We start from the raw sequence: 144,179 nt of genomic DNA, 5'->3' as shown, positions 1-144,179 counted from the left end.
TCGTCGCTGTTTGTATTTGAAGCTGTACTCTTTTATTTATTTATTTATTTATTTATTTATTTATTTATTAAGTATACAATATTCTGTCTGTGTGTATGCCTGCAGGCCAGAAGAGGGCACCAGACCTCATTACAGATGGTTGTGAGCCACCATGTGGTTGCTGGGAATTGAACTCAGGACCTTTGGAAGAGCAGGCAATGCTCTTAACCTCTGAGCCATCTCTCCAGCCCCCTGAAGCTGTACTCTTTAAATAGCAATTTTATTATGGAAAGCTTCAAGCTTCCGATTAGATATAATTCTTTGAAGAGGCGTGTTTGCCGTATTTATCACTTCTTGCCTTGTGTCCCACCACTCTTATTTCCTGTCGCCCCCCCACCCTTTGTCAGTCAACAATCCTCAGTTTCCCTAGGTCTCCCTTTCCCTTCCTCATGGTAGCCTTTCAACTCAGTTCCTCCTCTTTGCAAATCTACCTTTTAACCTTACATTTTGTGGGACCATGCTCTCCTTGTTTTTCTTCTATATCTGGTTTTGTTTTCTGTCTTTTGCTGTCCCTATACTTTCTCCTAGGTACTCTTCCCCATTTTTGTTTAGTTCTGTTTACACCTTGTCTTTAGGTGATCTCATTCACTCCTGATTTTATGACCCTTCTTCTCTGTTTTCTTCTCTTAACTCCAAATGCAGACATTCAACCACCTGCTTTATATCTCTGATGTCTAAGAAGCACTTCTAGCATAACATGGCTAAAAAGTGACTATTATTTTTCGTTTTGTCTTCTTACCTAAGCCAGATGTTAGCCAATGATAACATCTAGTTACCTAAGCCATAGTAGGCATTGTTCCTGATTCATTCAAAGGTCCTAATCCCCATCTAACCTACTTGTTACCGTCTTGCTCCACGTGAAATCTACAATTTCGTTTGCTTCTGTCTCCATCTCTGCAGTATCTCCATCTTTCATTTTAGCTTGGCATAATAATCTCCCGATCACATCTGACCTCTAAGATGTTTGTCAAAGAACAGTCCAATAAGATAAGTTCTCTGCTTCAAACCCTCTGGTGGCTTCCTGTTTCCAACAGAGTAAGATTAAAACTGCTTCTGAGAGCCTAAAAGTTAAGTGACTGACAAGGTAGTACCTGACTTAACACGGTTCACTTGCACATACTTTTTGTCTTTGAGGCAGAAAAATAGCACATTCTGAGTGTTGACTTTCTGTTTCAACACTAAGCTGTAGGCATGACATTCTTGTGATGCAGCAAGGGCCATGCAGTGAGCTGCAGCTTCCATTTGGCCTCACCCTCCTCCTCCTCAGCACACTGGGTTGCTACATTGTGGTGTTTAGTAAGTTCTACATATGGGTTGCATCTTCCACTTCGCATCACTTGAACTTACTATGGGCTGATCAGGATGTGGCCTCACTCTTAAGTAGAAGAACATTCTATCCACATCTCACATTAGATTATCCTACCGTGGTTCAAGTTTATTATATTGTTACCCAATAACTTTAAAACATACTGTCTCATCCCAAAGTTTTTATACTTTCGATTCCCTCTGTCCAGCTCCTAAAGCAATGTAGGCATAAGTTTCTGTCCCACCCAGTCCTGCAGCCATTCAGTCCCAAAGAAACACACAGAGGCTTATATTTATAAACTGTTTAGCCTATTGCTCAGGTTTATTACTAACTAGATCTTACAACTTGCATTAACCCATAATTCTTGTTGTGTTTAATCATGTGGCTTGGTACCATTTCTCAGTGAGGCATTCTCATCTTCCTTCCTCTGTGTCTGGCTGGTGACTGCATCTGCCTTTCCTCTTCCCAGAATTCTCCTAGTCTGATTGCCCCACCTATACTTCCTGCCTGGCTACTGACCAATCAGCATTTTATTAAACCAATATGAGTGATAAATCTTTATAGTATACATGACCATTATCCCACAGCAAAGGACTGTACTTATTTTTGTGTAAAGTCATGTTACTTGGTGATGGTTGAACACAAAATGTCAGTCACAGTGCTGGAAGCACTCATCCCTTGCTAGCAGTGCTGTTTGGGGTGGTTGTGGAGCCTCTAGTAATGTAGGTTGTGTGCCAAGTGGGCTAATGTAGGTTACAAGCCTGGGCCTCGAATTAAAGTCCAGCTTTGCCTCTGCTCCTGTCTCTGCCCGGGTTCAGAGACAATGGACCGAGAACAGGATTCCATTGGCTCCCATTACTGCAACTGCCATACTTTCCCTGCCGTGATGCACTGATGTTGATTGAGTTTTCTGTCCTGATCGGTTCCTGCAATCATTAAGTCCCAAAGAACTCACACAGAAGTCTATATGCACTGATGTTGATTGAGTTTTCTGTCCTGATCGGTTCCTGCAATCATTAAGTCCCAAAGAACTCACACAGAAGTCTATATTAGTTATAAACTGATTGACCTAGTAGCTCAGGTTTCTTATTGACTCTTATAACTATATTAGCCCAGTGTTCTTGTCTATGTTAGCCATGTGGGTTGGTACATTTTATGGTGAGGAAGTCACATCTTGCTTCTTCTGTGACTGGGATAGGACTGCAGAGGAATGGGCTTTCCTCTTCCCAGAATTTTCCTGTTCTCTTTAACCCACCTCTACTTCCTGTCTGGTTGTCCTGCCTGTACTTCCTGCCTGGCTACTGGCCAATCAGCGTTTATTTAAAATATAATTGGCAGAATACAGACCATTGTCCCACACCACACTGAGATCCTCTACAACTCTGAGCTGAAACCAACCCACCCTTCCTTCCTTGGTAGGTTACAGCCACAGAGAATCTATAGACACTTTTTTAAATGATCCTTTTCAAGGGATACTTTGTGTATGGTAGTTCTGCTACTACAGGACTGTTGAATGTTTAGAGTCTCTCAGCACTTAAGACCCTTGCTATTCTTAGTTTGTAACCCACACATATTGTTCTAAAAAGACTTTCTCTCTCATTAGGACTTTTTTCAGTTCTTTTTCCTTAAGGCTAGTGTAGCGAGCAGCGTGGTGTCACACCTGATGGAGATGTATAATCAACTCCTGAGATGGCTAAGGCCTGACCTATGCTATGATCACGCAATGATTATCAGCTGCCTGCATATGCGTGAACCTATGGGCAGTGCCCACCTGGCAATCCGGGATTGGCAGCCCATGCCTACTTAAGGGCTGGGAGAGGTTTGCCCGGAAACAGAGGAGAGAGAGAAAAAAGGAGAGAGGAAGGAGGGAGGGGAAGAGAGAGAAAGTGAATAAAGACCTGGAATAAACTGTCAGCAAGAAGAGCTCGGGTGGTCGCGTCATTCCTTGCGGGTCGAGGGTGTCCGCAACATGCTAGATTCACAAGCGACATCCAGGGATAATACACAGTTTTTATTTTTTTTCTTCAAAATACATCAAAACTTTGTTGGTTCCCTTGGTCAGAAATGCCTCATTTGTGTGATACGTTTACTTGAGGACAATAAAATCGTCTCCCATTTTTTTTTTTACTTTATCTTGTGAGGTATATGTGTATCTGTATTCATCTCAAACAAACCTCAACAAAACCTGAAAGTTTCTGTATGATTTTGCTCCTGTTAGAACATAGTAGCATTAGTCACAGGAGCCTTTACCTGCTTCATAAAACCTCCAACTCTTGAGGTTTCAGGATCCTGCTTAATTTACAGATCAGGATAACATAATAGCTGCTTGGAATCTAAACCTTGTGCTTTTCAGCGCTCCTTTCCCCGCAGCTCCTCAGGGGCTCACTGCTTCCAACCATGAACGGTTTCTTTTACATTCTGTTTCTTTGGAAATGGGATAGAGAGAGAGCAACCTTTCCCTTTTCCAACCTTTACAGTGTATCTTCAAATCTGTTAGGTTTCAAACCTTGGGACAAATGAGTAAGGTGCCTATTTAACATATCAACGAGGACTTAAAGAGCCTGGTTCTCCCAGCATTGCTTGGTCCCTACCTGGTACAGTCTGTGGCTTGGCATATCCCGCCCTTTACCCTGAAAGTGCCCCAGAGGTAACATTCTGGTTAACAGCTCTCTCCCCTCCCACTTTGAACCCTTCCTCCTCTTGGCTGCCGAACCCAGTTCCCCTCCCTTCCCTCTCCTCACATGGCTCAGTCTGGTCATGTTCACTCTGGACTCACCCAGATGTCTCTGCCTCTGTGCGCTCCCCCTTCATCTACAATAAATCTTCTCCTCCACCATAGCTAGGAACAATCATGCCCTTCCTTTTTATTTTTATTTTTCATAAAAAATCACCATAATTCTTAAAGCACGAAGTAACACTAAGGTATCAAAATTACTAGGCGACAAACCCGCATTGTTTAACTGTCTAAAACACGGCTGATACGGCTGATATATAGAACGTGTTCACAACAGAAGAAACGGCCATGATCAAAACTAAACTGAATAATTTGAACTCGATCTTGATCAAGCTCTTATCTCTTTGAATGAAACAGGCACAGTAAAGACATCCAAAGAACGGCTCCCGTGGGTGAAAAGTTTGCTTCCAAAGCAAGGCTGCTTCTTGGGAAAGTCGAGGGCAATCACTGCAGACCTGGGAGAAATGCGCTCCGGATCTATAGCGAAGCTTTTCAAGGACTCGCCAATACATAACTGGCCTAGGGCGGCTTGTAGCCTGGGAACTTGGAAGCCTTCTGCAGCTAGCCAACCTCCACCAAAAAAGGATAATTCTGAAAGCTCCATGGGAGAGGCTAGGAAGGGACTTTGAGACGCCCAGACCAACTGTGAGGCTTGCTGGAATGGCTCTTAACATCTTTCACTGGAACAACTCCAGAGTTCTGGTCCCCAAGCCTCTTTCCCAAGGTCGGGCATCTAGGTCGCTTCCAGCTTTATTCCCTCAGGGGCTTGAAGAGAGTCCCTCTCTGCTGAGGGGGACATTAGCATAAGACCGTGGTGTCTACCAGCACCCGAGGTCCCCCACGCCAGCTCTCAGGCTCCCTTCCTCCCCGGTACCCGTTCCCTGTCCCCTCCCTCGCCGCCGTCAGCTTCTCTGCGGCGTCCCGGACTTCCTGGACCGTGGCGGCCTGGCCGGCAGGACGGCGGCCGCACCTTCCTCCCGCCCTCCCGCCCGGGCTGACCCGGGACGCCCCCGGCGTCGCTCCGCCAACCCCGCCGCGAGGCGGGTCCCCAGCGTTCCGGCGGGCTGCGCATGCGGCCTCCCCAGCCGCTTCCTCCCCGGCCCGGGGCTGACGGTTTGGAGCCCGCTGACAGCTCCACGATCGGCGGACGCCGCCTCGTCTTGTGCTTCCACGTTACCCTATCGGGGACGGGGCGGGGCGTCGGCGTCCGCAGCCAATAGGCGCCAACCACGACCCAGGCGAGCCCGGGCGCCCCGCGACCCGGAGGGAAGCGATTGGACGGCGGCGGTGGCGGCGCTCGGGGGGCGTGGCGTCTTCGGGCCCCGCCCCCCGCCATTTCCGCCGCTGGGCGCCAGCCGCCGCCGAGGCCCGGCCGAGGGACCGAGTGAGCGGACGCACGGCGGGCGCTGGGCTGCGGGCTGTGCGCCGCGCGGGCTGCTGGGCCGCGCACCTTCCTGCTGCTCGGCCTCGGCGCCCTTGGACATGGTGGCCCCCGGCTCTCTGGGCAGCCGGCTGGGCGCGGTGTTCCCGTTCCTGTTGGTCCTGGTGGACCTGCAGTACGAAGGTGAGTCCCGCCCTGCCCCGGGCCGAGCTCCGGGTCCCCTGGCCGGGCGGGAGCGGCGCACGGAGTGGGAGCCACGGGACTGGGCGCCGGGCGGGGAGGGCGGAACCGGCGGAGGCCGGGCCCGAGCCGAGGACAGGACGACCGGCGGGCCGCGAGGCTGGGACGGCGGCCTGGGGCGCCCGCGGGGAGGGATAACGGCGGCCGGCACGGGACGGGTGCAGGTCGGACTGAGCGGGCAGACGGCTCGTCCCTGGAGTCAGCGCCCCACGTCGGGTGCGCGACTCAGGCTGCCGCCTGGAGAAGTCCATGCTGGGCTGGCTGCTCCCAAGTTGCGGGGCTCGGTGCTGTGGTTTTGCAGTTCCCAGCATGGCGTCATTCAACTTTTTTTTTTTTTAATTGCTGGTGCTACTTTTTCTAGTTCTCGGGGCGGAGGGTTGGGGTGGGGGAATCTCCTTAAAAAGATAGGGAGCTCTTACATATCACCCTGGCCTCCAGACTGGAATGTTGGCTACTCCCAGCATACTAGCAAAACAGGAGGCCTGTCCCAGCTCGGGTGTAAGCGGGGAGGACTTAGGCATTGAAGTCCCGAATGCCCATTGAACAGTGCTTCCCAGCTTGGTTCCTGTGCTGTAGTGATATATCTGTCCTGGCCACTGCTCCTGTACTCATTCCTGAAAGTGGGGAGGGGAAGGGGATACTTGTCAAGGAAAGTAAACAATTGACTGTTCCATGGGGGGGGGGGTGGGGATCGAGGAAGTGGATTTGGGACTAGTTGACGGGGAAAGCCTCAGGAAAGTGTCTGTGGCATTCTTTCTTTGTGTAAAAGTCATACCATTCTGTTGTTACATCTCCAGTAAAGGTAGGCTTTTTGTTTGTTTTGGCTTTCCGATGCCCGTATGTTCTTTGAACCTCAATTCAGATTTTGTACTGAGACCAGTCATTGGCACTGGAACCAGCCTCAGTCTGGAGGGGAGTGGAATTTGAAGGCCTGGACCGCTTTAATATATAGGTCATATATTTTAATTCTCTGGAATTTTCTAATTCTTCCCATCCGTGTTAATGACTTATAATTTTGGATACTTAAGAGAATGTTGTTTATGTTGTGTTTAGGGTCTGTTTTGTTCAGATGTAGAAGTGCTTATTTTGGTTCGCTTTACCTTTTCAGCAGTGTGTAGATCAGTCACCTCTTTCAAATTATTATTCTCTGTATGATTCTTTTTTTTTTTTTTTTTTTGGTTTTTCGAGACAGGGTTTNAAAAGCAGGATAAAAAGAAAATTCAGCCATCCTGATTATGACATTTATTGCCTTTGGCGTGACAGCCAAGCAATTATCACCTTATTTAATTCTCATAACTACAGGATTTTTTTTTTTTTTGGTTTTTCGAGACAGGGTTTCTCTGTGGTTTTGGAGCCTGTCCTGGAACTAGCTCTTGTAGACCAGGCTGGTCTCGAACTCACAGAGATTCTCTGTATGATTCTTAAGACGTTCAGCACTTCATTTCTCACTGTGGTATTTCTGTAAAAAAGCACTAATGGCGCCTCTCAGGGGAAGCCGGAGGGTTGCCTTTTCAGGAGCATTCGCAGGTGAGGGAGAGAAGAGAGCCTTTTTGTAAGCCCCTCCTCTTCTTGGAGATCTGCGATAGTGTTTACACATCGGGAACTGGTGCTCTGGGAACTAATGACAGTTTATCTCGGGCTGGAGCGATGGGTAGATTGTTTGCTGGTCTTGAGAAGACTGGAATTGGGTTCCGAGCACCTGACCAGGCTACTCACAGTTATAATTCCAACTCCAGGAACACACACACAAGGTAAATACAATCTTTAGAAGTAAACTTTATCTCGTTATGAACTGGACACAGGAAATTATTGGTGGCCTCGTTTCCAGTCATTTCAGAGTTGTGGCAGGTAAGAATATAAGCATTTTAAGTTACCAATAGAAAGTGACAGAAAGGTGATTTCCTGGCAGGTTCAGTACAGCGGTTCTTCCCAGGTGTGCCAGCCCTTGCTTGTGATCTCAGCACTCAAGAGGCTGAGGCAGGAGGATTGTCATGAGTTTAAGACCAGCCCGAGTTATATCATGAGTTCTAGGCCAGTCTGAGCTACAGTGTGATATTTTGTCTTTAAAAAAAGAAAAGAAAACATGCTCTCTCTCCCAGAAGGTGGTCCTCCAGCTGTGTGTCAGAATGTCAAGTGGGGGCGGGTAAGAGTTCTAGGCACACTTGGTCTTGATGGAACCTGGAAATTTGCATTTCTACAAGGATCCCAGGTGACCACATTTTGAGAGCCTCTTAAATTAGAGGTCTGCTATTTATTAGACCCTAAAGTAGCAAATCATCAGCCCACGTTTTCTAGAATAAGTTAGCTGTGCCTGGTTTTGAGGGAGGCATATAGGTCAGGTGCCATGCTCTACTTTAGGCTTGGAGAGAGGACAGGGAGTGTGAAGCCCAGGGTCATAATACAGGAAATAGTGTGTTAGTGATTAGCCTGATCATTTTTGCTTTTTTTTTCTGATTTAAAAATACCCTTTTAAAGTAGGCTTTTCTGTTATAATCTACAGAAGGAAAGCACATGTCATGAACTGAACAGCTGACTGTCAGCGTTCTCTTTCTCAGAGCTTTCAAAACAATTTAGAACTTTTGAGTAGAAAGAAAATTTTAGGGACTAGAGAGATGTCTCAGTGGTTAAGAGTGTTTGCTGGCTGCCCTTGCAGAGGGTGGGACTTCAGCGCCCATCATTACAACCGATTGTAACTCCCAACTCCAGGGCTGAGGAGCTGGAGCACATACTGTCTCTTACACACAGAGATACAAATAAAATAAAGAAAAAGAAGACATTAATATCCACTTTAACATTCTCGCATTACAAATAAGATTATTTAAATTTGTTGCTAGTGGCTTATTTAGTGACTCGAGTGTGAATACAGAATGAAAAACACACATTTTTTTGTTGCCATCGTTTTATTTTTTCTTTTCTTTCTTTTTTTTTTTTTTGGTTTTTCGAGATAGGGTTTCTCTGTGGCTTTGGAGCCTGTGCTGGAACTAGCTCTGTAGACCAGGCTGGTCTCGAATTCACAGAGATCTGCCTGCCTCTGCCTCCCGAGTGCTGGGATTAAAGGCGTGTGCCACCGCTATTTTTTTCTTTTCTTGACGTGTATCAGGAACCCATTTTTAAATTCACTGAATTAAGCTGATTAATCCATGTATTTTGGCCACCACGGGAAAGACTTGAAAATCTATTCAAAACAAAGGCTGTGATACATTTTGCTTAAACTGATAAATTAAGAGTATATTTTACCTTTTGTAGGATCTCTGTGATGCTACTTAAATATGAAGAGAATTTTTTAAATGATTTTTAAAGCAGTTTCTATAATCAGATGGTCAGCTCCCTAAGATTATCTTGAATTATTTAGCAAGCTAGATATGAAGTTAGAGTGTCTGAGTTCGGCTCAGCAGCTGGCCTTGCTGAGCTGCCTGGTTAGAGTTGCTCCCATGCTGTCTGGACAGGGCTATTCTGAGACCATGTGCCCTGGATTTGATTTTCCCATGTAAAGTTAATCGTGGTTAAGTTTAGTTTCTGCTATCATGATCTTTTAATTAATTGATTGGTTGATTGATTTGTGTGTGTGTGTGTGTGTTTTATTTGTTTTTGTGTTTTGTTTGACAGCCTCACTCTGTAGCCCAGGTTAGTCTACATGGACTCTGGAGTTTGATTTGTAAATCAGGATGGGCACCTCTGCCTGCTGAGTGCTGAGGGGTGGGAGGTTACAAGCATGCCCCCATCACACTTGCCTCCTTTTCTTTTGATTCATTCATCAGCAACTTAACTGTGTTTCCATAGAAATGTTTCAGGGAGACCCACTTACCTGCCCTTTAAAATGGAAACATTTATTTCAACCATAAGTTTATTTTTCTTTATATATCTTTAGAAACTGTCTCTTTTAAAAATAGGTAGATCTGAGTTTGTTGCTTAGAGCTTTGGAATATAAAAGACTTGTGTCAGCAAGGGTATGCTCTGTGGCACTGTGATGAGGTATATATACGGTATAACATTAATGGGATACCTTAGAGTTCACAGAAGAGGGAAGTATCAATATCTTTTATCCATTTTCTAAAAGCTAAATAGTTTGTCACTGCAACCACGTGATTACACTTGATTACAAAAACTCTTAAATTTCTCTGCTCTTGTGTTTTTGGCTTCTTACCTGGGAGATCCCAAAATCCATTAAATTCAAGCTTGACTGTCTCTCTTGCTGTACCTAAGAGCTAAATGCAGATGGAGCCGAATAACTGTTAGTTTACTGTTAGTCTCAATCTCAGCTGCACACTCAGTACTGCTAATATTCCTACAATTCTTTACTATGTCTGCTCTTGAAAACGGAATCATTTTCAGTCCTTTCCCATGAATAACCAAGTCCAGTTTAAATTCCCCTTCTCTTAACAGAACCGGGGGAGGGGAGAGTTGGGTCTGTGCTGGCACATGTGTGGAGGCCAGAGGAGAACTTGCAGGAGCTGGTTCTCTTCTTGCATGTGGTGTGGGCTCCAGCAATCAAGTCTCCCACACTTGGTGGTAAAGCCTTCCCCATGGAGCCAGCCTGAAGACCCCGCTTGCCTCATTCCCTTAGATCCGGTCTTTGTCAAGGACGGCTTTCCCTTCTTTCAACTACAGCGCCCTAGCCTACCGGCCTAAGCGCCTCAGCTTGATGGTAGTTTTCATTATGAGAAGTCCTAGGTCACTTGATAACCTGTGTTGGTGTTTAAAACTCAAAGTTTTTCAAGCTGGTTATGAACTTGATGTGATCCCAGACAGGATCCAAAGTCCGTGTCCTGCCTTAGTTTCTCTGCTGTGAAAAGGACCTTCTGGGTCCTCACACTGAAGACAGGCTGGGTACTGCGGCTTCACATGGCAAAAGGACCAGCTTGTTCCCTGCTCGTTCCCTTTAAAAAGGCACCAGTACATGTCTGACGCCACAGACTAGTAACTTACTTTCCAACCATTGTAATATCACCACAGTGGGTGTTTCCACAGGTGGATTTCGGGATATTCAGAGCCGGTTGTTCTCTCCCTTGCCATCACCCCTTCCCCTCCCCTGGATCTCCCATTATCCTTTCCCCTCCCCTGGATCCCCCCATCATCCCTTCCCCTCCCCTGGATCTCCCATTATCCTTTCCCCTCCCCTGAATCCCCCATCATCCCTTCTCTCCCCTGGATCACCCCATCCCTTCCCCTCCTCTGGATCACCCCATCAGCCCTTCCCTTCCCTGGAACCCCCATCACCCCTTCCCTTCCTTGGATCCCCCATCATCCCTTCCTCTCCCCTGGATCCCCCCATCATCTCTTCCCCTCCCCTGGATCCCCCCATCGCCCCTTCCCTTCCCTGGATTACCCCATCCCTTCCCTCCTCTGGATCCCCCATCACCCCTTCAGAGGACAGCTTTTCGGAATCAGTTGTTTGTTTGCAGGGATCAAATTTAGGTAGCTGGTTTGTGGCTAGTGCCTTCTTCTCAAGTGAGCTGTCTCATCAAAGATTTACAATTAGTCATCATTTTAAACAAAACATATTCCTTAGTTTACTTTGATGATTTTAAAAATATAAATAGTATATGAATATACTTTGCTGGAAAAAGTGATCAGTATAGCAAGATGGATTATCTTTTGAAAGCATAAATGAAGCCAGTCTGTATAATGTATCTAACACTGTTCTTAGTTCATGGAACCACAGTTCTGATACATAGCCGACTCCACTCTGTCTTCACACTCAGCCAACATAAGCTCTTAAAACTTCAGCTAGACCTTCAGTCTCTTGCTAAAGCCCATTCTAGGGCTTTCCTTATCACTCACATAAAAACCTAAACTTCTCTCTGTACCTTGCATTTCCATCGATCTTGTACGTGTTCTCTGTCCTTCCCTCCTTTTCTGCTGTCTGTGACCTCGTCTAGTTTCCCTGAAGTTGGGCTTGTTCATGCCAGGCAGGTTGCACTGGCTTGTGACCTGGGTGTGATTTTGGCGTGTGTCATTCAGCACTGCTCTCCAGCCTTCTTATTTTTGTTTTAACTCCAGCTTATTGACCCAGGGAGCCTGTTTGACTGTCTGTAGTGATTACTCCTTTCCTCGGGCATTTTGTCTCCTAGCATCAGATAGGCACTTAGGAAATCATCTTGTTTATTTCTTGTTCTCCACTGTGTCCTTGCTGCTAGAGCTGAATTTAAATAGACCTTGCAACCTTTTGAATCTGTAAGATTATTAATTATATTTATTTTAAACAATTTTTAAAATATTTGTGCTACTAATTTTGTTTATTTTTGTTCTTAGTGTTAGGCTGTTTAAGAACTGGCCCTATGAGCTGGGCGGTGGTAGCACTCAACAGGCAGAGGCAGGCAGAGGCAGGAGGATAGCTCTGTGAGTTCAAGAAGACCAGCCTGTTCTACAGAGTGAGTTCTCCTGGATTGCCAAGGCTACACAGAGAAACCATGTCTCAAAAAAAGAAAAACATTATTTTATGAACTTCTTTGTGTTTCAGAAGTCCTCATTACCAATCTGCCTGGCTCTGGTCCTTTTTGTTTGTTTTTATCAGAGTTTGGTGCACTCAGAAGTACCTGGAGTCTATCCCTGGTTCAATTCAGAGAGTACATTTGAATGATGTTTCTCAAAGTCCACTAACTAAGGTTCCCTGTGCTTGCTGGAATATGAAATTCCTTACTCATGTATGTGTTCGGCAGCTGTGTAGATCAAGTGCCACCTCTGCACCTCCCAGCCCGGGTTGTGCTCACTACATGATGTCTGCCTTTTTCTTTTCTTTGTCATCGTGTCTGCTATAGCTGTGTGCATCACCTTCAAGTGAGATCTCTAGTCACATTGTTACTGAATATAGTCAGCGCTTACAGATGATCTATTCCTATAAGAGATATTGTTATTGAACCTATATAAGTAGCTACGTTGCCATAAATTGAGAAGATTCCCTCAAGATTTTGCACTTTTGCGTATATGCTCCAGAGAACTAGGGGAGAAAGCTTTGTTGTTTTTAAACAGTACAAACAGAGCTTCCTTAGAACAGGAAGGGGAAGCTGTTTCAAGTAAGAGGTTGAGAAGAGCTGTGTGGTGGTGCATGCCTTTGATCCCAGCACTCGGATCCCAGGCGGATCTCTGTGAGTTTGAGGCCAGCCTGGTATACAGAGTGAGTTCCAGGACCACCAAGGCTACACAGTGAAACCCTGTCTTGACAACCCCCCCCCCCAAAAAAAAAAAAAGTTGAGAAGAATCAATTTTAATTGCATTCAAACCTGTGTTCCCACTACAAATACTAGGGTCCAGTTATTTATTAATCTGTGCCAGGAGAAACCTGGTGAGGCTTGATGAGACAGTGGATTTAACTGTAATTTTAGTTTTGCAAGTCTTACAATTTTCTGTCACAACATTAGGAAGGTTGAGAACCACTGGCTTAAGGGGCAGGTTAATATAGATATGGACAAATAAAATTCTCTCTCTCTCTCTCTCTCTCTCTCTCTCTCTCTCTCTCTCTCTCTCTCTCTGTACATATATATGTATGTGTACATATATATAGTTATGGAATCTTCCAGGTTGATTTCAGCCGAGAATTAGCCCTGAGCTTGACATTCTTCTCAGAACACTTCTTGCACTGCAAAGACCCCATCCCTTATCACAGTCCCAGTCACCTTTTGTGCCGTTATGGCCAAGCATAGGAGACACTTGGCCGTCTAAGAGGGTCTCATTAGGCTGTCAGAGTCACCAGAGTGTAGCTGAACCAGCTGTAGGGCTAGACTGGATCACTAGCATGTCACTTCCCTCTGGCTCCGGGTCAGGGTTCGAGCAAACACCTCCGAGCACCTTTTGGTGGGTCTTTGTCCCAGACCGTTTCCAGGGCCAGTGTAACAGTTCGGGCCGTTCAGGAAACAAAGCACATAGTAGTTCTAAAGGGGCCACTGCAGGCATGACTCAGATGCTCTAGTGCTTGATGTAGAAGTTTGAGGACCTGAGTTTAGTGCCTAGTATCCAGATGTGAAAAGAAAAGTAGGGCAGGATGGTGTGTACTTACAATCTCCACACTGGGGGTGCATAGACTGGTGGGTCACTGGGGCTGGCACACTAGCCAGGTTGCCAGGCTTCAGGTTCAACAGAGACCCTGTCTTAAAAAAAAAAAAAAAAAAAGGTGGAGAGTAAGTGAGGAGGATACTTGATGTCGACCTGACCCCCCCACAATGGTACAAATACACGCATACGTTTTCACACCACACCAAAAGAGTTTGTAAAGGGTGAGCTAGGTAGAGTCTTCCCTTTTTACACGGTGCAACAGTAACTAAAGATGTGGGAAGAACAGTGAGACACTTCCAGGATTGAGAGAGGCTGCCTGGGGAAGAGAGGCTCTCTCCTCAGAACTGGGGTTCACACTTTGTTCACTCCCTGGGGAAGAGGCTCTCTCCTCAGAACTGGGGTTCACACTTTGTTGAGCTGTGGTCGCAGCTCAGGTTTGCTAATGGTGAGACACTGAAACCAGAGTTGACTGCAGTTGATGGGAGAACAGAAAGCAATCATCCCAGTGCCGATACTTTTCTGTGTGGATATATGGACAATTGTGAAGTTACAGTGTGACTGTGCAGTGTCATTGTTGGGAGGTTGCTGTGGGAGAATGCTCCTGTACACTGTAAAGATTTGTCACTTTTATTAGTTTAATAAAATGCTGATTTAATAAAAGGCAGGAAGTATAGGTAGGGTGAAAAGACTAAGAGAATTCTGGGAAGAGGAAAGGCAGAGTCAGTCACCAGCAATATACAGAGGAAGCAAGATGAGACTGTCTCATTGAGAAAAGGTATCAAGCCATGTGGCTAGACAAATAAGAATTATGAGTTAATTTAAGTTGTAAGAGCTAGTTAATAATAAGCCTGGGCTAGTAGGCCAAACCCTTTGTAATTAATATAGGCCTCTGTGTTTCTTTGGGACTGAACTGCTGTGGGACCAGGGGGACAGAAACTTCCCTCTACAAATAACACCCAAACGTTCAATAAGAATTTTCACATAAAGCCTAAAGGAAACTTTTAAAAAAGAAGATTCTAGACAGACAAGAACAGAGTCAAGTGTAGCTTCTTGGTAACCATCTTTTCTCCAGTAGGTAGCAGAAGCCAGAAAAACAAAAGACCACACCAGCAAACAGAACCAGGAGGCACCCGTCCTTCCTACTCCTAGCTCTCTAGCTCCTTTGTAGCAAACTACATTGACTTTACTGTGAAGGAGGAACACCTGAACTCTCTGGTGCATTACTGCGTCAGGGTAACTGCTGAAGGAGGAATTCAGAGCAAAGAGACAGTTTATAGATAATTGGTCTACTTAGTCATATTATTCTACTTAAAATGTGTCTGGTCTTCATGGAGTAAAATTCAAAGCAGGACATAACAAGGCTTTTAGTCTTTGGTTTCATACCGCTTTATTTTGTGGCTCTGCTACAGTTATCCAGGTCTCCTTGCCATTTCTGGAATGTATCTGGGTACCATGAACTTAAAGTCTTTGCGTTAGCTGCTACTACTTGGAAAGTCTCCTTTTCCTGCCTGCATGATGGGCTTCTTACTTCCTCTTAAGTTGCTCTGATGTTGGCTTTTCAAGGAAGCATGCTCTTGGACCATTTGTTAAGTTTGTCTCTCACTGTTGACACTTGACTTACTCCATAGTAAGTTTTACCTGATTATACAAGCTATTGTTTGTTGTGTCTGTCTCCTCCCACAGTCGGTCGGGTACTTAGAGGATTCAAAGAGCAGGGCTCACTTATCCCAGTGGTGTGTTGTCATTGCTCGGTGTCCTTGGATACCTAACGTAGCAGACTGATCTTCATTAAGATGAGGGTCTAGCTTAGCAAAGCCGTTCTTTAACAGACTATGTGGCGTGTGTCTGTGTTCATGTGGAAGCTGATTTAGTATCCGGTCTCTTCCTTAACCATGCTTCTTCAGATTTTATTTCCTGAGGCTGAGTCTCCCTGAATCTAGTCTTCCGTGTGGTGTGCTAGCTGGCCGTCTGCACTGAGGATCTCATGGTTGTGCATGGGCTGCTGTGCCCTGCTGGCGTTTTTGTGGTTGCTGGAGATCCATGTTCCGGTCCTCATGCTTACATAGCACGCATCTCATCAACTGAGCTAGCTTCCCAGCTTTAATTGAGCAGAATAACGTCACCAGTACGCTAATCTATTTTTCTTTTATTCTTTCAACTGGATTTATTCCTTGGGTTGGTTTAATGGAATATAGGTATATTTGGGAGCTTTTTATATTCTATAAAATGAAACAGTGTGCTTCACTATGTCATTTTCAGATGGCTGAAGCCAATTAATGTTATCTTTGACTGTTTATTAGGGTGACAGTTGCTTCATGGGAAGTTAACTCATTATTCTGTTTTCCTTTTTAGGTGCTGAGTGTGGAGTAAATGCAGATGTAGAGAAGCATCTTGAACTGGGGAAGAAGTTACTTGCAGCTGGACAGCTAGCTGATGCTTTATCTCAGTTCCATGCTGCAGTAGGTTGGTATCGTACCCCAAACGCTCAGCTGCTCTCTTCGGATTGACAGTCAGAGCTTCCATTTTGGATAGCACTTAAAGCATTATTACATGTAAAATAAACCATTAAACATATTTTCAGGATTCTGGGTGAATTAGATTAGTAAACACAGAATACATGAGCACACGTGCGTCTAACGGAAGAGCTATGAGTAGGCTGGAGGGAAGGCTCTGTGGAAGAGCGTGCACTGTCTCTCCACAGGCCTAAGGTTGCTTTCCAGCCTCTTTCTGCTGACTGAAACTTCTGATGCATCTGGGCTCAAGCACCTGTCCTCATATGCACATACCTCCACGTAGACACACACATGCACACACAAACACACATGTGCATACATACTCTTGAGAAACAAATCTATGAAACACAGAGCTCACTGAGGCTTAGCCATGTATGCATTAAGAATAACTCAAGGTTTTGTCATTCTGAGAAACTCCATTCTGCAGTGGGCAGTAGTAATTCCAGACCTTGTGGAGAGTCGGGAACCATTGAATGCTCAGCTCTAAGTGGAACTGTTTATCCAGCCCCTCAGAGCTCAGAGCGTAAGGAAGAGGGCAGAAGGAACATCAGAGGCAGAAGAGGGGCTGTGGGGAGAGGAAAGGGACAGCAGGAGTGGGAAGTAACAGGAGCGAGTCTGTTGACCGGCACAGGATTCAGTGTGTTCATAATAAAAGTTGCCATTATGTTTCATCAACATTTAATGAAAAGCGAGATTCTTATGAAAACTTTGTCTGAGCAGACCTCACATAGTGTGCTGTTCTCTTCTTTGGCTAGGTGATGAACACAGTCATTGCTTTGGTGGTTTTTCCAGATTGGAGATTTTCTAGTTCATTGACTCTTCACTGTTGGTCAGATTCCAGCTCCCTTGTGACGTTTCTTCCCGATGAGTCGTAGCATCTGTAGCATCAACTGTCATTGTGCTGTCTACGAAAGAGATGATCAGCACCAGTGCCGCATTCTCGCTCTCTCTGAGACGGAATCTCAGTTTGCAGTCTTTGTTAGCTTACTGCTCACTCAGTCACAATGCGGCCTTGAGCTCCCAGAGCTGTTCCTGCCTCTGCCCTCTGAAGGCTGGAATTAAACGTGGTCCGCAGCCTTGCCCAGCTTAAAGCACCTTCCAAGACGTTTCTGCCTGGGTTTTAACCTAGGTCTTTTGACATTGACTTTTCCTAGGTTCCCTTTTATTCATTTCTCACCTGGATTTGTGTAGAGTGGTAGTCATCCTGACAAGTCGGGTGGTTTATTTTCAACAGAGAACAGTGCGTGGTCATGTGACAGGCCTGGGGTGTCTTGTGGTCACGTGACAGGCCTTGGGGGGCGTGTCTGTGTGGCAGTGGCTTACTTGCTGAACCTCCCAGCCTACCATAGTCGCTCTTTTTTAAGAAATTCTGCTTCATGTAGCAGCTTAAAAACTCATAGGTTTTGAGCAAAACTGCTGCCCACTTTAGATGTGAGTCTGAAACCTCAGATCTACCAAGTATAAACCAAGGGTCCCATGGAGTTAGCTTGCTGGAACGGCTCTAAGCCACTTCTCTGGTTTAGGACAGAGGATCTTTCAGAGGGTACAGATACATATCCAAAGAGAGGAGGTGCATAGGCATGCGAAAGGGAAGGCTGGAGCTGTGTTCTCTCTGGGTCCCGCCCTTCAGGGACGCCATGTGCTGCACTGACCTAAGCACAGTGCCACTCGGCTGTGTCCCACACTCTGAGTTTTAATGCCATTCTTGTGTTTATTATTGTCTTCACAGAGAGTCTGTGTAGCCCTGGCTTGACTTGAATTTGCTGTAAGGAGCCTGTCCTTAGACTCGCCTGTCCCTGCCTCCCAAGTGCCGAGATTGAAGTTGTCCACTGCTATGTCTATTGCCATATTTAATAAGATTGTAAGCTGTGATCTTCTCAGGTGAATCACAGAAAGCTAACAGTACTTTAATTTTCAGATGGTGACCCTGATAACTATATAGCATACTATCGGAGAGCTACTGTCTTCTTAGCGATGGGAAAATCCAAAGCAGCACTGCCTGACTTAACTAAAGTGATTGAACTGAAGATGGATTTCACTGCAGTAAGTGCACCTGAACTTGTTAAGGGAAACGGGAAGAGGTCATCTGTCTCCTGCAGGGAGTCTTGGCACCATAGGCGTTGCGAGAGCATTCCAGAGCTGTCGTGTGGAGAGGAAAATGAGATCAGACTTCCTACACTTGCTCCTCATAGTGGCACACAACTGTAGTTCCAGACGGGGAGATGAAGGCAAGAGAACCCCTGGAGCCCAGGGGTCTTGAGGTCTGCTTGAGTACTATAGCCAGATTTTATTTCAGTAACAACAGCAGTAACAGTAAAGTTCTCGGAATTAACAGTCTGTATGGAGGCTGGGTGTGCTTGCTGCTTAACCCAGCCTATGGTAGGCAGAGGCTGTGGGAGACAGGCATGTGTATGTCTGAGTTCAAGGACAGCTCCAGGACAGTCAGGGCTAGGTAGAGGGTCCTGTCTCAAGAAAACCAAAAGAGGTGTGTATGGAGAGTGGCAGGGTATACGAGGTGATTTGTTTCCCTTCAGAAGCCTGACAGTATCAGCTCTGTGTGGAGGTGGAATGTCGGGACGCGTGAGAGACCGGTGCTGAAATGACGTTTACGCGTGGGGGGAGCATGAGGAGGGTCCATTTAAGGGGTGTTTGTGGATCCCAAGCATGTTAGTATGGTTCTCCCCAGTCAGTGCATAAGCTGCGGAGGTAGAGACGCTTACTGTGAAGTCCGCTCTCCTGACGTCAGGTACGGGCATTCCTTAGTTTGATCAGTGCAACAGCACAGCTAAGACAAACGAGAGAGATTGGTTTTAACTCGTGGCTGCAGTGCACGCTCCTTGATTGGGGGCCTGTGATGGAGCACATGGAAGAGGAAGTCACTTAGTTCACGGCAAACAGGAAGCAGAGGAGAATACACTTTAGCCAGGATAGGCTGTGGCCCCCAACCTAAGGATGCACCCCCTGTACCCTGCTTCTTTTAGGTAGGCCCCACTTCCTAAAGTGACAACCCCTGCTGAGGATCACACAGTTAACACGTGAACTATTTTACTATGAGACTCTTCATCAGTGGAATACGTATGTGGGCTCTGCATATTAATTAATCAATCAATTAATTTTGTCACCATTATTTATAATTTTCCATATTCCTAAAAGGATTTGAGCTGACTATGTAGTACGTGTTTGATGTGAAATATTGCTGTATTATTATTTTAAGGTGGGTTTTCCAGCTGTCGTATTTTTGTTGACTTCATGACTTGACATATTGGAGCACAGCCTCTCACAAGGCTGTGGTACCCACTTTCTTAGCATTGTGGTTAGTTATCAGCTGGCCGAAATGGCCTTAGTTGTCCTTTTTGTGTGTCGATGTAGCTAATAGAGGAATAGGGAAATTTTATGTTCTGTAAAAGTAATATATAAGTTTGGGTTGTCTGTGTGGTTATATCGTCCTCAGAGAGGTGTGAGTTGAAGAGCTAGGACCATATGTATTGGAAGAGGACAATCAGACATGAAGGAGGGAGACAGTATTCTGTTTATAGTAAATATTTACATTGAAGGGCTAATGAAAAGAAAACCTACTTCTGGAGCTTTGGCAGTCCCACTGCAACTTTTAGTGGAAAGAGTTAGTATGATGTCAAAAAGTATTTTTTAAAATTAATATACAGGACCTGGAATGTTGCTTGAAGGTAGAACCCTGTACCATTCATCTTTAGGGTCCCTGTGTCTGTACCCAGCATCATTTCAAAATACGGATATAATTCATGTTGAAGAGTTGAGTAGTTCTTAGTTTTTAGCTGCTACAGTCAGTACCATTGTCTAGTTCCAGGACATCCTTATCATTCTCAAAAGAAACCTTATATCTTAAACAAGCAAAAGAGCCTCCCCCTCCTGAAAAAACCCTTTGCTTATGATTTCTTTGGGTTGAACAAAACATATTTTTAGAGAAAAAATATTTTAATAAAAATTGTACACATTCTGAAGCTATAGGAATTAGTCTCCGTGCTGAGTCAAACAAACACTGAAGAAATGAATATTAGTAACTTGATTACAACTTGTAGTTTTGTCCTTTCTATTTAAAAGCAAATTTAGACATCCATAGTGTTCACACAGCCGTCTTCTTCCCCTAGGCGAGGTTACAGAGAGGCCACTTACTGCTCAAACAAGGAAAGCTCGATGAAGCGGAAGAGGATTTTAAGAAAGTGGTAAGTGCCTGGCCCAAAGGGGTTACTGGGCGACGTGCAGAATTGATTTTCCTTTGTAATAAGCTACTTTATATTAGTTTTATAGCTAACACACACACACAGAGGAATCATAGTAGTTTTGTTTTTTTTTTTTTTTTGAGACAAGGTATCTATGTAGTTTTGGTGCCTGTCCCAGAACTAGCTCTTTTAGACCAGGCTGGCCTCGAACTCGCAGAGATCCTGAGTGCTGGGATTAGAGGCGTGCACCACCACCGCCCGGCCCATAGTTCTTAAATAAATATTTAATAGCTGGCATCAAAGAATCATATTAACTGTATAGAGATATTTTATTTGTGTTTTAGCAAACAAAGCTTGCCTGATGATCAGAGTGCAGAGCTAAGCCACTAGAGGCCAGGGAGTGGTGGCATACACCTTTAAACCCAGGACTCAAGGCCACCCTGGGCTATGTGAGATTGAATCTGTCTAAGAGAAAAAGAGCTCACACATCAGTGAGTCCCAAGTACCCCATGTCTTTAATCCTAGCACTGGGGAGATGGAGACGGGAGGGATATGGCTGGGCAGAGAGAGGAATAGAAGGAGGAGGAGGAGGAGGCAAGAGCTCAGTGCAGTCTAGGCAGTGTGAGGACAGGATTGCCCCTTTGGTCTGAGCATTGGTAGAGGTATAAGATCTCTCTAGTGGCTTACTGCTCTGCTTCTCTGATCTTCAGCTTTAACCCCTATTTCTGACTCTGGGTTTTGATTAATTAAGACCCACTAGGATTCGTGCTACAACAGTTGGAAGACAAAATGCACACAATTGATACATAAGTCCTGATTCAGATACAGGCTACTTACTTTAACTACATGAGAATCTAGAAATGTCCTCTGAAACATGCTTCATGGCCTCGAAGTCGGGACTTGTGACTCTCACTGCAAGCTTGCCACATGATCCTGGGTTATACGTGTATATGAAATAGGCATACAAACAAATACCTGCTAACAATGACTCAGGGGATTGATTTTAAAGCAATGCATTTTACCATTTATTCAAGAGAAAGGCAGATTTGTATACTAATGTGTGGCATGTGCTTGTTTCTTTTTACATCAAGAATGAACTCTTGGGGCTGAGATGTTCAAGTACGAGGACCTGGCACTGCTGTAAAAGCTGCCATGACATTATGCACTGTACTCTCAATGCTGGGGGGGTGGAAAGAGGCTGATCTTAGGATCTTCTGGGCAGTCAGTCTCCGCAGTGTGTAATCTCAAATAACATGGCCTTCTTCCTTGTGATTGAGTAATACTCCATTGGTTTATAATGGTGTGAATATATGCCATATGTTTTTTAACTGTTCATCTTTTGTGTGACTATCTGGGCATGTCACAGCAGACATGGGCATGCAGGTATCTGTGTGTGTTGACCTCTTGTCCTTCAAATACTACTCAGGTAGTATAGCAGGATCATATTTAGGTCATTTTTAGCCTTTGGGAGACCTTCGAACCATTTTCCACAGTGGCTGTACTAATTGCCTTCTTACCAACAGTATATAAAGAAAACCTGCATTTTGATTGTGGTAGAAATTAGATATTTGGTAAATAACAGTCAATTGCAACTTAATTTTAAAATCAAGTATAAATCTTTGGTAATTTATTTAATAAACTCCATTAGTAGTGGCTGAGTACATACATACCAGTTGGAAAGGATTCAGACTTAGGGAAATGGTAATGAACGTAACAATGGGGCCATCCCAGGGCTAAGCTAGTAGTAGTAGATGCGCAGGTTGATTCTCTGCCTGTTGTGAATAGCGCTGCCCTGGACATTACAGTGTAGGTAACTTTACAAAGTGACGATTTCATTTCCTTACAGTCCAGGGAGAAGATTACTAGGTCATATAGTAGTTGTATTTTTAACCGTTTTCAAAACCTACATACTGTTTCCTAAAATTACATTTCTGCCTGTAGGGTTCCTTTTCTGTGTACAACAGACACCCCACTTTCTGCTCGCTGTGTTAACTGGGTTTTCTCTCTCTGCTTGCGATGTCTTCATTTTCAAGTACTTTTTTTTTTTTTTGCCTGTTTACTTATGGGTGTTCTTGTTTTTAAGTTCTGTAAGTTAGTGATATAACTTGGGTATTATCTGATAATATGGTTTATAATTTCTCCCCAGCATGTCAGTCACCTTTTATTTTGTGTGTGCATAACCTAAAAATTCAGACTATGCAAATAAACATGTGGGGCTCCACTAAATTATAATCTTATTATGGGTCAAATTTAGATATTTTAATTGCTGTAACTGACTTTAATAGAGAATATCCACATTTTAAAGTTGGCTGATGTATAATTCAAGGAGAAGTAGATTTTCTCCTGAAAGCATGTATTGTATTTTGTGCCCTGTCCTCATTGTGTATATTCAGTTGTTTCCGGAGCTGGGGACTGAACCTAGGATGGCACATTTGGAGGACGGAATTCCATCCCTGGCTACACGCAGCTCCCTCCCTGTGATTTAATGTTTCTGTCAGCGTAGTCACAAAGCTTAGGAGTAGGGTTCAGGGTGGTGGAGCACATGCTTAGCACAAGTGAGGCCCTGGGTCCAGTCCCCAGCGCTGAGAAGGAACTCGACTTTTAATAATGTCTGCCGACAGTCACGTTTGGGAATGCTTGCCATGCCCAGGTTTGTGTGGCTGTCTTGTTGTCAGAGAAAATGCACACAGCACGTAGAAAAGCATTGAATTCAGGATTTGGGGAAGTAACTTGCTCATTTAGGCTCTATTGTAACGTAACCATGAAAGGCTGAGGAGATGACTCTGGGCCTGACCACGCTCAGCCTCGGGGCCAGATGCTGGAGGAAAGAAAGCATGGACTCCTTCAGCATTTGTCCTGTGCCATGCAGGCCCAGCACAGACAGTACACGGTATTCACGGCTTTGCCACTGAGGAATGGCGAAACCTCTCCATGCTATCCCTGTTGCCTGCTGCTGTGTAATGAACAACCCGAAGCTATATTTTGTCAGTCAGAACTGTGGGGGCGGTGTCCGCGCCATGGTGTTTAGAATGTTCAGATCTGGATTTAAGAGAGGAAAACTTTATTTGTTGTTTTGCTTGTAGCTCAAATCTAGCCCCAGTGAAAATGAAGAGAAGGAAGCCCAGTCTCAGCTCGTAAAATCCGATGAGATGCAGCGCTTACGCTCGCAAGCGCTCGCGGCTTTCGAGAGCGCCGACTACTCCGCTGCTATAACCTTCCTTGATAAGATCCTGGAGGTGAGTCTCGGCTCCACGGAGCCCGGGAGCCCGGGAGCCCGGCACTGCTCTTAGAGTTAGGCGTACTGGAGAAACTCCGTGTTTATAAGCTGCCCAAACCAGGGTAGGACACAGGCTGGTCCTTGGGCTGGTCGTGGAGATTTGCCGTTGAAGGTACTTAGTACATGTTGGTGTGCTGTGAAGTGAGAACTACATTCTTGTTGTTTTTTTTTTTTTTTTTTTTTTTTTTTTACAGTGTTCTATCTGCATGTATGCCAGAAGAGGGCACCAGATTTCATTAAAGATGGTTGTGAGCCACCATGTGGTTGCTGGGAATTGAACTCAGGACCTCTGGAAGAACAACCAGTGCTCTTAACCTCTGAGCCATCTCTCCAGCCCCTCTTGTTGTTTTTTTTAACAGAGTCATATACGTAGCTCTAGCTGACCTGGAACACTCTATGTACACCAGGCTGGTCTTGAACTCACTGAGATCTGCCTTACTCTGCCTGCCAAGTGCTGAGATTAAAGTTGTGCACCACTATCCCTGGGTGAGAATTATGTATTTTCACCCACTGTTTGCCTTTGCCCCCCCCCCCTTTAATTTTGGAGCATACCATGTTAGACAATGGGTAAAAGATGAATTACTTAAAGAGAAAGGAAAGATGGTCTTTGAAAGAAAGAGAAACACTTAAAGTGAGAAGTTTCTAGAAGAGAAAGTAGAGAAAGTCTAGGGTACAGAGGGTTCTAATAGGAAGCATTAGGTTAGGATCTCCTTGCCCCAGGAGGATTTAATGGCAGTGATTTCAGAAGAAAGTCTAAATGGAAGTAATCAACAGAATTACCATTCTTACAGTTTAATATTGGCAATAAGTATGTGATTTATGGAAAATAGGCATTCATTTGATAATTTAAAAATTATGAGTGTGTGTGTATGATGATGTGTGATGGTGTGTGTGCTGTGATGCAGTTGTGTGTGTGTGTGTGTGCTGTGAAGGCGTGTGTGTGTGATGCAGTTGTGTGAGTGTGTGTGTGTATGCTGTGATGGTGTGTGTGTGAAGGTGTGTGTGTGTGTGTGATGCACCTGCAGAGGCCATACACTAATTCTGTGGAGTCAGTGCTTCTCCCTCCTATATGTGGGTTCTGTGGCTTAGTCACTAGGTTTGTATGCAAACATCTTCACCTACTAAAATACCTTGCTGGCTCATATTTGATAATTATATAGAGGAAATCATGTAATCTTGCTGTACTAAATTATTTTATTGATACTTTACTAAGGGAACAAAAAACTAATTTTTACTTTCTTACTGCTAGACTGCCCATTTGGGCCTAGCTCGTTAGTATTATATATAGTATATTATTATATTATATATATAAAACATTATTGACACAGTGTTAGAGACTCCGAGAAAAACAAAACAGGCCTTCTTTGTGAACTTGGGGTATCTGTTTAGAAGAATCTACTGTGTTTAATGAGTGTGATAGACTTCCTAAAATAGGAATGGTGAAGTCTTCCATGTTATTTTTTTAAAATGAGGATTTAATATCAAGGAAGCAAGGATGTAGTATTTTACAGTGCAGTATGTATTTTGCTAGTTGGGAACTAAAGTTTCAGGTTCAGTTGGTGAGCCTTTGCACAGCATTCATTCACACAGCCTTGTATTTGACACCTTGTACGGCAGTAACACCTGAAATCGCTACACTCAGGAAGCAGGGCAGGAGGAGGATCAAGAGTTCGAAGCCATCCTGAGCTAATAGGGTGTTGGAGACCAGCTTAGTATACACCATATCCTGTCTCAAAAAACAAAGTCAAGAATTACGAAAAAGAACCTCGGCTTTCTTTTCTTATAGAAATTATAATTGTTGTATAGACATCTGAATATTCTCATCCAATGTGTCAGTGGGAATAACCCTCTACTAGTAAGTGCCATGTTTTGTTGTGCGTGTTTTGTTGTTTCAGTTTTGTGAGAAAGGGTTTCATTGTGCATTTCGAACTTGGCTGGAACTCAGTGTGCTAGTGCTGTGTATATTCAGTTTAAAAATTCTATAATCTGGGGAAGAAAAACTTGCTTTTGTGTATTTTCTCCTCCCTCAGGATTTAAGGCACCCTCAGGAAGTTATCACCTTCTGTTTTCCACTTTTAATTATAGCAGGGTTTTAAACACCATTTATAAAATACCGACTTTAATCACATTAACTGAGGTGTTTATGTTTTTGAATGTGTGGATGGAATGTGTGGGATGCAAGAATCGAGCACACACTTTATGTTTCTTAAAGTCTAGTTCTTTTGTTTCTCAAGGTTTGTGTTTGGGATGCAGAATTACGCGAACTTCGAGCTGAATGTTTTATAAAGGAAGGAGAACCTAGGAAAGCCATCAGTGACTTAAAGGCTGCTTCAAAACTGAAGCATGACAACACAGAGGCGTTCTACAAAATCAGCACGCTCTACTACCACCTCGGGGACCACGAGCTCTCCCTCAGGTCAGCCCCTGAGACAGCCACGTTTAGTCTTTTGACAGTTTCATATTATGTTAATACAAATACTAAGGACTTTTTAAAATATCTATACCCATTTAAATAAACTATGTTATCACTAATGTATTATATAAATTCTACAGCTTATTTTCAAGAATTAGTCTTACTAAAGTGACATTGCTGTTTTACTTACCGAAACAGAGTGTTTAATGTGTAGCTTCATGCCATTTGAATTGTTTTTATGATATGATGTCATATGTAAATGTGTATAGTAAAAGTCAGCATGTTTTCATTGTTACAAAAATACGTTAATGTTGGTTACTTAATGCAGAAAAGTATTTAAGGATTATTTTGACTTGGAGTATTTCTTTTTTTTAACTATGTGAGCAGCGAAGTCCGTGAGTGTCTGAAACTTGACCAGGATCATAAAAGGTGCTTTGCACACTATAAGCAAGTGAAGAAACTGAATAAGCTGATCGAGTCAGCTGAAGAACTGATAAGAGACGGCAGGTAAGAGCCTGACGAGTCCGGACAGACACTGTGGAAGCGACTACACGGTACCCCCACTAGCTGCTCGATGCTATTTCGGGTGTTTCCTATTTTGTGTGCCAGGTACTGGGCTATGTACTGAGAGCACAGAAATGTGACTACAGCTTTTAGTAGTATAAACCTTTTATAAAAGGTTTATAGCTTAATGTGGGAGGTCAGTTGTGGTGATATAAAAAAAGGAAATAAGATAAAAATTAAACAAAAAAAGTAAAGCTTGTCTGAAGATTGAAGTGCAGAGTAAGCCACCAAAGGCCAGGCAGTGGTAGAGCACACCCTTAATCCCAACACTAAAGAGACAAAGGCAGACAGATCCCTGTTAGTTCAAGGCCACCCTGGGCTACACAAAATTGATCCAGTCTAAAAGAGAAACAGAGCTCACACAGAGGTGATTTCAGCATTTGGGATCCCATGCCTTTAATCTCAGCAGTAGGGAAGGTGGAGACAGGAGTAATATGGCTGAGTGGAGAGAGGAATATCAGGTGGGAGGAGACAGGAGCTCAGTGCAGTCTGAGGACGGGAACCCCTTTGGTCAGAGCCTTGCTTCTCTGATCTTCAGGCAAGCTTTGTTAGATCATGATCAAATATCACCACAGTCGATATCAAGTGCTGGGGTATAGAGGTGTTAGCAGAGCTTCAGAGTGGACAGAGCAAAGAGGAGCCCTTAATCCAGTCTATAGCAGCGAAGGCCAGGAGCAAAAGGGGAGCTCTTGGGGAGGTGGTAGGTATTTACGTTCTCATCTTAAAACAGGAGTTGTCTGTGTGGATATTGGGGTGTAGGGGTTTGGTAGGCTGGGGCAGGAGAGTTGGAGTCTCCAGACAGTACTGCTTACTGTGAGATAGACTCTGTGTTCCCTACTCCTTGTAGCTCTCATGACACGAACCTCCTGTGCTATCCCTTACACCACACTGCCTTTCTGTCCGTAGCCTTCCCTAGACCCCAACAACCACGAATATATTCTTTGTTTCTATGGTGGTGTCATTTCGAGAGTATCGAAGAAATGCAAACACAAAATGGAAGCTTTTGAGATTAGCCTTTTCCCCTTTAGCAGAGTTCTCTGGGTTTTATCCAGCTTGTTGTTTCAATCTTTCCTATTGATTGGTTAATATTTCCATGGTATTACTCTCCACACTAGTTTATTTATCCAGCCACCACCCATTGACGCTCAGCCAATGAATAATGCCACTTCCATGTGTAAATCCTTAGGGATGGAGCTACAGCTCAGTGGAAGAGTGATTGACGTGCAAGACACTGGCTTTGCTCTCCAGTGCTGTTCCCTATGCCCCCAACACACACACACACACACACACCCTCTTTTGTGAACTTTTCTGGGGAGACGTGAAGAGGCATTTGCCGGTCACAGAACACTCGAGTTAGTGAGGTTAGCTGCCACGCTTACTGGGCTTACAGGTGCATGAGTGACCTTAGAGCAGCTTCGTCTCTGGTTTCACTTCAGGATGGATGTTGAGTTCCTCGAAGCTGTGCAGTCCCTCCATTTAACTTTTAACTCTCCACCCCATGCATGCCCTCCCACAGGCTTTAAATAGTTTTATTTATTTGTGCGTGCAGGCAAGCGCATGTCCTGGAGAATAATGAGTGTATGGGCTCTCTCCACCGTGTGAGTCAGTCCTGTCTCTGGGCTTCAGGGGCGGCCTTGGACTCAGGCTAGAGGCATTGTATCTGAGGGCAGGAGTTGTGCTCGTTCGGCTGGATCACTAAGCAGTACACCCTGAAAGGAGCTTTGGAAACGGTTTCGTTGTTACTCCCGGGTTGCTTCTTTCATAGATACACAGATGCAACCAGCAAATACGAATCTGTCATGAAGACAGAGCCCAGTGTTGCTGAGTATACAATCCGCTCCAAAGAAAGGATCTGCCACTGCTTCTCTAAGGTAACAGTTGACTCGTTCCAGGACGTGTGAACACTTCACATGGATAACAGCCAATTTTAACTTCCTCAAAATTCTTTTTTATTCATTCATGGTGTGCTCACACTCACTGAGCCCATTCACTGTGTGCACACGCTCACTGAGCCCATTCACGGTGTGCACACACTGAGCCCTCTCTCTGGCCACAGTGTTTATTTTTATTGATTCTTTGATACTGAGGATTGAGCTCAGGAGCCTGTGCATGATAGGCACACGCTTCACCACAGAGTGCACCCGGCCCATCTTTTCTTACGTTGACTTTTAGGATGAGAAGCCTGTGGAAGCCATTAGAATATGCTCTGAAGTTTTACAGATGGAACCTGACAATGTCAACGCTCTGAAAGACCGAGCAGAGGCTTATTTAATAGAAGAAATGTATGACGAAGGTAAGTCTTAAAGGAACTTGACTTGCAGTAGCTAGAGGTTAAATTGTATGAAATCAACACATGTTCAGTTGCAATGTATTTTGAACACAGTTATCTGCAAATGGCTAAGAATTTGAAAAACTGATAATTATCTTTCTTACTGGACCATAACAGGTATAGCATCTGAGCAGAGAGTTCATAAACCAGTTTTAGTGTTTGAGTAGTGAGCTCAGTTAGGAGAGACAAACAGCAGAATCGAGAACCATGGTTTCCGTCATCCAGAGGTAATCCTTGTTCAGTTATTTTTCCAGACATGTCTGTACAAATATGACTCTCTTAAGCATATAAATACACAGTATGCACAATACATATATGTCTAACATGATCCTGTGGCCTCCCAACTTCAGACATTAGAATAGCTGCTTACCTTACTTGAGGCCGCACTGAGAGCTTGCTGTAGATGTGAGGACCTTGAAAAGGCCGTGCTGGCGCACACAGTCGTGTGTTTATTGAAAGATGGAATTCATTACATGCATTGCTTTGTTTATCACATATTTGGTAGGACTTTATGAACATTTAAACGGATTTTTTGCTAATTTTTTAATTTATTTGATGACTTCACATGGGTTTTAGCTAGAATCATCCCCCAGTTCTCCTCTCTTACCCACTACTGTCTAGAACCTTTCTTTCCAAAACATACCCCTCATTTCATATCATTTTAATTTTTATTTTTTAGTGGCACATTAACTTTAAGGTTACTCGTATGAGCATGTGGATATGTATGGGTGGGTGTGTGGCCACAGACCTGAAAACAAAGGATTCTCCTCCTGAAGCCATTAACTGTCGATTGCTCCTCAGCTGGGGGAGGGGAGGGGCTTGCGAGCCTTGCCCTCATCCATGTTGCAGTGTTGACTGGCTTGATTTTGTGCAGGTCACCATGCAGCAGACAGCGTGTATAGCACTCCTCTCCAGCCGCTGGCTCCTGCATTCCTTCCTCCATTTCTTACATCTGCAGGCCTTGGCGATGGGTGGTGGTAAACGTGCGACTCAAGGCTGAGCACTCAGCAGTCATTCCTTTTCAATTTTAATTAGTCAAGAATCTTTTAGAAGCATCTCTGACAAAGGTTAGCAGCATCATTAATTTACAAATATAAACAAATTTCAGAAGACAGTTCAACAACATATCCATTTAGCAAAGCAATCTTTTGTATGCTATCTAGGAGGAGACCATATGTTTCTTTATGGATCACCTTGGCATTCTTTGCTAGAGTCTACAACTTCCCTAGCTGTGGGCTTTTGACCAGGTTTATAGTCCCAGGCATGAATTCCCTCCCGTGGACCCATCAGAGAGTGATTGTTATCCTCCGTAATATTCATACCACTATTGTACTGGTGAGCACATTTGCCTGGCTGATCAGTATTGTAGCATGTGGAGTCCAGTGTTGTTGGTTAAGACAACTATTACAGGGAAGGGCCAGTTCAGGAACCCTCTCCACTGCTGCTACGAGTCTTAGCTGTGGATTCCTGAGAATTTCCCTAGCACCTGGTTTCTCCTTAACCCCATAATGGCTCCTTCTGTCAAATCCCTCTTTCACTGCTCCCCCTCGTTGTCCCTCCCCCAACTCGGCCATCTTGAGCCCTCATGTTTCCATCCTCCATCCCCTCTTTGTTATCTTTTTGTTAAGAACCTACTTGTTTTTTTTTTCCCCTAGAAATGTGACAAAAATTTTTATCTTTACAATTCTATGATGTTCATTTTTTAATTTTTGTCTTTGTGTTGGGAAGAGGGCAAACAGATTGGATTATGTCTCATCTTGACCACTTGTTAGCACTGCTCCTTAAGAATGTCAGAGGGTGGAGAGGGATCGCTGCTCAGTGGTTAGAGCAGCGTCTAGCATGCAACCTCCGGGTTCAGCCCCACCCGCCACATCCATACACACAAGAAAAAAACTGTGGTTTGGATGAGGTTTTGTTTAGATTGAGGTTAGAAAATTAAGTGCTAATAGTACATTTAGAACCATATTATTTCTGTCTTTTAGTTTCATGACTTGATTTATGGCTGTGAGGTAGACTTGTTTACTTTTTTTACATGATTACCTCTGAGTGTGAAATCTGAGGAAACGTAACAAAAATTATTTAGCTACTATATGTTTGTGGGAAATCAGTTACTTCTTGTAAGTTATATGAATATAGGAAACAATAATTCTACACTTCTTATAGTATAATCTAAAAGACTTGCCATTTGGGGACAGTGAGATGGCTCAGTGAGTGGGTAAAGGTGCCAGCTGCCACACCTGACAACTGGACTCACTCCAGATTGGTAGACTATATTGCAGGATACTTTTAAGAATATGAATCCTTTTTCCTATAAATTGACACAAGTCAAGTTTATTCTACAGCTGAGCCTCGTCAGAGCCCCAGTACCCAGGGCTGTCACTGAAGGCCCTCGTAAGCTTCTTACCAAGGAATGTTCCTGAAACCCAGCCGTGAATAATTTTCATCTCCAGGACTTTGAAAGGATGAACCCCACACTGATCTTGACCCAGATGTTCTGTAATAGAGCCTGTGCTGTAGATTAGGGCTCTGTGCATTTGGTTTTGACGGATCGCTTCATCCCAGTGCGGCACTGAGTGGCAGGTCTTCCTGACTCTTTCACCGTGTTCCGTTGTCGGTGTGGGGAGATATGAGAGGGTGGTACCTAAGCCAGCCACAGTGAGTTCTGCTAAACGGGAGTGAGAACTTGAGCCTCAGTTATAAGTTAGTTTGAACAAAATTATGAAAAAGGGACCGTTTAGGCTCTTGGAAGCAGCAGTGAGTGAAGGGTCTGGCAATGAGGACTGAGCACCAAGCTGGTAGAACCATCATTTCCCTAACAGCTTTTCCTAAACATATTTTGACAGCCATTCAGGACTATGAAGCTGCTCAGGAACACAACGAAAATGATCAGCAGATCCGGGAAGGTTTAGAGAAAGCTCAGCGGTTACTGAAACAGTCACAGAAGCGCGATTATTACAAAATCTTGGGAGTAAAAAGGTGAATTGTTGAAGTTTGTATTATTTAACCAACTGCTTTACAGCTAGCTAATCGTAGCTCCTTTTGTCCTACCCTGGCTCTCTTCCCTTACTCATGGTGTTTCATTTATATATTATTCTAGCAGCCTTTGACATCATAAACTGTTTTTTCAGTATATTACAGGCAAACACACTAATAGATGTTGATGGTGGAAGGCTGTGGTGGAAATAGGTCCTAAGCCTAGACTTTTTGGAAGGATTGAGAAAGTAGAGTTGAATTCATTTTCATTGGGCTAGGAGGAAGGAAAAGAAAGTCCTCCCATGGGCCTAAAGTTAAAGTTGTAGTGTTATAAGAGCGTTCTCCATGCTGGGAAGATGCTCAGTGCTGAGGAGCACTTGTTCTAGCAGAGACCCAGGTTCAGCTCTCAGCATGCACCTGATGGCTCACAGTTGTCTCCAACTCCAGTCTGACCTCTTCTGGCTTTCTGTCATTACACACATGATGGTCATATATGCAGGCAGACACCCATACACGTAAAATAACATTAAATCCTAGAAGTTTTGTCCAAAAAAGATTCATTTTTCAGACTGTCATCTTTTGTTCCAAAGTTTAAGCTTTGGTCTTACTCATATTAAGTAAACTCGGCCTAAAGGGGTTGACAGAGGTGTGTGTGTGCATGTGCGTGCTTTGATTGGCAGAATCTTACTGCGTAGCCCTGGCTAGCCTGAAGACACTATGTAGACCTAGCCCTTATACCCACAGAGATCTCTCTGCCTCTAGAGTACTGCTGGGATTAAAGGTGTACACCACCATCTTGATGTGAGAGTATCTTCTTATGCCCAGAAAGAATTAAGCTATGGTGTGGAAATCTAGAAGGGACATCTGTAAAGATCTGTACTATATTCTAAGGTTGTGGCTCAGTGGTTCAGTTCTCAGTGTTTGTCCCCACCACCCCCAGGGCTCAAAAAGGAAGGAAAGGCAAAATTGACTGTCGAGAACAGTATGTTTGAAATTTTGAGAACAGAGTTGTATGTCATGAGGTGACACTCCCTATACCCCTTACTCACAGAGCTTGCAGTGTGTGTTTGCAGTGCTGTGACTGAGTGCTCAAGGGGACTACCAGCACAGCTCTTCTGAGGTTTTCTTTGAATAAAAGTAGGTTGGGACCTTTCTGATAATTGCTAAATAATTTTCTTCATCCTTCAGAAATGCCAAAAAACAAGAAATCATTAAAGCCTACCGAAAACTAGCACTTCAGTGGCATCCGGATAATTTCCAGAATGAAGAGGAAAAGAAAAAGGCAGAGAAAAAGTTCATTGACATAGCAGCTGCTAAAGAAGTCCTCTCAGACCCAGGTACCTTGTGCTCCAGTGTCTGCTGCTCTTGGAATAGTGCCGTTGGGATGAATGGCTCCTGTTCCTTTCCCGCTCCAAGGCAGAGGTGAACTGTAGTATAAGGCTGGCGAGCGGGAGGGCTGTGGTTGGCTGTCAGCCCTGCGGCTCCACTGGTGAGTGTGGGCTGCGTTCTCCCCACCTGGACAAGTTCTTACCCTTGCTTTTCTCTAGCAGTCATGGGAAAGCACAACACACCTAGACCCTGCTAGTCTCTTAGCTCAGTGATGGGTGGTTCTCTGCACAAATTCCCCATGTGTCAGGAGCCTGGGGAGGAAGCCAAGTGTGTTGGGCCGGCTTACAAAAAGAGGAGAGTAGATGTCTAGTTAGGCCTGTTGTGCCCTGTGGATGTTAGCAGCCATCTTGCCCTAAGTCACATGAACAGATGTACGGGTTGATATATATGTGAATCTGGTCTGGAAAGTAAGGAGACAGGCTAAGAATTTGTACACACTGCTTTTCATGACTTTTTGTACGTGTGGAGATGGGTGTTCTAATTTGAGCTAGGCAGCTTCAACAAAGAGGAAATCAAGTTATGCCCCCTGAGCAAATCTTCTCTGTGCATCCATTTATAGTACAGAATTTAAATAGTCCTTTGTCCTAAGTAATTTGTAGTCTACTAAGGGGGACAGGTGCACTTTATTATTGGAAACTCTAGGTACAGTTTACTTGTTCTGTTATCGGATGCAGAATGCTTACACTGCCCCTCAAGGGTAGTGTAACGGTTGGGCCAGAGTCAGGGGTCTTAAGGGATGTGGTGGTGTTAGGGGGGCTTCCCACCCTATCCTTGCCTGGTTCTCATTGTGGTCTTCATGTGTCTGCATTACATTTGGGGAGGAAATAAGCTTTATGGATGGTTGTTTCACCTGTTGGGCAGAGTAGCTCCTTAGATGCTTTGGAGATGGACTTCATGTAGGAGATGAGGATTGATATGCTGTTTTGTAAAGAGCATGGCTCTGGGAGTTCTGGCAGTGGTTTTCTTCAGGATGGAAATGGGAAGTAGGGGGGGCATCAAAGCCTCATAGCTATACCTTGGGTTAACACGTGGGTCTTCATTTGCTGCTTTGTTTTCTAGAAATGAGAAAGAAGTTTGATGATGGAGAAGATCCTCTGGATGCGGAGAGTCAACAAGGAGGTGGTGGCAACCCCTTCCACAGGAGCTGGAACTCATGGCAAGGGTTCAATCCCTTCAGCTCAGGCGGACCGTTCAGATTTAAATTCCACTTCAATTAAACCAGCTGTTTTACTGCTCCTCTTCTTTATTATTTTCTTAACATTCAAAACAAAGAAACTTTGGGATTCTAATGGAAACAAAATGAAACAAAACTTTGAGTTTGTCCATGACCAAAGAGTTGTTTCAAGGAAAAGACTGTTCTTACTGTAGACTTGATGGGCCTGCCAAGGTAGGGAGCAAGGAGCCCTGTTTCTGACAAGGCAGCCTGTGCTCATCTTGTGTTGCCTGGGGGACGTGGTGTGTGGCATTTGTTCTGTGGTGGTGTTCAAACAGCATTATATATATTTAACCTGGAGCAGCCAGATTCTGAACAGCCTTGCATAGTAACCATGAGGAGGAGCTGTAGTCTTCAAGAAAATGGATTGTGTCTCAGTATTCTTAAGAGACAATGTCCTTTGGGACAACTGTGCTTAGGTTTTGGTCAGTCCCGTCACTTGCAAGGATTTCCTCCTGTCCCAGTGTCGTCATGGCCGTCCCGGCAGGAAGCGCGGAGATCATCATGTGTGGGTGGGGTGCTCAGGTGTAGACTATGCCTTGAAGTTGAGGATGTAGTTTTGCTGTTTTGTCTCTCTTGAATTTGTTAAAACTTACAGATCCTCTCTTAAATATTAACCAGAACAAGTTCAAAAGTTCAGTCTGTGAAAGACTCAGTGGTGTTCTGGAGAGCGCTGTTGAAGGTCAGGCTGACATATTGAGCAGCTGAAGTGCAGAAGTGCCCTAGAAATGCAGTTTCTCTGTCAGCATCAGCAGCTCACTCCCAGCTGGCAGGGGAGCAAGGCGGCGTCTCAGTGTCTCTCACATTTAGCCCAGTTGTCTTGGCTGTATTGTTTGTTGGCTGTTTGCTCCGTAGATCTGCCTCACTAGGACTGATGTTTATTATTCCACTGAGAAGAAAGTATAGGCTTGCAAGTCTGTTCCGCTCTGTGTTTGCTCACATCAGTAAGATGACATTGCCCATCTCCTCCTGAGAGATCCTCTTGCTTTTTAAAGCAGATACCTCTTTAAGAAATATACTATTCAGGATTTGTATACTGGATAATTTTTGCCCTAAAAACCTGTTGCTAAATCAAGAACATTGAATATTTATGAACTACTGATGCTGCATTGAAAATGTAAAAGAATTATTTTGGTAAGAATTATTACCTTTATTCTAGAAAGTTGTTTTTCTTTTTTGAAACATTGTGAAGTATTTTAAGTATAAAGGTCTAATATATTGTTTTTATGAGATTAATCATTTTAGTTAAATTGTGGGAGGCATGAAGGTAGCATCCAAGCACAAATCATTTTCTTAACCTGTAGTCATACCCTTGAGCATATACAGAAAAAGATTTTTAAAATGGACAAACATAAGTCACATAGTTGAGTTGGGCAAAACGTTTAAGTGCTTTTTGCCTGTACTTAGGAGCCTGTTTCTTACCAATAAACTCAACAATGCATTTCAAAACCACTTCCATTTTGCTTCAGTGTCCCCACATTCACATCAGGCCATGTGGTAACACACACCTCTGACCGTACTAGAGACGAGGAGAAGGCCTTGTTTACATGGTGAGTTCCAGGCCAGGTCCCCCACCAAAACACTAAACAGATAAAGTGCAGCCAGCGTGGAACAGTGAATGGCATGGTTTCACATCTCAGCCATCTCAGGTTAACACACAGCTGTTCCATCCGACTCCTGTTGTGGACGCGTCACCACAGTGGAGGCAGCTCTGCTTTCCAAAGTCCCTTTGCACCAGCAGAACCAAGGAAGCACCACGCTCTCACTCTCCCACTTAGAGCGGATGCAGAGTTGCCAGTAGCACGGAGCTGGAGGATTCTGACACGGTTGAGGTTGGGCTGTGTGGACCTGTGGTCCAGATCTGGTGCCTCCTAATTTGCTTCCCTGAGGGTTTTAAGGCCCCCCCCCCCACTTGTAACTACCCTAAGTAACTGAGGATTAGTGTTCTCACTGCAGACTTAGGTGCCAAAAGCAGATGTCAGGAGGGAGGTGAAGGTAGAACTCTGCTGATTACTGAGGTAGGTGACTGGTCAGTTCCAGCATGCATGCTGTTGGTAGTCTCCTGGTGGCCAGCCTATCAGTTGAGCAATAGAACAGTGTCCCTTCTGCCTGGTGACACTGTAAAGCCACATTAGTGGAGAAACATTTTCCACTTTCTGCTTTTTCCTTTTTGCAGGGCCACTTCCACATCCCAGTGTCTGTTTTAGGAACTGCGGAGACCTTTGTGGTAGTTCTGGGGAAGGTAGGATCAAGCGCACTGTCGCGTGCTCTGCTCTGTTCCGAGCCTTTCCTTCCCCGTGCTGAGCTTCCTAAGTGCACTGTCGTTGGCTGCATCCAGTGCTCACCACTGCAGGAAGAAGGAAAAAGTCGCCTGCCACCAGAAGGGCACCTTCTTCACCTCTCAGTTCTGCAAGTTTACTCTCTTTTACCTTGACTAGAAGAACCTGGGAGAAAGCTCAGTGGGTTAATGTGAGTGGTATGTAGCATCTTCATTGAAACACCCCCTTAGCAGTGCTAAAGTCGGTTTTAATTGTGCAGCTTAACCACTGGAGCTCTGAGGATGAGTGAGTTTAAGAATTGTGAGCAGGTCGTGTGGCTTGTGACCGTAGCTCAGAATGTGGGCTCACGGTGACTTTGAGGCCCTGCTTTTCAAGTCCCAAACTTAGACACAGTGCGAGAATGCGAGAGGATTATTGGTAACTAAAGGTCACTGTCACCACTACTTACCCCTGGAAGATAGCGATAGCATTCCCACGTAAAGGCCTTGGCTTGGTCAGAAGTTGTCACTCGCCATGGAGGAGGAGGTGAGAGGTGGTGGCTAGAAGACACTGCTCAGGCCATCGTGGGTGCCCAGCTGCCTCGAGACGGCACCGGTGCTGATGGCCTGTACGGTGTTTTCAGTGAGACACACACGGGCCAGGTGACGTCAGGAGAGTTTCCTTGAATGGATCTGATGTCCCTGTAGTGATGCAGGATGGAGGAGGCAGGTGATGACGTAAGAACTGATCTTTCCAGATCCTGTCATTCCTTTCTGTTAGTGGCAGAATTTATTCTGTAATTTCAAATGATGTTAGGAGGGGCAGATAATTTTTTAACAGACGATCTCATTTGCTGAATGATTTAAGAGTAAAATTAGCCACTGCGTGGCTTTGTGTGCAGTCACAACAGGTTTATTGTACTTGTATGTGGACGAAATATTTACCTGTGCAAAGGAATACAGGGCACAGGGCAAGTCAAAATCAGAGATGTTTGAGAAGTTAAATTAAGATACTCTTAAGTTTCTATTTGCTTTAAATGGGACAGACTTAACAATCCATCTCTATTTAGTGTTTAATGAAAAAAGGAACTAAAATTATTTCAGCTGGGGCTCATACATGTCTATGAATATGGGCAATATTTTTATGCCCGTGTATTTTCACATTTAATAAAAATATTTATGATCACATCCACTACTTTCTTGCTTCTGTTTCATGTTTAACCTTTTAGTTAAAATTCTAAGAAAGTCCGCCCTAGAAGAAGCCTGTTTTCAACTTTACTGCACACAAAATCAGTGACCGAGTTTACAGGGAAGGTCGGAACAGGTAGATATGTTAAAAAAATCTTTTAACTCACCAAGTCCTAGGAAAACTGGACTTAAAATAGTGAATTATTTTTTTCTACTTTAATATTAAAGTCTAACAGGTGGCTTCATCTGACTCTTACTACTCATGTCTGTTGTCACAGTTACAGGAAGGCACCATAGCACATCTAGGAGGTAAACTTCTAGAGCAACAAAGCCAGCTTTCTAGCTCACAGTATTGAAGGAACACTATAATAAATGTATATACAACTTTTACAGGAATAAAGAAGCTTTCCAAATCCCTAGTGGCAGTCTTGATATCATGACAGTGTAGAGGCAGTCAGCAGCTGCAGAGGGCATCGGTGGTCATCCTTTTCTGAGCAGGCACTGTTACCACTGTTACTACTTCTCAGCTTTGGACTTCATGGTCCTTTAAAAGTATGCAATTATCTCAAGGCCTTCAGTTCCTATCCCGAGGACTCTAGACCCCAGACCCTTTCTTTTTTTCCCTTCTCGGGGCAGATCCTTCCACGGGAGATGTGCACATAGCACACAGAATCAGCATGCACACTTAGCTGCTTTTGTCCGTTTTCTGCCAAGACCCCAAAGAAACAAAAATCCCTAGACAAAGGAGTTTGGTGACTTCCTTGTTGGGGATTTCCCTTCCTCCTGAAGTCTATTTTCTCGCTGTTTCTCAGTTTTCTGTAATTGTCCTGCTTCTGCTTCCTGGAGAGTCTGCATCACTGACCTCAGCCCCTGTCCCAGGCTCATCTTGGATGATTATCTGGGGCTGTAGGCAATAAACCCCTGGGATATGAGAGGCCTGTTTCTCAACTGTATGACACCAGGGGCTTTGAGCCTCACTCCTCTAGGTGCTTCATTTTAAGCCAGCAGTCACTTGAACCCACTAACGTCACAGTAGCGGTCAAGATAGTGACTAGGGACCACTGTAGACTTCAACTCAAAGCACAGGCTCATCAGTACCTTTGAGTGGTTGCTGTATGAGCTGCTTTGCTGGTAGTATTTGAGCAAAGAAAGCTTTTCTGAAGAGTCAGCCATGCCTTCATGACTGAGCAAGTTCTGCCTTGCCCTGCAGTGATGGCTGGTTTTCTGGAAGCTGCTTGTGGGCAGAGCCAGGCAGTATGTGGGGGCTGGAATTAGTCTATGTTTCTGATATTAATGAAGTGTCTGACTTTTCTCTTCTCTAGCTGGCATGGACAAGAGTGTCTTTGATTTTACCGCATTAGGGACTTCAGGGTAAACTAGAGCTAAGGGGTGAACATTTCTGAGAGGAAACCGTTTGCATCTGAGTGCTATGAAAATTAAGTTTTCAGCTTATAGGTAGGGCCGACATGAATCACTAAAACTCAGTAAGGATCAGAGCATTCTTACTCTCAGCCTGGTCATGCTTCACATTTTTGCTTGAAGGGAGAAAGTGGAAACCACTCAGTTACAAATGTATTGTGCTTTTTCCAGGTTAAAATTTCATGGTGTGCCTGCATGGGAGAGCCAGATTTCAGGATCATGGATACAGTGACCAGGAGCATAGACCCAGATGGCCCCCTCAGCCTCGCTGTGTTTCCCCTGGCTTACTCGAGTAGTGCAGATTCACTGAGTTTAACATAATAGAATTCTCAACGGGGCCATGTCCTAGGTAGGGTGACCGTTAGACCATACAACTTGGGGAGGGAAGGGTTATTGGGTTTACACTGAAGTCAGAGCAGGACCCTGCAGGCAGGAGCTGATGCAGAGGCCATGCAGGGCTGCTGCTGACCTGTTTCCCATGGCTTTCTCTTTCTTACAGAACCCTGGACCACCAGCCCAGGGATGGCACCACCCACTATGGGTTGCCAATCGATTAAGAAAATGCCCTACAGGTGCGCCTAATGCCCTGGCATTTTGTTAATTGACTGCCCTCCTCTCAGACAACTGTAGCTTGTGTCCAGTGACATAAGCCATCCAGCACAATTGATCCCTTGCCAGTGTGACACACACACATCTCTGTAAAGCCATAACCTTTCTTGTTCATACCCAAGATACGCATTAACATAAACATCACAATATAAACTATTTTACAAACTTAAAAAGCCCCACGATTGTAGGCAGAGTTTGTGTCCATCAAGTCAGCTCTGTCCCACCAGCAGCTCCCAAATAACCACACAGAGACTTATTATTAATTGTAAACGCTTGGTTGATAGCTTAGGCTTGTTACTAACTAGCTCTTTCTAACTAGCTCTTTCTTATCTATGTTCTACCACATGGCGGTACCTTTCAGCATGGCATCTTTATCTCCTGCACTCTCTGGGGCTGGCTGGTGGTTCCTGGTGACTGCCTCCTTCCCCTGCACTCTTTTTTTTTTTCCCTGTCCACCAATCCCGCCTAACCTTGTCCTGCCCAACTATTGGGAATTAGCTCTTTATACTCTAATAAGAACAACACATAGTCACAGGCTACAAAAAGATTGTCCCACAGTACACAGTCTTACTTACTAATTCAAACACTCTAAAAATTCAGTCCTAAAACAAGCAAGCAAACAACCAAAACCACTTACTAATTCAAACACTCTAAAAATTCAGTCTTAAAACAAGCAAGCAAACAAACAAAAATACCCCAAAGTCTTTTAAAGTCAAAAGTCAAGTGTGGGCTCCTATAAAGTAAAAGGTAAGTTAAATACTTCATTTCAAGAGAGAAGAACTAGTCACAATTAGATAAAAATAATACCAAATTTTAACATTACAAATCACTCAGTGTTTAGTATCTGGGATTCACTCACAATCTTCTGGACTCTCCAAGGGGCTTGGGTCACTCCTCTGGCTCTGCAGTGCACACAGCTTGTCTTCTAGACTCAGTTGCTGATGGTGGTGGTGGTTGTCCCATGGTAGTGGCATCTCAAAACCGCTGGGATTTCCTGCTGCAACTGGGCTGCACTTTCACCAGTAGCTTCTTCTGGGCACACTTCATGGTGCCAAGCCTCAGCTTCTCTGCATGAACCCTTCAGTTCTGAGACTTCAACTGCTATTGAAGCTGCACCTTCTCCAATGGCCTCTCACAGTGCCAAGAATCAGCTGTTCTCCATGACTCTTCATGCCTTCAAACTCAGTACCAGCTGCCAATCTCACGTTACCAAGTTTGACTGCCAGCACATGGTCTGCCTCTTCCGCCTCTGGAACACAGCTTGTGCGCGGACTCTCTGGAAACCACCGGAGGCCTTCACCTCACTGATGCTGGGCTCTTAACCACAGCTGGCCAGCATCCATTGTTCCAGCAAAATAAAGGTTTTACTTCAGTGGTTCTGGTTTCTTCCTAATCACAGCAAACTCTTCAGCTCCATTTCACCAGATGCCAGATACCTCACACAAATGCCCAAGAAGGGTTTTGCTTCCCCTGAAACCTCGCAAGCCAGTACTCCAACAGTTTGCACTGCTTTCAAGATTGTCTCCCAAGCTCCTAGAGGACAGCACACTGAGCTCTCACACTTAATGGTTTTCTAGATCAGAGTTCAAGGTCCTTCCATATCCTCCCTAAGACAATACGTATGATCAGGTCTATCGCTGCACTAACGTACTCCTGCCCTAGTTATGGTCAGGTCTATCGCTGCACTAACGTACTCCTGCCCTAGTTAGGATCATCATTGCTGTGACGGAACACCACAACCGAAAACGGCTTGGGGAGGAAAGGGTGTGTTAGACTCACACTTCCACATCACTGTTCACTGAAGGAGGTCAGGACAGAAACCCAATCAGAGTAGGAATCTGGAGGCAGCAGCTGATGCAGAGGCCATGTAAAGGTGCTGATTTGTTGTAGAGTATTTGATCACACTGTGAAACCTGAGAATGCATTATTTACTGGGGAAAAAATCTCTAGTTGTGGCATGGTTCAGCCCTATTATATATCCTTTTAAAAGATTAAGTAAAATCAACCATAGATCGAGAGGTGGGGCAAGCAACCAGTTCCAAAAACAAAAGTTATAGAGCATGAGAGGACATCAGGAAGACAGAGACAGGAAGTAGTAGGAAGGGTCTTTGAAGTTGGTAGTCCTTTTCGTTTGGGGTAGCTGAAGAGAAGCTCCCTTTGCAGGGAGGCAACAAAGGCATGCTGTCCCTGCCTCTCTGAGCTAGCTGGTTTCACCCCGGCATCTGGCTCCCGGGTCTTTATTGATAAAGTAGAACAACAGAGACTTAGATAAAAGCTGTATTTGGCAGCAGTGGCAGAGGCAGTGCAGTGGGACACAGAAGTCCCACTGTGCCCTTAGCAGTGTGGCAGCTGCTGCAGAGCCACAGTCAGTAGCTAAGACAACAGTAGGTTCAGGTGCAGCGCTGTGCCACAGGAAACAACACTGACTGGTTCCTCATTGCTTGTTTAGCCTGTTTTCTTATAGAACTCAGGAGCACCAGCCCAGGGATGGCACCACCTGCAGTGAGCTAGGCCCTCCCCCATCTATTACTAATTAAGAGAAATTCCCACAACCTTGCCCGTAGCCCCATCTTATGGTGGCATTTTCTTAACTGAGGTTTCTTTCCTCCTCTCAGATGACTTTAGATTTCTGTCAAGTTGGCATAGATCTAGCCAGCACAGGGCATTTTAAAAAAGGACATCTTTGCAAAGAAATACATAATTCAAAAATCTGGATTTTCTAGTATATATACTAATCTAGAAATGAGACATGTAAATTTAGTCTTTCACATCTCAATATGGTAGGAGGAAACTATGAAATTGATATTTTAAGGCAGAAATTAATTACAATTGAAACTGAATGTCTTAATAAAAACAGTGAGCAAAGAGGCAGAGGAAGGTATTCTCTTACTTGGAATGTGGACTGTCAGGGGAAGGATATTGCTCAGGTTTGGATTTTAACTATACCCCAAAGGTCCACATCCTGAAAGGTTTGGTTACCAGCCTTCTTAAGAGATCAGACCCAGTGGGAAAAAGTGAGGCTATCGATGCCTTTGTGGGCATGGAGACCCCGACCCCATTCTCTCCCTCTTGCTTCCCAGCAGCCCTGAGGTGAACATACCTCCTCCTCATGAGCTCCTCGGACGTACTGTGCTCTCACAAGCCCTCAGCAACGTGGGCAACTGAAATCCTGAGCGAAAACAAGCCTTTCCAGAGTACTTTGTCATAGACACAGAAAGCTGATGGACTGGGTATTTTTCAGATTTTCTAGGATATATTGTGAGATACAGTGTATCATCTAACTGAAGAGTTAAAGGGAATCAAGGCCCAGATGGCTTCTGTCTCAGTACGGAGCTTGTATACATACCTGTCCCAAGATGAACAGCCCATTTCTAGAGGGTTCCTCATTACACGGAGGGTTTCAAGATGACCTGCTCTCTCTGAAAGTAACCAGAAGGTGCCTGGGACACTAGGCAGTCGCTAGCTTTAGTAAATGTTTCTCATGAGGAATCTGGAGAGCTTTTCAAGCCATCAGAAATTCCAATGGTTCTAGCAGACCTATCAGAGGTGTGCAACCTTCTCACACTGCACAGGAGGCTGCATCTGTAGATGTGCTGGGACTCATTGGTAATCGTCCCCAGAATGAACGCAGCCCACAGTGCATGTGAGCCAAGGGCCACAGGCTGGACACCCTGATCACACTTTGGTGGACGAGATCTAAAGACACTAAATGAAGTATAGTCTAGTCCCAAGATGCTATAAGTAGAGAATATTTGAGTAGTTAAAAATATTTACTATTTCTATTTATCTACTTAAACACAGCGGGGGAAATCTTTTACTTAGTTTCTATAGGACTATAAGGTTTACATTTTTTACTTAATTTCTATAAAAGAATATTCAGTCTTTTAAAAAACACATACATGTATGGATATGCCTATCATTTTATGAATAAATGTAAACAGCACCAGATTAGGATTTAAGTTAAATAAATGATCACAGTGCAACAAGACTTCCATTAAAAATGTTAATAAAACTGGCTTATTTTTAATAACTGAGAGAAAGCCATGAGTGCTTTTTCTTAAAAATGCATGAATTCCTGTAATTTAAATACATTCTGCGAGTAAGGAAATATGGGTGTACTTAAGTTGGAATACTAAAAGATGCTGATGGTTTGATAAGCAGCAATGAGGACCTTCCAGGACTTTCAAAGACCTTCCAGAACATCTGACAACATCAAACTAGCTGGTAAAACATCATCATCATCATCATCATCATCATCATCATCATCATCATCATCATCATCATCTTAAGAAAAAAGAATAATCTATCAACCACATAAATTAAGTTTATTTTAAAACTCTACAAGTATTTTAAATAAAGTTTATAAAAAGTGAATAGTAGGTCAGTAATTTGAATGAAGTGGCCTACTGGTTAGCAGTTCCACAAATGCCCAGCAGGTGGCAGAATTTCATCCTAGTTCATCTTCCGGAACAGTGCTAGAGCTCATCATGCGCAGACACTGCAGGGAAGCAAAGGTGCAGTCAGCTACAATGTCACCAAGACATCCATACTAGATACACTATATACTTTATACATGGAGAGGCCAAGTCTGACAGAGACCAGTGTGGACATTTCGGTACCCGTTCTACCACATCATAAATCTGTGTCTCTTTAGACACCTATAAAATGTGAATGCACACAAGTCTATGAGAACAAGAAACACACACATACACATATATAAACACAAATAGAATTTAACAAATAAAATTAAAATATATAAACAAATATGACATAGGATTAAAACCTCATGTAGCTCAAGATAGATGATACTCGGCAGAGGTCTTTAAGAACACAGATATGCTGCCTGGGCTGACTGAAGACAAAACACATACAGAGAGAACATCCAAATTAACAAAATCAGAAACAAAAAGGGGAACAGAAGAGACACGGAGGCAATCCAGAAAATTATGAGGTCATACTTGAAAAACCTGTACTTCACAAACTGAAAAATCTGAAACAACTGGATAATTTTCTTAATTAACTTACCAAAGTTAAATCAAAATCAGATAAAAAAATTAAATAGACCTATAAATCCTAAGGAAATAGAAGCAGACATGAAAAGTCTCCCAACCAAAAAAGCCTAGGGCCAGATGATTTTAGCACAGAATTCTATTAGACTTTTCAGAGAAGACAGAAACAGAAGGAACAATTCTTTCTATGAAGGCCATAATTTCCCTGATACCCAAACCATACAAAGATTCAACAAAGAAAAATAATTACAGACCAATTTCCTTTATGAACGTAGGTGTAAAACACTCGATAAGAATACCTGCAAACTGAATCTAAAAACTCATCAAAAGATCATCTGCCATGATCAAGTAGGCTTCATCTCATAGGTGCAGGGATGGTTCAACATATGGAAATTGTCAATGTAATCCGTCATATAACAAAGGAAAAAAAAACACATGGTGACCTTGCTAGAGGCTGAAAATGTCTTTGACAAAATCCAACGCCCAATCATAAAAGTACTGGAAAGATTAGGCACACAAGAAACATACCTAAACATAAAGGCCATTTACAAAAAACCTACAGCTAAAATCAGATTAAATGGAGAAAAACTCAAAGCAATTCCATTGAAATCAGGAATAAGACAAGGCTGTTCACTCTCTCCATATCTATTCACTATAGCTCTTGAAGTTCTGGCTGGAACAAGAAGACAATTGAAGGAGATGGAGGGGTACAAACTGTAAAGAAGTCAATGTCACTATTTGCAGAGGATACGATAGTTTACATGAGTAACCAAAAAGTCTACAAGGGAATCCAACTCATAAAGACCTTCATTGAAGTGACTAGTTACAAGGCCTCCTTTATACACACGGCAGACTGAGAAAAAATTAAGGAACAACATCCTTCACAATAGCCACAAATAATATAAAACATATTGGGTTAACTCTAACCAAGCAAGCAAAAGCTCGCATGACAAAAACTTCAAGTCTTTGAAGAAGATACAGAAGATGGAAAGATCTCCCATGCTTTTGGATAGGTAGAATTAACATAGTAAAACTGGCCATCCTACCAAGAGCAATCTACAGCGTAAACACAAGCCCAATCAAAATTCCAACACAATTCTTTACAGAACCTGAAAGGATAATACCCAATTTCATATGGCAAAACAAAAAACCCAGGCTAGCTAAAACAATCTTGACCAATACAAGAACTTCTGGAGGCTTCACCACCCCTGATCAAGCTCTTATGCAGAGCTGTAGTAATATAAACTTCACAGTGTTGGCATAAAAACAGACATGTTGATCAATAGAATCAAATCAAATTTCGATATAAATCCACACACCTATTGGCACCTGATTTTTGATTTAGAAAAAGCCATAAATAATAGGAAAAGAGGCATCTTCAACTATTGGTGCTGGTCTGGCTGGGTGTCGGCATGTAGGAGAGTAGAGATAGATCTATCTATCACCCTGCACCAGACTCAAGGCACCCAACATAAACACTGAACCGGAATAGCCTTGAACACACTGGCACAGGAGTCAACTTCCTGAACAGAATGCCAACAGTGCAGACATTAAGATCAACAATTAATAAATGGAGCTTCATCAAACTGGAAAACTTCTGTAAGGCAAAGGGCACTGTCAATAGGACAAAATAGCAGACTATGAAATGAAAAAAATTTCATCAACCCCCTATTCAATAGAGCACTAATATCCAAGCAGGAGTCAAAGGTACCAAGGACACCAGAAGAACAGAGTCCACAGGATCAGCTAAGCAGGGCTCATGAGAGCTCACAGAGCCTGAAGCAGCAATCACGGAGCCCGCATGGGTTAGAGACAGGCCCTCTGCATATACGCTATGCTTGTTTACCCTGAGGTTTCTGTGGGACTCCTAGCAGTGGGAGTGGGGGCTGTCTCTATTTTGCCTACTCTTGGGACCCTTTGTCCTCCTACTGCGTTGCCGTGTCCAGCATTGATGTGAGGGGTTGTGCCTGGTCTTGTAACATGTTAGGCTGCATTTGGTTGATATCACTGGGAATCTGCTCAGGTTTGAAGAGAAATAGAGGAGTGGATCTGGGGGAAGGGGAGTTGGGGGAGGTAACGGGGAATAGTGGAGGGAGAGGAGGCTGCAGTTAGGATGTATTGTATCAGAAGAGAAAAAACAAAGTATTGTAAGAAACTGTACAGCAAGCATTGTGTGTCTTAGATGAAGTAAGTAAACTCCTAGAAAGACAAACCTTGCTGAATGACCACATTCAGCCGAGAAATGTCAAGATGACGGAGCTTTGTGAACAGGAGAAATGCCAAAACCAAGTCCACAACATCCAACTCACAACTAAGAGACTAGGACCAGGAACAAGGGCAGTCTGTGTTAGATATGACAGTTCTCAAGGTAGGAGGCAATGCTTCTTTGTGAGCTATCAAAGGCATTTTAATTAATTTTGACCACTTTCATATTTGGGAAATTCAATATAATCTTAGAGATAAAAGTTCCTCTATTTTTAACAACTGGTTTTAGTAAACACGCTTCCTAAAAATCATGTTATACTGCTCATTTATATAGACTGGAGTTTAAGTGATATTCTCTGTCTTGGGTGTGCTTAAATGTTTCAGAGAAAGTCACTAATATGTACAATTAACATACATTTTAATAAATAATTTGTGATCGTAGCGTATGTAAAGTGAAATTCTTTAAAAAATTTACTTAACATTTTTTATTAGATTTATTATTTCATTTGATGTGTTTTTTGCCTGCATAGATATGAATGTGCACCATGCTTGGTGCTCACGGAACCTAAAGGCAGGCACCAGGTCCCCTGGCACAGGAGTTTCAGACAGCTGTGCCCACCATATGGGTGCTGGGCATTGACCCTGAGTCCTCTGCAAGAGCAGCAGTGCTCTTACTTGCTGAGTCATCTCTCCGGGCCCTGAAATAAAATTTTAATCGTGTCATATACTTTCCCAATGAAATACTGACAGTGCTTTCATGGCGTCACTGGAGTCTGTGACTTACCCTGATCTTATTAACACAGCACATGGCTCACATGCAATCACTTACTTGCGCTTTTCTTATTTGCAAGATGATCTAATAATTTTCGTATTTCTGTGTCATATTTGACCCATTCTGGGACAATCCTTGCAGCAGCTTCCAGTTTGGGTTCTTTTGTTTTGGGATTATTGCACTAAAAGTTCAAACAAAATTTGTTAGTAAAAGAGAAAAAAAAAGACCACATTTCGGGAGAAATAAAGGAAATACTTGAGACCCTTAGGGTGTATGTCACTAGGGCTGACGTAAGCACAACCACACCGTGTGTTGGCTGACTGGACACTGGCAGGCCTGGAGGACACCGAGGCTGGCCTTCCCAGCCCTTTATAGCCAGCTGCCTGTGACGCAGAGGACTGGGGCAGCACCGATGTAATCACTGACCACCAGTCTGAGAACTGAGCACACCAGGAGGCTCTTGGGAAAGAACAAAGACACATTCCCTTCTGGCGAGTGCATTGCATCACCAATGTGTCCTCTTCTGTGCTAAAGGTCTAGAATTGTCTGCTGCGAATAAAAGCGCACAGCGCATGCTCAGTGCGGAGACTAGGGTGAGAGTTTCCGGCCGTCATCTACTCTTGCCTCATGAGGACAGCAATGCTCTGCTTTATTCTGCATTCCCCGAGATCATCTACACCGCACCTAGTCTTGTCTGAATGCTGCCAATGGGACCACAATGACTGGGAGACAAGGTGAGTCTGGACCTGGACATCAGGGACGCAATCATATGCTGAAAGGATCACAACTTCAACAACAATGAGAATGAGAATGGGAGCCAGGAACCAGTGAGGTGGCTTTCTAAGTGAGGTGAGCTTTCTAAGTGAGGACATGTGGGAACTGAGAGGAGGCAGGGGACACCTTGTGATTGGGACATCCTGCATACCAGAACATGGCCCTTCTCCATGACTCACCCAAGTTTCTGCATGTCCTTTAATGAGCATACTGACTCAATGGTGCCCGTATTTCCAATTTCCTTCCCCTATAGAGGAGCCTTACTCTCTCACTAGTAAGCTCCTTGGTGTTTGAATAAAAATGGCCTTCAAAGGCTCATATACTTGAATGCTTAGTTCCTACTCTAGGGAACTGTGTGGGAAGAACTAGGAGGTGTGGCCTTATTGGAGGGTTCAAAAGCCCGTGTTATTCCCAGTCATCTCCCTCTGTCTTGGGCTGTGCATCAAGAACTGAGCTCTCAGCTACTGCTCCAGTGCCATGCTTGGTTGGCCGCAGCCATGCTCCCTCTTCCATGGTGGCCATGGACTCTAACCCTCCGCAACTGTAAGCATCGAGTGAAATTTTTTCTCTGTAAGTTAATGTGGTAGTTTGAATGTAACTAGCCTCCACAATCCCAGAGGGAGTGGCACTATTAGGAGGGGTAGCTTTTGTTGAAGGAGGAGTGTTCTTATTGGAAGACCTGTCACCATAGGGGCAGACTTTGAGGTCTCTTTAACTCCAGCTTCACTCAACGTGACACACAGTCCACTTCCTGTTTCAGCTACTTTTCTAGGACTACGTCTTCCTGCGTGATGCCATGTCCCACCTCTGAACTGGATGTGAGCCACCCCAAATAAATATTTTCTTTTATAAGAATTGCCATGGGTATGGTGTCTCTTCTAAAAGTTAGCTTGGTCATGGTGACTCATCACAGCTATAGAAAAGTAACTGCTAGGAATATTCTTAAGATGAGCCTCTCCACAGAGGCAAATAATTCCAATCAGACCAAATTAGACAGAATCAAAGCCCATGTTTACTGCAGCACTCCTGGGTGGCCAGAAAAACATGGCAGGGAAAGGAGGGGCACGTAAAACCCAAAGACCACGTGTTTTTTTTCTTGGTGGCAGCCTAAATAGCCCGTGGGAGAGGTCCTGACCCTCCCTGGGAAGGGGTCAGCGCTTGGTGGGCTTTTCCGGAGGTGGAGTCCGGACCAAGGCAACTCAGGGCAAGGGGTCTTGAGATGGAGTTTTCTGCTGCATTGGTGCGGCACTGGCGCCCCAAGGATGAATGCCAGGGGCTGGGTTATGCTTTCAATCGATCAGTGACTAAGGCAGAAGTTGGTACCAGGGAGTGGTCTATTGCTCTGAGCAGGTCTGACCCATGTAACTTTGGACTAGGAAAGTGGACTCTAAGTGGTCCATCCTGGTAGGAAGAACTGTGTAGGCCCAGCTCAAGAGCTTTCAGAAAGGAGCAGTATCAACAACATATCAGCATGGGCTCAAGACTATTCTTGCGATATCTCGCAAAGAATGCAGACGCTTTCTGCCCCGTCTTAACTTCTTAGCATCTCTACAGCCCCGTGTCACTTAATTCCCAAGTGTTTCTGAGGGGAGCTGACTGATCCAAGCGCCCAGTCCATGCCGCTCCTCCCTTCTCTGCATGCAGCTACTGCTATGAGAAACCCATGCATCTAAGTCTGAAAGTTCCTCTTAGGCATGGATAAAGACACATGACCAACTTCTCCTAAGGAAACCTCAGGATTCAAATGTGTTCCCCATTCCTGCGTCCCTTCTTCTACACTACTTAGTAGAGAGATAGCAGACATGTTTCCTTCCTCCTTTAGTTTTGATGGGTTTGGTATTCTGGCTTGGCAGTTGTGGACTTTCAGAGTCTGGAATACATTGTTCTGAACCTTCATGACTTTTATGGTATCTACTGAGAGTGTGTTTCTCTTCTGATGGGCCTGCCTTAACATGGGAGCTGGTGTTTGCCCCTGCAGCTTTGTTTTGAACATATAGGGCTTTAACTATATATTCTGTGGGGATGTCCCCTTTGGTCTTGTCTATGTGGCGCTCTACATGCCTCCTGACCTAGACAGACTCCTCTCCTCTCCAGGGTCCTAGTTGACACGAATTGTTCTGTCTACGCTCATGATTCGTGCTCTTTTCAGTGTCCCCAGGGTCCCATATGATCCATTTGCACTTTCTTTTGAACTTTGCCATGGATTATCTTTATATATTTGTTTCCTTACTAATCAGCAGACCTGAGGGTAGTCTTGGGGACCTCCTGAACACAGCTTTTTACTTAATTCATAAGAGACTAAAAGAAGAAGTGTGGTAATAATATGTGTGAGCCATTTCATTTGTAAAACAGCACATTTAAATTTGGACACTCTGCATAGCCTATATTTGCATATATATAAGTGACACGGGGGTGTAGAGACACGATACTCACCAGATCGATGGTTTTGGCTCTTTGTTTAGATTCGTCATCGCACCAGGTCTCACACCATAGCCAGTCTTGAGGAAGAGACTTGATGGCAACCTGATAAATCATATTGTTGGGAAGATCCTACAGAAAAAGTTAATATGCTAGAGTCTGAATCAAACTCATTTAGACTTTAAACATATCATAAAATTCAACAATTTGAGATATCTCCATGAGGTAAGCTTGCCATGCTTAATCTAACCTAAGAATCTTGTGTCATACATGTATGAACGTGACCTAGAACGCATCCAGAGTCAGATAAGAATGAGGTCTGACAACTGTCACCCCGTGTTAGCAGCCGTGCACAGCCTCATCTTCTCTAGCTACCTGAATAGCAGAACCACGATTAGGTACTTACTTGTACCTGTCCTTTTGACTTATTTGTTTTTTGTTTTTATCTTTTAAATTTTAAAACTGTCTATTTTTATTTCCGTGCGAGAGTGCTTTATCTCCATGCATGCAAGTGCACTGAATGTGTGGGCGGTGCTGCTGAGGCCAGAGGAGAGTCAGGTCCCCTGAACCAGAGTCAGCTACAGCCACGAGCCACTGCTCGGGGTGCGGGGCACCAAACCCAGTCCTCTGTATGTGCTACCAATGCTAATCGCCTCCCCAGCACCTGCTAGTGTTATGTTGAACACATTATCTTCTCCAGATTCTCAAATCATCTTACTCTCTTGTTGGAAGAGATATTGTAAGAATAATTTCATATTTCTGTACGCTCAAGGCTTCCTAAGCAAAGATTGCTGGCACATAATTTGAAAAATGGGCCTAGCAGTTAAAGACAGAGAGTTTTTAGAGAGACTTAGTGTGTTTCCCCTGAGGTATCTATTTGTATTCCAGGCAGAGAGCCCTTCTTTCTTCCCAGAAATGTAGCTCTCTAAGCACACTACCTCAGTCTCTGAGGGGTTGAAGTTAGTTTGCATTAGATGTCCCATGTATCCTTAAGATTTAAAACTTCATGGTTCTACTTTCGCCAGCCCTACTAAATATCTTATGAGATGTCCTAGGAGATGTTCCAGGAGAGGAAATAAAAATGTGCAGATTGGAAAGAAGGGTTAAAGGCTCTGATATTTGCAAGTAAGAGGATTATTTGTTCAGGAAAGCTCCACAAATTATGAATAAAATCCCTGGGCTATGTGAAGAGTGAAATCATGTCATTTGGGAATGACTGCATTAAACAAAGCCACCAGCCTCAGGAAGACAGGTGTCACATGCATTCTCTCATACAGTTCCTACGTTTTGTGTAGATGCATAAAATCAGGTACATATAAAACAAAACCAAAGTGCTAGTGAGTAGAGAAGCTTCAGTGTTTATACACTATGCAGTCAAAAGGAAAAATGAATCCCATCATTTGCAGCAAAGGTGAGGTGGAGAGCATCACGTTAAATGAAACAAGCCAGGCATGGAAGACTAATTCTTGGGCGTGTCAATAGAAAAGTGCTAAAGCAATAAAACAAAAAATATTAGAATAGACTGTGACTTCAATTTTGTTGGTAGCTCCCCTTTCTCTGACTTTTCTCATGCCCTAGCAACAAAGCCATCTGGCAAAAATTGATGCTTGGTGAAGCCCCCAGCCCGCAGGTGAATGAACTTCCATGCAGTGGCTTTTGAAGAAGTCCATACAACTTGAAACATATATCTTGTCAAGCATCAAACGAGCAGGTGCTATGGGGTGCAGCAGAGCAGCAGCCATGCCTGCTTCAGACCACTGATCCACAGAAACTGCCTCTTAGCCACTAGATTTTACAGAAAGGTGTCATGTAGCAATAGACAACCGCTACAAAGATTATTCCAGTTGTTAGAAATAAAGTTGTGAACATTAATGTACAAGACTATGGGTAACATAAACATACAAGTAGATATGTATTTAACCTTATACATAACCAAAATTCTTATATTCCTCAAACACAGAAGGCCCACTTTCACCATTGGGAATACCAGTATGAATAATTTTTGGCCTCTATATGAAACCCATTCTAATTCTACCTTCACAGGGACCTACTTTATACTAAAACCCCCAAACTTGATTGACCATTTGAACCCTATTTATAATGCTTTCCTATTTTATTTCTCCAAAAATTAATTGCACACATATGTGTACACAAATATACATATATATTTTAACTAGAATGACAGCATTGGGACCTCAAGAATAATTGTGCTTGGATTTCTGTGGTTTCAGGTCTTAGGAGAGTATGTGGTACATATGAAGTACACGAAACACACCAGCTAGGTAAATATGGATAGATTTAGTTATTAGGAATAATAAGGATTATGAACTGTGCTGTCTTTCATGTCTGTTTAAATCATCTGAAATATTTAGAGGCAATAATGAATAATTTAACAGGGTGTGAGGAAGGAGGTGTCTGTCAGGTGTCTTCAGGGAGCACAGGATACACAGAGTTCTTGAAGCTCAGCACACAAAAGACAGAATGGGAGAGGGAGGCAGCTGTGAGGAAGCCCCATGTCAAGAGGGAAAGTGAGTAGAAGAGGTGACTGAATGAGGGGGATGGAGAGGAGGAGAAAGAAAGTGAGGATCCTGTTAGAGAAGGACGCTGAGCTGAAGTGAAAACGACGGCTGCACAGAGGGGTCTGACGAAGGGCAGATGTCTAGAAAGGGCTGTGTGTATGAAGGGTGCTGAAACAGGTTATACACACAGGATAGTTATCCATTAGAATTTGTTGTAGTACTTACCTGATCTAGGTTTGAAAGACTATTTGGATCTTGGCTAAGAGCTTGGTACTGGCCCCGGAGCCTATCGCCTGCGGAGATTCTCCTGAACTTCTTGAGATCCACCACATATAAGGCACTGAAAAGAGAAGCACTCTTTAGTCCTCTGGTGCTTGTGTGGCTGTCCCAGGGACTGTGCACACAATGGGATCTGCACAGCTGGGCTCTCCCCAAGGCCCATGTATACAATGGATCTGCGGAGGCTGGGTTGTCCCCAGGGACTGTGTACACAATGGGATCTGCACAGCTGGGCTGTCCCCAGGGCCCATGTATACAATGGATCTGCAGAGGCTGGGCTCTCCCCAGGGACCGTGTACACAATGGATCTGCAGAGCTGGGCTGTCCCCAGAGATTGTGCACACAATGGATCTGCACAGCTGGGCTGTCCCCAGGGACTGTGTACACAATGGATCTGCAGAGCTGGGCTGGTAAGTTTTGCTGTCAACTTGACACAAGCTAGAGTTACTTGGGAGAAGGAACCAGCTGAGAAAATGTAGGCGTGTCTGTGGGGCGTCTTCTTGATTAATGATTGATGTAGGAGGCCCAGACCCCTGTGGGTGGTGGGATCCCTGGGCAGTGGTTTTGGGGTGTATAAGCAAGAGACTGAGCAGCTTTGTAGAGTGAGCTAGGAATCAGTGTTTCTCCACTGGTATCTGCTCTAGCTCATATCTCCAGGTTCCGGCCTTGCATTCCTACCCAGACTTCCCTTTATGAGGGTCTGAAAGCACCAAAATAAGGCAAATCCTTTCCTCCTCAAATAACTCTTGGTTATGGTGTTTATTGTAACAGCAGAAAGCAAAGCAGGACAGACACCTTAGAACTTAAATATTTCCTTCATAAATTGGAGTCTAATGTTCTGGTATTTCCCCAGAGCTTGACGTTTGCTGTAACAATGGCAGAACATATATATTTCAGGTCATCTCAAACCTTTTCATGAAATCACAGCCCTACAGACAAGCCACTGCCAGAAGCCAGTGTCTGCACTCGGCACTGACAAACCAACTTTCCATCTTGCAGCGGACAGGTGCATGCACCTGTGTGGCTCATTTGGTTTTAACTCTTGGTTCAACCAAGCACTAGGAAAGGAAAACCTGGCAAGCCGCCTAAATGCTGACTGCCTCAGTTTCCACAGCTATAAGATGGAGGATACTGAGACTGTGAGAAAACTATGAACGCAGAATTAAGGTTCACACATGGGGGACTTCCACAGACAGCACATAGTCAGTACAATGCTGTCTTACCTGATATGGTATTTCCTTTTCATCAGATGCGATGCCCAGTATCCCGTTTTCCAGAAACGGTACCCATCCATTTCAGTGCGGCTGTCACAGAACGGAGTATATCCGTAAGGAGCTCCACCCAGATCAAAGTCTCGAAGCTCTTTTAGATCATGTCTCACAATCTAAGTAATAAAAACAGTGTCTCTGTACGGCACAAGCTGTAAAATATCATGAGCTCCTTTGGTGTAACTTTCATATTATGACCTTACTGCACACATGCAGCAAGGTGCATTTCCTCACATCATTGCCACGCAGCATGAATTTACTAGATGTTCATGCTTTTCTTGTTCTCACAGATTAAAAGAAGCATACGCTTTATAGTCTTTATCTGTATAATTATGGTCTTACCAGTGAGGTGCCTGGTTATATCATTTATAAGCAAACTTGTTGCTATAACGTACACTATGGGAATATGACACACTGTGGGAATATAACACACACTGGGAATATAACACACACTGTGGGAATATAACACACACTGTGGGAATGTAACACACACTGTGGGAATGTAACACACATTGTGGGAATATAACACACACTGTGGGAATATAACACACACTATCTGGATATAACACACACTATGGGAATATAACACACACTGTGGGACTATAACACACTCTATCACAAAAGCACATAGCTTGTAGTTCCTCAATGAGTGAATAAAAAAAGTCTTTTTAAAAAGCTTATTAAGGGCCAGGCATGGCGGTGCACAGCTTTAATTCAGCACTTGAGAGGCAGAGGCAGACGGATTTTTATGAATTAGAGGCCAGCCTGGTCTATAAAATGTGTTCCAGGACAGCCAGGGCTGTAACACAGAGGAACCACGTCTCCAAAAACCAAAAAAGAGTAGCTTAAATGACAATGCTAATATATTTTAACTTTTCTTTTTCTGTTTTAAAAAGATTTATTTATTTAAAGTGTTAAAGTGTGACTCATGTTATAGCTGTGTAACATGTGTGTGCAATGCCTACAAGAGGCCAGAGGAGGGCACTAGGTCCCAGGGCACTAGATCAAGCTGTAAATGCTAGGAATAAACTTGAGTCCTTCCTCTATAAGAGCAGCTGAGTCCTTCTAATCACTGAGCCCTCTTTATTATTCTCTACTGGCTCAAGCTTGCTAAGAGAATACCAGTGTAATGTTGAGGGGAGGAAAAGAGTTTTATGCTTTAAAATCTTACTCTTTTTGAAATGAATGTGTGTGTGTGTGTGTGTGTGTGTGTGTGTGTGTGTACAGCTGGGTACATATGTCTTGGCCTGAGGGTGAGGGCAGAGGACAACTGTATGGAGTCTGTTCTCTCCTTCCTCTTTCATGTGAGCTCCAGGGATGGAACAGGCCATGCTAGGTTTGTACATGGCAAGGCCTGTACCTCTTGAGCCATTTTTCTTGCCGATATATTTGGCAGTGGTTTTTTATCACCCCTGCTTTAAAGGTTGTATTGTAATAGTTGATGTTAACTTGGAACAAAATAACAGTATAGGAAAGTAAACCAGTCCACGTTTTCCTCCTCCCCTGTGCTGCAGGCTGGCTTTGAATGTCTCATCCCTCAGCCTCTGTCTGCCGAGCGATGCACTTACAAACAAACAAAAGTCAGCATACTCAGTGAGCATAAGCTAATTCTAATACAGAACTTGAAAAACATACCTTCTGTCCACACCATGCAAATTCTATCTTATGCATTTAGTTTATATAATTTACAGTTAATAATAGTGTGATTAGAAATTCCGTACTTTTTCAAATATTTTCTTGAGTAGTGATTATAAAGATACTGAAATGAGGTAAGGGGAAAATCCATAACTTTTTTTTTTAAAAGATTCATTTATTATACATACAGTGTTCTATCTGCATGAATGCTTGAACTGCAGACCGGAAGAGGGCACCAGAACACATTATAGATCCCATGTGGTTGCTGGGAATTGAACTCAGGACCTCTGGAAGAGTAGCCTGTGTTCTTAACCTCTGAGACATTTGTTCAGAGCACCATAACTTTTATCTATACAAACCTTGAAGCTGAGGTGGTTTTTAAATTTTCTCCAGCTGAATTTAGAGCCTTTAAGTGACAGACATAAGGAGACTTGATACCTGTTTCAGCTGCTGAGGGTCAACAATGACAAAGGGCTGTGTGCAGCCACTGGCGTTTCCAGCAACAAGAAACAGCCGGTTACAAAGAAGACCAGCGCAGAGCCACACAAATTCATGTAACTATTTTACAGTTACTAATATAGGCACGTCTTATTTTTATCTGCCAAATTAAAAAAAAAATGGCTGTTTCAGCCAGAAGCTACCATTTTCTAAACAAACAGTACTTCTTACTACACTTTCAATCTGTCCATGTTCTGACAGATTGCTCTTAAACTTAAGATCCTCACAAATATCCCACAATCAGGTCTTGTATGTCTATGAAGTAACAATGACAATGAGTGAGCAACAGAAGTCCCTAGGTTCATATTCAGTTAGAGGCAAAGCCACACTTTAGTAGCACAAATAATTACCCTTATTACCTGATCAGCATCAACAAATATGATCTTGTCCACAGCTAATGGAAAAAGGACGTCAAGGAAAAGAATTTTGTAACCCCAAATGATCCGTTGCTTTTCAGTCTGTTGATGAAGCCAACGGGGCCACTTATATTGCACAAGTTCGTATTGGAATCCATATTCCTTAGCCATGTGAGGAATTACCTCCTAAACACATATAAAGAAAACCAAATAATACATTTCAGAAGAAGTTTACTATAAAATTATTATAAATTGATTGGAGAATGCCTAAACACCACTTTAACGAACACTATTGTCCACAAGTGTCTCTTATGGTCTTAGCCTGCAGCAGCTCCAACACTGCCTAAAAGTGGCAGAGCCTTCAGGAGATGGGCCTCATAGAAGGGAGTTCGGTAACTGGGGTGAGGGTATCCTTGAAGGGGATACCGGGACCCAGGTTTCTCTTCTCTTCCGTTGTTTACCATGTGCTCACACTAGGTTGTACAGTTGAGTGCCAATTCTTCTTTAAATAAAAATTACACAGAAATTTTAGAAACTGGTTAAGAATTGAGGATATAATTTTAAATTCAAAATTTTAATTTGGGTAAATATGCATTTTAAAAGGCCAACTTTGAAAAAGGAATGTTTTAAGAGCTTACAATGACAGCAAAAAATTTAGTAACAAACTTTAGCCACACTATAAAATAGCAACATGCTTACTTTAAATGTTGGGGAGAGGTAATTCTTCAGAAACCAGAACTTCACTGGTGTTTTGGTGTTCCGCAGAACAGAAAGCATCATAATCCTATGGAAGAGAACACAAAACCAAATACAGGTAACATCCTACTTTTTCAAAGGCTTCTAAATATTTAAAAGATGAATCGAGTTTTCCATTATGAATTTTCCATTAGAATCAAACGGAAATATTTTCGGAGACTAAGGTTGTTACAGTATGAAGTGTGTAAGGACCAAGTAGCTAGTGTGAAGAGGTTCTGTTACTGAACTAGCATCTAATTCTGGTGTCACTGTGTGATAGACACGGCCTTCAAAACCCAGAGACCTATGCACCCCAAAACTCCACCGTAGATAGCTTCAGTAACCGAGATGCACGTGCCCTGAAAGTACCATGAGGGCATTAGTTCTAGGGCATTCTCTGCCATCCTTCTACTTACACCCCTAAAACTATTCTTTGAACTCTGAACACCACTTCCTTCTGCACCGATGTCCTTTCCTGGGGAAGGATCATTTGCTATGCACATCTCCCTTACTTCGCAACCTGTTACCTATAGGGCGTTTCCTAACCTAAATCAAACCACACTAAGGGAATTTAAATGTATTAAAGTTACACATAAAGAAGTGAGGTGCACAGCAGTGTGCACCTTGTTGATATTTAGGTAAGAAGAACTGACAGTAACAGCTCCTTGGCATTACAGATGACACTATTGGCTCTGGTGTGGAATGAAGCTAAATATCAAGGAAGTGAAAGGAAAAAAAAGTTCTTTTCTTTTTTGTAGGTCACTCTTTCATTTTGCTGAGTTCTGACTATATAAATGCACAACTTACTGAAAATATTAGAAAATACTCACCGTAGAAAACGTTCATATAAATGGCCAGAGGCAACTGAAAAAATGTTTAGGATGTCATTTTCCTTTCTGTCATCTTTATGCAGACTTTTTGTGAAGCTTTTAATAAAAACACAGGACAGTGGGTTCTTAGTCTGTGTATATTATAACTACATACATCTAAATAACATGCACAACGTACAGCTGTTACACTAAACAAACATTTATCATAACAATTATGAGCTATTTATATTAAATGTGATGGTATTTTTTGAGGTTTATAAACTTTTATTTGGACATGGAACACAATTAGACTTTCTGCATATTAATGTGGTAGTAACCTTGAATTTTGGGAATGGCCAGAGTTCTTTTGAGAACCAAGAATGACGTATAGCCTACTATGTTCATGTATAGTATATTGGAGCTTACACAGGCCAACAGTGAGGAAAGAAACAGAGTCCATTGAGTCAAAGTGTTAGCAGTAGAGCAACCGTGATCTACGGGACTAGAGCAGGAGCGGCTGTGGCTCACGAGGTTCCACTGTAAATGTAACCGTGATCTACGGGACTAGAGCAGGAGCGGCTGTGGCTCACGAGGCTCCACTGTAAATGTAACAGTGATCTATGGGACTAGAGCAGGAGCGGCTGTGGCTCACGAGGCTCCACTGTAAATGTAACAGTGATCTATGGGACTAGAGCAGGAGCGGCTGTGGCTCACGAGGTTCTCCACTGTAAATGTAACCGTGATCTATGGGGGAGCGCGCGCGCGCGCACACACACACACACACACACACACACACACACACACACACACACCCTATACCTTTTCTAAAAAGTGACTGCTTAGGAATTCCAGGCAGGAGGATTTCCAATTCAAAAGTCCACCCTTTGTTAGTGACTGAGAGAACTTGTCTCAAAAGAAAACAGTTAAAGAGTGTAAGAGACAGGGATGGTGGACACTGAGAAAACAAGGCCTCCCAATAAACAGAAGCGGAGCTCGTGTGACCTCAAAGACGGAAGCAGTGAGAACGGGCTGCACAGGTCGGCACCTGGGCTTTGTGTATGTACTATGACTTCCAGTTCAGTGTTTTTATGGGGACTCAGAGTGTGTGAAGGACTGGGTGTGATTCTTGTGTCTTCTTTTGGACTCGTCTATTTGGTTGCTTGTTTTTTCCAATTCCTATGTATCTTAGTAACAAAACACCATGACTAAAAAGCAAGGTGGAGAGGAAAGGGTTCATTAGGCTTATACTTCTACATCACTGTTCATCACTGAAGGAAGTCAGGAAACCAACTAAACAGGGCAGGACTCTGGAGACAGGAGCTGATGCAGAGCCATGTTACTGGCCTGCTTCCCATGGCTTTCTCAGCCTGCTTTCTTATAGAACCCAGGACAACCAGCTCAGGGATGGCACCACCCACTATGGGCTGGGCTCTCACCCATTATTCACTAATGGAGAAAATGCCTTACAGCTGGGTCTCAGGTGAGGCTCCTTCCTCCCTGGCAACTCTCAATGCCAGCCAGCAAACTGTTGGTCTCTGGTGACACACCCCACCAGCCAGCAGACTGTGTGTTAGTCTCTGGTGACACACAACACCAGCCAGCAGACTGTGTGTTAGTTTTTGTTTGACCTTACTTTATTTTGTTAATGTCTCCAAGAAGCCTGTCTGTTGTCTAAGGAGTGACCGGAAGGGAGCAAATCCACAAGGGGAGGAGGTTTGTATAGTGAAGGGAATTTTAAATGAGAATTTTAAGAAAAAACTATTTTCAATAAAAGAAAAAAAACAAATGAAAACAATTTGAAAAGCCCAGATAAGTAAACAAAAAATATTGCAAGAAAATTCAGAAGGACCAAATTAATTTGGGCTATTCTTAATGTACATGATTGGTGCGGAAAGCTTTCCTTTAATCAAAGCCTCGGTTGTATCGAAGCACATGGCTAAAGTGGCCATGGTTCGAGAACTGCTTTTTGTTTGTGGGGCTGGAAAGATGTCCCAGAAGTTAGAGCAGATCCAGCTCCAAGTGTCCCTGCGACACATCACAGCTGGCTTGTAACTGCATTTCCAGGGCATCCAGTACTCAGTTCTGGTCTCTGCAGGCACACACAGTGCACAGATGGATACTGAGGCAAACACTCATATACATAAAATAATAAAGCTAAATTTAAAAATATTTTGGCAAGTATCAATTATTATGATGGATATTTTTAATTTTTTTTGTAATTCTGAGAAAAAAGTTACTACATGGGCTAGTACTACAGTTTTTATTAACGAAAGAGTAGGCTATAGAAAAAGAGGCATAAACTGGACCAAGTCCAAAATGATGGCAGTTCTTCTGACTGCAGAACAACAATCTATTTAGGCTGCTGAATCCATTTGGTTTAAAGTTTCTATCTTTGACTGAGAGGATCATGTGTTTATGCTCATAAACTCAAAGTCCTCTAGTCAGCTTTAGCTGTCACCTGTCACAGACTACAGTCATCCGAGACTACAGTCTCAACCAAAGGACTGTGCACATCAGCCTGTGGGCCTGTCTGTGGGGGCTGTCTTGATTCTTAGCTGATGTAAAAGGCCCAGCCCACTGTGGGCAGGATCATTCCTTGCACAGGCCATCCTTAAAGCTAGCTAAGATGAACCTGGGTAGACCAGCAAGCTGGTGCATTAGGGGAACCATTTTTCCCCTTATTCATGCTCGGAGGTGCGTGTGGAACAGGTCTTCTCATAGGAGAAAGCATATTGCCAACATGGACAGTCACAGCGCTCAGCTCAGCTTGGGAAACACGCAATGGTACAACCTGCACCAGCTTTGGAACTTTTGTTGGTATTATATGGAAAGAGGTTATTTCTATCTGCTGGGCAGTATACCTTTATTTAAAAAATCTCTCAGGAAAATAGGAGGCAAAGGAAGAGTAGACTTAGGAGCTGGAGAGAGTTTGCGGCTCATGCCACTCAATACCCACCGCCATGTCTAGTCTTGTGTTATTGAACTATACACATATGAACCCAGCCTTCTCTCCCCCCCCCCCTGTTTTGTGAGCTGGGGATGGAACCTAGGGCTCCATACATGCTAGGAAACAACCCCCACACAGCTACACACAAAACCCTAGTGTTTGTTTTTTTAAATTAACAATATGACTCACAAACAGCCTATGGCAGTCAGTGTTGCAACCATGCTAGACAACTTTCTCCTCTTTGAGGCACACACCTCGTGTTTCCTCACGTAACTAGGTCCTTTCAGTCTAACTCTAGGTCTTGAACACCATGTCCTATAGGAAGAATCTTTCCCGAGGTCCCCAGATGGATCTATACCCCCACCCTTTGTTTGAACAGTATTCTATTTTTAGCATTTTATAGCTCCAGGTTTTTAAAAATTATATTAATTCTCTGGCAATTTTTTGCATGTAATGTTGGTTCCAAGTGTTTCCCCCACCTCTCTTCTCTTCCCCTCACCCCGCCAGCCTCTTTCCCACCACCTCCAGGCTTCTATGTTAACTTTTATGTGTCTCTCTATGACTCCTGGGAGAGAGGGTCTGTGCCTTTTTACTTAGATCTTTGTCATCTGCAGAGTTTCTTCATTAACATAGTTACATCATTAAAAATATTTAGTCATTAAAATAACTATTGAAAATTACCTTTTAATTGAATCCCACATGCCTCGATTTTCATGTTTGTCAGCAAGGATATCTTCCTTAATTTTACCTGATTTTTTCTTTACCTAGACAATGTGAAAAAAGGAAATTTATAATTTATAAAGTATGTCATATAAGGCAAGAAATTGTAGCAATGTAAGAACGTAGTTATGGCTCACAAATCCAGGTCATGTATTAACATAATGTTATAAATTAAATCTTATACTATCTTGTACTATCGGTTCTGGGGAAACAAGATCTCAGAAACTGTTCTGTTGGTTCCCATGAGAACAAACAATGGGCTTCCACTTGGGTCTGAGATTTTGCAGTTTAAGACATTCCTTGAGATCCTTTCTCGTTAGTCACATAATTTAGACCTTTTTCATCCTTGCTAATGACTGTCCCTTCCTCTTCCTGTGGAGGTTCTAGTGACGACATCTGCTCTCCAGTTCTTCTATTGAGTACAATTAAACTCCCAGTTCCAACAACTGCATCGATCTCTCCCATATGCGGTGGCGGATGAGGACGAATATGATATCTCTTCTTCCCTCTATGCCCAACTCACAGTTTGGTATTTGCAGATACAAGAAATATTTCCCTAGTCCAATAAAACGCTAATATCTGCCTTGCAATTTGCCAATTCTTTCCACAGCATATAAAAGCCAGCCACTAAATTATTTTGCTGTGGATTTTAAAAATGTTATTTGTGTGTGTGTGCTCGTATGGAGCTTCTATGTATGCCCACAAGCTGTAGGCGCCCCACAGGCCAGCAGGCACTGGATCCCTTGTTGAGCTGCAGTTCCAGGTGGTTGTGGTGCAGGAGGCAGTCCTGCTTTCCCAGGACAGCAGTGCTCTGACTGCTGAGCCTCTCCAGCCCCAGACACTCAATTCTTAGTCTTGGTGCTCAGTTTCAAAGGTTCGTCTTAAAAATAAAAACCTACCCTAGTGCTACATACATACCCAAATCTGCTATCTACCTTCCTTTTTTGTTTGTTTGTTTGTTTTGTTTTTCAAGAGTGTTTCTCTGTGTAGCCCTGGCTGTCCTGTGGCCCCAAACTCAGCGATCCGCCTGTATGCATTCTGAGTGTTAGGATTAAAGGTATTCACCACCACCATCTGGCTACTGTGTACTTTTTTTTTTTTAAAACAGGGTTCTTTATTCAAGAGTGTATATTTATTTAAACACAAGCATTTTAGACTATCTATCAAGACTTCTTACATCTAGAATCTGACCTGAATGTGCCTGTTTTTTTTTTTATTTGTTTCTGCTGATTTTGTGTATTTATCTTCTATCATGTGCTGGCTCTACACTCTAAAACTATGATTTTCATTTTATTGTAATCTTATTCCAGAGATGGATGGCTATTTCTGCCAGATATCTGTTTACCGTACCTATCGGGAACTAGTTTAGTATCAATTCAAAGTTAAGAATTCCTTGGAATATTTGGTGACACAAATTTGGGCTGATGAGAGATAGTTTAGTATGTTTCATCCTTACGTTGATGAAAATGTCTTCTAATAAATTACTATTTTATGTAGATTTTGCACTTTAATCTGTATTAAATTACATGTAAATTAAATCAAAATGGCAGTACAAGTGTTCCGGGATACGCAGTGATCCCGGGAAACTTCCAGGACCTCTGCATCGCCCTTCGTGTTTCCTTTGTATTTTGTTCCTGTCAATTGTTCCTTTAGCCATTTGACTAGTTTTCAGCAGGAGGGTTCACTCCAAAGGGAAACTATGCCTGCCATTGTTTAAACATTCTTTTTTTGTTCCTTCCCCCTCCTTTCCCCTCCCTAAGCACAAGGATAATGTTAGTAGGGTTTAAAATGAAAACTCCAAGGCAGCTTCTCAGAGGAGGAGAATCGAGAGAAGGAAAAACAGTATGTCCAGGGGGTGGATGCTGAGGCCTCTGCTCTCACACGCATGTGCCACCACCAGGAAATAGACACACAATGAAAAATAATGAATCTTTAAAAATTTTGTTAAAATTAGTGCTCTGACAGTAAATAAGATATAAAAAGGCTGTGAGGTGGTGGGTGAGGGAGAGTAAGGGAAGAATGACAGAGAAAGGCCTCAGAAGAAAGAGGTAGCAGGATCTCTGAGTTTGAGGGCAACTTCGTCCATACAGCAAGTTCTGAAGCAGCCAGTCTACACAGTGAGACACTGTCCCAAAAACAACCAGAAAGAACAATAAATGCCTAGTCTTCATCCCTCTCTTTCCAGGACTAAGTTTGCACCTGTGTCCTGACTCATCTCCAGAGCATGGTGCACAGTATTATCTCCTAAAGATAGTCAGTATCCTAATATAATTATCTCCTAAAGATAGTCAGTATCCTAATATAATTATCTCCTAAAGATACAGTCAGTATCCTAATATAATTATCTCCTAAAGATACAGTCAGTATCCTAATATAATTATCTCCTAAAGATACAGTCAGTATCCTAATATAATTATCTCCTAAAGATACAGTCAGTATCCTAATATAATTATCTCCTAAAGATACAGTCAGTATCCTAATATAATTATCTCCTAAAGATACAGTCAGTATCTTACTATAATCATCTCCTAAAAATATAGTGTTATCTCCTAAAGATACAGTCAGTATCCTAATATAATTATCTCCTAAAGATACAGTCAGTATTCTAATATAATTATCTCCTAATGATAGTCAGTATTCTAATAACAAAATCTAAACAAACCATTCCTTTTGTCTTCAAAATGCACTTTCATAACCTTAATTTTCCTTTTTTTCACTGAGTTACAAAGCAAAATTTTAGAGAACCAAATTTTAGTTGCTATTAAACAAAACGAAGAGGAACCAAGGCACTTGTTACAGCCTGTAAAAGGTGTGCACTAAAGCCCATGAAAAGTATGTACGAAAGCCCGCACAGACCTGCACTTTCAGTATCTTGCTCTTAAAAGTGTTTAACATGACAACAATGTTGCCTGCATCAGACTCTGAGTCTGTTCCTTCATGCCTAAAAGAGAAGAACACAAATACCCGTCATTTATTCAGTAATAGACTATAATATTGATACAAATAATTCCCTTACAATAAAATTGTTTATATCATATAGCCAATATATATATACCGAAATGTTATAGTTAAATATTTAATTAAACTTATTTTAATATTAATTAAGATGATCTAGAGGCACTTATTAACCTTAATAATTTAATTATTCATAAGGCTTACATTCTTGCTTATTTTTGCTGCAGTATGAAAAGGCTTTGGCAAAACTCAGATCTTTTAGCTGACATTGATATACTGATAATTAAAATGAGAGACAATTTCTAGACTTGAAAGTTTTCAATTTTAGAGGAATTATATTGTCAAAACTTTCCAATCTCCACCAGCATTTATGTATTTATTAAAAATTGTTGTTTATTGAGCTGCATATTTTTCCCCACTCCCTCCCTTCCTCCCTCATCCCCTTCTACCCTCTCCCATGGCTCCATGCTCCCAATTTACTCAGAAGATCTTGTCTTTTTCTACTTCCCATGTAGATTAGATCCATGTATGTCTCTCTTAGGATCCTCTTTGTTGTCTAGGTTCCCTGGGACTGTGATTTTAGGCTGGTTTTCTTTGCTTTATGTCTAAAAGCCACTTATGAGTGAGTACATATGATATCTGTCTTTCTGGGTTTGGGTTACCTTCCTCAATATGATGTTTTATAGATCCATCATTTGCCTGCAAATTTCAAGATGTAATTATTTTTTCCTGCTATGTAGTACTCCATTGTAAAAATGTACCACTTTTTCTTATCGATTCTTCAGTCAAGGGGCATTTAGGATGTTTCCAGGTTCTGGCTATGACAAACAATGCTCCTATGAACATAGTTGAGCACATGTCCTTGTGGCACAATTAAGCATTGTTTGGATATATACCCAAAAGTGGTATTGCTGGGTCTTAGGGAAGGTTGTTTCCTAATTTTCTGAGAAATTACCATATTACAAATTACAGCCCTCCTTCCTTTCTTCTGGCTCTAAAATTCTTTCTGCTTCCTCTTCTGCTATGTTACCTCAGCCTTGGAAGTGATGGCATAAATGTCTCACTAAACTTTTGTTTCTTTGTTTTTCTTTTTGTCTTTTTGGTGGTGGCTGTTCACTAGTCTGGCTGATAACTAGATTCTGTTGAACAGACAAATACATTTCCATGGAGCAAAGCCTGAAGGGGCAATAAGCTAACGCTTCGCTAGTTCCATTGACATGCACAGTGATGGAGACATGAGGTTTAGTTTTCTGGGCTCAGAAAGCCAGCTGGAGTGTATCATGGTCATAGCAGCGTCTTGTTTCTTACCTTGGAATCATGGATAGGTAGTAGCTCTTTTTCTGTCAGGATCTCAGTTTTGTTCTACATGCCTCTCCTGGGAGTCAGTTCTCCAACCCTTCCTCAGTAGTGTCTGAACTTAGAGGACAGGCCCACTGCTAGGAGTCACTTGAGTAGGCCCTACAGTGGGTCGACATAAATACTGCGTACACCAGATATGCCTAGATGTTATGGTTATAGACTCTACCTCACAACAAGGCATAGAGGCTTAGTTCTGGGGTACGATTTAAAGTCTAGTGCCATGAGGGCCTTTTGGGTGCTAGGTTTGCTGGGGTGGGCTTGGTTTCGGGGTTCAGGGCAAAGTTGTGCTTACTGCCTACTTCCTAGTACACCAGCTACTGCCAGCAGCTGGAGACGGCCCTTCCTACTCAGTGCATTTGCTCAGACTGTCATCTGTTAGGATCTCAGAATTGTGCATGGATAGTTGCTAAATCCTGTGGGTGGCTAAGTACTGGAAAGTCATTTTCTGTCATCTTGCACAGAACTAGATCTAATACTTTTTTAGGATTTTAATTTCCATTTTGATAATCTGACATGTAACACTAAATAATCATTCACATCTAAAGCTCTAAAAGTGGTTTGGGGAAGTCAATTAAATGAATTGTAATGATATTCTGCTATACTCATAGATCACTGCCTAGCCTGATTGTTATCAGAGAGGCCTCACCCAGAAACTGACAGAAACAGATGCACAGAACCACAGTCAAACACTAGGCAAACCTTAGTGAATCCTGTGGAAGAGGGGGAGGAAGTATTATGGGAGTCAGAGGGGCCAAAGAAAACACAAGAAAACACACAGAATCAACTAACTTGAGCTCATAGCATCTAACATAGGCTGAACCCTTAACCAGAGAGACCTAGCATGGGACTTAGGCTCTCTGCACGTTACACTTATGTAGCAACTTGGTCTTTTTGTGGGGTTCCTAACAGCGGGAGCAGGGGCTGTCTCTGGCTCTGTTACTTGCTTTTAGAGCCCTTCCCTCCTACTGGGTTGTTGCATCAAGCCTTAACAGGAGAGGAGGTGCTGGTCTCACTGCAACTTGATCTGCCATGGCTGCTGATATCCACGGAGGTGAGGGGGGAGTGCAACTTAGGCAGAAGGACTGGGAGGAGAAAAAGGAGGGAAGGGAAAATGTGATCTGGATGGGAAAAATTGATCAATTAATTAATTTTAAAAATTGGTTTGGATAACTCACCCAACTATTTCATAAATATCTTCAGATTTTCCTTCTCGCAGTTTCAGTGTCCACGCACCTGGGTTTGCTTTTAACTGAAAATACCCCTTGGAAGATAAAAAGGGAAACTATTCAATTACATGAATAAGAATGTGCAGTTATTCATTAAAGATTATAAATAAAGTAGCCAAAAAAGCATTTAGTGTGAATGAGAGAAAACTCTACAAATGAACTCAAAGGAAGGAGATTTTACATAAAAGCAGACACTCAGAGAGACACGGCAGACACTTAGAGACATACACACGTCTGCTCTCTGTGCACCCCCGTGTACACGGCAACACTCAGAGACACATACACACGTCTGCTCTCTGTGTACCTCTGTGTACATGGTAGACACTCAGACACATACACACGTCTGCTCTCTGTGCACCCCCGTGTACACGGCAAACACTCAGAGACACATATACACGTCTGCTCTCTGTGTACCTCTGTGTACATGGTAGACACTCAGACACATACACACGTCTGCTCTCTGTGCACCCCCGTGTACACGGCAAACACTCAGAGACACATATACACGTCTGCTCTCTGTGTACCTCCGTGTACATGGCAGACACTCAGAGACACATACACATAAATAAAATAAATTTTAAAAAGATTCAATTTTGTTTTCTATTAGCTGTTCAATGATGGAGGAGGGTCTATGTGTTACTTTCATTGGTTAATAAAGAAACTGCCTTGGCCCTGATAGGACAGAAAATTAGGTAGGCGGAGTAGACAGAACAGAATGCTGGGAGAAGGAAGCAGATTCAAGCAGTCGCCATAGCTCTCCTCTCTAAGATGGACGCAGATTAAGATCCTTTCCAGTAAGCCACCACCTTGTGGTGCTACACAGATTATTAGAAATGGGTTAATCAAGATGTGAGAACTAGCCAATAAGAGGCCAGAACTAATGGGCCAAGCAGTGTTTAAAAGAATACAGTCTCCCTGTAATTATTTCTGGGGTAAAGCTAGCCGGGTGGCGGGACGCAGCCCGCCACTCCTATTTCTACAGGTCAACAATGTAAGATTTGCTATTATTTTATCTTCACTATCAGGAAAACTTAAGAGATTTCACTGAAATGTTAAATAGCATTAATTAATCTCCAGAATACTTACAAGATTGGCCATCACTATTGTGTCAACTACAGCAGGATTGCTTTTTGTGCCCAGCGTAAACTGCAGACCCTGAGGGGGCTGCTCTGTTGTCATATCAAAGCAATGTCCTTCAAGTAGCAGATACTCTAGTTCATACTCTGCTGAAACCGTTATCTCAGTCTGCGGAGGAGCACAATATTGGTTGAGTATAAAGAATCATAAGAATACAAATTTCATAATGAATAAAAGTGATGATTCTAAAACAGAACAACACACTTTGCTTTATGGCTTCAAGTCTTTCTTTAGCACATGAGCAAACTGATAATTCACTAATTTCTTCAAGATAAGAGTGTGATGAACTTTTTCTTTCCAATTCAGTTATTTCCTAATTTCATGATATATTCACAAATAACACCAAGTAGGAAAGAAGTGTGCCTAGAGAGGCAGTCCATAACTAGCAATACAGAGGCCTCTTCAACATTTAGATGAGGTAATTATAAAAAATGTGTTTCAATCTCTTATCTTCTTCTATAACATTCATTTCAAGATGGGCAAGAAAGTCATGTTATCATCTATTGGCTTTCTTGAAATTAAAAAAAGTAATGTTTATTATTTAATTACAAGTAAGTACAATTTATTTAAATTAACATTAATCTTCCCATAGGAGAGCAAAGGAAAAAGAGAAAGCATATAGAGTTAAAACAGTCTAATAAACATCAACAATTTGAATTTTAATGGGTTTATTCAAACAAACATGTATAGCTTATGTTTGTATTAAAGTTTTCTCAGAACCAATGACTCTGTAACCTCTTTGAGATATGGTCTTACTGAATAGCGTATGCCACTCTACTGGCTTTAAACCATTGTCTTCTGTCCTGACTCTTAGGTAGCTGGGACAATCAGGTATATACCAGTGTGTCTGCCATTCATAAATGTATTTTTAAAAGGCTCAGGCATTTTAACTATTTATAAATTTCCTTCTATTGTAAATATTATATTTTAGAGATAGACCCTTTCTTCTCCCTCACATGTATAGCATAAACCAAAGTACAAATGTAAGTCAAATGGTATGTGATTTTTACAGTTTGGAAATTGTGCTAAGCAAAATATAGTAATGTTCATCTTTGAAATATTTCATATAGGAGGGTTTCAGTGCTATTATAATATGCTTAGAAATATTTTCAGTAATATTTGGGTACATTCCACCTTGCATAGTTATTTTTCTTTGGTGTAACTATCTCAGAAGTGATTAGAATGGTGTGCATAGCATTTCTTTAGGTCCTGATATATAATTTCAGTGCTTGTTTGAAGGTAAACTCCTTGAAGATAGTATTTGCTAAATCCACTTTAAGATTCTGAATTATTGCTATTCTAGTGATAGACTTCATATACTATGTATCTATAAACCCTTGTAGCAACTTGTTGAAATGGAAGAGCTTCAGAAGAAGGGACTCAGCTAAAAGAATGCTTTGTTTTGTTCTTATGAGCACACAGTTACACGGCAGCAGGTATTAAGAAGGAAGTGTCTATGCACAGGCACTCCAGTCACTTTGGAACCTCTCACTACGTAGAGTGAATACAGGTCGATAAGAATGTAAAATTCTCTACTCCAACCCCCCCCACATGGCCAGTGACCAAGGTGAGCAGGAGAGGTCGCACTATTCGCTAGCTGAAGTCACAGTGGAGGTGATGGGAAGCAGGTGTGCTTAGCCTATAGTCCGACAAATTCTGTTTCCTGGTTTCTATTTCAATTTGATTAAAGCTGATTTTGCTAGCTATGAACCAGGCAATGTGTTCTGACTGAAGTTCTCGAAGTTAAACTTGCTAAGCAAAGTGTCTCAACATGTCATCTCCAAACTTTCCACATGCTTATCAGTCACTCTGAGATAGAGGCACATGGCCAAGAAAATGGTGAGGGCATTTATGAATCTGGAAACCGTGAGAAGTTGATTTCAGAAGTGAGGTACACATAAAAATCAAAAAAAAAAGACCACGCTGAGACCTAGAGTTACACAACAATTTTGGTATTCGTGTGATGCTCACTGATGATGGCATTGATGGACATGGATTACCCCATCCTTCATCTTTACATGACTTCCCACAATAACTTACATCTCCTAAATTAATATCATCAGTAGACATGGATTACCCCATCCTTCATCTTTATATGACTTCCCACAATAACTTACATCTCCTAAATTAATATCATCAGTAGACATGGATTACCCCATCCTTCATCTTTACATGACTTCCCACAATAACTTACGACTCCTAAATTAATATCATCAGTAGACATGGATTACCCCATTCCTTCATCTTTACATGACTTCCCACAATAACTTACGTCTTTTAAGTTAATATTATCAAGGTCACAGTTGCTGCGTACTGTTTCAACCAACCATCCTTCTGGGGTGATCATGTTGAGAGTTAGAAGGTGTGATTCTGGGATGTCCAGGAATTTTGCCACTGGTCCATGAGAAGGACCATTGTTAGCCCCTGATATCAGCTCTGGTTCCAGAACAAAACGGTAAAAGCTGTTAATGAAACATAAAAATATCATGACTAAAATTAAAAGGATTACCTATTCCTCATTTATTTTAAAACTACAAATGACTCAATAAATATGACTATAAGATCTTAAATCCAAAAGTTAAATACACACTGTATGCCACAGGAGTTAAGAGACTATATTATTATGTATTTATATCATATTATATATTTTTACTCTTTAATGAAAACAATTAGAATTTCCTGAAAATCTGAGTTAGAGCATATAATCTATCTGCACTCATTTCTATATGCCTTCACACTTAAACACAGTCTGCTTTCTAGGTATTTTATTAGCCCCTCCCACTACAAAGAAAGCTAAGACCCAAGATAATAAAAAACAAACTAAAATTCAAGTGGAAATTCTGATACCAATTTTAAAAGCTAAACTAGAACCAAACAAGCGGATGGAGCCAAGTGCTCCTGTGTAATAGATCATTAGAGTGACTGCAGATTTACTGTGCTCGCCTCATGCTCCAGCATAATCATACAAAAATTAGCCATTTCTTAGAGTAGTGTGGTCAATATCGAGAACATAGAAACGATTTTCTCTTCTCTCACGTATTTTACGATCATGCTCAGCTCACACTCATATTGTGAGTTCTATAGTTTCAGTACACAACGATTTTGATTTTTCTTAAGAAAGATGAACTTTAATAAATAAAGATGGTGTGAGTTCTGCTGCAGCTCTTCAGGTTCAGGGGATGAAACGGGGAGCGTGGACATAGGCAACCAAGCTCATCGGTTGTTTGGTGCTGTGGGAATGAGGACTCCAGCCCTCTCTAGTTGTGGCTGAAAAGTACTCTGCTAACTGCCAAGTGGGCATTTCTACTCACACTTCATCTGAGACAATGACAAGGGCGAGAGAGAGTGGGGGGGGGGAGGGAAAGGGGTGGGAGAGGGAGAGAGCCAGCAAGGCCTGTTTGATCTAGGCTGCAGACTGCAGAAGTTATTCAACTAGTTTGTCTGTATTTTGAACAAAGTTCAACCCTTACTCCAGGAGACTTTACACACATGGTGATGGCTCATTAGGAGATGTATAAAAGGAGCCACATTTAAACCAAAGAAAAGAAGGTACAAGGAGAAATGAGAGAGCAGTCATGAAGTAAACACAAAACAAGCACCCAGTACGACAAGCACAGTATAAATGCTAAGGAAGATGTTTTTAGGGATGCTGGAAATAGAACTTTCTCTAGGACTGAGTGAAAATAATTTCAGTGGCGGAGAAAATGAAAGGCAGCTGCAGCGAAGGAGAAATACAAAGAGCATCTTGTCATCGGATGAAGTTTACAGGAAAAAGAAGGAAGAAAAAAATATCAGTACTCTAGAACGGTGGTTCTCAGCGTGGGTTGTGACCCCTTTGGGGATCAAAAGACCATGCCCCATAGTTCACCAAAGCATCAGAAAATACAGATATTTACATTATGTTTTGTATCAGTAGCAAAATTAGTTATGAACTAGCAACAAAAGTAATTTTATGGTTAAGGGTCCCCACAACATGAGGAACTAATAAGATTATGTTGAACCAGTGGATTAGAAGTGGTGCTTACTTTATATGCTGAACAGTAGCTAGCACTTCAGTTACTATTCCTACTACAGAAGCCATGTTCCGTCCCTCTAATATTCACGTTACCACTATTTTTAAATATTTTAAATTACACACACACACACACACGTACGTACACACATGGGTTCAGTGCCTACAGAGATCAGAAGAGAATATTAGAACATCAGATTCCCTGGAGCTAGATTAATAGGCAGTTGTAAGTTGCTGGGAACTGAACTTGGATTCTCTGGAGAGTAGATGTATCTCAGACCTCAGTAATTTTTTCCTTTTAAATGCATTCCATCTTTATAGAGATATTCTGAAAGGATTGTCCATTCTTGTGAACAAAAATTTTGTACCCACTGGGCGGTGGCACACGCCTTTAATCCCAGCACTTGGGAGGCAGAGGCAGGTGGATCTCTGTGAGTTTGAGACCAGCCTGCTCTACAATAGCTAGTTCCAGGACAGGTTCTAATGCTACAGAAAAACCCTGTCTTGAAAAACTAAAACAACAACAAAATTCTGTACCCATGGTACAGACCTTCCAATTAATAGCTAACAAATTTAATGATTCTTTAATCAGATTTAGATAAGGTATGTGATAAATTTAACGTATAAAAAACAAAAAAAAGAACAACCTAAAAGCAAATGAGATAAAACAAACTGTCAATGGATAAACCCTAAATTTAAATTCCCATTTAAATTTTCCATATTTTCCATTTCATTGTCTCTCAAGCATGAAAAATTCCTTGTTTAAAGTGACAGTTCAAGGTAATAGTGTATAATATACAGAACACACCATACTTGGAAACAAAAAGATGAACCAAATTCCAGCTTTCCTGCCAGGAGTACATGCATGCTTAGTAACTACGGCTGAGATGAACATGCTGCCAAGCTTCAGCTATTCTAGCCCAATCGGGCAAACCTTCTTTCTGCCCCAGAACACCAAAGGATATCGAATATTCTAAAAATATGAATGATTACAACAATGATTCTGATCCAAAAAAGAGAAAGGGCATGTTTCTTTTAAGTTAGGTTTTATTTAAGGTCACAGTGTAAGAACTATTTTACACAATGATATGTAGTTGGAGACTGCTCCTTCATTTCTCAGCCACCCAGACACAAATAATAACACAAAAGCTACATTAATCACAACACTGTTTGTGCAATAGCTTATGAATATTTCTAGCTAAGTCTTACATCTTAAATGAATTCATTTCTATTAATCTGTGCATTGCCACATGGCTGTGGGTTACCTGGTAAGGTTCTGTCTGGTATCTGCCTCCTTCAGCAGCTACATGGCATCTCTTTGACTCTGCCTACTTTCTATATCTCTGTTCACATTTCCCACCTGGCTTCACTCTATTAAGCCATAGGCTGAAACAGCTTCTTTAATAGCCAATGGTAACAGCATACAGAGGGAGTCCCATATCAATGACAAACACAAACACCCTGGAACCACCAACATAGCCTCTAAAACCTTTGTCTTAACACTCTAGACAGTGCACACAGTGAGATATATTTGCTGAATCAGGTTATTTTAGCTTCATATCATTTAAGAGACAGATGCTGACTCTCTAGAGAAGGTGCCAGCAAGGCTGGCCAACAACAGGTCCAGAGCGGTGCCATCCACTTACCTTCCCAAGGGGGCTTCAGAAAGTTTGCTCCTGCAGTTCATGAACAACTTCATCCTTGCGTTTACAATCTTGCCAAGCACCTATTAAAAATTCCCATATTTGATTTTCAAATAACAGAATAGCTCACAGTTACTGAGCATACATTATGCACCACTCACGGTCATATCTAAAGATGACACACATAACACAGTCCACATCCTCCTGTATGTGATGAACAGAGATGTAGCTGCCCGGGACCACGGGAAGCGACAGGAGACAATGACATTCAGACAACTGACTGACTCAGTGCCTCACTGGAAGCTGCTAGTCTTTTGTTTAAAATGACTTTCAGGGTTTCCCAACTTCTTAGCATTGAAGGAAGTGTAATATAATTATGAGACCTTGGTTTGCCTCAAAACATTGCCTAGGGTGCCCTGATCTTTTTAGAATTTCCCTCCAGGCCTTGAGAGCTATGGAAAGTTCTAGGTTATCACAGATGATCTACTCTTTCTTTCCTCTGACTTGTCACTACATCAACAACACAGACAAGTCACAGATGATTCAAAAGCTGTGAATCAACCCAGGACACGGATAAAGGTTCAAAAAGTGTGCATGTGACACGAAGAATATAGACCTGATGAGGAATTAGGACAAAGTGTCCGTGTAAGAGCTCTGTGGTTTAATTCTATCTGTCACCCCTCATATTTGCTGCCACGAGGGTCACTGCATGACTTCCTCTCATATGTTAGATCAGCACCGCACAGGGGAGTGACAGAGACGCTGGAGACTATAGCCAATGCACAAAACATCATTTTATAAATGTATTATGCCATAAAGTAAAATAAAACTGCCGAGAAATAAAGCATGTTATCATTACCAAAGAAGGAACGAGCAAGTCATTTCTCTTATCCCTATAATTTTGCATTTTACATTTATTATTTATAAGTCCTAGCCTTATGTAGGTTTTAAAGATAAAATAATACTTTTTCTTAATAATGATTCTTTATGGGAACAGGGAAGTTATACATTAAAAATCAAGGATAATTTGAATACTATAGAGTTCACATGTGAAGGGTTTACAAATGCTAAGACAATATTGAAACAGGCATGGAATTAGCTTTGTGCTGTTAATATTCCGAATGGAAAGAGCATCAAAGTCTAAGATGATCATCTACATTAATAAGTACACCTATAAAACTATTTACAAAAAAATTCCCTTCATATGGTCTACACGACCATTTCTGTCTGAGAAAGCTAACAATGGAATTCTGGTGGAATGGACAGCAATATCACCCGCTTGGTCATTAACATTATCTATTAGATTTCTTACCTACACTCTGGCCTGTTTTCAAGGGAAGCTAACTGTCAGAGCAGTTTCCAATTCTGAGAAAATTTCTTTATTTTTATTTAAACCATTTTTTGATATTGTAATATAATCATGTCATTTTCCTTTTCCTCTCTCCAAGCCCTCCCATGTATGCCCGCTACACATCTTGTTCTCTTCCAAATTAATTTCCTTTAACTTTTTGTTATACACACAAAATATAAACATAGACAAATATGACAAATATGACCTGCTCAGTCCATATGTTACTGGTACGTATGTTTTCGGGGATAATCATTTTGTGTTGGGCAACAAACTGGTTCCCTATTTCTCCTGTTCTCAGCATTCCTTAGTTGCCTGTAGTTGACAACATTTTCCCTTCATCTACCCTCCCTCCCTCCCTCCCTCCCTCCCTCCCTCTCTCCCTCCCTCGCTTCCTTCACTTCCTTTGCTCTCTTCCTCCCTCCCTCAAAGTCTCCCTCCCTTCTTCTCTCATCTCTCCATCCTCCTATTTCAGACAGGATATGGCTATGCAGTCCAGCATGACCATAAACATGTGCTTCTGCTTTTGGATTGTTGGGACTACAGCCATGCGCCAAACACCAGGTTTCTCACACATTTTCATCTTTATGAAAGGCTGTTGGCCATAGCTTTCAGCCTCTCACTGCTATTACTTCTGGTCACTTGTGGACCTATGGGGTTATGGCCTTGTTCTCCCCTTTCTGCTAACAGTAATACATAGATGACCTATGGGAGATATAGAGAACTTACGGCTTCCACATATGATATAACTAGGGTTCCTCCTTTACGAAGTCATTTAACTGTACCTCCTAAGGGTTCATTTGCATACAGTCCCATTGATAGGCAGGGCTTAAATTCACCAACGCATACTTCAAGTGCCACAGTGTGGACTTGGTGGGGACTGCAGCTCAGCCTACAGCAGCCCCAACGTAAGCACTGCTGTGACACTTGTGCACAGTTCTCCTATTCTCCACTGAAGTGTGTATATTTCATACATGCATGTGTGTGTGTGAAATGCCAGGTGATATAAAGATCCGAGAAGCACAAATACTTCATTACACTTAAAAACAGTTATGAATATTTGAGTTTCAAAGTGAAAAGATTTAGTCTGATTCATATTGTCTTACAACCAATAGCTGTGCCATCTTCTGTGCTCCTCTTGTCAAGGGATCCACAATAGCCACGACATCATAGAACAGGTCCTTCTCGGGAGGACTCAGCTTGATCACACTGCGGTGACAAAGGGAAGGCCAACGTGCTGAATTACGTTTATAAAGACATCCACAATGTGACCTTAGTTATGTACATTCTTACGAGTTGCTTGCTTTCCCTTGTAGTTGATTTAAATTATGGTTATATAAATTCTGGTTATATAATCAAATCCAAATTTGAAATTTGTGCGCAACTTTGTAAAAATATAAAGATTTTGAGAAAATGAACTATTTTATGAACACACATTAAGAAATGAGACTACTATAGTACAAATCCTGGTAGTTTTGTAGAGGGGAATATATTTCCTAAGATCTGAGAATTGACTACTTTATACTTTTAATCACTTGGTATTTGTACAAAATCAACACATAAGACAGGAAAATCAGGACCAAACACACTCAAAACCATGGTAACTTATTTGGACCCAGCTATTGCTGCTGAGGGGCTCCACCTTCATTTGCCACCTCTGCCCCTCTGACATGGCCACCAGCACCCACCCTCCTCTCTCTACCTCCATCCTGCTCACTCACCCCTTCCCATTGATCTAAATCATAAATGAAGAGATGGACTTAAAGGAAAATGGGAATAAACTTGCCAGTGGGAGATAAAAATATGTCTGTTCGTAAAGTACAGTCTATGCTAACTCAGTTATGACTTCAACACTAGTCATACGAAGACATTTTCTCAGATGAAGAACTGTTTATTCTGGCAGTAGAAAAAGCCTTGCCTAATGAAATGCCACACAAATGCAGCTACAGGAGCAGCAATCGTCTTCGCTGCAGAAAGACTCTTGGCAGGGAGAACCCAGTGCTCATCAGTTAAATATTTACTAGAGATATGAGCACGGAGAGAAACCTGGTTTACTTGAAGCTTTAATTTGACTGTGTTATAATAAGAGTATATATAATGAGAGCCAACACAGCATTATTTATAATGGTCAAAGGTACTTGTTACTAATAATACTAAAAAATAAAAATCATGCTAAGTATAACTCAAAACTTTATATCCTAAATGTGTTTTTATTCACTAAGCTATACAACTGGATTTGTAATATGTGTGTATGGTGTGTATGCTCAGTGTGTTGTGTGTGCTAGTAATGTGGTACAAGGAATCAAACTTGGCCTCATGCATGAAAGGCAAATGCATCCTCTACTACTGAGCTATGTCCTAGATCAATTTTTCTTTATGTTGCTAATTATATTTTTACTGAACAGAGAACTTTTAGGTTTTACTATGCTATAAAAATTAATGGAAATAATGCATGGCAAAGGGAAAGACTGCATGAAATAATTCATAGTAGGAAAATGAGGTATTGCTACAGCATTACCTGTGGTTCTCTTTTAGTAACTTGACATCGTACCGAGAGGCACGCACTGGCAATGGAGACACCAGTGCATCGATTTTCATCACAAGGTCGCTCATGCTATACAAGCAGAGAAACAATATGTGAGACTTCTCGGAAGAGAAAACTTTGTATTTCATGTTACAGTTGACAACTCTAGAGAGGTCCTTTCTATATGAATGACTATAGCTCCTCTCTTACAGAAGTAGTTTACAAAGGACACAGAGTCTCTGGGAAAGGTGAGGCATTCAACACCATAAACATGGATAGTGGAAATTTACAGATGAAGCCAAAGTATAAATAAAAAGTATGAGACCTATGCACGCAGTCTCTATGAAAAAGGCTCCTCTGTGACAGGAGGGGGTATAACTGGATGAATGCAAAACAGAGAGAAAGAATGGAATAAAGAAACAAACCCCAGCCCTTAGAGTGAAGGGATGGAGTTGAATGCAGGGGTTGATCACCCTCCTCTTCATGTCTTTGTTGTGAATCTTGTCTAAATAGTGAAGCATTTTCTGATTGTGAGAAAACATGAAAACACTATACTCCCAAATGAGTTGCTATAATACCTTTAAATACTTACTCTTTGGAGTCGATTTCCATATTTTCAACAATGTCTTTAATTTTCTCTACCAAATTACTAAATGTTATCTTTTCAATCAAGTGAAAATCTTCTAGGTACAAATCTTCATGTAAAGGTCCAAAGAACTTGAAATAAAGAAAGCTTTATTGTTGGATATTTTCTGGGAGACATTCAGGAAAACTTTCTCTTTTCACGTTTACGCAATCACACTACCACTGCACTGCACGAGCATCTCCTGGGAGAGCTATTATGTGCAGCCACTGTCACACTGTGTGTGCAGAGCTCTGGGCAAATAAAATGGGGCCAGAAGCTACTCCCCGAGCTGTGATGGCACCATCCTGCCGGCAGCTGTGATTACATCACCCTGCCGGCAGCTGTGGAAAGCAGAGTGTTCTCTGTGCACCCAGCCTCCTCTATTCTAATAGCACGTTTCCTTGTAACAACCACCATTACGTCTTTAGACATCAGTGTTGTGGTCGGGGTCAAAGCATATTACCTCGTTTTTTTCGGCGCCTTTTTCTGAAATTCTTACGTCACATGACAGCTAGTTTTGTGAATCTGAATATGCATATCTAGACTGGCACATATTAGCCATCTTTTACAAGTTATAGAAGAAGGCGGTGGTGGCTCACACCTTTAATCCCAGCACTCGGGAAGCCATGTCAAGTGGAATGTTGTTTTCTTTAATAGACAGATTACAGAGGCTGGCCCCCTTTTACTTGCCCAGAGCTCTGACTAGGACGTAACACACGAGTGCATGTCACTATGTTGGGTCTCTGGTCACAGCACCAGCGTCCACTAAAAGGGAAACATTTCTTCTTTTACTTACTTTCCCGTTGCTGACAATACCGATTTCGCCAGGTTGCAGTTTAAGTACATCCTGACAGAATAGCCGGTGAGTTCGAAAAACATTTACTCCAATGGTGTTATATTTTTTCTCAAAAGCATTGCTATCCATCTCCTAAGGTACAAGTTAAAAACGAAAAAACAAGAAAAAACAGGAAAAAACAAGTTAAACATGATGAAACTATTAAAAATGAATAAAATGATGAAGTAACAGTAAAAATTCATCTATATAAATCCCATATTAATAAAATTATGCAAATTATGATTAAAATATAATTTTCTTTTGAAACAGCATTTTAAAGAGATAATTTCTTATCAAATCATTCATAAAACCATTAAATCTTGTTATAAATGCACATAGTTATAAATTAGCAATTATTTGACCATTTAAGGGAGATTTGTAGGGCATCATAATGTTTGAGAACATCAGTTTAAGTAAAATTTAACCATAAAAGTTAATTATTTATTAAATTCTGAACTCAGTATCTCTCATGTTTGATGCTCTTAAATAGGGGTGTTTTTGATAGAAATACTGCATCTTACCTGAGTGTACAAATCACAGAAGGCCAATATAATAACTGTATTTAAACAATGCAGTATTTAAAATAATTCCTCTCAAAAAATTATAAGGATATTCATAGAAAGTCAACCAGAAAAATGTTTTATATAGCTTCATACTGAGGTACACTTTTCCCTATCAGTACTTTACCGACTTTAAAATATATACAATTCACCTTGGTGTGTTTTATTTGAGTACAATTAAGAGGCCTTCGGTCTGAAATTTTAGCAAGTCCTCACGCACTCCTATGACGATAGAGATGTTCCATTGCACCATTCAATATGGTAACCATGGCACTTAAAATTAGCACTTGAAATATAGCTATCATAAAAAACAAAATTCACCTTCTAAGTATATAATAGCCACACCTAACCTGTGCTGCAGTCTGCAGCCAGAACACCTAGACACCGTCTACAGCCAGGACCCCTAGACACTGTCTATAAACAATTATTTTACTGACCATAGTAAGAAATGTTTTAATTTTGCCTCCAGAATAAATTGCTTCAGCAGTTTCTTCTTTTGCCAGTTTTCTGAGAAATCTTCTCAAAAGGCTGTTTTTATGTGTTAGAAAAGCTGCCAAAATTCCTCTAGAAATGGCTGTGTTTTCTTCATTTATCTTTGATGTGGGATTATAGATGATCCCCAACCGACTATGAGCACTTGTTTCCTGCAAAACACATTGACAGTTTAGAAGATCAGTACAGTACTTGAGACACCCTGGTACAGTTGAACAGGCTTGTTGGCCGTCAAGTGTTTTGTCCTTATCTTGTACCTGTTTTATTTTTTGACTTCCTATGACAATTATAACAAATGAGTAGTTACCACCACAACAGCCAGAGAGGCAATCATTTAGTAACTATCCATTTCTTCTTTTATATAAATATTCTTTGGTAATAAAAATTTAGTCACTCTGTGAGTGTATAAAAGAATACATAAAGTATATAAAACATAGATGCAGAATTCAATTCTGCATAAACATAGACGCCTTAAGGTCAAGAAACTGAGCACTCCCAGTAATCCAGACAGCGCTCCTCTCTTCAGTTATCACACACCCTCCCTTTCCCTAAAACCACCATTACAGCCATTTCTAACAGTCTCTTCATTTCTAACACTAAACACTTAACCTTCTTCAGATTTCATGTAAGTGAGTTAACATAGAATGTGACATTCGGTCCTCTCTCACCAAGCAATGCAATGAGAGATTCATCAATACTATTACTGTGTCTACCTACCTACCTACCTACCTACCTACCTACCTACCTACCTACCTACCTAAGTTCACATCAATAAAAACACTAAACTGGAAGTCCTAATATATGTACACAGATGGCAGACTCATGCGGGCCTTGTCCATTAATGGCACCAGTGTCTGTGAGTTCATAGAAGTTTTGCTCATGTCGAAACTTTTGAGACTATTTCATAATTGAACTTTTTTTTGCACTTATCTTTTTACCTCCTATTCTAGAGACAGCCACCATGTTGTGAGCACATTTACGCAACACAAAATCCAGATTTATGTGGGAACAGAATAAAGCATTTGGCCCGTTTGCCGATCGGCAGTAAGTGTGCCATCTAAGCAGGATGGTATTTAGTTCCTGCCAAGAGCTCAGCTGGTGCAGCTCAAGATGAATCTTCAATGAGAGGCCTAATCTATAACCTCTTACCTAAGATGCTCTTGAACCAGTCAATCACAGAAACAGTTGAAATCAATCACTGTTTTAATTCATTTTAAGAAATAATTTTCTATATAGCAATAAACTTACAATGAGCTAATATAAAAATGTCATAAAACATTTTGACTTGTTTCTTAATTTTTAAATATAGATAATACATGCTCCCTTAGAAATACAGACATTCATTTAAAAAGTACCCTGAAAGGCTACTTTTTATTCACCATTATACCACCAAGGCAGGGAAGGCAGGACCACAAGGGGTCCCTCTGAGACAGTCTGCCTGAGCTAGTGGGAGCTCACCAAAGCCAGCTGGACTGGGACTGAACGAGCATGGGATCATACTGGACCCTCTGAATGTGGCTGACAATTCTGGCAGTCTGAGAAGCCATTGATAATGGCACTGGGATTTGTCTCTACTGCAAGTACTGGCTTTTTGGGATCCGATGCTTTTTGGATGCATAGCTTCCTAAGCCTGGATGGACAGGGGAGGGCCTTGGACTTCCCACAGGGCAGGGTACCCTGCCCTCTCTTAGGACTGGAGGGGAAGAGGGAGAGGAGGGAGCTGGAGGGAAGTGGGAGGAGGGGAGGAAGTGGAAACTTTGATTGGTATCATTTATAAAGTAACAAAAAATAATCTGCTGAAAAAAAGTACCCTGAACTACAGAAACCACTCCTTCTGACAACTGACTTACAATTATCAAAAAAGGAAAATTTAAAGTTAATATAGCTTGCTGTAGTTTTGGTAAGACAAATTGACTAAGTTTTCTTAATCTGGGAGAGAAAGTACTAACTAGTTATGTGATAGAGACTGGTATCACTAGCTGTTCTAGTAAACACACTTTGAGCTTCCTGGAGACAGGCAGGCTTTCTCGACATCCCCAGTTTTAGGGGAGCGTATTGCGCCAATTCCTGACCTGGTCTCCTTGATGCTGTGCACTAAACCTGAGTGTTTAACACGGAGGGGAATGACAACTAAACATGGGTTCTTCACCTAGGAAGAGTATCCACTCACCATGTGCTTTAGTGCAGAAAACAGCAATTTTCTCCCAGATGGTACATCAAAATCAGCAACAATCCACAGAGTGACTGCAGATAGTACATTATCTGAAATTTTCAAATAGCCAAGTAAAATTAATTTTTTCCAAAAGCAAACTAAAAGGAAAAGACATTTTCTAGTTAGAAAACCCCACAAAAATAGCCATCTTGGAGTCAATCAAAAACAGTGTTTTGAACTCTCTTGTTGTTGGATTATGTTACTACACACATTTCATGTATATGCACGCGCATGCGCTCTCTGGAGACAGTCACGGGAATGGCCACCAGGAGAGACAGCTGTCTTGTGTTTTTCATGGTTCCGAGGCTATAAAGTGAAACTGTTTCTGGTATACGGTTTGTTTGTTTGTTTGTTTGGGGGGCAGCGTTTGTCTATTTGTTTATACACATGAAGACTTTCAGTGAATACAGAAAATGGCAAAAGTGATTTCCGGTTATCATTATTTAATCCCCACTTGTAGACAGAGAACCTGGAACCCAGAGGCAGAACCAGTTTGTCATGTGTGTGTGCAGGCACACGTTTGTTTGTGAGTGCACGTCTACACGCATGTATAATCGTCAGGCTCTTTCCGAGACAGAGGCGTTCTCTGGCATAGAAATCACCAATTAGACAAGGCTGCTTAGCCAGGAGCCTCTGGATCTCCTCACAGAGCTGGGATGAGACAATAGTGGGTTCTTGGGATACAATTCAAGTCCTCATGCTTGCTTTGAGAACACAGTGGACTGAGCTTTTGCTAAGCTCCATTCTCAATTCTGACGCCATAGTTAAATGATTATAATTCACCCAGCATCAGTACATAGCACACAAGATGGTACTTCTAGGGCTGCCAGTGCGACCCACAGAAAAAAATGTTTTTTCAGACTAGGTGACTAATTCAAAACAATTATTAAAAACAAAAACCTGAGGTCCTAAAAGCTGAATATATTTGAAGCTACAATTATTATCACACTAAACACTATTTATAATAAAATAACTTTAGACATAAGAGAGAAAAATGTGTTTAAAAGGATGACAGCCACCAAGATCCTCCCTGACCCCCCTGTGTTCTAATCTCTTGCAGCCACCAGAAGCCTAGGCCAACAGTGAGATCCTCACCTCCTCTTTAAGGAAGGAAGTTAGACGAATTCTGATTCTGCCTGAATATCTCACAATTCCTAAGCCCAGAGTATTTCAAGTGTAAAATCCTCAAAATCATAATTTCTTATTCATGATAAAGGTAGACATGATAAAATTTCAGTTAATATTCCTTTAATTTGGAAGAGATTCAATGAAATTAGGCACTTTAGGCTAATTTGCATAATTCCCAGAGACTTCTAGTCTCTGCCTCTTTGTCTTCATTTGACCCAGCCAAGGTCCCAGCCTGCTACCACTAGGATGGGAACATACTATGTTTTATATGTTGGATTTCTTAAAAGAGGTGAAATTTTAATTCAATCTCCAGAATTTTAAAACCTTGTGTGTCTTTTGCTTTAACCTTTCAGAACCTCATTCCTTGCACCACAAGGTCACTCTAATTGTTCGACCACCACCCACTCACACGTTACAACCCAGGCAGTCTTCAACCATCTCTTCCTTACTCGATCTCATGGAAGAGAAACATCTCTGCGGCTTGTTTCACCTGCTATCAGTCCTGGCAGTCTTTCACTAGAAACCTCAGCTCCTCCTGGCAAACCGAGCTTTCCTCCCGCGTTTCCTCACAGCTCTCCTCCATCCTTCCTGCCAATCACTGTTCCTGCTTGTCAGCTCCCAATATCTAGAAAAAGTTCTTATACTGGATCCTCGTGGGCACTGAGACAGGGTCTGAGAAGCATTCCATACCAGGCAACCCACAGCCACAACACACCCCAACTAACAAGTCCAGATAGTGACACCTAGACTTACAACAACCCTACCACAGCAGGCCCTGAGTACTGCCAGTACAGTGGCTCCTCAGGAAAATGGGAATCCATCACCTCAAGAGTCAGCAGCACCACTGTTGGACATGACCCAACTGATGGATCCTGCTATCATCACATGGATGCTTGCCACACACGCTCACTGCTGCTCTATTCATAATATCTAAACACCAAAACAACCTAGATGTCCCTCAATAGACCAATGAATAAAGAAAATGTGGTATATTCATACAATGGAATATAACACAGCCATTAAAAACGAAATCTTCAGGTAAATAGAAAGAAAATCACCCCCAGTGAGTCAACGCAGAACCAGAAAGAGAAATATGGCATGCACTCACTTCTGTGTGGTTGTTCTCCCCAAATCCTACTGCTGAATTAACTCAGTGAACATGGAGAGGTCAAGCTGGTGCCCACTGAGCCTTCACCTATAGACTTGTCAGGGCTCTCGAAGTACCCGTGCGTCATCAAAAGGGAGATGAGCACCAGCTCAGCCACACATCCAGGGATCACAATGATGAGCTGTATGCAAGACATGCTAGTAAAATAATGGCACAAAACTTGCGGGAATAACCAACCAATATACGATTGGATTCAAGTTCCACCCTGTGAACTGGAACTCTTCCTGGATACTGTTGGGATGGCCAAGAGCCTGAGAACAGGTGCATCAGTGCTATTAATGTTCTTTTCAAGAAATTTAGAAATAAAATGACTCTGAATGACATTCTTCTATATTCATAAATCACTGTTTTGCTCAACTATCATCAGAGACATTTTCTCCTGCAATACGATGGGAACAAACACAGAGACCCACCACCAGATATTAGGCAGAGAGTGAGAGACCCTGGAGCACTTCATCTTAAATGGGGTGTGTCCATAAAACCCCTCCCGTCTGGGATCAGTGAGCCTATAGAAGAGGAGATGGAAAGGTTACAAGAGCAGAAGGGGTGTAGAACTCCAGCAACGCCTATAACACAGCAGGACCAATGCACATCTGAACTCATGGATCCCATCCTCACGATGTCCTACAGCTGAGAATAGAAGTGGACATACAAGTCCAAATCCTAAACTCAGAAGCTATCTCTAATTGATAGCCACCCATAGAGAGAAGTTAGTTTCTCCCAGTGGACTCTCACTGAGTACAGACACCACTTTTAAGGTCAGGCCCCCATGTCTAGCAGTAGATGGTCAACATAAAGCAAACTCAATTGTAGTTTTAGAGATCTTCTTGTTGTTGTTGTTCTTCTCCTCCTTCCTCCTCCTCTTTTTTTTTTTTTTTTGGTTTCATAATGCTTTGTCTGGGCATCATTTTTTCCTTTCCCCTTATCCTAAAGAGCTTTCGCGTATGTATTACGGTTCCTGATTTGGTGTTTTTAGCCCTCCTGTGTGTGCTAATATATGTGTCTCTGAATCCATATGTGCTTCTTGGGATTTTTCTTTGGTTCTTTGCTTTTCATGTTTGCTTTGTCCTATTGACGCTTGTCTTTTTATTTTATATTCTTTTCCTTTCCTTTCCTTTTTTTCATCTTTTAAAAGTTGCCTGTTTGTTTTCTAATGAGAAAGAAGAAAAGATGAGGGTTTGGTTTGGATGGGTGGGGAAGACCTGGAAAGAGTTGAGGGAGGGGAAATCATGATCAGAATATATTGTATGGAAAAGTCCATCTCAATTAAAATAAAAAGAGGGGAAAAACAAACAAACAAAAAACCAAATAAATAAACTTCATAGTAGAGCAGACCATGCAAACCTAACCTAAGCAATTCTATTCACTTTGGAACACTCAGCTGCACACTAACAAACCTGGGCCGCAGACCTCTCTTCGCTCCTTCCTCTGAATTCCTATCTTAGTCTCTCTTTTCCATTTCTGACCCCCATCTTCAGCAAGACATAAGGCTTTGTTGAACTATAAAGTAGAAATCCTATAATCTCCTCTAATATAGAGATTGCATTTTTATTCATGGACTCACTAAAATAGCTTTAAATAGGTTGTATTACTTTTTTTAAATGGTAAAAATGGGCTAATATACTTTTCTAAAAAATATTAAGAGACCACAAATGAACTTCTGCTACATAAATGATTAATGAGGCTAAGAGGGACGTTTCCCTATTTTAAAAATCGTTAAATTCTAATAAATTATAAACTGACAAATTGAAATCCCCTTATTAAAAATAGAAACATAGTACATTTATTTTACAAGTGACTTTCTACGGTTATGTTTTTATTACTTTAGAAATAAATTACAGAAAAATGCGCTCATTACCTTCTTGGGTTAAGTACTGCAGGCTTTTTGCAATCACAGCACTCTTATCTTGTGAATCCAAGAAAGAGAAAGTGGAGAAATCTTCAATGTCAGCAGTTACTGAAAACAGATGTTTAATAACAAATGACTGAAACAGTCACAATAAGCATTTGTGGGGCAGTACAAGAATGGCTGTTTACCTGATGAAGACAATAAATTAAGGTACTGTGGTTTAGTGTGTAAAATCAAAGAATTCAAACGGGGTACAACATTATTCTTATCCATCAGGAAATCAACTGCATTGATTTCATCATTTAATGTTCCCTAAAATAGAAAAAAATCACTTTATTAAGATGGGCAACTTATATGCACATTGCTGTTATGCAATTCATGTAAATATACATAATTTCAAATAAATTTTAAAAGCATGTAATTTAGGGTTACTATAATAAGTTTTCTTATACAATTATAAATATTCTAATCTATATTTATATACCTATATATCTGGTAAATTATTAATTATTAAAGGATCAGGCTTAAAATTTTTATATTACATATGTCATTAAAATATTCTTTTTAAAAATATATTTGTTTATTTATTATGTATACAATATTCTGTCTGTGTGTATGCCTGCAGGCCAGAAGAGGGCACTGGACCCCATTACAGATGGTTGTGAGCCACCATGTGGTTGCTGGGAATTGAACTCAGAACCTTTGGAAGAGCAGGCAATGCTCTTAACCTCTGAGCCATCTCTCCAGCCCCTGTCATTAAAATATTCAATATAAGAACTGGAGAGATGGCTCAACAGTTAAGAGCACTGGCTGCTCTTCCAGAGGACCTGGGTTTGATTCCCAGCAACCACACAGCAGCTGATAGCTGTCTATAGCTCAGTTCCAGGGGATCTAGCACCCTCTCTCACACAGATGTATTCAGGAAAAACACCAATGCACCGAAGATGAATAAATATTTAAACTTTTCAGTATAATTACAAATATCCATGTGCATTCCTATCAATGCACACCCACCATAAACATATCTCTTTGCAGAGACTCAAAGGCGTCTGTCATTTTCTCCAGGACAGCCCCTCTCAGATCTTCAGGACTCGTCTCTTTGAGATCAAAGGGTTCACCATTATAAAGAGCTTGAGGCAAAGGACCTAGGCCAGTCATATGGTAAAAGCTTGTTCCTGCCTGTTTAGTAAAGAAACCAAATGTCAAATAAAATAGAGATATTTGAAAGACAGAAATGGCGATATATTTTTATGTTATATAAAAACCTGTAAATTTTGTAATTTATAACTTTGTATGCAAAAGAAAGCTATCTACCCGCATACAGCAAGAACCAGAAAGAGTTTTTTGTCAAGGTCTAGCTTGTGAATATTTTAGGCTTTGTCAACCTTTTATCTCTGCTGCAAGGAACTCTTGTTAGCAGGAGACTCGCAGATGCTTCATGAGTACAGTTTTTGGCTGTCCCAAAAGTTATTTACAGAAGCAGGCAGGGATGATTCTGCTGATCTTTGATGTTCAACATAACATTTACTTAAAACCAAAACATTTATTTACGGTACAAACTATTTTTATTATTATTATTAATTTATTTGATAAATACTTCTTGATTCAGTCCATGAGAATTACATCACCCATACTGTAAATATATCTGAATGCTGTTCCTCAAAAAGTTCAGCGAATACTTACAAATTAAAGCAAGGTTCCCAGGGTCCACAAAGGGGTCATTTAACAAGTCTGAGCATGAAGAGGAAGGGGTAGTGAAGGCTCCTGTTAGACAAGGACACAGAAGCCTGGAAGATGATGAGTGAGACTCCCAGGAAGACAGATTGGAGAAAGGCAGCCGAGTGAAGGGACAGCAGGGACCAGCTAGAAGGGAACTGAGAATCTGGCATTAGGTGGCGGCAGTAAACACCAGGTGTGAAAGGCCGGGTACTGTCCGCTCCGTGGTCAGAGAGCTTTGCTCAGAAGTCAGCTCACACCGGTCCTCAGTGCTCGCATCCCCCCTTCTGAACAAGCCATTCACCCGACAGTCGGCACTAAGGCTTAGGATTGAACCAACATCTCACATGGAGTCTAAGAAACTAAGGACAAAGTAAGCATTCCTTTTCTGATATAGGATCAGAAGTGTTTAGATTTTGGAATATTTTCAGACTCTATCATAATTTTTACTTAAGATATAAATGTTGAATCATGATGTTTTTGAATTCCAAAGTAAGTGGAGATTCCGAGTGGGGATATCCAGCCCATAGCAGTAGTCTGCCACTCTGCGCAAGCGGGGACAGACGCCGAGTGAAGTGGACCCCCATGTCAAATGGCTGCCATAGTTTACAACTTCAACCGTACCCAAATCTGTGTGACCGAGTCTGAGGTCTTAACCACAGTGCTGTCTATGCCTGCCCTTGCTGGGCATCTGCTGTCTGAAATGCTGATGAATGCATGTAAATAACATATGAGTACCATCTTACATGACCTAGTGTGACAGGACATGAGCAGCTCTATCTAAACGAGCTTCAATGACCTGTGTATGGTCGTACTCTTTATTTTAAAGAGGACCCAACAGCAGCACTGGAAACAGAGCTGGGATCCACTGCAGTGGTATGAGGCCAGAACGGTGAAGCAGGCGAGGACAGTTGTCAGGGATGGTTCTGACACAACGTGAAGGCCGTTTGGGAGGAGGTAAAGCAAACAAAAGTCCAGGGTGCCTACCACGCTTCCAGCAGAGCGGCTCTGCCAGAGCAGTGACACATCTGCTCTGTGGGGCATGGAGGAGGAAAAGGTTTGGGAACAAGATACACGACGGGCTTTGTTTTTAGAAACTTTTGACTTCATGTTTATGGGAAATCCTCTAGGCAGATAAATGCTTGCTTCACTACCCCTTCCTCTTGTTGATGTCTGTCTCTCTGTCTCTGTGTGTGCGCGCGTGCACATACATGTGTTTGTGTGTCATGGGTGCACGCATGAGCACAGACGCATGGGAGTGGAGATCAGAAGCTAATGCTGGGTATCTTATCTCAGTTTGAGCAGGGTGTCTCACTGAACTGAAGCTCATCCATTTGGCTGGACTGGTCAGCCAGTTAACCCCAGGGCCCTGCCTGCTGCTCTTCGCTCCTGGGCATGTGCTGCATTCTCAGCTTCTCATTTCTCAGTACAAGATCGGGGGTTGGAACTCGGGCCCTCAGGCTGGCACAGCAGACACGTCACTACCTGCGCCATCTCCCAGCCCTGATGCGTGTGTGCTGACTTTTAAAGACACCCCTGCTGGAAACACAGGTCTGCTGTTCCCTCCAATGCACAGCTTCTAATTAAGCAACCTATGTTTTCCAAATATTAATTACTAAAGATAAACAAGTGACATAATTCCACACTTAACACCTAGATGTCTCTTTTGACCTACAGATACATATTTTCAATGTATCATTTCCCATCTGTAAGTTCACAGGCATCTCAAGTACTGGACATGAAAAGCTAAAATCGGGACTGGTGAAATGACTCAGCAGTTAGGAGCACTAGCTGCTCTTCCAGAGGTCCTGTGGCGCTGCCCTGTGCCTGGCACTGCCATTCACACAACGTCCAGTCTTACCGCTCTTCTTCTGTCGTATTTGGAATGGGTTCCCAAAATATCCAAAATGTCAGCATTAGGGCATTTATTTTGGAGAACACTCTTCACGTCATCCACAGTGAGCACACGATGACCCTTCACTTTCTGGCCCATCTGTGGAAGCAGAGACATATTCATTTTTTACAGCAATAAGTTTTCTTTCTCTAAGAATATAACCGTATTTGCAAAATAGAGAGCATGTTTTGTACATTCTTTCAGTCTGTTCATTTTGAAGCAGGGTGACAGGTACCCCAGGCTGGCCTCAAGTTCACCACATGGCCAAAGATGACCTAGAACTGATGCCCTCTTCCTCCCTAGTGCTGTGACACAGGCATGTATCGGTTCTCGTTTCTGCAGCTAGGGGTGGGTCAAGCCTGGGGCTCCATAGGCAAGTACTCCATCAGTTACAATTGCCTGTGGCTTAATTCTAAGGATACTAAATATGCACATTACATACAGGTAAACAGATCACTTACATCACACATCATATTTTCCTAAATATTTAAAATAGTGTATAAATTTAAAAGTGAAAACATTGTAGTTCAATCAAATTACACTAATTATAATAGTTTTATTAAAATGTATTTGCAAAATATTTTAAATATTTTAGAACTGCTTCATTTTCACTCTGATTGGTCTTCAGTAAACACCTTATGACTAGATACTCGCTTATCTTTTACTGCTCTCAAGTGTTATATGCACACTTGCTCACCTGTTTTACTCATTTCCCCCTTTAAAAAAGGGTGTGTGGTATAGACATGTATGTGCAAGTATGTACCTCTGTGGATGAGCTTGCTGGTGTGTGCACATGTGGAAGTCAGAGACAAACTTGAAATGTCTTCCTTTTGCTCTTCACACTGAATCTTGTCTAGGCTGGCAATCAGTGAGCCCCTGGGGTCTTCTTGCCATAGTCCCTCCACAAGCAATGAGGTTACAGAGGGCACTGACAAATATAGCTTCTTTGTGGGTATTGGGATATGAACTCAGCCATCTCTCCAGCTCTCATGGCTCCTTAGTAAGATGCTGTTATTGAGTTTATGGGGAAGAACTTAAAGTTGTGTGGGTAGGAGGGGGAGAGGATCTGGGAGGACTTGGGGAGGGGGAAGATTATGATTAAAATATATTTAAATTATTTTAAATAATAAAAATATAGTTAAAAGGTTTCTGATCCTGTTTTATGGTTCAGATGCAGTTCTAGGCATGAAAGCCTTGGTTTTAAGTGTAATGTAGTTTTCTAAAATTAGAGCATTATTCTGAGTATATGAGTTATGGTAGACATTCAAATGAAAGTGATGGACATAAACTATGATAGACACATTAATTTCTAATATAAAATGATTATATAATAGGTCCAGTATTGGTAAGGTCCTTACTTTCTCAGCAATGTTTTATTTATTTTTATTCTTTTTATTAAGCTTTATATTTTTCTCCACTCTGCATCCTTCCTCTCCCCTCCTCTTCTACCCTTTCCCATGGTCCCCATGGTCCCCATGCTCCCAATTTACTCAGGAGATCTTGTCTTTTCCAACTTCCCATGTAGATGAGAACTATATATGTCTCTCTTAGGGTCCTCTTTGTTGTCTAGGTTATCTCAGACTGTGAATTGTAGCCTGGTTTTTCTTTGTTTTACATCTAAAAGCCACTTATGAGTGAGTACATATGGTATTTGTCTTTCTGGGTCTGGACTACCTTACTCAATATGATGTTTTCCAGATCTATCCATTTGTCTACAAATTTCAAGGTGTCATTTTTTTTTCTGCTGTGTAGTACTCAATTGTGTATATGTACCACAGTTTCCTTATCTATTCTTTAGTCGAGTGGCATTTAGGTTGTTTCCAGGTTCTGGCTATGACAAACAATGCTGCTATGAACACAGTTGAGCACATGTCCTTGAGGTATTATTGAGCATCCTTCGGGTATATACTCAAAAGTAGTATTGCTGGGTCTTGAGGAAGGTTGTTTCCTAATTTTCTGAGAAACTGCCATACTGATATCCAAAGGGGCTGTTCCAGTTTGCATTCCCACCAGCAATGGAGGAGTGTTCCTTTTCCCTCACATCCTCTCCAGCATTGATTGACATCAGTGGTTTTGGACTTGGCCATTCTTAGGGGTGTAAGATCGAATCTCAGAGTTGTTTTGATTTGCATTTCTCTGATGGCTAAGGATGTTGAGCATTTCCTTAAGTGTCTTTCAGCCATTTTAGATTCATCTGTTGAGCGCTGTTTAGATTTGTACCCCATTTTTACTGGATTATTTGTTATTTTGATGTCCAATTTCTTGAGTTCTTTATATATTTTGGAGATCAGACCTCTGTCTGATGTGGGATTGGTGAAGATCTTTTCCCATTCTGTAGGCTGTCATTTTGTCCTGCTGACTGTGTCCTTTGCTTTACAGAAGCTTTTCAGTTTCAGGAAGTCCCATTTATTGTTTCTCTCAGTGTCTATGCTACTGGGGTTAAATTTAGGAAGTGGTCTCCTGTGCCAATATGTTCAAGTGTACTTCCCACTTTCTCTTCTTTATATTGAGATATTTGATCCATTTGGACTTGAGTTTTGTTCATGGTGAGAGATATGAATCTATTTTCATTTTTCTACATGTTGATATCCAGTTATGCCAGCACCATTTGTTAAAGATGCTTTCTTTATTCCATTTGATATTTTTTTGCTTCTTTGTCAAAATCAGGTGTTTGAAGGTGTGTGGATTAATATCTGGGTCTTTGATTTGGTTCCATTGATCTTTCTGTCTGGTTTTATGCCAATACCAGGCTGTTTTCAGTATTGTAGCTCTGTAGTAGAGTTTGAAGTCAGTGATTGTGATTCCTCCAGAAGTTCTTTTATTGTACAGGATTGTTTTGGCTATCCTGGGTTCTTGCATTTCCATATGAAGTTGAGTACCATTCTTTCCAGGTTTGTGAAGAATTTTGCTGGGCATTGCTTTGAATCTGTAGATTGATTTTGGTACGATTGCCATTCTTACTATGTTAAGTCTACCTACCCCAAAGCATGGAAGATCTTTCCACTTTCTGGTGTCTTCTTCAATTTCTTTCTTCAAAGATTTAAAGTTCTTGTCATACAAGTCTTCCACTTGTTTGGTTAGAGTTACACCAAGATATTTTATGATACTTGTAGCTATTGTGAAGGGTGATGTTTCTCTGATTTCTTTCCCAGCCCATTTATCATCTGTGTAAAAGGAGAGCTCCTGAATTTTTGAGTTAATCTTGTATCATTCTCAGTGATGTTTTAATGATATGGATTTTTAAACAAGGTTTTATAACAATTTGAGACTTTTTTTTTACAATTTATTTCCAGACTCAGTATAAATTTTGTTTCAGTTTTTAAATCAACATGAATCCTTGTAGAAAAATATAAATGGATATTAGTCAAAGTGCAAGTGAATTTCACCAAGTCTCTCATAAAACCTTATAACAACCAATAAAAATTAAGATAGGGTGTATTATTGAAACACATTACATAGCACTACCTTTCAGAGAAAACTTTCCCTAATGGGATATTTAACCGTCACTTGCACTTTAATTATTTTCCATGATGATCAGTGTGCTACTACAAACTCTTAGACAACACTAAATTCAGTACAAAGCAGCATAGGAGCAAGGCTAGACATGTGAGCAGTCTACAGTCCACACTAAACACGTGAGCAGTCTACACACCTTACTAAACACACGAGCAGTCTACAGTCTGTACTAAACACGTGAGCAGTCTACAGTCCATACTAAACACGTGAGCAGTCTACAGTCTGTACTAAACACGTGAGCAGTCTACAGTCCGTACTAAACACGTGAGCAGTCTACAGTCCATACTAAACACGTGAGCAGTCTACACACCGTACTAAACACACGAGCAGTCTACAGTCTGTACTAAACACGTGAGCAGTCTACAGTCCATACTAAACACGTGAGCAGTCTACACACCGTACTAAACACACGAGCAGTCTACACACCGTACTAAGTGATTCACAACTCTCTTCACAAGACACACTCAGTTGCCATTGCCCCTTAGTTGGGTGGTTGGCAATTTCTGTCTTCTCTTTGTAGCATCTTGACAGACTCAGAATTATCTTTCAGGCAGCTTGCTTTCACTCAGAGATCTCGTCCTTTGAAACTGTTCAGGAAGTGTATATTATACATGTGACCATTTAGAGCGGTGGTTCTCAACCTGTGTGTTGTGACTCCTTTAGGTGTCACATATCAGATGTCCGCATATCAGACATGTAAATTATGTTACAAGCATTATATGCTAATGTATTATGTTTGCATTAGCAAAATTTCAGTTCTGAAGTAGCAAAAAAAATAATTGTATGCCTGGGTCCTAATGAGGACCTGCATTAAAGGTCACAGTGTTAGGAAGGTTGAGTATCGCTGCTTTAGAGTGTTTTTAATCATCGCACAATGACTTTATTCAAGCATAGCTCAGGAATCCCCAAAAACCATTTATGTTATGCTTTCTCTAAATTCAGGCATATACAATTTAAATTTCTTACAGGGTTAGATTAACCTATGTAAATTGATATACTCAGGTAGAGGCTCAGTTGCCAGCTTATACAATTGGGACAATGGGACAATCGCACTGTTGCAGAATCAAATTGATCTGTACTAACTTCCAGAAACATTTTCATATATTTCAAACTCTACGATACTAAATACAGTGGAACAGGAAGATATTCAGGGAAGCGTTAGGGCATGAGCTCACGTGGATCATGGAGGTGAACGCTTCTGATGTACCATGCCTTTCTTCAATGTAGTTGAAAGCTCGCCAGAGAGCGACCCCAGCATCTGCTGTTCCATCCACTTCATTTTCCGTGTTAACAATGAACACAAAACCAATCCTGGAAAAAGTGGATCAATACGTAATGTTACAACTATCTCTTGGGTAACAACAGATTACCACTTAAAATATTATACTGTAACCTTTACATGGGGAAATATATTAGATACAGAAAGGGGAATATTTGAAAAGTTTGATTATAATGCCTGTTCCCCCAAACCTCACAGCTATTATAGTCCTGCAAATGTTAATCGCCCTCTAGAGGCACTACTAGATTTCCAGAGTGATCGTGTTTTTCCCTCAGGAGGGCAGCAGATGAGAACTGGTCAGCTTCCATCAACAGACTCTACCATACAGGCATCACACACTTCATAGCCAAACCCTGTTCCCGGTGCGAGACTGCTCATCTAAGGGCCACATCCACTGCCTCTATACAACAAGCAGTATGAGATTTACTTAAATAATATCAATTTACAATTACCTAAGAGGAATTTCATTATAATAAAAAAATTCTGCCAAACTTATAAAATCCAAGGTGTATTCTTGAGCAGGATCAATAAACAGAACCTAGAATAATGAACATAATAATTATTATAAGACTTTAAAATGTCTGTGAAATTTAAATGTTAAGATTTCAAAAAATTTTACCTTGAATAGCAAGAATTTCGTGAGTTAGGAAGATTTATCATAGTTACATATCAAATATAATATTACATCGAAACTTAGAAAGACTAAAGGTCCTCTTGCTGCACCCACAATATAATGTGTACACTTTCTACAAACTAAAAGATCTCACTTCACATCTTCATTGGCACGAATATGCCTGTTTCCTGACAAGTCTTACAGAAAATAAAGTAGACTTCCTAGCAAAAAACACACAAAACACTGCATGGTCTTAGGTGTTTCTCTACACACTTCAAAATTCCAAAAGTTTGCTTGAATACTTAGAATTGCAATAATGAACCAATGAACATTTATGAAAAATGTATTTATCTATTTTTCCTGACTACTAAACTTTAAATTTAGCACCATGTTAATTTCTTTGAGATAATATACAAATGTTATTATAAAACTATAATATTATTCAATGAGAGTTGAATAATAATGAGACTGGGTAGGGAGAGAAAGTGACTACAACTCATTCTATCCAGGTATGAAATGGTTAACGAATGCTGGCTTCTGTCCACCAGCTCCGATGACCCACCAAACTGCTGTCCCAGGGAAGCACTTCCTTCCACCTGACACACCTACAGTCAACTGCAAAGAAATCAAGAATGGATATAACAAGTAAAATCCCAAACTCACCAAATTATGAAAATTACGCCTTATGGACGGAACTGTTCCATGTAATACTGGTTTTAGAAATTCCCACACACTTGCAGGCCATGTACTGTACAAACCATCAGTTTCTAAGTCGTTAATCCACTAGAAAAGAACCCAGAAACCAGTTAAAGCTACATTAATAGTTATATCACTTTAAAATATAGGATTTTTTTTACTATATTAAATTGGAGGTGAAGACATACATAGATTTTTAAACTTTATTTTTAGTTATGTGTAATGGCTGGTGTGTGATGGTGGGGGAGGTGTGTGTAGGTATGGGTGCCTGCTGAGGCTGGAGCAGTTTATCCTTTCTTCATGGTTTAGAAGACTTCTAAGTTAACATGACAGACAATATAGATGAAGACACAATTGTGTCACCTTCGATGGTAGTTACAACAGCTAGAGAGAACAGCAAGGTAGTGAGGCTTGAACAACACAATAAGCCACCAAAAAGAATCTTTTACCCAACACGCCAGGATATACATTCTTTCAAGTAAACCTGAGGTGTTCTATAGGGCAGATATATGATATCACATGCAAAAAAGAAGTCTTAGTAAATTTACAATTCTGAAATGATACATCCATGCAATTTCACAATGAACTGAACTTAAAATTAGCAAGAAAATTGCAGAAACATGACAAATAGTAGAAAGTAAACAACACAATCTTAAATAGAGGAGACTGAACCAGATGCAGCCATCCGGTAACTATAGGCTGTGATGAAGTAGAACTGCCCCCACAGGGAAAACTTATTTTCAATATGGAAACCCATGCACTACATCGTATCATTATGGGAGAACTATAATGATCTTAACACATTTCTAAAAACACTGACAACATTACTTTTTCATTAAGAAAACCAGAGGGTTATTTATATATGAACCTACGTTAACAAGTGGCGATCTTGGGTCAATTATCTAGCTTTCACACAGGAAAGTGGCGTAGTGTAACTTCAAAGCTAGAGAGAGGCCACAAAAGTAAAGATCTATGCAAGGGCAAGGAAGCAAAGCCAGAAGAGCAGAGACACAGAAGGAACGAAACATGGTGAAGAACAAACCTGACGAAGGGTCACTGAGGTTGAGAGGTAACAACAAAGACTCAGATGCCACATCTGTGAACCACACAACTAGATACATAAAACTGACCAACAACCCAGAAGAACATAGATTGGTTTTATGCTAAACATTTCAATGCTTAAAAACTTCAAAGGTTTTAGCACAAGAAATAGCACGAGCACTTACCACTATTGAAGAATGCCGAATATCTAAGACATAGTCGTGCTTCCAAACGGGTGAATTTAATTTTAAGAATTTGCTCATGTCTTCCTCACTGAGGCCAAGGTTTTTAAGGCCGCTCATCAGCTTTCCTTCTGATTTGAGAATATCTAAAAGGCTTCATGTACAAAGAAGAAATAATTTAATTTGTTAAAATTTTTAAGAAATCTAAAGTTTGACAATTTTGTTTTCATTTGTGGTATGTACATGTTCATGTGTATATATGTATATGCATGAGTGTGGAAGACAAGTCTTCCTAATTATTTAAATATTAATTAATAAATTTATTCCAATCATTTGAATATTTTAAATTTAATTTCAACATTTTGAAATTTAATGTTAAATTTAAGTTCAACAAATATTTGAGTTCCATGTTGTAAGAGCTATTATTTGCGGAAGGTTCAGTGGTTGATAAACAAGCTAAAATAAGTTGCCTGTGGAGAATTTGAAGTCTAGCGAATAGCTAGTGCTGAGAAACTAATTACAACACGGTATCATTGTAAAGCCATAGAGTGCAGTGCTTTGATGCTTTGTGGCTCCAGAGACTTCATGCTTGTAGGTATACAGTGTTTGTAGAGCTGAACAAAATTAAATGAGATAACCATTAAGATATACAAAATCTCCCCCAAAGCCATAGACTAACAAAAATTCCAGTACCAAGCATGAGAAACCTCCTTTTAAACAATTAGTCAGGTAGTCCAAGTGACTGTCAAGAACAGCAGAGTTTACTGAGGTAGCCTTGGTTGCCTCTCAGAGCCGGAGGGTGGGCCCTACTGCTGAAGACACTACATGTGCTTAGGATATACCACCCACATGACTCTGGCTGAATCCAACCTGAGAGCCTCTTTCCTGTGGTCTTAGCCTCCGTGGTGACAATGGAGGGAAGAAATTGCATAGTACTACCCAGATGCAGCTCTTGTGAGCCGCTCATCCCAGAACAGATGGAGAACTGCAGAAAACCACACTGGACACAATGCAGAGATCAAAGGATACGTCTACATCACAGCTCCTGCATCTGTGGATCATGGAAGGTCTTGAAAGTGTGGGCAGAAAGACTTTAAGAGTCAGTATATAGGGAAGTGTGCTGTGAAACAGTCTCTCCCAGAAATGTCTGTATAAACAAGACCAGTGCATAGGAATACCAATGGGCATTTTAAGGAGTAAGAGGTAAAACTTTACAGGGTTTCATCTACAAAGATCTGTGGGAAACTAGTTACAGCTGAGAGAAGATTAATTAATTAGCTTCTCTCCATCAGCTAATGAAGGTTGATCAGTCCTGTAACCACACACACACACACACACACACACAAACCAAAACAAACTGAGCATGATGTATTTGCATATTTGCACACACATAAACACACATAAATATATAAAACAATAATGATCAAAGATAAGCAGTCATTGACTTGAGGGGGGAGTTATGAGAGTCAGGGGAGGGAGCTATCTGGGTGAGGTTGGAGGAGGAAAGTGAGGAGGAAAAGGGATGAAATTCTCTTTCACTTAAAAATATATTTAAAAAAGAAAAAGTTCTACAAAAAGGAACAAAGGAAGATAAAACTATTGGGTCATAGTAATTCCTCATTTTCCACTCAAAGAGAAAATTGTGAAGTTTGATAGTAGTCTCTCCCTTCTACATCTCTGTAATTGGGCATTTTCCTTTCTCTGTTTTCTCCTCTCTCCCCTTCCTGTTCTTACTCAAATACCCCTTTACATTGACTTTATTGTGCATCCTGTATTGACCTTAAAAGTTCTCAGTTCTCCACACAATTTCTGCATCACCTTTAAGTGAACCATGGTAGCTACAACCTGTAATCACATCACTGAGAAAGAGAATTATGACATACGTAGGTCACTAACTACCGGGGAAGAGTCAGTATTCAGAATTCCTGAAAATCCTCCAGTATTTCTAAATGTTTCTACTCTGGAGCTTTCCCAGACACTGTCCTAGAAAACACTCTGAAATCTATATGCCACCTCCCTGTCCTCTTTAACCATGTTCACTGTCCTGGGCACAGATACAACTTTTGTCCCTCTTAAGTTTACAGATCAAGACCTGGACAGAAATATAGAAATATAGAAATGTAACACTTACCTAAAAGGATCATAAACATTCACGTCAATAAGAAGGCCATTTATAAATAGACGAGCATCACCTGGCTTAATGTCAAATCTGTCTCGTAGGTCCTTGGAAGAAAGCCAGCCAACAATAGTGATCAATATTTCAGCCCAACTACAATACATAGATATACAGTATTGGTTCTCGAATGTATAGTATTGGTTCTTGAATAGGAACAATAGTCAATTATTTGGCTGAAGTACCTTCAGTTAGTTATTAGCTTTATGAAATTTCTTAAGAATGCCTCAGGAAGTGCTTTGGGAGTGAATTCTGCCTTTTCGTGTGTGCATGCACGTGAGTGTGTGGTGCTGCAGAGAAAAAGGCAAGACCTTGCACAGACATATGCAAGGTAGGTGTCCCAACCTTGAGCTGACTCCTTAGTAACTCTGAATTCTTCATGTCCACTGTTCCTTGTCCTCTGCATGTACATCTCTACCTGAAGACCGCCTTTTTCACCTTGAATATTCCACATGTACAAATGATTTTTCATGTTGAATGTTCTTTTTGAGAAGTCTGTTGTCATTTGTAGCTCTGTCCCTCCCTGACACCAACTATAAAGTACAAAAGTCTGCTGCACAAGTTCTAGTTGGTCTGATTAATAAAAACCCGGCACCAAAATGCAAATCAAAACAACTCTGAGATTCCATCTTACACCTCTAGGAATGGCCAAGATCAAAAACAGTGATGACAATTAATGCTGGAAAGGATATGAGGTAAAGGGAACACTTCTGCACTGCTGGTGGGAGTGTAAGCTTGTACAGGCCCTTTAGATATCACTAAAAGACCTGCCACACAACTGTCTCTCACATTCAGAGGGCTTAGTTTGGTCCTAGGTGGGTTCCCCAGCTGTCAATCCAGAGCCAGCAAGCTCCCACTAGCTCGGGTCAGCTGTCTCTGTGGGTTTCCCCCACATTGCTCATATAATCCGTCCTTCCTTTCTTTGACTGGATTCTAGGAGTTTGGTCCAGTGCTTAGCTGTGGATCTCTTCATCTTCAGATGAAGGTTCTATAATGACAACTAAGGTAGTCATCAATCTGATTACAGAGGAAGGCCAGTTCAGGCACCCTCTCCACTATTGCTTGGAGTCTTAGCTGGGGTCATCCTTGTGGATTCCTGGATATTTCTTAGCACCAGGTTTCTCCATATGACCCCTCTTTCTGTCTCTCCACCAGCTCAGTCATCCTGTTCCCTCATGTTCTCCTCCCCTCCCCTTCATTCCTCCCTCCCTTCCTCCCATGCTCCTCATTCAGGAATTCTTATTTGCCTTTCCTGGGGCATTCATGCATGTCTCTCTTAGGATCCTCCTTCCTACCTAGCTTCTTAGGGGTTGTGGACTATAGCCTGGTTATCATTTTCTTTATTTCTAATATCCACTTAGGAGTGAGCACATATCATATTTGTCTTTCTGTCTCTCAGCTACCTCACTCAGGATGGTTTTCTCTAGTTTCATCTATCTGCCTGCAAATTTCAAGATTTTCTTTTACCATTTATTTCAATATTCCATTCTGTAAATATACCACATTTTCATTATTCATTCTTCAATTGAGGGGGCATCTAGGTTATTTCCAGGTTCTGGCTATTATAAATAATGCTACTATGAACATGGTTGAGCAAATATCCTTGTGGTATGAAAATACATCCTTTGGGTATATTCCCAAGAGTGGTAATGTTGAGTCTTGAGGTAGATTGATTCCCAATTTTCCGAGATACCACCATACTGATTTCCAAAGTGGTTGTACAAGTTTGCACTCCCACCAGCAATGGAGAAATGTTATCCTTACTCCACATCCTCCTTAGCATAAGCTGTCATCAGTGTTTTTGATCTTAGCCATTCTGACAGGTGTAAGATGGTATTTCAGAGTCATTTTGATTTGCATTTCCCTGATTGACTAAAGATATTGAACAATTCTTTAAGTATATTTCAACCATTTGAGATTCTTCTGTTGAGAATTCTGTTTAGATCTGTACTGCATTTTTTAAAATTTGGACTACTTGGTATTTTGATGTCTAGTTTCTTTAGTATATATTTTAGAGATCAGCCCTCTATCAGATGTGGGGTTGGTGAAGATCGTTTCTTATTCTGAAGGCAGCCATTTTGTCTTATTTACCATGCCCTTTGCCTTACAAAAGCTTTTCAGTTTCAGGAGGTCCCATTTATTTTTGCTCTCAGTGTCTGTGATACTGGTGTTATATTTAGGAAGAGATCTCTTGTGCCAATGCATTCAAGGCTACTTCCCACTTTCTCTTCAATGAGGTTCAGTGTGGCTGGATTATGTTGAGGTCTTTGATCTACTTGGACTTAAAGCTTGTACATGGCGATAGATATGGATATATTTTCATTCTTCTACATGTTGATATCCAGTTATGCCAGTACCATTTGTTGAAGATGCTTTTTATTTCCCATTGTAAAATTTTGACTTCCTTGTCAAAAATTAGGTGTCTTCAATTCAGTTCTCATCCTTCAAACTGACACAGAAGTACTAGTATGGCTGAGAGGCCTCATCGCCCTAGCCCAGGAATCTGCTACCCTCCATTACCAGAAGAATAAATATTAGCTTTTTTAGCTTCTCTTACAGCTAGAAACGGCCATGTGACAGGATCCTGGTCCATGAGATACATGTCAAAGTCTGTTCAAGTACTCAGGGAAGCTTCAGTGAGGATGAATGTGGCTATAAACATTCGTCTGGGATCTGTCTCTAAATACAGTCTCAAGTTGTGGCTGCCATCTTATTACCCAGAAAGCCAGTTGGTGTTTTATAACCACTTCCTGTCATTGTGGAGTGCCAGAGCCAAGTCATCAGTGATAGAGACTTTAAGACACCTTTTCATGTGAGAAAAATAAATTAATACTGTTTAGGGCACGATGAGCTGGTATTATACTACCTAAAAGTGAAACTATTACATGTCATGGAGCTAGGCTATGACCAGCAACAAAACTATCGACATAAACCGTAAGTACTAACACAATCACAGAACTATCGACATACAACCGTTAGTACTAACACAATCACAGAACTATCGACATACAACCGTTAGTACTAACACAATCACAGAACTATCGACATACAACCGTTAGTACTAACACAATCACAGAACTATCGACATACAACCGTGAGTACTAACACAATCACAGAACTATCGACATACAACCGTGAGTACTAACACAATCGGCATAATTTGATGTTTAAATGTCAACAGATCATTTGAAACAACCTTATCAAACTATGCATCAACTATGTCTTATTTGTTACTGGAACTAATAATATTATAGTAGTCTAACACTATTTATGACTTCTAAGCCTTAGAATTGGTATAAAAACTCAATTAGCTGCACTCCGTGAGGAGGGAAAGTGCTATGGAGGAGAAAGTCTGGAGTCGGAAGGACACTAGGAACTCTGCAAAGATCAGCTAGACCGCTGTATGTACTACATAAAGTACAGTCTAAAAACGAAAGGGCTGGACTACGTTTTGTATTTATTGACTTTTAAAAAGTTTTCAGAAAACATATTTTGATCATATTCTTTCCCTCCCTAATTCCTCCTAGATTCTCTCCAGCTCCCCACCTTCTCAACTCCATGTGCTTCCACTCAAACAAAACAAAACAAAACAGGACAAAACAAAAATGCCCCAAATCCAAACAAATGAACAACAACATCTCAAGTACAAACAATAACAGACTAAACCACCACCACCACCAGCAAAGCCTAAGTAACCTGGAGTCTGTTTGTGTGCTAAGGACTCTGAGCATGTGCTCATATGCCCAGTGTTACTCCACTACTTTTTTCTCAACTATTTCAACATTAAAAAGCTCTAATACTGTTCTTTATTAAAATGAAAGATCTAACTTGTGAAAAAGTGAATTAATATGTAAATAAAAGTGTTTTAAGAAATTCAGAACAAACCTTTTGATTTTCCTGTATTTCCTTTCTCATTAGTTCATTTACAGCAATCCTTGTCAGAAATCTGAGAAAATAAATACATTACTTAATACAATGAATAGAATTAATTCTTCCTGAAGTGTTTAGGAATAATCATTAACTCACTGTAATACAACACTTTAGAAAACACTCAGTTTCCAAGTGCTCCAAGAGGACACTCCCCTGGCCTAACAGACAATGTCACCATGTTTATTTGACCTTGCATTTCCTCATGTGGAATGAAGACACAGAATTTCATAACGTCCACAATATGCACCAAGTATTATCATAACGTATCTACCACTGCCTTCGTTTCCAGAGCAGCAAATTACATAAGCATTTTGATTAGTCTGGGATTAACCAATATAGGAAACACAATCACCCATTGGTATAAATGGAGGATTGATTCCTGGATTTCCAATAAAAACAAAAAATCATGGGGGGGGAATGATCACAATCATTATTAAAAATGGTTTGTGTCTCTGTGAGTTCAAGGCCAGCCTGGTCTACAGAGCAAGTTCCAGGCCAGGCTCCAAAGCTACATAGAAAAACCCTGTCTGAAAAAAAACAAACAAACAAACAACCAAACAAAAATCTAAAAAAAATCCCAACAACAAAAAATAAAAACAAAAATGTTTAATTGCATATAACCTACATATATAATCCTGCATATTATAAACTATATAGACTATTTAGCATACCTAATATTCTCTTATATAAATAGTTCATATACTATATTATTTAGAAAAACTATAGAGATGTCATCTTTCAAGTTTTTTCAAATGTATTCATCCATTCTCAGATGTGGTACCCAGAGGTCGGGAGGGATGACTACATCAGCCACACCTGCCACTCTGGAGGATGCTGTCATTCTCTGTTAACTTCAAGACAGAACTAAATATAGATTTTCTATAGTTGTTTTCAACCTGGAAAATACCTAAAAGTGTTATTATTATATCTGTTCATGTATGCATAAAAGAAAATGCTCTAAAGTGAAGCCTGTTAGGGGCTATGGTGGCTCATACTTACTGTGCAGCATTTGATAGTTAACTGTCTTATCAAAATTGAAATTATTCTTTATATGTGAGGTAATTTCAAAAGTTACTATTAATTAAAAGTCATGTGGCTAAGTATATATTTTCACACACACAATTTCATGCTTTAGATATGAACAGTGTTAACTTCTCACACTCCTCTGTTTAAAGTGGCTGTGTCAGAAGTGTAGATATTATTAAAGCACATTATGCTAATATTTCACAATGAAACTCCCCATTTTTTACAATTAGTATAGTAATCAAAGTCACTTAAGCAGGCATCATGGTGAAGCCTTGTAATTCTCCCTACCAAAGATGATGAGGCAGTAGAATAGAGGATTTGAGATCAGCTTGGGCCACACAGCAAGAACCTATCTCAAAAAATTAAAAAAAGAAAATTACAAACTTTTCTATTTTTAGAGGCCATGGCACATATTTGGGATCTCTTGTGTCCAACAGACACCGTTTGTCTATCTTTCAAATGTAAACCTTCACTAAAGAATCTTTCATTTAAACTATAAATAAATGGACAAAATGGTATTTGAGAAAAAAGACTTAGCTCTCGATCCTGAAAAAGATAAGCCAGAGAACAAGCTGTTCCCAGTCCTCAGGGCAGTACTATTTCGTACACACGTGTGACTTGTGTGTTTCTTCTTTCTCAATATACGTTTATATTTATTTAATATCAAACTATTTACTTAATTTCATTTTTTACCTATAATATTATACTTGGTCATTCCTAATCAAAATACAGACTCATCCCCTAGGGATGACCCCAGCTAGGACCCTGGACAGTGGAGGAGAAGATGCCTGAACTGGCCTTGTTCTGTAGTCAGACTGGTGACTATCCCGAATATCACCATAGAACCTTCGCCCGGTGACAGATGCAGATAAGAGACAGAGACACATAGGAGCACTGGACTGAACTCCCAAGGTCCAGTTGAAGAGCAGAAGGAGGAAGAATATGAGCAAGGAAGTCAGCACCGCAAGGGGTTGGTCTACCCTCTAGGACAGTGTGCCTGAGCTAATGGGAGCTCACCAAAGCCAGCTGGACTGGGACTGAACGAGCATGGGATCATACTGGACCCTCTGAATGTAGCTGACAATTTCGGCAGACTGAGAAGCCAATGATAATGGCACTGGGGTTTGTCTCTACTGCATGTACTGGCTTTTTGGGATCCTATTCTATTTGGATGCATAGCTTCCTAAGCCTGGATGTAGTGGAAAGGGCCTTGGACTTCCCACAGGGCAGGGTACCCTGCCCTCTTTTAGGACTGGAGGAGGAGGATGGAGAAGGAGGGAGGGAGATGGAGGGAAGTAGGAGGAGGGGAAAAGTGGAAACTTTGATTGGTATTATTTAAAGTAATAAAAAATTTAAAAAAAACCAAAATACAAAATATATACTCATCAAAGTTTTGTTATTTTGTAAATCACCACAAAATCTGAGATTGTATCCTGGTTCACTATGAATATGCAAATAAATTATATATTGAAATGAAAAGTATGTTTAATGGTAGCCAATATTTCCTGCAAACACTTCAATTACATAGCTTACTAGAAAAAGGTATTATATAAATTTTCTATACATTTGAAAGATTACTAATTTTGAAATCCAAAACACAAGAAAATAATTTGGCAATACTGAGGGTACAGATCACTTGTTTAGAATAATACTTTTTTATCATGAAAGAATAAAAAAATATTTTCTTACTATTTGTTGATCAAAAATATTTTCTTAATCATGATTTTTATTAAAACAATTTTAAAAAATAATTTTTATTTAGCCTCCAATTTAATAGTTCTCTTAGCAGTACAATATACATGCATATAAGACCTAATATTTTGCTCTAGTAAAAACTAAAGATAAACAATGAAGAACCCTAAGTTTTGAAAAGCTAGAATTAATATCTTCATGTTAGGAAATCAGTTGTTTTCATGCATTCACTTAGTGGAAAGAGACCTGCTTATAATCACACCAATAGAGCTTAACATACCTGGCTTTTATGGGGAAGTTCTGCGCAATATCTTTCATCAATTTTATGGCATCATAAACAGGAGTGGACATTATTTGAGAAGCTGCTTGAAAACTAAGATCTAGAAGAAAAAGAATCAGAATCACTGGTGATCTGCTGAAATGTCACAGCCTTGGACCTTCCCACTCTGCAGCCCCCCCCCCGCCATTTTTCCCACGGGCACATGGGTGCTGACTGTATTCTATTTAGCAGCTTAAAAACTTTTAGATGAGAAGCTTCTCCTCAAGTTAAATTAGAGTATGATTTAGACTTTTATAAATGAGTCATTTAATACTTATCTGTTTTTCACAAATTAATATAAAAAAGACACATGCAGACACAAATAATTGGCTTCTGTCATAAAACATAAGGCCATATTTTTCTATACTTAGGATGAATGAAATACATGACAAAGGCTTTGATGAGAAGAGAAACAGGGCAAGGTAATGACTACTGGGGTAGGTAACACAGTTCTCAGTGCTAGAGCCACTGCTAACCTGGCCATGAGCCAGTAAATAACAGCACCATGCTCATGCAAACAACCCTAATTAAACTAGTCGGATGGAGAGAGAGAGAGAGAGAGAGAGAGAGAGAGAGAGAGAGAGAGAGAGAGAGAGAGAGAGAGAGAGAGAGAGAGAGAAGGAGGGAAGGGCTTCAGTAGACTCGGTAGAGAGAGAAAGTGACTAGAACTCATTCTATCCAGGTATGAAATGGTAACAGAGACTAGGGATGTAGCTCAGGAGCAGAGTGCTGGCCTGTCACATGAATGTCCCTGGACTCAGGCTCAACGTCTACTCTCCAAAATAACAAAGAAAAAAAAAAAAAAGAAAAACAAAGGGAATAAAGGGTGCCCCAAAGAGACAATTATTAAGATAACTATTAAAGAGGATTTAACTCAATACATTAACTTTCTCTTTAGATATTGTTTATATCTAAACAATCATATCTCTTTAGATATGCTTATGCTGAAGTAAGGCTAAAATTTATAATTAGCATTATTTTTCCTGAAGTAATAGCTGTGTTGCAAGGAAAACCTATGCAGCTGGCCATAGGCACTTTCAAGCATGTTAGAAATAATAAGCTTAACCCCATTTTCAAGAGTGAGGGATATTTTAAAGTCAAATTCTTTCGTTACTTAATTTCGCTGCTTTGAAACATCTCACTAGAAGAAGAATCTTTGATTTCTCAAACAGTGGTTAAAGAAGCTACTTTGGAATAACACGGTTTCTGTTTCCATGTCGTCTATGTGCAAATCTCAATCAGGTGGAGGCAAATCTAGACAAACACGCCATCAGGGTCGTCTCCAGGGGAGGGCAGAGTCTAGACAAACACGCCATCAGGGTCGTCTCCAGGGGAGGGCAGAGTCTAGACAAACACGCCATCAGGGTAGTCTCCAGGGGGGGGCAGAGTCTAGACAAACACGCCATCAGGGTAGTCTCCAGGGGAGGGCAGAGTCTAGAAAAACACGCCATCAGGGTCGTCTCCAGGGGAGGGCAGAGGCTAAGAACTAGAGTTTACACCAGCTGTATCATGTACCAGCTGAATTAATGTTCACCACGATTTCCTTAGCATCCTCAATTGTTTCTAGCTCCAGTGCTACAGTGAAACTATCAGTGTTCATTAATGTCTCTGTTCTAATGATGAAACACAATGGGCAATTTTACAAGCCTCCCTCTGAGGAAACACCTTTCCGAAGATTACTACATGAGGGGAGGGAGTGGAGGATGGACAAGGAGGCAGGAAACAATGACACTGTGTGCTATAGCAACAGTACAGGAAGAAAAAAGCCTGTGTCATTTCAAAGATTATTTTCAGTGTGATAGTGTCATAAATATGTACTTAAGATATCACCTCCTGGTGAATGATGTTCTATAAAGTAATTGAAAGAACGCCACGTATTATGTAGTTAAGTATAGAAGTTATAGAACCTTAGTCTTGTGAATTCTACCATAGTTTTAAAATGTGATCTTCAAAGGTCTATTAAATAAACTTAAACTTGATTGTGTATGATGCAGTATAAGAATTAGTGTGGACTAAAAATCCTTCACTTAGCATATCAAACTAGTAATATTTTTATATAACATGTGAGAGGACCTAGCTTCAGAAGCTCAATGTTAAAGTGAAATAGGAAAGCTTATATGAAAGATTCTGCCAAATATTTCAGGCAAAAGTAAAATATTTTTGCATTATATATGCTATTTTGTCAAGAAAATTGATGTGTAATTCCCCTCAGTATGGTGTGAATATGTTTTGTTACCTTTGGTTAATAAAAAAGCTGCTTTAGCTTATGGCAGGGCAGAACACAGCTAGGTGGGGAAAACTAAATTGAATTCAGGGAGAATGAAGGCAGAGTCAGGGAGATGCCATGTAACTGCCGAAGGAGAAAGACACTGGAACCTTACCTAAAGGCCACAGATTTGTGCTGGTACACAGATCAAGAGAAATGGGCTAATTTAATATCTAAGAGCTAGCTATGAATATGCCTAAGCTATTGGCCAAACTGTAACTAATAAAGTTTCTATGTGATTATTCGGGTCTGGGCTGCTGGGACACTAAAGCAGAGTCTCAACCTAGAAGAAATTCTAAGGAGTAGCCTTTTAATTGTTGAAAAGGAAACTCCTCACCTATCTCTAGGGATTGGGAAAATAAACTGTGAGTGTGTCTTTGTGTGTGTTCTTGTGTATATGTGTGTATATAAATCTCTGTGTGTGCATGCATGCCTGTGTGTATGTGTATGTATTTGTGTGTGTGCATGTGTATATTGTGTATGTATCTCTGTGTGTGTGCATGTGTGCCTGCATGCATGTGTGTATAGAAGTGCTGATTTCCTATCATTCTAGCTCCAGAGCCATTCATACACTTGGCGAGGCTCTCTGGGGTATGTGTGTATGTAAAATTGTTAGTGAATACAGAGTATGGTTTCTGGAATGATGGAAATATTCTGAACCTGGCTGTGGTAACTGCAGCAGAACTCTGAAAAAGCATTAAAATCCACTCAACAATACAGCTTAGCCGGGGTGAATCTTATAATGTGTCAGTTATATGTCTCAATAAAGCTATCATATTAAGATGGTGTTTGAAAGACACAATGGAATAGAGGTCTGCTAAGAAAGCGCAATGTTAGAAGCATGCCCAGCACTGTACCTTGTAACTCCCAGACCTTCAAAGGCATCATTGCTTTGCTGCTCTCAATCAGGTACTTCTGGAATACTGTCAGATTATCCTTAAGGTCGGAATATATTTCTCTGCATAAGAATATTAAGTATGTTAATTGTCATCACTTACCATAAATTGTGATATAAGTAATATACTTTTGAAATTCTTTTCTTTAATTAGAAAGAAGTTTAATCATTCAGAATTCAGATAATAATAGATTGTGATATAGCAATAAACACAAACTTAATGAATAAGATAAACATGTCTCCCTTTAATATATATAAAACAAAAAGTATGGGAGGCATGGATTCTCAATTATAATAATACCTGTAAGGATGTAAGGAAGCCAACTGAATTACCAACTTTTACATTTTATTTCAATGACTTAAAAATTATAAGCATTGTTTCTATATTTGAAAACAGAAACAATTTTACAACTAAAGACAAATAATATTCCCACAGCAATGCACAAGACTCTTCTTACGCAGCCTTGGAGTTTGTTCTAGTTCTTTAAAGTATCACCTCTGACCTACACAGAAAGCTCAAGTAAGGGAACTCTGTAAACACATAAGCATCTTTAGCGGATTAGCAAAGAATAAGATAATGAAATGGAATTTTACTATACATTGTATAAACATTATCTTTTCTGCATTGCTCGTGGGATCAAGTTTTAGGTTCACAGTTATTTCCTAGGTACTAGTCAGTGTCTAACAGTGAAACACCAAGAATCACGGGATATATAGAAACACAGAGAAAAGGCAAGTTTTCCCTGATTATAGAAAAGCCTCTATTTCAAATATTTATTTTAAGGAAAGACAAAGCCACCTAGTTAATATATCTGCATCAGTATTATTTCATATACTCCAGATTGTCACAGCATATGAGATTGAAAGGATGAAGTGAAGTGTTTGCTCAAATCAGGGGAATGTGCTGCCTCTTGAATTCTGGGGGACTCTTTCCATGTTTTATTTTTTGGGGTGTGTGTCTTTTTTAATGTTTCTGTTTTATCTCCCTAGTTGATATTGTGCTTAGATATTAAATAGCCTCAAATAGAAACATTTATGTATTGGAAAAAGTTTAATAAAAACGAACCCAACATTATCTAATACTAAAATGGAGAAATATTTGTTAACCACACAGGAATAGTGTGTGTGGTGGTTTGAATAGGAATGCCCCCCAGGGCTCATAGATTTGAATGTTTAGTCGTCAGGAGTGGCACTACATGAGAAGGATTAGGAGGCGTGGTCTTGTTGCATGCATACGAGTAGGTGTGCCCTTACTGGAGAAGTGTGTCCCTGGGGGTGGGCTTTGAGGGTTTAGAAGCCCAGGCCAAGCCCAGTGTTGAAACCGCCCCCCCCCCACCTCTCTCTGCCTGCAGATCAGGATGTAGCTCTGAGCTATTTCCGCAGCATCACGGCTGCCTGCTGTCAAGCTCCAGGCATGATGAAAATGGATTAAATCTCTGAAATAGTAAGCAAGTTCCAATTAAACCGTTTCAAAGAGTTTCCCTAGTTATGGTGTCTCTTTACCCCAGTAGAACAGTAACTAATTGTGGGGGCACACAGACAGCTCAGTTTCCATCTAGAGTCTTGTGTTCAAGCTTGTCTGCTCTGCTTTTCCAATAACTTTGAAGGCTGTGGGGGACTTCTGACTTAGCCCGTAGGAAAAGAGCTCTATCTAGTAGAGAGACTACTGTCAACGCCAAACCTCAGGAATGTCAACCTAGATAGTCAGGCTGTACTGGAGCAGCAAGCATATGGTATAGGAGGCCGCTCACTCAAGGGCAGGGATGCTCTTGTAGTTAGAGACTGACTGACTGGCTATGCTGGGCTTTGTTCTGCTTTTGCATATAAGCATATTTTGAGATAAACTCTGGGCTGTTTGGCTGTTTTGACATGACCAAACAGACCTCTCAATTCTACCCTGTGTCTTCTGACTCAGTTGCTTTCATCCGACATTTCTTTGGCCTTGACGATCCCTATTCTAGGTTCGCTAGCCGACTCTGCAGGAGCGGGCGCTCACTGAGACAGAAGGGCTGGCTGACTGGCAGCACAGGACACCGTAATCTGATAGCTAACCCATTCACTTGCTAGGTTTATTATTCCATTGTTTTAAGGTTTAGCTTGGTCTATAAAATTGGGGGTTTTGTTTATAGAACTATCTTTTTCTGATTAAAGAGGGGAAAATGCAAGTCATTGGAAGTTCCAATTTCTATTTTGCTAACTATTTTGGGGATGCAATGCCATACTAGAAAAGGAATCCCAAATTCTAATTTAGACACAATAGCATATTGAACATATTTCAATTTCAAACATTAATAAGAAAATTAAGTTTGATAGTAAATAATTCAATACACAGAAAAATGTTTCAATTCCTGGCAAAAATACATCAAGAAAAAAAAGCAAAGATCAGGAATAAGTAATTTATTGGAGAAGAATCTCAAAGTCCAATAAGTATGCATAGAGAAACTAATCTTTGCAACAAACTGTCACTAGCCTACTGTCCCTGATTTCAGACTGCAGAGCTCTCAGTCCAGTGAAATAATTGTAAAGACTCACTCCACTCACGGACACAAACGTTAAACATAGCATGTTGTTAGCACAGCTCTAGGAAACAGATACATTCATGTGCTATTGCAGATATGGTAGCAAATCTTAGGATGGAAATTTATAAAAATGTATAAAACTCAAGAAATACAAATATTTTGACTTTTTTTTTCTGAAAGTTGTGGCAAGAAAAATTGGAGATGTACATGACTGGGTACTTTAAAACACCCAATGGAAACGTGACGAAAAATGTAAAGTCCCATCCAGTGGGGCAGTTCTCTCCTAGTACACTGGGACAGCAGGTGCACACTACAGCTCCACCGTGTAGAACAGGTGCAGAAAGGGCGGGAAGACTCACGGCTAACACCATGGCAGTGACAGTTATGTCCTAGTTGTGGAATTGGTGATTATTTTAATTTTTTGTGTTTTTCGTGTTTGCTTTCTCTGGTTTTTGACATTAGCTGTCTGTAAATTCCTTAATAACTAAAAACAATACTGTGCATCTCAAATGGTATGTGCACTTGTAGTTTTATGTCAACTTGCTGACACAAAGCAGAGCTCTCTGAGAGGAGGGAACCTTAACTGAGAAAAGGCCTCCATAAAATCCAGATGTGGGGCATTTTCTTAATCTCACTGGTCAGTGATAGATAAGTGCCCTCCCTATGCTGGTGGTCCTGAGTTCTATAAGAAAGCAGGCTGAGCAAGCTATGGGGAACAAGCCAGTACGAAGCACTCCTCTATGGCCTCTGCATCAGCTCCTGCCTCCAGGTTCCTGCCTTGCTTGAGTTCCTGTCCTGACTTCCTTCAGTGATCACTATAAGGTGGAAGTGTATGACAAATAAGCCTTTTTCCCCCCAACTTGCTTTTGGTCATGGTGTTTCATCCCAGCAACAGAAACGCAAACTAAGACAGTATATATAAAGAACATGTGGTAACATGACATACCACATTAACTACTTTCAGAGGTAAAGTGCATAATAACACATTTCATGTCTGTTCAGACTCACTTTAGCTTCCCAAAGAGAAATCCTTGAACTTCATCTGCGTCAGTCTCCTCTGCAGCGGCATCACTCACAGCTGCATGAAAGGAAGAAACAAGTATTTGTAGGCTGGGAAAAAAACATAGAATTCCCAATAAAACGAATTCTATTAGTTTTACATTGCTTTTTTTCTCATTCACAAGGTTAATGTATGTGCATGTGCCTATATTATAATCCTAAATAAATGTGCTCTATTGTAAAAAATGGGCTTAGATGGTTAAATATTTCATAAACACAAAGAATGTCATAGATTACTTTATAGCAACTTTCTATTTTATAAACCAAAATGATTGAGACAAAGGACACAGAAGAAATCCTGGCTTACACTTTCAGGTCTGATGGTAGATCCACACCCTAACAAATGTGAGATTTTGCACAATTTAAGCAATCTAAAGGTCGTCAAGGGGTCTTTAGAAAGACCCCACGGTCATGGCCACAAACAATGGTCTTCATTGTACTCATTTACCCTCTGCCACATATGGGAGGAGTGTACCGGCTCGCTCTTCACCCCGCTGATTAAGACTCAGCAGGCATTTGCGCCTTCCTCGTTCTGCTGAAGCCTGGGGTCTCTGGGCTACAGCACAAATGCAGGGTGCCCTGATTTAGTCATACATTGGCCAAATACTGTCTGAATCCAATAACTGGGTAAACTTTGCTGTCTATTATGATTTCTGATGGGATAGATACCTGGAAAAAGACACTAATGATAAATATCACACTTGGTAGGAAAAGAGAAAGTCAAATGGACAACTTTGATAAAGGGAGGAAAACTTTCTCAACAAAGGCACACCATGAATGGACCAGAAAGGGAAACAGAGCTCTGGCTCTGATGGACTAGGAGCTGCTGGGAAAGGGAGTGTGCCACTTTTCTTTGAGAGTGCTCCACTGGTGAGTGGGTGACGTGGGTGACACTCCCACACCAGGCCACACACCCAGGACATATGGGGCACAAACTGCACTTGAGTTTTCTTAAGAAATACAAATGTGGGCGGGTAGAGAAGGGTGTGTGGTTCTGGGAGGCTGGAGGAGGAGACGGATGTAATGAGAACATACTCCATGGAATTCTCAAACGCTAACAAAGCGTTTGCTCTGTGGAGTGCTCTTCGAGTCTACTACAGATGGAATACCTGTGTCGCCTCGAGGCTCAGTAAGCATTCCTGGGGAGGAAGGGACAGATGAGCTGGAAGATTATGAGATCCTGACCTCCATACGTGACATGGCTGTCACACACACGAGCACACTGAAGCATGTAGTCACCCGCACAAGATGAAACTAGCAAAACATCCCAGCATGGCTTGCTGAGGGAGGGTCACTCTTCTCTGGGGGGAATGATAATTGGTAAGTTGTCTGTTTTACCCCTGTGGATAACATTACACATGTGTGCATACAGGAAGCAGTGACTGCAGGAGGGACATGTATGAGGAGAGTGGTGGGTAGGTGGAACTGGAAGAGAGAATGGAGGAAGCGGGCATGGCCAAATACACTGTTTACATGAACACCATTGTCAAAGAACACAGAGGAGCCTTATTTAAACATCAGAAATCTTACTTTTCACTTGGATATCATCCAACGCTTTGTATTCTGTGTCTTTAATTGCTAGCTCCACTCCATAGCCAGACAAGAGCATTTTCCGTGAACTTGGCTTCTGTTCAAATCATTTAGAAAAACAGGAGACAATTAGGTGTCTTTCATTAAACTTAGTACCGTGTCATATTAGGGTTCTACAGCGAATCACTGATACTGGAGGCACACATGTGTGCGTGTGGTTGGGCGCTGAGGCTTGAGCCCAGGGCTGTGCACAGATGAGGCAGTACTCCAGCGCCAGGCTACAGCCCTGCCCAACACAAAAGGCTTTAACCACTATGCATTATTATTATCGGGGGACACTCAGACTCTTACATAGTCTACCAAAGAACAAGAATTTTGTTGATGACATCTTCCTTACTAAAAACTTGGTCGTGACTTTTCAGTATTTTTTAGTGGAAAAGGTATTTTCTGGTCATAGCTACAGAGTTAACAGAGGCTCCAGTGCAGCAAAGCGTACTTCTCTCCTTCCCTCCACAAGACAGCCAGAGAGTAAGCAAAAGTAAATAACAAAAACCAGAGACAGACAGACAGACAGACAGTAAAACACTCAGTGCCTTAGAAACCCTGCTTAGATCCTTCTTCGAGTATCTCAATAACTAAAATATTCCAAATGCCACAAAGTAAAGAGTGGCTACAGTTGACCACACCTGAGTTATCTGCAATATTTAGATTATCAGAATTTTAGTGTCCCTGGAGAGTCCTCCAGCAAACAAGGCAAGTCATGTTTCCTCTTGCAGGAGGCAATGCAGATGACTTTCAGGAAGATGTCTGTTTCATTCCTGTTCCATCCTGAAATTCCCATCTGCCATGTGGTGACATCATCACCTGTCTTTCTGTTCCATAGGTTAGAAAGCTGGTTTTAATTTGTCTAAGTGTACTAAATTCTTACAAGAAGCCATGTGTCTTTGAAGCCAGTGTGCACAGGGACAGTTTGGTGCTCCTACATGTGAGAGAGCAAGTGTATGGATGGACTGCAGGGAAGGAAACTGATGTGGGATTCCCCTCTGTATGTTGTGAATATGTTTTATTATCATTGGCTAATAAAGACGCTACTTTGGCCTGTGGCAGGGCAGAACAGAATGAGGTGGGAAAACTAAATGGAATGCTGGGAGAAGGAAGGCAGAGTCAGAGAGAAGTCATGCAGCCTCCCAAGGACAGACACCTGAGAACCTTACCAGTAAACCACGAAGCTCAAGGTAAAATACAAAATAATGGAAATTTAAGATACAAAAGCTAGCTTTCCATATGCTTAAAAGACTAGCCAAGCAGTGCTGTAATGAATATAGTTTCTGTGTGGTTATCTCGGGTCTCTGCCTACAGGAAACTCCAGGAGCATACCATCCTTTCCTCTATTGTTCCCCTAACGTTTTTTATTAGCCTTAAGATTAGGCTTATCAGCAGAGTGCCTATCTCTTGGCCTCTTTACTTCCAAATAGTAACATGTATGAATAACCTTTAGATACACAGTGCTTAAAACTGCTGCTCACACTAAAATTTAATTTTCTAGTATCTTAGGAACACTGCAATTAGATATACCATGTAGAAAGTGAGTTATTTATAATTACACTAATATGAAAATTTGAAAATATTCTAAAGAGTTTTCAATTTCATGTAGCTACCCCCAAACAAAATTGTAGCTGGTAGCTTAGAATATTCAAGTCAGAGTTCATAAAGGAAATGCAATTCCATATAACCAATGTCTATTATAGGTACTAAAAAGTTATTGTCTCCTGGATAATAAAAGAAAAATGTTTATTAAATTTGTATTTGTTATGTACTTTCTCGTTTGTAGCTTGGATTTGTGAAGTGAAGAGCTCATAGACCAAGAGCGCTATGACAAATCTTATTTCTGTGTCTTCCCCACAAAAAAGGCATCTGCTCAAAAGGAAGCATGAGACGTCTATTTGCATTAAAAACACATGTTGATTAAATTTGTGTCATAGTACTGTGAGTGTATACGATGTCATTCATTAACTAGAAGGCCATAATTTAATGGTGCAAAGCATCCTCATGGGTACTATGATCCTATAGAAGTATATTTTTGGTTATATTATCCAAAGAATATTTAAGACAGATCCTCAAAAGACATGCACATCTTATGGCAGCCACATTAGCACAGTGAAGATAAATAAGATAAATATCTACTTTTTCTCCTACATCCATTTCTTTGAATGTGGCTCTTATCTCTGGTCTGCTCCACCGAGTATAGAATTACACCCACAGTGTGTTTCTGCCATTGATGAATGTACATCTATTCTGGCAGAGAAAGGAAAATGACTGAGAATTTCTACTTTAAAGAAGATAGTTACATAGAATGCTTTGTATGCACACTCCAGTCCCGTCATTTGAGCCTCCTTTATCTTCACGTTTTTATTGAGCCTCCTTTATCTTCACGTTTTTACTGAAACACTTTATTATCATCTAAATATACTATGGGTTCTTCACCTCCTGCCACTAAAATGTAGGTTTCTGAAAAAAAAACACTGTTTCTGTATTACTGCCTTGTAAATAATACTTGACATAGAGGTACATGAAAAATTAATGACTGAAATATATTAATGTTTACAAAACATATATACTCAATGAACCTATGCTTTTGCTATATATTTTTAATCTTCATGTGGACTATTAAAATATCTATATTCTAGTTTACCCCAAAATGTAAGATTATTTAACAAGATTTCCTCATTACTAGTATATAGCTTTGATTTAACTAAACTCAAAGAATAAAATTTTAAAGATAAGAACAGTGAGGAGCACTGGAAAAAGACTTTAGTAATACATGATTAATGGGATAGATAAACCTACAGATGACCTCTGCACCTCGGCTGCTCCGTTTCTTTAACATGTAATTATTAGGATAACTGCAACATTCTCTCAGCTTTAGCATCCTGGGACAGGAGGAAACGGCTGGGCAGCCCAGGCTCTGCTCATCTCTCCCGAAAACATGACGTTCTACAGTGCTTTACATCAACTGAGAGCAGTTCTTAGAGCTACGTGAATGTATAGCAGTAACAAAGAAGATCTACACACAGAAACCTACGGGCTAAAGAAACAGGCGTGTACAAGGAAATAAACTCTAATGAAGATAAGGCAGGAGCTGCAGACACTGGAGCAGAATGCGCCCCGCTCAAGCAGGAAGATCAGACCCAGAGCAACCTCGAAACCAAAGGGCTTCCACACAGAAGATGAATAAAATCGACAAACCTTTAGTCTGGTCCAGAAAAAAAGAGCATAACACAAATTACTAATGTTGGTAAAACAAACAAACCAGTAACAACACAAAGCATGTACCTTAATATAGTGGCGGAGAACATACAGAATTTTACCATTTTTAGATTTCTTAGACAATACTCTGTGAAATTCAGCAAATTCTCTTGTCCCAATTTCTGCATAGAGAATAATCACTGGTAAGTTCTCATTGCCTGTGGGAAACTTATGATCTCTTTCAAATAGGAAAGGCCTGGGTCTAAAACGGAAACAATACAGACTTTCAAAAGCAGTGAGAGTCAACAGCATATCCGACATCTACCTAGTTCATACTTTCTTCTATCAAATAACTTGTAATGTACATAACTACGGAAATAGGAAAATAGCAATAGAAAAAGAAGAAATTTGTTTTATCCAAAATGAACTATTAAAAATGTTTACTTTTCATTCATTGTCAATAAAATAACAAAATTTTAATAATTCTAATCAATTAAAATGTATATTTAATTAAAGCAAATTTTTACTATAGTTCATATTCCCTAAAAACAGTTTCCAAATACTTAAAGACTATAATGTAGACATCCATCAAAATCAGTGTTTAACACCAAGAACTAAGAATGAGTCCCTAGGGAAGGCTCAGGAAGGAGAGGAGGCCTGCAGATCAGTCTGCACGGCCTGTCCACACAGATCCTGACAGCTCCTTTCCAGACACTGGCCTGGCTATTCAGTTTCTAGTAAATTACACTTTACTCTAAAGTCAGTTGCTATCATTTACTTCACCCTTTCAGTTTCTGAGGCACAGACCAGTTAAATATTTAGGACACAGCAGAAAAGAAACCAGATAAAATAAGACTAGGTGAAAGAAACGCTCAGATTTCGTAGAAAGCAATTACTGCTTCAGGCCTCTATTTTGGCAGTTTCCCTTACACAGAAATTCAGACATACACACAGCATCTGATACATGTGCAAGGTGTGAGTAAGGGAGGAGGGCGGCAGATTCATCCTCACACACCTCTAATTAAAAACATTTCTGGTGTCCTCAAGATTACTTACAACATGGTTTTTTTTTTTTTATCTTTAAGAAAGGGCTTCAAAAGATAAAAAGCTTCATGCGGATTCTCTATTCTCTATTGAATAACTTTACCTCGACGTAGCCTTACTCAGCAGCTTCTTAATCTCACTAATTCTGCAGCTGTGCTGCCCATGCACAGCCACAAATGCAGCGCATCCGTCTGGTGGGGGCTCAGCAGCAGCAACCTGCAAGGCAAACGTGCTGCTGTCACTGTGGCTCGTCATTAGCACGCCATCTTAAACCCTAACTGCTTTCAGCTAAAACAACTCATCTTTCACTATCGAGTTACTCTTCTAATCAATGCAAAGTATTTTCTGTGAGTAGAATTGAAGAAATATTTAATAAAATCAACTTTATCCTAGAAGACTTGTGTATGCAAGATTTTTGAAAAATTCTTTAAAATTTTTTGTATAAGTAATTTTTCTGGCACTGTATTTTCATGCTTTCCTAACTCCAAAATCAACAATATTTCTTTTTTTTCCAATTAGAGTGAATGACATCAATGGTAATAAAATCATCAACAGGTTATGGAATGAAATATACATCTGTAGAACACACTGAGTCAATGATGTTCAACATATACCGTGGTATTTACCCTCATTATGCACTTCTTAGGCGTTTTACCTGTTGGAACATCTGAACCGTCGGGGAGTATGCCCTTAGAGAGAAAGCAAACTTCAAGAGGTTGATGTGTATATTGTCTAAAAACTGCCCAGCTTTCTTCAGGATTAGGTTGTAGTAAGAATAATCTGATTCTACAAAGAGAAAAAGATGTTAGTATTTTACATTCAGCATACTGGCATATCCCACCTATAGTGCTAATTGAATTAATGTCAAATTATCATCTTTTAAGTTTGGGTAAGCTGCTAAGGAAATAATTATTTTGTCCATTTCAGTATTTCCTCAGAAATCAAAAGAATGATATGGTTAAAAAAATCTTGCCCTTAAAATCTATTTGGGATCTTAATGAAAGCCTTGGCAGTCCAGTGCCACGACTCTCTTCAGGGTTCAGAATCGGACTCAACAACAAGCAAAAAGGCCTTTCTCCTCTGGCTACCTGAGGGCGAGCCAACAGACTCCTGTGGATCAGTCTCTCTAGTCTACTTCTATTCTCGTTCTCCTGTCCTCCTCCTGACTTCTCCTAGCTTCTTCTCCTCTAGCCTCAAAGCTCTTCTTCACAGGAGCCTTGAAACGATGAAGAAATCACAAGAATTACCTCTCATTGGTCAAAAGCACATCCCTAGGGTAAACTATACAAACCCACGTCATTTACCATGGCAGCACAAGGTTCAAAGGTTACAGGAGTGAGACTGACCAGAGTCGGGGGTACAGAGCCCAGTGAGTTAAGCTTTGAGACATAGTTTCCTTGTTAGCAGACTGGCAAGCAAAGAATCGGCACCCTTTTCTTAGTAACCTTGGCTGGACATCTGCAGCTGACCTCGCACATAGCTCTAAGGTTTTCAACTTATGATCTGTTTACAAAAAGCCTTTGGTCTAGTGTGAACTTGCTCTGAGGTGAAAGTGAGATGATTGTGTGCAGTTAGTCTGAGCAAAAGAACAAGGCAGACTTTTAAGTGTCTAGAGTCCTCATGGGACAGAGAGATCTAGTTTGAAGCACATCCTAATATATATTCTATATATTAAAATTATATAGCCAAATGAAAAGTCATCTTCCTGACCACCCACAGATACATGTACCCATAGGTTGAGATGTAATCATGGGGTACACATACACATCATATGAGATTGCACACTACAATGCAGGTATTGAGGAGGCACCAAGCTGCCTTAGCAACAGTGAGCACCAGTTTCCAGAGATGCTGGTCCTGCAGGCCTTTCCTGTGCAGGATTAACCTCCATCAGATAACTGTTCCTCAAGTGGGGAAATACGGACACTTGTCAGGCGTCACTCTCATGGCCCCTGACAGAATCTATGTGCACTTTAATACACGCCAATGGTGTGGCTATTAAACAGGATGGGTTAGATTCAATGTGCAGTTGAAGGGGCTGGAGCATAGTAAAGCAAGCATAATATGACTGAAAAGACAGGAAGTACACCAAGTTTGGTGCAGTGGCCAAGTATATTCACCATGTCCACAATAGTCCAGAAAACAATTCAAACCCGATTTTCATCATAAAGTATCGATTTTGTCTAGAGATGGGGCACACTGAGAAAATGCTTCCTTTCTCTAAGCTGTTCTCTAGACATGAAAGAGCAGATTGGCTTTTGAATTCTGTTTTAAAACTCTTTGGGATACAAAGGTCATTTAATTTTGGGGGTAGGGTAGGCAGGAGAGAACGGCAGAAAGCTGAGGACAGTCTAGGGGTGCTAGTGGAGATGAGCCGGAAGCAATCTTCTATCTGTGTGTCCTTTCCTCCATCCACGGTCACATACAGACAAGTCATGGAAGTGGGTGGGGGCTTTTCAGAGAGAAAGGTTTCAGAGGTAGAAGGGGTGAGGAAATGAGTGAGAACAAGGGGGGGCACAATAACTAGAACTCATTACATGCGTGTGTGAAATCATCAAAGAAGACAATTTGAAGAAGCAGAATGTAATGCCTATACTTTATAACTAACAAAATCATCTATATTATGAAATAGAGGGATGAGGCTATTTTATGCTATTAAAACAATTGAGTTTATGCTCACTAAATAAATGGCAGGTCATTATTTTACTGTTCCAGTTCTCTCCATCTTCTTACACTGTCCTCAAGCTTTGTCTATTGAGTGCTAATATATGCAAACCTACACTTATTGTTGGCCAGTGTAGTCAGCTGTTGACGATGCTCTTCACAGTTTAATGTCCTCAGAGATGCAGCACTTACCCGACTTCCTCAATACGCACACTTTAACACTCTGAGCATTCTGTTGTGCCAGGCAAGGCCAAAGAATGCTTTCTGAAGTAGTGGCTCAGACTGCAGACTACTGGGTGTTATGAATTGCAGTGTTTTTAACACACATTTTATGCAGTGTAGAAATGTAATTAGTTATAGAATACAGTATGTTCATATGTGTGTGTGCATGAGTGTATGCGTTTGTATGTACAAGCACACATGCGTGGCTATCAGAGCACAGCCTTAAGTGTTATGTCTCAGTTACTTTCACTTCATTTGTGAACCAAGGTCTCTCACTGGTCTGGCTCTCTCTGGCAGGCCAGGCTGGCTACCCAGCGAGCTCCTGGGATCCTCCTGTCTTGGAGATTCAAGCATGGAACACAAGGGCAGGTTTTCATTCACAAACCATGCTCTCAAGCTTCAGGAGAAAGTGTTCTACTAACTAAGCTATCCCCCATCTCTGAAACTTAAAGCTTTCTCATCGTCATTCTTTGGCATGGAAGTAACAAATTTGTCTATCTTTGGACTGTTTCTTAGACAAATTACATCTATTTCATCAGCTTCAACTTCAAATTTGCTTTCATCTCTAATAAATGGTAAAATTATATGCATGCCTAATTTGTTTTGAAATCCGTTTCCTTACAATTTATTATCAAGCATTTGGTTCTTTGGTTCTATCCCTATATGCTTTTTCTTTAATATACACTCACTACTGTTTGAGTTTTCCTACAGGCCTTGTTCCTTAGAAATGAATGCTTAGACCAGTGTCTTAGGGTTTCTATTGCTGTGCTAAGGCACAGTGGCCCAAAGCAATCTGGGAAGGAAAAGGGTCAGTTGCAGCTTACTTGTCCTGATCACAGACCTTCATGAAGGGAAGTCAGGGCAGAAATGTGGGCAGGAACCTAGAGGTAGGAACCTGAGCAGAGAGACCATGAACAGACAGACCACAGAAGAGAGCGGCTTATAGGCTTGCTCCCCAGGGATTGCTTTGCTTGCTTGCTTTCTATTTCTTTTTTTTTTCTTTCTTCTTTCTTCCTCCCTCCCTCTCCTTTCTTCTTTACCTCCTTTACTCCTTTCTCTTTTCTTTTGTTCTTCCTTTTTTCTTTTCCTCCTCTCCTGCTCTCTCCTTCCTTCCCTTCTTTTTCTCCCTCTTTTCCCTCCCTTTCTTCTTCCCCTTTTTGAGACAGGGTCTCATTTATGTAGCCTTGGTTGACTTGAATTTTCTGTGTCAACTAGCCTGGCCTCATCCACCATGCCCAGAACCAGCCTGCTTTCATTTATACCTCAGAACCACCTGCCTGAGGCTGGAACAACCCAGAATGGGCTGGGCACTTACTGAGAAAATGCATCACAGGCTCACCCACAGGTTAATCTGAGTTGGGACTTTTTTTCCAATTAAGGTTCCCTCTGTACAATTGATTCTAGCTGGGCAAGCTGATATCGCAACAGGCAGCACAGTTTCTATTAAATAATCTTTTCAACTTTAGAGAGGGTTTTTCTTTCTTTGAGACAAGGTCTCATGCAGCCCAGGTTGACATCTGAGCCAGTTTATTACAGAATGACCTTGATCTTCTCATCCTTCTGCACCATAAATGATGGGCTAGCAAGAGTGCACCATCAAGCCTGCTTCCTTGGCAATGCTGGTGATCAAACCAGGGTTTCCTGCCTGCTACGCACCAACAGAACTACATGCCCCACCTTCAATTTAATGTTCAGATTCACCAACGCAATTTGCATTCAAATTTAACTATTACCCACTTAAAATATATCTAATGCATGCATGTAAGTATAAATTTCATATGCTAAAATGTGTACATCACTTACCTGTTTGTTTATAAACTGCTAACTCTCTCACTGTCTCCACAAACTGCCAAAACCTTTCATTGCTTTCTTCTGCCATAAACTCACTGTTAAAAAAATGATCCATGAATAAATGAAAACAAAATTAGTTTAGATACTATAAATCACACTGCTAATGCTAAATAACTGATATCAATTTGTGTAACACAATATGGAAATAAATTGACCTTCTCATCTGGGGTAATTACATATGCATATATACATATATACAATTGTGCTAAGAAGACAACACTGTGTATTACTTCTGACTTTTTCTTATTGACAACTTAGGATTTGTAATTTGTTTTTCATTCTACATGAAATTCCCCTAAGGTAACAAAAATAAGAGCATTAAAGGTAAACAAATCACCCATTGTTCATCAACAGAATTGGTACTATAAGTAGTCCATAGAAGTAATATACAGGACCTTATTGCTGAAGAAACAAAAGACTGAGCACAGACATGGAGAAATCAAACTGCAGGCTGTTTGGGGAGGAAACTCTGGTGACCTCTGAGCATGCAATGACAAGCAGTCTGCCCATTGTTTCAATAGCGGCGTGAACATTAGGGGCTAATAATTTTCTACCTGGATTTAAGGCCCACTCCAGAGGAGGAAACTCACGCCTGACACTATAGTCCTCGCAGAGACTTGGAACTTGGGGGCATGTTATAGGCCCTAGAGAGAAGCCAGCACTGCTTGACTAAATGGACACAGCATCAAACAGCCTTCTAAGCATTTCCTTCACACCACTGTTCCTGCATGTCCCAGATCCTCATCAGAGAAGCGCTCTGCTTCTCTGTGAGTAGAAGTTAATGCAATGACTGAACACTGGTCAAAGTATGAAGAGTGAGCGTCTGTGGGTGCTCGTCCTTGACAGACTATCATTACCACTTCCCCAAATGTCCAGGGGACACTGAAAACAGGCAGAAAATAGGAAGAGCCAGAGGCAGAGGAGCCATGCTGTGAAACCGACTTCTGGACACAAGACCTCTGAACTTAAACTCACAGTCGCTGTGGCTGCCTGTATAAAACCTGTACAACATCAAGCTGGTTAACTTTCCAGCATGGACAGAAACGGGACTCACAGGCCCCAGTCCAAGCTGAGAAGCTCCTGGCAGATAACTGATGGCTTCTGCAGTGGGGAGAGCCAGTTGTATTCCAGGGTATGGCTCCTGGTAGGCTGTCCAAGCTCAGGTGGATGGCTGGCACCCGTGCACGTGTCTGTGGCAGTGATTCTTATCAGTGTGCTAATTTTTCTTAGATAAGAGGACATGGGTGGGGACTCCAGGAGGAGTTGGGGAAGGAACAGGGGATAGATACAGTCAAAATTCATTTTACAGATGTGAAATTATCAAAAGATAGCATATATAAAAAAACCAAGTAGTTCAAAAGCCAAAATAGTAAACTTAACTGTTTATTTACATAGACAATATTACTTAAAACAAAAATCCTAACACAAAAATGAATAGGAAATTGTCCCATAAGGTCAGGTGTAGAATTTTCCACATTGGAGTAATGTTGACACTATCAATTTGGGGGTTTTAGACAATTTAGAATTCAGGATTTGGGATGCTCAACATGCACTGTGTAGTCGTAGGTAAAAGTATGACCTGTCAGTAAGACAGGACTTGATTATACTTGTTTTTTCTGAGCACAGCACCGCTCTAGGAACTTGGGCAGGATCTAGAGTTGCCGTCTTCACACCAGTTTTACTTGAAATGAACGAACAGGTCCAGGAATCACCTGCCTCTACTCAGCCAACAGTTAACTCAGCTGTCAGCCTGACATTGGCCATCTCTCTAGAACAATTCACGGTTCCTGGTTTTTGCATCCTTTCCAATACAAACAGGCTGCAAAATTCCAGACAGCAAAGTGTTTCTCTCCTCGTTCCGCAACATGCCCAGCAAAGAGCACTGAGGTAGCATTCTGACTACTGCTTGAAAGTCTCCTCAGGTAAGTTTGACTTCTGCCCAAGTTTATTGCTTCCCAGGTGTTGTCGACAAGCGGTTGAACCTAAACTACCAAGTGCTGTCAGTAGATGACAAGATTCATCCTTTTTCTTGCTTTCAATAATACATGCCTGTAGCGAGCAGCATAGAGCCACACCTGATGGAGATGTATAATCAACTCGTATGGCTAAAGTCTGACTATGCCTGATCACGCAATGATCATCAGATGCTTGCATATGCGTGGGCCTATGGGCAGTGCCCACCTGGCAATCCGAGATTGGCGGCCCATGCCTGCTTAAGGGTTGGGAGAGGTTTGCCCGAGGAGAGAGAGGAGGAAGGAGAGAGAAGGGAGAGAGAGAGAGAGAGAAGAGAGAGAGAAAGTGAATAAAGTCCTGGAATAAACTGCAGTGAGAAGAGCTCCGGTGTGTCGCGCGTCATCCTTGCTGGACGAGGTGGGGCGTGACACATTCCTTTTGAACCCTTCCCAGAATGACTTTCAATATTCATATTTTATCAATATCTTGTTCAAGATTATTATTCTCCAAAGTAACAGCATCTGGTTCTACTACACCCTTGAGTCCTCATCAGAATCACCACTATTATTCGGGAAGTCTCTTCACGGTTGTATAGTCCTTGTCTACATTTCTCAAAGTTCTCCTAGCCCAGCTCCACAGCTACTTCTTAACAGTTCAGGGTTCTTGTTGCATTGAGATCCCACTTTTTGGTACAAACTGTTTTTTTTTTTAATTGCTCTTATAATAAACTGCCCAAACCATTGTGGCTTCAAACACTAAAGACTTACTCTCTCAGGACTCTAGAGGCCAGAAGTCCTACATCATGCTCCTGGCAAGGCAGCACTGCTTCAGGCTCTGAACAGACTCCTCGCCTCTGCGAGTTTAGTGGCTCCAGCTGTTCTGTGAATCGAGGCTCTTTAACCCAATCTCTAAATCAATCTTTGCATGGCCCTCTCCTTAAGTATTTTTATCTGTGTCTTCTGACATTGGACTTGCGGCCCACCACGATAATTAAAAATGCCCCAATATTCTCACTTATATTTGCAAAGACTTTTGACCTAACAAAGTGTCATTTGCAGATTTTGGGGGGCATGGTTAGGATGTGGACATACTTCTGTAGGAATCTCATTCAACACAGCACAAGTAACAAAGGTGGCAAATTTGACCCAGACTACCTTGTAAAGGGCTTTAAGGAACATTCTATCTGGAATTTGCAAAAAAATAAAAAAAGCAGACAACGCAACTAACAGTTCAAAAAAAGAAATTTGGCGGCTGGGAACTAAGTGTGCAACCAAGCCCAGGCACTGCTAGGAGACACTATGGACTAGAGGAAGCTTTAATAATTTACTTAATAAAAATTGTTGCTAGCAGCCAATAAATAGGTAATACAGTGTGACGGGGTTTCGTTTTTAGAACCATGGGATGCTGCTTTATAAACACATCAACAGTTACAAAACTTTATGCCCAATAGAAAGGAAAAAAAAAAAAAAAAACACAGGTAGTTTCCCTTTTATAGCCTCAGGCTGGCCACATACTCATGAATTTACAACCCTTCTGCTCTGCACGGATTACAAAGGTTTGCCACCGCAAGCCACAAGAGGCAGCATTTCTGCTTCTGTTCTCCGGAATCTGAAAGGGTAAAATCCAGTAAAGACCTCTGCTTTCTGCTAGGTAACTAAACAGAATGAGTAACAAATCCCCTTGGATGGATGGATGGATGGATGGATGGATGGATGGATGGATGGATGGATGGATGGATGTGTGTGTGTGTGTGGCGGTGGGACATTCCCACCGCAAACCTGGGAATGAGACAAGTCAAAAGTGTAAAGAGAAAACTAGGAGCTTCAAACAATCTGCTAACAAGAACTTTGCAGAGAGCTTGCATTAAACCGTGCTTTCCTTCTTTCACGTCGGCAGGACACTCCGGGACACGAATGGAGACAGAGAAGTTTTAAAAATCACGAGCGGGTGGGGCAAGCGAGTGGCAGAGTTGTGTAGAGTGACTGCCCTAAGCAGTGATGCTCCAGGTGCCTGGGGACACCGAGGGAGGGAGCAAGAAGCCATCTGACCAAAGACGCCTAGGGACGCCGGATCTGAGGGTACACTAGGTCCGAGGCGGGGAGTCCTGGGGTCGTAGGAGACGCTGGATCTGCGGGGAGTCAGTGCGAGCCTCCGGGGCAGTGGGGACGCGCAGTCCCGGAGGACGGTAGATCTAAGGGGACGCACGGGTAGGAGAGGAAGACGCATCCTAGTGACCTCGGGGCCTGAGTGAACCCCAAATTTGGGGGCACCCTGGTCCCGGGGACGCGGAATCGGTATAGCCCCTTGCCGAAGGGGGATGTCTATGGAGATGCCAGGGTCCCTCCGCTCGTCGCCATTCCCCGGTCTCGGCGCTCGGCTGGGCCCAGGCCCCAGGGCACCCACCTGGCCTCCAGCAGCAGCGGGGTCTCGGGCCACTTGGCAGCCAAGTGTGCGGTGACCGCCTTGGACGCGGCCGCCGGGCTAGCGCCGAGGAGGGCGAGCCACAGCGCGACGGAGCGCAGGAGCAGCTCCTCGGAGGCTCTGGCCCGTGCCATGGCGCGCCCAGGGAAGCGCGAGCCGCCACGCTACAATCCGCGGCTCCTGGTGCGCCGCGCCCCACTTCCGGTGGGGGGAGCCGCAGTCCGTTATTTGGCCGGTCACCACCGTGCGCATGCGTGGCTGGCGAAGCCGGGGGGGGGGGGGGGGGGGGGGGGGGGGGGGGGGGGGGGGGAGAGGCTCGGTGCGGGTAGCCCCCGCGGGCCGACGCCGGAGCTCAGAAGGGTTCCCCGCGGGGCCTCAGGGTCCTGGGATTGAGGGCTTGGGACACTGGGAGCGATGCCCGTTGGCCCAGACCAATCTGAGACTAGCCAGAGCTGCCCCAGTCCAGCTAGTCAAGGACCCCTGGGGTGATCCACCTCGTAAGGGTGGAGGCAATGAGGGCAAACTTCCCAGTTAGGATCACCTGGGGGTGCGTGGGAGTGAGACCAGGCCTCCAAAATAACGTCTAAGGCCCTAGGCACTGGTGTGCAATGTTGGAGAGCTGTGTTCGGCCAGTGGATGTCAGGCTTTCCCCGCTTGCAGTCTGGACCGGCTTCATGCTTAGCATTCAGACCGAGGTCTCCTGCGGGCGTCAGAACCCGCATCTCAGTCCTGCCAAGTCGCTTTTTGAGCTGGATGCAAAAGTGTGTTCCTTCCTCGCAGCCCCTTGGAAGGCCCAGGTGATTCCTGTGTTCTTACAAGATTAAGCGGTGCTGCGTCAAAAGATTACAGCTGATCAGAAAAACACCAGTAAATAATAGGCGTGGCATGGAAGAAGAGGGAAAAAGAACTCGGGGGAGCACGGAGCCCTTGCTCTCCATCCGCGTACACCTGTGTGGGTATACCTCATCTGTTTCAGATGCCGACTCTCTCTCTCTCTCCCTCCCACACACACACACACAGACAGACAGAGAGATAGAGATAGAAACAGACACAGATGAGAGCGTTCCATTTACCCTGTGTTTAGTTTTCCTTAGAAGGCCATGTTCTGATTAACGCCCAGGTAAGTCTCACTTCCGGAGCGGATTCTTCACTTGCTGATTTTTCTTCCTGTGACCTCTTCAGCTGTTGGATTGTCATCGTTGGATTTTCACTTTAGGATCTGAACACAGTGCTTTCATATTTCCCCAGCTGCATACAGTATCTTTCTCCGAGAATTCACGCCTCGCTCCTTTCTGGCACAGTTTATGTTGAGGGTCAGTAAGTACTGAAAAGGCCTCGGTAGGACCTTGTAATCCTGGGTAGGTAGTCAGAAAGCCAAGGCCAGTGAACTACAATTCCAGTCATAGACCTAGAGAAAAGGTATATTGTGCATCTTCGAAGTGTATTTGCTTTAATTCTTCATTTTTGGGTGAAATTGTGGGTTGGAAGGCAATGAAGTGTTGCCAGGAAGAGCCTTGCATGCCAGCACATCTCAGACAATGCCAATCGCTACTCGGTGTAAGTCACATGCAGGATATCATTAAAGGACACTAATGAAACTTATCAGCATGCAGTCCTGTTGAATTCGGAGATGTGGGCTTGCTGCCTCATTCTTTTGGAGAAAATGGAATTCACTTACTACTGACCATTCATTTATACAACTACACATCTTATCTCGTAGGGTGTTTTCCCAGCGACGGAAGTGATTTAGAAGACTTCCTCACCGAGGTCACCCGCAGGCTCGATTTCAGAGAGAAGAGGAAGAGCGTGGGTGACCTTCAAGGTTCCTTCTCTGTGTAAATTACCTGTGGGGTAGGAAAAGAACCACGAAGCATTTTAGGGCAGTAAAGTAGCCAAGGATTCTAAAATGTGTAAATTATAAAATTTGATCAATAGGTTGTGAGAATCAATAGCCCCTTGGTCCACGCTGGCCGTGAACTGCACACACTTCAGAGGCATAATTATATGTGAGCATTTTCTTTTTTTTAGAAAAATGCAATTCAAAGTTAGTCACTTCAGGGTACTATGAAAAATTCATGATAGCAGTTTTCATTATATGTGGAAGAAGTGATTAATGAGTTCTTTATAATAAGAAACGTGTTTCATGGAATAAATCATCTTGAATTCCTCTTAAGGTGCAGAGTGGGCTCCGTGCATTCCGTGATTATAATAGCGCCGGGTGAGAATAAAGTTAGATAATAAGAATCTTAATCTTCTGAGCCTAAATGAAGTCTCAAAGTTTAAATGAAGCTTTAAAATGCCCTGTTTTGTTTTCTAGATATTCTTTGTTGTAAAGTAGACCCTATTCTTATGTTTTAATTGGAATATTTTAAATATACAAAAGCATTCTTAGACTTTATTCCAGTTGGGAAGGATTCATAAACTTAAAGAATTTGTCATATCTCCTCTCTAGGCAAGATTGTGTCAAAATCATAAGCAAACGAATAATGGTTTAGAGTTTTTAATTTAAGGATTAGCAAGTCCAATTTTATGACTTCCCACATTTTATTTAAAATAAGTTACAAATGTCTAACTCCAGCTCTTTGTTTGTTTCTGAACTCCAGGTGTTGAATCCCAAGCTCTGTGTCTCCTGAGCCTGTGTTTCACTACTGAGCTTCCCAACCTCTTCCTCGGCATCTCTTGTGGCTGTGTGCAGGCTCGCGCATGCCGCTCACCGCAGTGTCTTTAAAACAACAAGCCGTGGAGATGAGCCATAGTCGTTCTGTTGATATGAGAACCTGAAACTTGGTGTTAGACCACTACCTTCTTTGCTTACACACATAGCTACTGAAGCCAAAGTATTGGTTATCGGTGGCAAACTACATGTAAGGTAAAATTGGTCATTTTAGCCACTTTTGAGAACACAGACTTTACAGTATTGAGTTCCTGCACACTGTCATGCAGCCGCTATCAAGAGCTTCTCATCCTGAAACTTTCATTATCCTCCTCTCAGTCTCTCGCTCTACTCTCTGCTCCTATTAACCCGACACCTGTAGAATGAATAAAATCATACAACACTTTTGACTGGTTTATCTTGGCATGTTCTAGCATGCTTCAGAATCCCCTTCATCTCCAGGGCTTAACAATGCCCTGCTATCGTTCTGTTACATTTTGTTGATTCGTTCTTCCAAGGAAGCTTGAGTTTCTTCCACTTTTTAGCACTTGGTCACCCTGGTCTGGATTTGAGTATAGGAATATCTCTTCAAGAGGCTGCCTTCGAGTGTTTCGGATCTCCTCCCTGAAGTGGGGTTGCTGCATCTTTCATAATTCTACGCTTACTTCCTTGAGGAATTGCCATACTGTTTTCTTTAGCAGTTGAACTCTTTCACATTGGCGCCAGGAGAGTGAGTGTACAAGGGTTCCAGTTTTTCTGTATCCTCACCAAAAATGAGGTCATGTTTCATTGTGGCTTTAATTTAAATCTCCCAAATGATCCAGTCGCTTTGGAGCACAACTTTTAGAATTAATTTCAGAGCTGATTTCTGAATTGAAGACAATACTTTGCAAAATGGTGTAAGCACAAGACAGTGATGCTTTTCCTTCTTCATTCATTGTCTCTGAAGACAGCACTGGAAAGACTGATTTTAGTTGACACTCTTGGTACTTCCTAAAGCACAGCTTCAACGGAGGGTTGGTGATATAGCTCACTGATAATAAGCTCTTGTCTGGCCTACAGGAGGCTCTGAGCTAAAGCCCAGTAATGAAAAAGAAAATTAACTTCACAAATGACCAGATAGGCTTTTCCTGATAATTATGTAAAGAATAGCTTCAGCTAGTGAGAGATTCTTTCTGTTGTCCTCATCAAACTAGAAATAAGTTCTTAAGGCACTTCAGAATGCTACAGTTTTATGTTGGGCAAGTTTAAAGCATAGGCACCGAGGACATTATTTTAGGGTATGTTGTTTTTGTTTATGCTGCCTTTGTTTAACTCTGTGAAGCTGTGATTCTTTGTCTAAAACACCCGATGGTTTAATGAAGAGCTGAACGGCCAATAGCGAGGCAGAAGCAAGGATAGGCAGGGCTGACAGGCAGAGAGGATAAAAAGAGAAATGAGGAAGTGAACGAGGAGCAAGAGAACAAGGAGAGGAGGACATCAGGGACCAGCCACCCAGCTATACAGCCACCCAGAGTAAGAGTGAAAGTAAGGTATACAGAAGCAAGAAAAGGGAAAAAGCACAGAGGCAAAAGGTAGTTGGTATAATTTAAGAAAAGCTGGCAAGAAACAAGCCAAGGTAGGTCAGGCATTTATAAGAAAGAATAAGCCTCTGTGTATGATTTATTTGGGAGCTGGTGGTGGGCCCCCCAAAAAGCCGAAAGAGTAAAACATCACACAATACATAGGTTTTACCCTTCATCAGAGCTGGTGAGCATATCTCCAGGCATTGTTAATATGTTCTCAGATGGAGAAGGAAGAAAGATGAAAGCCCAAAGATAAATCCTGGATGCCTAACTGAGCTGTTTCTATTCGATGTGACTTTCCCCAGAAGACCTGCTAATGACATCTGTCTATTAGCTAGCTCCATGCCCCGTGACCTCTTCTCTCCTGGTAAATTCTGGAAAACGATTTTACAGCTGGGATGTTTTCTCTCTCTTGACACGATTGGGATTCTGTGGCTAACAAACCAGGGGCTGAGGCAGAGACTCATGGCAAAACTCCTGTCTACCTTCTATTTTTATGTATCTCTTTTGAAGAAACAGTCTGGAAAGAAGGCATGGATTGAGATTCTAAAAGACAAAAAGCAACATCAATAAAAGGATTGTCTGCTACAAGTAAATATCTCCTAACTTAAACTAAGTACCTAATATGAGTTTAATTGATTGGAGAAAGTCAATGCTAATTGTTTAAAGGTCAAGTTGCAGGAGAGAAGGCCTTTATTTCAAACAGCAGTAAACCCCCAAAAGCTAAATACCAACATTTATCGCTGAACCATTATCTCAGCTCAGTTACATTTGCAGCTGGATGTGCTAAAATCATGTCTAAAATCAAGTTATATCAAGTATTACGAGACAGAAACATTTACACCAATTCTGTCATTTTTTAAGCCTCCTGACCCAGCAGTTTATGTGGATAAGACTGAATGACAATGTACCCCATTTCAAAGGCCCAGACTCCATTATTCTTGGCCAGTGAAAGGAATATCATCCTCTCCTTTCAGGCCTAGGATTGAAGGGACAGGACGTGGAGAGAGACGCACGGAGGCAATTTGAGTACCACATCCAAAGGGCATTTACACCTTGCTTGTTATGTTAGTTGGAGATACTGGGATGGGGTAGAGGGATGGAGGGACGGCAAGAAGCCTGATGATGTCAGCTGACTCCATTGGTGAAGTCAGCTGACTCCATTGATCTCTCTGTTGCATTCTGAGACCCAGTGCCCACCTCGTTTTCGCTGTTGGTCTAATGCCATCCGTTTTTAATGAAGTGAAGGGATTTTAGACGCTGAGCTTGAGCTGCAGACCACCATCTGAAAGACCACGTGGTCTGCTCAAAGCTCATGCAGCCTCCCAGTTGCAACTATACTGGAGAAACCTGGAACCCAAGCGCATCCTAAGACTGACCAAAAGCAGCTTACAGGAGGAAAGGGTTTACTTTCATCCTCGCCTCCGGGTGAGGAAAGTCAGGGCGTGGTCTCAAAGAGGAACTTGAAGTAAAAACTGAAGAAGTGTGCTCCCTGATCCTCAGGCTGGCCCACAATTCGCTAGTTTTCTTACACAGTTCAGAATCACCTGCTCTGCAATGGGGCTGCCTTCAGTGGGCCAAACCCTCCTGTAGCAATCAACAACGGAGACAGTTCTGCACAGACATGCTCATAACCTTGTCTGACCCGAGTAATCTCGGAAGTGTGAGTCCGTGTTCTGTCAAGTTGACAGTTTGAACCAACAGCATCATCAAACAATATCCACGATAGGGCTAGACAGGGTGGCTCTGTCTCAATAGTTAAAAAACAGAAGGTCCAATGGTACATTAAAATTGTCCAGAGAATAAATGTTCTGAAATTTTGCTGGCAAATTCAGGGACTGAGGACTTAAGTATTTTAGCACATTTCATTATCATATTAACATAAATGACATTAATGATAACACTGCCAGTGTGCTCACTTTATGGAAACTTAAAAATCCAGCTGTAAAAATAAAAACTACCATAATTGCACAGGTTTAGATGAACCTACTAGTTGAAAATTCATAATACACAATGTTACATTAGATAAAATGATGGTTATTAAATGCCTTGTGCATACGTAGGTTATGGAAGCAATGACATTTGGCAATATGCAATTATAATTGCCATACTTTGTTCTATATCAAATTTCTAGTGGATTATATTGCATATTATTAATTACAGGCATTCACGAGTTTCATAGTTAACTAATAGGTGCTTTCTAACTTTGTCTCTCAATTTCATATCAAACCTTGATATTCATGTAGCAGAGTTTCCTGTTCATAAATTTCCCAAATCGGTGGGAACACTGGTGTGGACTTGGTATTAAATCCTGCTGAGAATTATAAGCCACATCCTTACCTAAAATTTATGTTTGAAGTGACTGTAATTTGAAATGCCAGAATCATTTCTGCCATTGATTTAGGAGCTATCTCCTGCCTACCCATTTCTCTGCTGTTTTGTCTGGATTTATATCTAAGCATTTGGCTTCTGCTTTGTCTCTAATTCGGCCAGGCTTGGAGAGTTGAACAGTCTGACCAGCTGGCGCAGAGTTGAGTCTGCATCAGCATGTTGGTGCCGCAATACCACAATGCTTCTCCATCTTTCTAAACTGCCTCATGCAGGCATTAACCATGCATGGGGACAAAAGAGCTGACAACAATCATCCCAGAGTGGATGAGCAGTGCCCATTGGAAAGGAAAATGTCCAACAGCGAGGTGGTACACTATCATAGTGGCAGAAACCAAATCAATCAATCCCAACTGCAATATAATAAATATGATAAGTAAGAATGGTTGTGGCTTTCTGTTGCTGGCTTATGATGAAGGGTTTAGAGCTGAACACTTTGGGTTCTAAACATAATTAAAGCAAAACTCACTATTGTGGAGATGCTTAGGAAAGACCCGAAGCAGTGGCGCAATCCTGATATGAAGAACAGCTAGATAGTCATTTAAAAATTTAACTTCTCACTGAATAAACTATATACAAAAGTCCTCCCTTCTATTGATATGTCTCAGTGAATTTTTCATACCTCTGATGTCATGTGAAGTTTCCCAAGTTCAGCGAGCATCATGTCACTGCTACCGTTCTTGTCTATGAGCACCTCTCTCTGCATACCTCACCACTAACCCTGGTTCTCACAGAATAAATTTACTACTTCTTGTTTTGAACCATAATTCTGTGCTACTTTTTAAAGTGGCTTAAGGTGGGAGGTATATTACAAGCACACGTGGTATATCATTCTATAAAGAATAAACTGATATCCATAACTCAGGTAAGAAATGATGGAAATGGTTCAGATGAGAGAGTAGGAAGTCAGCAAAGCAGATGTAGAGCTGAAGATGGAGGAACATGCATGCAGGGGATTCAAGATGGCATGACTGGATGAAAGGAGCTCCCTCAGCAGGAGTCTGGAGCTGGATTTAGGGGAATGGTTTGAGTTCAGTGTTGGAGATACTGAGTTTCAGAGGCAGTGTTGCAAGGAGATAGTCAAAATCCAAGGCATTAGGAAGTCAGAGTGACAAATATTTATTGTTGGCCTTTGGGGGAAGGATCCAGAGAGATTGAGGCAGGAGTGACAGTCCACAGGACTGCGGCCAGAGCGAAGTGGAGATCAGAGTTCCAGTCACTGAGCTGGAGGAGCGGATTTGCTTCACATACCTTGAGTTTTGGGAGTTTTTGAGGTCTCTACGGTGGTTGCTGGATAGTTGGATATGTAGCTCAGGGGTAAAGCCATGGGTCACTCTTTGAAGGTAAATGGCATATTAAAAGCACCTAGGAAAGTCTGAGGTGTGCCACAGAATCCATGCTATTCCCTGTGAATAGGATTAAATAGGCCCTGAGAGTGATATCCAACTAGCCAGTGATTAATTCCTGGAAGAGAAACATCACTTGTGGTTTTGTGGAGGTTAAGGAAGACATCAGCATTTTGTCATGGTGACAATGGCATCATGCCAGACTCAGAAGCCATCTCAGCCAGTTCTCTATTAGCAATTATTCATCCAAATCTTAAATGTGAGGCAATTCCTTCCAATGAGAAAGGAATCTTAAATTTAGTCTTTAAAAGTAGTTACTCTCAACCGTGGCACTAGAAAAACATCTATTCACCTCGGACAAAGAGGCCACTGACTGACCAAGAAAATACACTGTCCAACTTCAGCTTGGTAATTGATCAGAACTGAGGTGTTGACCCAAGGCAATGTAGAGGAGTAATACCTGAAGGTGAATGTTAGAAAGAAATCACTGATAGGTCTGACCATCCAATACAAAGATTCACCAGACCCGGGGCTAAGTGTTGCCTGAGTTTTCTGACCTGCTTGGTTGTCCCAGTTAAGTAACAAAGAAATCACACAGATGTCTACATTAATTATAAACTTATTGGCCCATTATCTCAGGCTTCTTATTTAACTCTTATAACTTACATTAGCCCACTATTCTTATCTGTGTTAGCCACATGGCTCAGTATCTTTATAAGCAGCATAGTCACATCTTGCTTCTTCTGTGTCTGGACAGAACAGAAGAGGGAGCTTCCCTCTTCCCAGAATTCTCCTGTTCTCATTGACCCACCTCTACTTCCTGTCTGGTTGTCCCGCCTATACTTCCTGCTTGGCTACTGGCCAATTGGCATTTATTTAAAACATAATTGACAAAATATAGACAATTGTCCCACACCAGGATACCTGAGGCAAATGCTCACCATTCGAGATCTAGATAAACAGAAAAAACTATACATAATTATGTAAAATATTAAATATAATAGCAGAGACATAAGAAATGTTTAATAGGAGAAGGTACTCTACATTCCCAGTGAAAAACGCTTCATAGATAATAATGATATTAAGGGGAGTTTCGGGGTGAGTTGTAAATCGACCAGCAGGGAAAAATCACTTTGAAATTCAGCCACAAGTACATGATGAAGCCACTTTGTGCAAACACGGTGGGAAACAGTGATTTTTAAACAGAACTGAAGGATCCCCTCCCACAGGTTGCTTATTAATTATAAAGGGATGATTGTATTTTTATGGCAGGAATATCGTTAGACACTGCCTTGACCGACTGATCAAACAGCATCACAAAGAACAAGATAACAGGATGTTATGTGCAATTGGATGTTTACACCTGAGGTGTCTTCACTAACCCCGAGTCTCTTGTGGCTCACCTTGTAGTTCACATGAACTATAGAAAAAGAACTCATTAAGAAACATGTGAGAAGCACTTATTTCCTTTCTCTTTTAAATATGGGGGCAGCATTGTACAACAAAGCAGGCAGGGGCTTGTGTAGGTTAACAGCTTGAGGAGAAAAACAGTGGAGCTGCCCAAGATGAAAAGATTTTCAGTAGGCTAAAGAGACAGGCCAGTGGTTAAAAGAACACAGTGCTCTTACAGAGGACCTATAATTCCAGCTTTAGGGGATCCGAGCCCTCTCTGGCTTCATTGAACATCTGCACACACTTGCACACACAAAGGTATGGAAAGAAGCTATTTCTAAAAGATATTCAAGAATCATTACAGCAACATTAATTTTTTGAACATTGAATGGATTTTAATTTTTTTCCCTAAAAAAGTGATTAAAGACACTTGAGGTTAAACTGGGTGAAAATTTGAATTGAACTGGGTGTTTGATTGTAGAATTGATTACAATATGATGTCATAGATTACATAGGAGATAAATAAAATTTTATAAAGCAACACTTTCAAATGATTCAATAAAAAGCATGCATTTATCAGCATGTTAAAATGGTTGAAATTCCAAAGCCTGCTCACTAGGTAGGGATCCATGCCTGGTACTGTGAGCCTAGCTAAGTGCTTGTGGCTGGAGAGATGTCAGACCAAGGATCCAAACCTACCGCTGTCCTTGTTCTAATCCCACGAATTTCCTAACTGTATTCTAGCTACTCACAACTGCAGATGTGTGGTCGTTACCTGTTCCCTAAGAACCTTCTTTCCATAGCAGAGAAAGGCTAATTTAGAGATGGACAACTGGTCAGAAACGCAGGAAACGAGTGAATGTAGGATCCTCAGACACACATGGCACACTGCAATTCCTAGAGTGAAGTTCAGGGACCATCCTGGAAGAGGGGGCAGAAAGATGGTTGGGAGTCAGAAGACCAGGATGCCTGATGTTGGTTAATGTCTTGTAAGGGATGTTGCACGGGGGCATGAAATCTCAACATGGTTGACTAAACAAGACCTATACGAAGGCAACATCCTTTGACATGTCAATATGAATGGAGAAATTACACATGCTACCACTCCTAAAGCGCCAAGGCAATGTCTGCTAAGAGGTAGAATCTGTTTTCTCTGTGATAAGCCCCACAGTTATCCAATCCCAAGTGGCCAACCATAAATACACCTACATAAAAGAAACACCAAATAAACTCAGTAGGTGTGTGTGTTTATGGGGTTCAGGGACATGGAATAAGTTGAAGAAGGAGGGATGGAAAGAATTTAAACATATTTTCATATATTAATTTCTCAAGAATTAAAAATAGTTGAAACTAAATGTTTCCTAGGAATTCACTATTTTTTCACTATTAAAATGTTTCACAATAAAAACGTAGAAATATAAGCTTGGAGGGAGCTTAGATAATATTTAATCTTAAAACAATTTGGGTCGCATTTCTGTTTAAAAATGTTGACACAAGCCGGGCGGTGGTGGCACACGCCTTTAATCCCAGCACTCGGGAGGCAGAGGCAGGCGGATCTCTGTGAGTTCGAGACCAGCCTGGTCTACAAGAGCTAGTTCCAGGACAGGCTCCAAAACCACAGAGAAACCCTGTCTCGAAAAACAAAAAACAACAAAAAAAATGTTGACACAAGAAATGTAGCTCCTATCCATACCGGCTGCTTCCCAGATTATATTTGCGCAATTTGATTTTCTTGCCCAGGCACACTCAGTTCTTATGAGTGCATTGCAGGGATAATGCAGGCTGTGGGAGAAGTTCCCTTGTTTCTGTCCCTAAACCCCTGAATGCAGACCTTGCTCCTCTCAGCTCTGAATCGCCAGGGCCTGAAATGCTAGAGATGTTGTGAATGAATGGGTCCATATAAAAGGAACAACGGCGACCCTTACCTTATCAAGGATTCGCTTTCATTTGTGTTAATCAAATAACGCCACTCTCAGCCCTAGTGATGACATCAAGCTTTCTGTGTAGGTGGGCCAGAGGGACGAGGATGGTTGGGAGAATTAGGAGACTATAGTTCTCTCTCTCTCTCTCTCTCTCTCTCTCTCTCTCTCTCTCTCTCTCTCTCTCTCCCTCTCTCTCTCCCCTCTCTCTCTCCCCTCTCTCTCCTCCTTTCTTTTTTTTTTTTGCTAGAGACAAGTGCTTGCTGTGCCTCCTTGACTGACCTGTAATTTGTTTTATAATCCAGCCTGGCCTCAGACTCACAGAGATCCTCCTGCCTCTGTCCCTAAGCGCTGTATTAAAGGGTCTTTCACTATACCAAGCTTGAGAAACATTTTCGGAATAAATATATGTAGATTGTAGTTCACAGAAATATTGTCCATACCTAGACACATTGTCCCAGTCCTGGGTCACTTTAGATTTAGGCACAATAGGAAGACATCGCCACTGTGGCTGCGAGGATTCCTACTAAAACCTTTACCAAATTCAGGGACAAACAGCCAGCCAAACAACTAGCTAACTTAAGCCAAATTAAAAAAAAAAAATCACAAAAGTTTGCTTTTAAGGGCCACAGTCAAGTCAGAGGGAAAAAGTTGGTAACCAAACTATCACTGTAAATGTTTACACAAAGAATCCCACTTAGCGCCTTTCCTAAGATCCCACCAAATGAAGTGTCAGGGCACCGACACAGAGCCGCTGGCACCAGAGGAAAGATACAGGGACCAGGGTTCTCCTGAGAAATAGACCAGCAATATGTGCACAAGAGATTGAATTTGTCATGAAAATTGGCATACAGTTATGGAGGCCGAGGAGGGTCATGATCTGTTCACATGTTAGTCAGAGAACCAGGAAGAGTGTTTCTGCATCAGATGGCAGGAAAAGGCTGTAAATCTCAGAGTCTGAAGGGCTGAGGTCCAAGAGAGAGCCAGTGTCCAAAGGCAGTCAAATCTGGGTGCCCCAGGTTAGGAAAAGAAAATCAATTATCCCTTGCAGGTGGGATAGTTAGCTTCTCTCATAGCATGTGGCAGTGTGTTTTCCTTTCTCTTCAAGGATCAGTTTTAACTTTTGTGAGCATCTGCATGTTTGTTATGTATACCACATGCATGCCTGGTGGCCATGGAAGCTAGAAGAGGGTCTCTCACAAACCTACAAACCGTCATGAGCTGCCATGTGGATGCTGGGAACTGAACTCGGGGCTCTGTAACAGCAGCAAAGGCTCTGAAGACTTGAATCATTCCCCAGCCCTGGACCACGCGTTTTCTTCCCTCAGTCTGCACCAAAGGACAATCTTCTCAAGAAACACACTCAAGGGCCGGGCGGTGCTGGCGCCTGCCTTTAATCCCAGCACTCGGGAGGCAGAGGCAGGCGGATCTCTGTGAGTTCGAGACCAGCCTGGTCTCCAAAACCGCAGAGAAACCCTGTCTCGAAAAACCAAAAAAAAAAAAAAAAAAGAAAGAAAGAAAGAAAGAAAGAAAGAAAGAAAGAAAGAAACACCCTCAAGGACACCAGAAATACTGTCCCAGCTACCTGGGCATCCTGAAATCAGAAAAGTTGATACATAAAATTAACCATCACCCCGATCATGGAGCACACGAATTCAAAGGTAAGCTAGAGCCCTAAACACGCTATCTCAATGCTTGCCGTGTGTAGCTGAGGCCACTGTCGGTGCTGCTGTTTGTTACTCTGAAAAGGTGATTTTAAGACCGTCTAAGAGCTCACTTCCCTGTTTCTATTTATTCCACATGCTACTCTGCAACGTTCAAACGATCACCATCAAGCAAGCGTTCTTCCTCCATAAACACTCACTTGCAGCCTTGTGTTCTTACTGTAGGTGAGTTCTTTTCTGAACTTTCTGTAGGTGGCTCTCTTATGCCACAGATAAATGGAGCCGACACCAGACTCAAGCAAAAGCAGGCAGTAACATCCCTCTGTGCTACGATTCAGTCTGCACACCCTCTGCAATTTGTGGGTGCAGAATGTTCAGAGAGCTTAGGAAGGACATATTGACTAAATTTTAATATTATATTCAGCTTAAACTAAATTAGGATTGAGCCTTACACTTCTATTAAAAACAAATTCTCATGCATTTCAAACGCTCTAAAACAAAAACCCCCTGTTCACTTGTAGCTAAAACTGAACATTACGAGGCAATCAGTATTTGATTTATGCTTTGAGAAATACAATGAATCACTCCCTGATTATAGCATCCCAAATTGCTAGGCTAAAGAGTCCTTCATGAGTTAAACACTTTCTCCTCAAAAATATTGAGTCTGTATAACAACATATCATTTTCATGATTTTAAATAGAGTATTTAAGTTACAGGCATTTAATCACCGAGTCCACGAGACCATTCACAATGATCACAACTGTGACAAATACCTAAAAATTACTTTCAGTAGTGCAAATGAACATCTGATATCCTTTGCATTAAGGCGAGCATGTAAAATTCTCAACTGAGGTGATTTATAAGTAGACATAATTATAAGACATCAAAGAACCAGCTTTAAAATCGACACAAAATATAAAAGGCACACATGAATGGATATGTATATAGAAACTGTAGCTGTAAAATAGCACACATAATTAAAATGGATTTATTGCTTTAGGCTTTGATTTTTTTCTTCCTTTTATTAAATCATTATGGGGTTCCCTTGTGCTCAATTATAATGAGACACATACACATTAAAATGTTCTCGTATATATGCATATATATACACTCTACATATAGTCTTTAAAGCTTAACTAATAGAATAATATATATGCAAATTTAAATGTGTATAATTCAGGTAATTAAAAATTATGATTCCCTAAGCAACATTAACATACAGACATACTTTAAAAGATGAAAAGAAGCCTGACATGTTACTGGGAAACCTCATAATAGTGCCGCCATAGTTGCGTTTCTATTGCTTTGACAAAATGCCCCGGCAATGAACAACTTTGGGGAAAAGGGTTGATTTTAGCTCCTAATTGCTGGTTACAGTCCACCAGTATGAGGAAGTCGAGGCAGGAACTTGAAACAGATAGTCCTGTCACGTTCATAGTCAAGAGAAAAGAGAAACAA

At 41.6% G+C, this 144,179-nt stretch overlaps 2 protein-coding genes across 4 annotated transcripts; one reads left to right on the top strand and one right to left on the bottom strand.

Annotated features, from left to right (window-relative positions):
* The first annotated feature begins 5,418 nt into the window (after nt 1–5,418).
* Nucleotides 5,419–38,001, top strand: Dnajc3 (DnaJ heat shock protein family (Hsp40) member C3). Its single transcript, XM_050150371.1, has 12 exons — nt 5,419–5,643; nt 16,042–16,152; nt 18,121–18,245; nt 20,327–20,401; nt 23,482–23,634; nt 25,910–26,091; nt 26,476–26,595; nt 28,418–28,523; nt 28,825–28,945; nt 31,825–31,957; nt 33,143–33,291; nt 34,403–38,001. Exons 1-12 carry the CDS (start codon nt 5,562–5,564, stop codon nt 34,558–34,560), a joined length of 1,515 nt encoding a protein of 504 aa, XP_050006328.1. The 5' UTR covers nt 5,419–5,561; the 3' UTR covers nt 34,561–38,001.
* A 6,332-nt stretch (nt 38,002–44,333) lies between these two features.
* On the bottom strand, nt 44,334–129,978 carry Uggt2 (UDP-glucose glycoprotein glucosyltransferase 2). Of its 3 annotated transcripts, XM_050150369.1 has the most exons (39): nt 129,776–129,978; nt 125,372–125,454; nt 121,338–121,468; nt 120,786–120,898; nt 119,726–119,900; nt 116,393–116,489; nt 114,812–114,881; nt 111,247–111,347; nt 108,085–108,184; nt 105,042–105,102; nt 101,115–101,206; nt 98,987–99,137; nt 97,728–97,847; nt 96,904–96,989; nt 96,348–96,483; nt 91,624–91,755; nt 89,061–89,225; nt 88,235–88,358; nt 88,056–88,154; nt 83,860–83,951; nt 81,635–81,841; nt 80,599–80,730; nt 79,770–79,894; nt 79,172–79,267; nt 77,760–77,862; nt 75,309–75,388; nt 71,923–72,112; nt 69,600–69,758; nt 68,463–68,548; nt 65,830–65,914; nt 62,935–63,017; nt 59,328–59,423; nt 58,462–58,546; nt 57,766–57,948; nt 55,229–55,389; nt 53,952–54,066; nt 51,223–51,339; nt 48,073–48,196; nt 44,334–44,527 (listed from the first exon to the last, which is right to left on the bottom strand). In XM_050150369.1, the coding sequence occupies exons 1-39, from the start codon at nt 129,925–129,927 to the stop codon at nt 44,505–44,507; spliced, it is 4,530 nt and encodes a 1,509-aa protein (XP_050006326.1). In that variant the 5' UTR covers nt 129,928–129,978; the 3' UTR covers nt 44,334–44,504. The 3 variants fall into 3 exon arrangements, 2 of the variants coding, with proteins under 2 accessions (XP_050006326.1, XP_050006327.1); XR_007593294.1 differs by lacking the exons at nt 44,334–44,527; nt 48,073–48,196; nt 51,223–51,339 and having other exon boundaries at nt 54,013–54,066; nt 55,229–55,309; XM_050150370.1 differs by lacking the exons at nt 119,726–119,900; nt 121,338–121,468; nt 125,372–125,454; nt 129,776–129,978 and having other exon boundaries at nt 120,786–120,880.
* Nucleotides 129,979–144,179: the final 14,201 nt, after the last annotated feature.

The sequence above is a fragment of the Alexandromys fortis genome, unplaced genomic scaffold (genome assembly GCF_014885135.2).
Source record: "Alexandromys fortis isolate MF-2015 unplaced genomic scaffold, M_Fortis_MF-2015_v1.1 scaffold_66, whole genome shotgun sequence".
NCBI lineage: Eukaryota > Metazoa > Chordata > Mammalia > Rodentia > Cricetidae > Alexandromys > Alexandromys fortis.
Note: the sequence above shows the minus strand (reverse complement) of the source record. Positions and strands in the feature narration are given on the sequence as shown.

Bases quoted from the DNA above. Each gene is read 5' to 3' on its own strand.
- Dnajc3 (XM_050150371.1), top strand. From the start codon at position 5,562: ATGGTGGCCCCCGGCTCTCTGGGCAGCCGGCTGGGCGCGGTGTTCCCG. The intron at 16,153-18,120 runs GTTGGTATCGTA...TTTAATTTTCAG, and splicing joins TCAGTTCCATGCTGCAGTAG to ATGGTGACCCTGATAACTAT. The intron at 20,402-23,481 runs GTAAGTGCCTGG...TTTTGCTTGTAG, and splicing joins AAGAGGATTTTAAGAAAGTG to CTCAAATCTAGCCCCAGTGA.
- Uggt2 (XM_050150369.1), bottom strand. From the start codon at position 129,927: ATGGCACGGGCCAGAGCCTCCGAGGAGCTGCTCCTGCGCTCCGTCGCG. The intron at 97,848-98,986 runs GTAAGTGCTCGT...GTTCTTTTCTAG, and splicing joins TTCGGCATTCTTCAATAGTG to TGGATTAACGACTTAGAAAC. The intron at 55,390-57,765 runs GTAATAAGGGTA...TTTATTACTTAG, and splicing joins TATTTGTTGATGCTGATCAG to ATTGTGAGACATGATCTAAA.